Source organism: Bemisia tabaci, unplaced genomic scaffold, assembly GCF_918797505.1.
Source record: "Bemisia tabaci unplaced genomic scaffold, PGI_BMITA_v3".
Lineage (NCBI taxonomy): Eukaryota > Metazoa > Arthropoda > Insecta > Hemiptera > Aleyrodidae > Bemisia > Bemisia tabaci.
Window position 1 is genome coordinate 224,892 of NW_027311737.1, and position 108,375 is coordinate 333,266.

The window sequence follows — 108,375 nt, forward strand, 5'->3', positions numbered from 1 at the left end:
GTTGAGATTGGGAGACTCTTGTTTCCATTCATGGAGGATCTAGTCGCCCAAGAATACCAATTCTCATCGTATAAAGTTGAGATAAAAATTTGAGGAAAATGTCTAAATATGCGACCGTCGATAGACAAGACAATAAACAAAAGAGACAATTGAAAAATAGACCAATCCTGTTGTTGGGAATGGATGGTCGTAATAGACAGAGAAGGTAAAGAAATAGGCTAGGGAACGACAACCAACGAGGGACCCTATATAGTTGGTTCATAATTTCACGCCTTAGTCTATTAGAACCACCTGTTTCAACCAATAGATCGCTCCACTTTCCCTCAATCTCCTTTGTCTATAGCTTATCAAAATCACTAATCCACCCGAAAATGTTACTGCTAGAGCTCAGAATGTTTTGAAATTCCGCTTGGTCTTTTCGAATCAATGATCTTGAATGTCATTGCGTGGCGTGCTTTGCGATATATCGATTGATCTGTCATTTAAACCAATGAAAAAGAATCGATAAAGTGGCTGTTTGTAACGAACACCTTGATAATCGATTCTTTATTATAGCATCAAATGTGGAAATATCGATAATCGAAACACGCCACGCCACTGCTTGAATGACTATCGTGGATGACCTTGGAGACTTTAACGAAAGAGTCGGAAAGTAGGCAAATTTCATAAAGAGTGGATTCCAGAACTGACCTGTTTCAGGATATGGAACGATTCTCTTAGGTAAACGGGTGGGGAAAAAGCCATTGAAAGTTTGTTATGTGCAAAGTTTAGGCACAAACTTGACAGACACTAAGACAACTTGCCCAACCAGCAACAATGCCCTCACTTGGCACAGAAATGAGGAAAATTCTTTAAACTCATTTTTTAGGACTTTGGAGAGAGTATTCAGCCGAAATCTCGAAATTCGATATTCGACCTAGTTCGACTAAAACTGCTCTATTGAAAATTTTGCTTTAGGGTGCTTAAGGTCCTGCTAAAAGCTCAAATAGCCGAAAGCTCTGGTAATCTCAATACCCTTAATTGAAGTGTTACTGCTTATAATTTTGGATCTCAAAACTTACAAAAAACTGTGCATTTTTGCACTAAAAGAGTTACACTAGTGCGCCATGAACAGTTTCCTAAAAAACATCTTCCATTTTATATTTCCAAAAAAAAAAAAAAAAATCCTTTTGAATCAATTGAGAATTCTTTGAGAGCATCTCGACACTTTTTCATTCATATTCAAATCAACGGGAGTTATTTTTGAAATGAAATAGAATTTTGGTTGTGGTAAATGTTAAGCAGAAATTCCTTTTTAAGGGGTTCCATTTACGTAACATATAATTTTTTCTCAGGGTGCATAATGTTAGTGTATCACGGGATATGGTAATCCCTCCGTAAAATATCAATGGTTAAATTCTACTTCCAAAGTTCTGATCAAAATGGCTCAGGAATTTTATGTGGTTTTTTTCTTTAGAATGAGCGAAGGAAGTTTACACAGTTGCTTTAAAAAGATAAAATAGGGGCGGAGACTTAAAACGTCGTGATAGAAGATATGCGTTTTTCGACTATGCAATCCTTATTGTGGATACTGCCGCAAGTACAAGATTAAATCATAATGGACCCATGGGCCGCTAGTGTTTTGCCGCCCCCTTCTCATTCGTTTTGAAACATCAATGAAACCCATCAAATGAACGTGTCAGCGGGGGAGAGGCGCATAAGACGCGTCTACTGGTGTTGAACACATTTTTGGGAAAGCCCTGTTAACACTACTAGCAAAAGTTCACGGAACTTTGCGCAAAAGATAAGTTTTGTAAACCTGTCTCAGTGTGGACAAGACCCTCCATTCATAACAAAGGAACGAAAAAATTATGAAAGAACAAACATAAATGTGGATTAATGATTTTAACTTACGCCGCCGCGCCTCGCAGACCGCACTGTGTTCGACGCAATGCGTGAAGTATTCACGCAGTCTTGTAGGCGCTATGCGTCTCACGCTGATCGCACTGTGGTTGCCGCAATGCGTGAGGTATTCATGCATTCTTGTAGGCGCTATCCGTTTCACGCTGTCCGCAATGACCGCATTGTGTTTGATGCAATGCGTGAAGTATTCGTGCAGTCTTGTAGGCGCTAATATGTGTTACATGCCGATCGTCGCGCCGAGGGCTTCTCCTTTTCATCTCAAGTCCTCGTCATCGTTTCTCTCTAAGTCGCGCCGTTCCAGGCCAAATTGCGTGTTTGGTTTCTCTCTTAACTCGACTAATTAAAGGTGCTGTCTCTTGTATCACTGAAAGACAACAAAAGTAGAAATTACTGTACTCTCAGAAAATTAGAGATTTTGTTGCCTTTTCTCGTTTGTAATTTTTTTTCTAAATCCAAATTTTTTTTATACCTAAATTTAAAAAAATTGCAAAATTTGCCGCCCCCTATAGATTTGCCGCCATGGGCCGCGGCCCATGTGGCCACCCCCTTAATCCGGCCCTGAATGGACCACTAGACTAGGTACGAATCGAGGCACTCTGATAAACGTCTCTTGACCAGAATTTCACGTAGAATGAGATTTTTGCATCAGAGATTACTGAAATTAACTCCTAACTGCGATATCAATGTTTTTATTTTACATTGGTCACGGGTTTGAATTGCCTGGTCACTAGAAACTCAATACTGTACGTGAGTCGAAGCGCGTACCACAAAGGTTTCGATAGGCTTCTTAATCGAACATTTTTCATTTCTCACTCTGTGTAGTTCAAACTATATATAACTTAGTATATTGCTGAGCAAAAGCGTCAAGATCGAGGTTGCCAGATTTTTGCATCGCAAAGACTGTCATGGTAACGTTCAATGCGCGCTTTGACTCACGTAAACCATTGAGTTTTTATGAGCGGGAGGTTTGAATTCACGCTTCAAGAAACATAAAATATCTTTGTTAGATGTTAATTTCAGTAATTTTCGCTGCGCAAATCGTGTTCTACGTAAAATTATAGTAAGAAACATGTATTAGAGTGCTTCAGTTTGTAGCTCGTCTAGTGGTCCATTTTTAGGCGAAGAATGATGTTGGCTCTTGAATATTCCTTCTACAGAAATAAAAATGCATTTTTCAGTTTTAAACATCGCATCGATATGATTTTGAAGCCATTGGCGGATCTAGCAACTGGGCAACATTGTCTTTTCTCCATTTAAACCCATGGAAATGTATCGATTTTTGGAGGGGCCAGGTGCTCTGAAAAGAATCGATTAATTATCATAGGTTTAAATGGAGGAAATCCGGTGTTGCCAAAATGCCAGGTCCGCCTCTATTTGAAGCCTCCAATCGATGAAATACCAGAATAGCAAAGGCTAAAGTTCACCCTGACCTTAAAATGTAGTTCCGTCGTCCTCAGTGATCAGGAAATGATATTGAAAAATCAAAAATTTTGGTCTCTTTCGGGAAGCAAAATAAATGTAGCCACCTGACCCTCAGAGGTCAACTTCCAAACGAGCCAATATAAATAACATCGAAATTCCTCTGCTCCTACCGTGTGAAGCCGCGAATCAATGAATAAATTTGGGTCAATTAATTCGTAAGATTTGTGGGCAGCCGGAGACACAACTCGAAAACGCACAGCGAATTCGTGACTCACTGTGTTGCGCCAAGGTTGTCATTTGTTTGGGAATACCGGTGTATTACGCTTGATCAGATCCAGAGACAATATGTGGATCGCATTTGGCAAAAAAGGAACCAGAGCGAGCACAATGTTGTAAAAATGTTGCAGCTTCATAATTATCTAAAAATCTCCCAGAATAGCACATATTATTTTCACAAAAAAATTGTGAATTTTGAATGGAATTAAGTGTGTAAATTTTAATATTGAACATATATTAAGTATTTTTAGAGGAAAAAAAGAAATTGCACGATTTTGAAATCACTAATTGCGCTGGTGCCATTTTGCTACATTTGATCCATATTGTAGAGAATTTGCATTAGAAATCTAAGTAATGTATGAGAGAGAGGCAGAAGTTAAGTTTGGACATCAACGCCGTTTTCACCCAATGATGATTGATGAGAAACTTGTTGAGAAAATAATTCGCCTGACTGAGGGATGTAAAGGTGAGCACTTTGCTGTGCAAATAAGGCGAATAGCAAATAAGGGTAGGTTTGCCATATCACTGGACCACTGTACTAGGCAGGGTACGAAACTAAGCACCAAATGAACGTATTTCTGTCAAACGGAACCATGAGCATTATGACGTGAGCCCTGTTATGCATATATTCCTATGGGTCTCAGAGCTCATGTCTTAATGCACACAGTTCTGTTTGGCAGGAATATGGCCCAATAAACTTTTATCATACAAATTCACAAAAAATGCAAGAGATACACTAAAACTTCCAAATTCAACTCGTAAATGAGAGAGAATAGAGTCTTTTGCTCGTGCCAATTGAATCAGTGAGAACGAAAACACACCAACTCGGTGACTCGAAAATACTCAAATTCCATTAAAGACAGTTAATTTACATAAAGGTGATTGAAGTTAGCGCGTCTGTTCCAACTTGGACCTTTAAAGTGGCCATAAGTTCCTGTCTTTCGGCAGCAAAAATCTTTTTCTTAAACTAACTTCTTCACCTACTGGGCAGTTTTGTGTGTGTCTTAATTATTTTCATTTTCCAAGTTGGTGTGTTTTCGTTCTCACTGATTCAATTCACAATTCTACGAAAAGCATGGTCTACCATAGGCTGACTGTCAGATTGAGCATGAAACTACTTCCTGTGTGTTTTATGATGCCGTGTACTGACGTTTTTTGGACAATATTATAGAGAACCCAAGTTCCGGAGAATCAGGGAAGGAGGAATGAAACTGAGTTCTAGTTATTGCCCAACGCTTGGTTGTTTTCAATGGCTACATAGAACTGCGTTGACAATGTCTCTTTTGCAGGCGGAAAGTTTGAATTCAGTGTTAATGACAAAGAATACAAATGTTAAATTTTCGCTTTTGAGTTGATTCTAGAAGTGTCCGATATGGACCACGTTCAGCAGAAAGGAACGAAGCCACGTCGGTTATCGCCAACTTTAACAGGGCAATTTAATTTTCTACGAGTGAACGTTTGTGCGGGTTCCTTTGAAAATTTCGAGAAATTTCCTTCATACTATACAGAAAATGGAGATGTAGCATGTGTGAGGAATTTGCGACTTGACTGTTGATTCTTATGTAAAAGTTTGCGAGAAACACGATGATGCCACTGGTTTTCTCTGAAATCAACTCCAAAGCTCAAAAAAAGCTCTCAAGTTGAGGCCAAAATGGAGGGGATATCTCACGCTATTCTGAGAGTCCACCTCTACATTGAAACAAACTCTCCATGCAAAGATAGGGAGCAAATATACATTGACAGGGCTGCCACTTTATTCGGGGACTCCACAATTAAAAACACGGCAACCCTGCCAATGTATTTGCTCCCTATCTTTGCATGGAGAGTTTGTCTTCGATGTAGAGGTGGACTCTCAGGATAGCGTGGGATATCCCCTCCATTTTGGCCTCACTTTGAGAGCTTTTTTTGAGCTTGGGAGTTGATTTCAGAGAAAAACAGTGGCACCATCGTGTTTCTCGCGAACTTTTACGTATGAATCAATAGTCAAATCGCAAATTCCTCACACATGCAACATCTCCATTCAGTGAAATTTGCACAAAAATCCGCACACCCGTCTTCATGTAAAAAATTAAACTGCTCAATTTTTGGCAATAAATGATGTGGCTTACTACCTTTCTGCTTAACGTTCGGTCCATATTATCAACGTATCTGCAGCTTTATTCTTGAAATGAGTGTACCTGTTGTAGTCAAATCCCAAAATTCAACGAAAATGCGATGTGACTTGCCAAATCGCGAAATGACCAATCAAATCGCAATTTTGACTTGCTATAACCCGAATTTTTCAAATTACAGATTTGAGAAAATTACCTCGGCCACTTTTTCATTTGTCTTTCAACAAACCTTTAAGAGGTGTATCAACTGAGGACGCCCTCATATGAGGGGCTTGGAGGACAAGACGCATAAGTGCAGTGTTTCCTATTTCAAGAAATACGTGTTTAAAGTTTCAAAATCGTATGGAGCCTTGTGGCAGACAGGAAGTTTAAACTGACTTTTTGATGCTTTAAAGATGGATTTTAGCTGTGAATTTTTCATAGAATATACTTCTGAACTATTTTTAGTTGAGTTCATGACTATCTCAATTTTTTCAAAAACTGCAACTATGAGCCTTGTCCTCCTAATCCCTCATATGAAATCCGGTAGGAGTCTCGAAACTTGAGAGTGTCAGACTATACTGCCGTGATAGCGAGGACAGCAGTAAGTGCAAAAATGAATTTTTGAGGAAACGGGTTTAGAAGCTTCTAACCGAAAAATGTTATTGAATAAGCCTCTTTTCTTTGTCAAATTGCCACTAATCGTCCGAAAGACTCCTAGAAATCGTTTGGATGATTAGAAATCGACTGATTTTATTTCAATTACACAAAAAGGGTATTTTTCATTTTTATGCCAGGTTATTTTTAAGCAAGACAGCCGTAAGCGCTATCTTCTGCATGCTTTCATGGTTGCGTTTTAGACACACAGCAAACACATTTTCAGGTTAGAAATTCGTAGAAGAGGGCGGTACTTTACTTCATTGTACTGTTTTCATTGGCTGTCTGCAGGAATATTGTCACTTACTGCTGTCTTGTCTACAACTTCGTTATTTTTTGCGCACTTACGGCTTTCTTATGTACCTCGTTTTTCGTTTTGATGCAATTCAGATGAATTTCGCTGTTTTAGCAATTCAGTGATTCCTTCTGAAAGAGTTTAGACGAATTTTGAAGGAAACTCAATTTCGAAAATGTTTCACTTACTGCTCTCTTCGCTATCACGGCAGTATAGGTTCAAGCAACTATGCCACTCTCTGACATCCGGCTTTTCCTAGCCGGTTCATTCTACCTCTCCATCCCCAGTCCTTGAGTTATTGCTCACCAGTTAAGATGAACTCTCACAAGCGTCATTTCTTTGTCATTTTATGTGCATTTCACGAAGAAGCGCAGTGGCATTGGCCCAGCACGACCTGCTCACTTTATGCAAAGAGAAAAAAAACCAGTAAAAAGTAGAATTTCCCCCATAAGATTTATCCTCTGTTATAAATGCTTAGCTATCGCTAAATGCTATTTTGCTGATCATTAAATTAAACACGCGTTGTGTCTCAAGACTATGAGTGCAATAAAAACGGGTTTTAAGTACGTGTACAGGAGGTAATAAATACGGATGGACCACCCCTAAGGGATGTGGTGAAAGTCATCAGAGGTGAAAACAATAACAGGACTCCTGGCTCGCGAAACGTAAAACCAGAGTTGATGAAATGTGGGGCTGGCACGTTAGTTGAGTACTTGAGAGACCTGGTGCAAGATTACAAGGTTCTAAAAGAATGGAAGAAACCTTGGTTGATAGCGATCCATAAAACAGGCAGAATAGATGGCTTTCATGACCACAGAGGGTAGTTAATAACATGGCAACTTATATGGCAAGACTCTAAAAGCGAAGATCGGAAACAAATGGAGAGGGCATGACGCAGAGGAGACAGCCGGTTTCAAAGATGATCGACCCTTTACTCACAATCACTCAACTAACAGAGAATTTGCAGGTATCCGAAATATTTGATGAATTTCATGTCTAATTGTAAGTGGAAAATACTGAGTGAACTAAGCACGAGGATACCCTTTGGTTGGTGATGAAGGAGATATGAGAAAATGATCTAATCTGCCGAAATACAAAGGCTGTCCCAAAAGTACTGCACACTTCCCTTTTTTGAGGAAATGGTAAGAGCTATTAACATGCGGTTTAGACAGGGCTCTAAATTGAATCCTTAACTTGAAAATAAGACCAAGAAAAGGTCTCTAACTTAAAAATTGCCAAAGTTATATTACTTCAAAGTTGACGTGTAAAAATTGACCCCGGCGTTTTGCCGGCAGCCTTTTTGGTAAGAAATCTTAAAGCGCGGAACGCAAAAGATCAACCTATTTCCGGATAAACATTCCTGTGCAGTCTTGCAGCATGTCCAGAGACACATCAGAGAAAAGCGTTTAGAAATTCTTAAAACCTGGCTCCTGCATCAGGATAGTGTGATGATAGTGTGTGATCAGTGTTTGCGAACCTTCCGAAAGACTGTGCCGTTGATTAAACTTTGGGAAATCTTGAAAACAACCGCGAGGTTAGTGTGAATTATCAAGGAATTTTATAATGCACGAAGAAAACATTTTCGTGCAAGAAACCCGGAGTTGGGGTCACCACAGTTGTTTGACTCGTACAACCGGAGGTTTGATGCTCTGCTACCGAAGTTTTGATCACACATCTAAAGTTTGTTTGACTCGGTAGAAGTTTCAACCGAAGTATCAACTGCACTTAAGACGCGTGACCCGAACTTCGGCAGCTGGGCTTCAAGTTTTCGGATGCAAAAGCCGAAGAACTTCGGAGATCCACAAGACCCGGACTTCGGGTCTGCATTGAGTTTTTCCTCTATGTCGGACTTCAGCTGGAGTTTAGAGGTTATGGGTGGACTTCAGCTAATGGGATAAAATATGGGAAAGATGTGTAACTGGTTGCTGAATACTGTCAATTATAATATTTTCTCTCGATGTTTGGTTTTTTGCGTAGAAATAGGTCACACCAACCACGAAAAAAATCCTTAGGAGATTTGAATAACTCAAAACCTTTTTTTCTACGTGCTAAACAGTGAAAATGTCAGTTTGGTGACGTGTAACTCGGAGGTCGTCAGTGTATCAAATCGTTATAGAAATAAACCAGGACCTTTTGCGACCTTTGTCTAATTTTTTTTAAAGTCTTGAATGTATATTGTTTGATATAATATGCATTGAAACACCAGAAAACTATATTATTCAATTTATTTTGAGACTTGAAGCGTGTAACTCAATATGATGTCAGTTTGGTGACGCTATGCGTTTTAGTTTGTGGCCACTCAAGATATTGCGCTTGTGTGCGGATTAAGGTGATTCGATGGACGCCATATTTTGTGTCAGAATGGCATGCGATATATCGCATCAATTGGTTCCATTTTTTCAGCTTCTCGTCATTTTTCTCCAATTTTGAGATCGCAATTCTGTTGTCAGGAGACTAAAGCACTCACCTACCAATTTTAACAAAGAAATTCAACGTAATAAAGGCGTGGTTCTTTTGGAGAGAAAACCTCGCATTCGAGTGCAGTTTCGATATCAGTATCGAATGCGATGTTTTCTCTCTAAAAAAAAACTACGCCTTTATTACGTTGAATTTCTTTGTTAAAATTGGTAAGTGAGTGCTTTAGTTTCCTGACAACAGAATTGCGATCTCAAAATTGGAGAAAAATGACGAGTAGCTGAAAAAATGGAACCAATTGATGCGATATATCGCATGCCGTTCTGACACAAAATACGGGGTCCATCGAATCACCTTAAGGCATGACTGAGTGCGGAAAAGGAGAACGAATGGACGTGTACTTGATAAGTCCACATATTTCTTCCATTTTCAGCATGATTTCAGTTTTTCCATGGTTTTTGGAGTGTCTTACTTATTCAATGTCAGTTTGGTGACGTTGTTTCCCATCAAAACTTTTGGTGGAATATGCAAGGAGTATGTGATCAAATATTTTTTTCTTACATTTACAGGTGGCCTCTCGATCTAACCTCAATGATCCGTTTGATTTTGTTACCTATTGTAAATTGGCAGGAAAAATTAATTACAGCAAAATGTCAGGTTTGGTGACGTCACCAAACCTAGCCAAACTAAACTGACATGTCAGGCTTGATAAAGAAAAAGAATCGTAAAGATATTGCGATGCGCGTAATTAAATCCTATAGTATGGAGCTCTAAGATAACAGGAAAGTAGTCTTTAAATGGATACTAGGGGCTTATGGGGCTGCTTCGCAGCCCCTTATTTTTCATGTACACCTTTCCCTTTCACATGCCTTTTTTTTATTTATTTATTTTCATTTAATTTTCTGGTTTGTCCTTGAATCGGTCCAAATTTTTTCTTTGAAGTAATAAATATAACAAATTTTATCAACAATTTTAAGTTTATTTTGTAAACTTTAAATTAAACATTTTTTTAAACCTTCATACAAACTTCTTTTTAAGCTTTTACCTTTGTTTTTAGACTAAGTTTTAAGTATCGGTTTTTTATCTTCTAAATATTTTACTCTGTTTTCCTTTTAATTGTTGCTTCTTCTTTTTCGATTTCTGCCCTGCTTTTTTTCAAATTTTTCCTTCAACTCTTCTCTTTTTAGTTCCTCCTTTTGGGCGCTTCTGGGTACCAGATGCGCCCTTTCCAACCGTTCGACTCCCCGATGTAACATGTACTATACTACATGCCCTTTTGCCTTATGGGTAATGACGCCATTCTGGTACACCCGGGAAAATTAGATTTTTTTCTGCATCTGGTATTCGTAAAAGTTTTCGTGAAATGTTTTGGTTTTAAGCATAACAATCTCGCACGGACGTATTACCTGGTTAAAGTATTTTAGGGCCGCCTTATGCTTTAAATACTTATATCCGAGGCAGTACTTTCAGATCGATTTGAAAATATTACGAACAGTCACGTGATCTCTTCATTTTAGTGACGTATTACTGTGCTACATTGTGATTGGTTCATTTTCTTGGCGCAGCATCGACACGTCAGCTGTTTGCGGCATTGAGCGGAAGGTTTAAGGTTATGTTATGGACCAAGAGAATGAATAAGGACCCCCAACTCCAGTTAGCGGAGACACCGGCCCCGCTCCCCCGCGACCTGCGCGCCCTACCTCGCGGCTTCTTTTCTTCTTTTTTCTTCTTTTTCTTCTTTATTTTCTGCTTCCTCTTTCTCTTCTTTATTTTCTGCTCCCTCTTCATCTTCATCCAATTCTTACGCTTTTTCTTCTTCTTCTTCTTCTTGTTCCTGTTCCTTCTTCTTTCCGTTTTCCGTATTTTCTGTTTCAGAAGTTTTTTCTTTTTCCAGTTTCTTCATCTTACGGTTCCACATGAATGTTATGAGAAAAAAAAATTGGAGGTTATTGACTTGATGAGGAAAAATTGGAAATAGGAAAAAGATGGAGCCAATCACGATTTGGGGGCAAAATTGGAAAAGAAAAAACGCGGGAACATAATATGACAAAGCGTAAAAAAAAACGCGGGAAAAGAAAAATGTAAGTTGATGGCAGTTGAGTGTTGGAGGTAACCTCATTTAATGATGATTGTTGAATGAAGACAGCTGATAAAAAGACAGCAAATAGTAACGTAAGATGCGTAGCAACAAAACTTTTCCGAAAAACAAAAAAAAAAAACCCCTACTTCGCCTCATCCAATTTATGAGTTTTTAGGGATTTAAAAATCGGGGACAAACCCTAGAAAATTATTTATAATTTTCCCGAAGCATTGAGTACAACACCTTTCAAATGAACCAACGCCCCTCGCAATTAGTACAGAGGTTAATTCAGAATTTCATTCTATTTTTCAAATTATATATTAAGAAGATAGTATGGAGCTCTGAGATAACATAAAAGTAGTCTTTAAATTGATATGGTCAAATCACTTATCAACTTTTTGTCAGAACCATTTCCTCCCATTAGCTGAAATCCACCCTTATACGCAGAGGTTCTAGTCAGAGGAAGACTGGAAGAAGGATGTTGCCTGCTCCAATGTTATTTCAGTTATATCTGAAAGACACTTTTGGGGAGGGGGAAAGATTTGCAGAAATGGGCGTTCCACTGGAATATTGAAATTTACCTTACACGACAATTTTGTGCCCTGACTTTGGCAGATTGGAATGGGTCAGTGGCGTGGCATGAATTGTGATATATCGATTGTTATGCCATGTAAACCTATGGAAAGGGATCGATAAACGGGGTGTTCGCAGTGAACACTTTAATAATCGATTTTTTACCATAGGTTTAAATGGCATAACAATCGATGTATCGCAATTCACGCCACGCCACTGGAATGGGTCTGTTGCACGGAAGAGATACCGCCAAATCAATATAGTCTTTACAGTCGAAATTGCACGAAAATCATTTTGGGTTTGTCAAGAAAGTCTAAAATCCATTCCTGAGCGCACAATCTGCGTATTTTGTGACATGCTTTTTCCCGCGTCCGCGGGTGGTTTTTCTCAGTCATCGCTTACCAGATTTGCACTGCCAGAGAAGTAAGAAAAACTGCCTTGAGTATACAAACGATTTCACTGACTTTTTCTTTTGTATGATTTTAATAGTTTTCGAGCATTTGTTTCCTTTTTCTTTCCCAATTTTGCAAGAACAATGGCTTTGAATCAATTGGAAGCTTACACAAGGAGAGTTCATAACAGTTTGCCGCCGAGAAAAACTGCCCCCATACGTGGCACTGGGAAAAAAAGTTGCTTGGAGCAAGAGTCCAGACTCTTGAAAACAATGACAATAAAAAATACTCTTGATTTAATCGAATTTTTGCTTGAATCAAAAGGAAATCCGCTTTAATTAAGAGGCTTGGTTCTCGATTTTATCAAAAGCCAGTTGAATCGAGAGTATTTTTTCTTGCCAATGTTTTTAAAAGTCTGGACTCTAGCTCCAAGCGACTGTTTTTCCCAGTGGGTAAATTTGAAGGAGCTCTTTACTAACTATGCAGATTGCTTGTTATGGAATAGATTTCAGTTTTTTTAGGTGCCAAACGTAAATTTTTAGCGCATTTACTTATGGCAAGGGTATTCAGTCGGCTGTATCTTGTATGTGTAACAGATCCATTTCACATTTATTTTCACCAAACTATCAAACTACGTGTACGTTTTGTAAGTTGCAAACTTCAAATTACCTCATGGCTCTAGGATATTTGATACTTTTTGGCAGAATTTGTCCCAAAGCGTTTCTAAAACACTCTCCTGCACCTATTGATGTCATCAACTCAATTAGATTACATTTCGAAAAATGGAGCCAAGAGCATTCGAATGTTGCTATAGGATCGCCAAATTGAGCACTTTGAGAAAAACCAGTAATTCAGAAAGTAAACTTCCTAGTAAATTATAAGAAATCTTTCCTCTTCAGCATTGTAATATCACGAAGAAAATTCAGTAAAAGTTTCAACGAATTCCATTCTTTTGCTTTAATTATGGTGGATGAAACGTTATCGGAGATTTTGAGAAATCGCAAACCAAGAAATGTCGTTAATGCACCCAGTGCAGAGACAAGGGATCCTCCACTAGTATCTTGGCAATGGTGGAAGCTTTTTGGAACTTCAGCATTCTACTGTTGACCTACCTACACAGTTAATGGTTAAGAACGTGTTGGCAGTTTCTTTTCCAAACAAGCCGAAGTTTGGAAAAATTGTGTGGCTCATGACGTCACCCGTAGCTCATCAAGCTCATGTATGTAGGTCAGCCGCCGAAATAAGGGATCACCCTTATTTTACTGTTGCTCCTTTGTGATTGTCCATAAGGAATTGTTGAATCCCCGAAAGTAAAAACTTCCACCTGTCGCCAAGAGGCCAGTAGAGTACTGGAAGGTCTCTCATCTCTGACCCAGAAAACTCATTGAGTATTGCTTACATTTAGACCCTGTCTGGGGATATTTTCGTTCAGAACAGCACTCCTTGACAAGACTCATGGAGTATCACTCGTTTCTAGTGTGATCAATATATGTTAATAATGCATTTTTTGCTGTTCGATTCCGAGGATAATGTTTATTTTATGTCCCACTAACCTTATAGTTCCGTGCCATATTTTTAAATCCACGCAAAAATCTTTAACGGCGTCGAGATCGGTGCAACTATGGTCGCAGGTACAACGAACGGCTGCAGTGACATTTGCCGGTCAAGGTTGCTCAACCTGCATTGTGACATTCAAATTTTACGCGCGTGCGGTCGTCAAGATTTTGGAGAGCCCCGTGCGGGCTTATCAAAAACCAAGGCCCCCGGACAGGCAGTCAATCTCTGTGAAGCTCTGAAAATCGCTCCTCAGGCCGACCGCATTTTAATGATACTTATTAATTTAGCGGAATTTGTTGAGGCACCAAGTCCATATGAGCGCCATCTCAGCTCCACGGACATTACCATAATTCTGAATTTTAGCTACAGCCTCCGTGCAGTTCAAATCGATTGTTGAGATCGAAATTTATGCGATGTCGTTTTGGGAAACGCGTTGGACCGATGTAGTATGACAAATTCGATTTCAGTTTAAACATGACACTAAAAGGGCAACAACTTTGGGATACCCTATCGAGGTTGACTGATGAGTTCTACGATTTTGAAACATGGCGCATGAGGAGTGACTGCGCCAAGCGTAAAATGGGAGGGAACAAAAAATAAAAAGGAAAAAGGAGAGAAAATACTTAAAGTATAAAAAAATGGAATTAGATGGGAAGAAGGAAGAAAGAAAACACGGCGAGAAGAATAAGAGGTGAGAAAGTTTACACTTAGAAATGATGCCAAAGTTGTATCTTCCAAACTCTCAGAGTTTACAGATATAGATGTATTAAAACTTTTAAATACAATGATATGGATAAATGATATGGGCTTCTAAATAAAAAGATGTGGATGTGTTCATGGAAATTGTCTATCTAATTCTAGCCTTCAATTTTGCCGCATAGGCAAAGAAACGCACGACAAATCATGACTAATTATCTATTCAAACTACACACGTGTGTATAGCTCCAAAATCTCCGAGGGGGCCGAAAGGAAATGCAAAACTTAATGGTAGATGTCGACCACACGCGGTTCGCCTTCAATTTTGTTGCATAGGCAAAAAACCTACCGGGGAGCACGAATAGTTATCTCCTGAAAAAGTGCATCGTTATTCCGCACTATGACCATTGACTGAGCAGGGCTGTGCGATCTTTATTCTCTTAGCATTTTCTGAGAGAACCATAGAGAAACTTTTGGTTGTTTTGTATTGAGCTTTTTGTCCAAACTTGTATTTTTCCAGTCCTGGTGCTATCACGTATAGCCCAAAGCCTATCTGAAGATGGAAAGGTTTCCATTTAGAAACACTCCTTCAAATGAATTGTCATTTTTCATTGATTACGCTGAGTTTCGATACTGTATTAAAATTAATTAATATATAAAGGTAATTAATTTGATGGCCGCATTGTTTCGTGTCAATGACATTGCGATATATCCCATCAAATAATTCCATATTTTTAGCTACTTCTCATCTTCATCGAATTTTGAGATCGCAATTCTATTGTTACGATTCTAAAGAATTCTCTTACAAACTTCGACAAGAAAATTCAACGCAATAAAGTCAGGGTTTTTTTTAATAAAAAAATACCGTATTTAAGTGCAGTTTCGATATCAGTATCGAGTATGAGATTTTTTTTCCCCTTTAAAAACCTATGCCTTTATTATTTTGAATTTGTTTGTCAAAGGTACGTGAATTCTTCAGACTCGTGACAAGAGAATGATGATCTCAAAATTCGATTAAAATGACAAGTAGCTGAAAACATGGAACCGATCGATACGATACATAGCATATCGTTCTGACACAAAATACGGTGGCTATCGGATCACCTTAAGGGGACGAACAAAAGAACGTAACTTCATTCCAAGGTTGCGAAATTAACTTCAATTATTCGATTTTTTATGAGAATAAATCAGGATAATTTTCGCTGGAAATAAGTCCGCTTTTGGCTTGAGATCAAAAGAAAAATTAGTGGAATTTTCAGATCAAAATTCCCAAAATTATCCTAGTAAAAATTCATTTGCACGGAAAAATATGGCAACCTTAAAATGCAGTTACGTTCTTTCGTACGGAAAACGACGGACGACAATAAGAATGGCGCTTGTGGCCATAGAGAAAAAAAAGAGGTGCATCATCGGACATCTCGGACATCTTGGACTTTTTTGATGACATAGGTCGGTACGGACGAGTTTTATCATAGATTGTCTTGTAAATTGTGTAGTTTATGGGAAAAAGTAATTATAAAGTGTTTGAAATTATCATGGGTTGATTTAAGCAAAAACTCGGGCGAAATGGTCCGCTTTTCATACTTCGGATTCCGGATTTTGCTGGCCAGGTTCACTGAAAAAAAATTCTCGGCGTTTTTACCAAGGTCCGTAGGTACCTTTACCATCTCACTTTTTTTTACCAATTATTGGTAATTTTACCAAGACAGACTAGTAAGCTCACCTAAAAACCGGTATTTTTACTGTTTTTTCAGGTAAGAATACCACTTTTATTGGTAATCAAATCCCGGTAACTTTGCCATTTTATCTCGGTAATTCTACCACAGTCGATAAAAAATATTGGCGTTTTTACCAAGGTCTAGTAAAATTACCGAGAAAGTTCAATAATTTTACCGAGATTTCTCGGTAAAATTACCAATTCCATAAATGGTAATATTACCAAGAAAAAACTGGGATCAAATAGAACCCTGAATTCTTGGTAATTTTACCCTTTTTTTAGTAAATACACCGAGATTTTTTTTTTCAGTGTTGTACCGACCTACGTCACCAAGTAAACAATCCTCAAGATGCAAACACCTTTTTTTTCTCTATGCCTTAGGGCACTTTCCCCGGAAGGGGCCTTCCTGCTCCACCGCATTTTCACCCGCCCGGTGGATGCAGCCGAGCTTTTAAGAGCGCCGCGCAGGACCCAGCGCGGTCACTCGATAAAAACGAACCCGACTTTCACGAATTCAAGGTCCAGAAGTCGCCTGTGCGATGGTGATGGTACTGCCGTGCCGCTTTGTCGCGACGCGATCCGCCAGTCAGTAGCGACCCTAATTCTTTTCCACGCGCTCATCCCAAGGGTTCGCTTCGCGTTACTTCGCGCGAGGCCCCGACTATCCAAAAAACCCCCCTTTTTCAGCCCCCGACACGTTCCAAAAGTGATTACCCTCGCTCTGCCATTGTCTTTTCGGACACCATTTTTCGTTTTTGAAAATTGTCTCATCGTTTAAAATTTTGAAAAATTTAACGGCCCAAGTGTTCCAAAAAGTTCACCACGCACCAGCCGATACCGTTCGTGTTTTTCCGGGTGGCATTTATTTTTGGGCCCGATTTTCGGACGCTATTGTATAATTTCTTGTGCGTGTTTTTGGGGGTATCGACTTTTGGCGGCCGGTTCGACTATGTTTTTTTCGACTTTCTGAAACGATGCCGTCCAACTGTGACACTTTTTTGTGATTTTGGCGGCGGTTCGGTCACTAGAGCTGTTTGGTGATTTGTGATAAATCGGATTTAATATATCTGTTTTGGAACAGGAGCGATCGTCGATAGTTCATCTTTTCAACTGAAAATTACCCGGTAAATTACATTTCATATTTCATTTTTTGTTTAAGTTAATAGGTTGCGAATAAAAAAATAGAAGTGCTTCCCTTAAATTCTGTTAAGATTATATTGTACTTTTTAGATTCAGGCGTGTTTCAAGATCTAGTTACATGATATTTTGTAACTAAGACTATACGGACTGTAAAGTGCAGTCAAGTTATAGTCAGAGCTCTAAACTCATATAATAGACATTTTATGGTATTCTATAGCATATTTCTTCCAGAACCGTATTAAGCTTCATGCTTTAAAATTTTCTCCCCCAGATGGTAAGTTTGATTCGCCCTTCCATTTTTCCATCTCTGTGTTTAAAGATAATCTCCGATGAAGTTTTTCATCAACAAACAAAAACAAACTTACTCATTGATAACTGACCAAATTACCTGTAAATGAAGGGGGCAGATATAGGGACATTTCATTGCATATTGCAACGTTGCTAAATTTTACTCGTAAAATTAGTTTTCTTATTTATTAGCAAGTGTATTTTTTATTTTGAGAATTTTGGGGTATTTTCATGAAATCAAGAAGAGAGTTTACAAATTATTTTAAAATAAATTCGCAACCGTTTTTGAAAAAATAAGTATATTACAAGTCTAGGTAATGCCTCTATTCGATTAAGCATTGCCTTTTCTGAATTTTTCTGATAAAAAATTAAGAACGTGGAAAAAAATCTATTTACTTACAACTTCAAAATACAGCGATATCTTGGCCGAGAAAACCGTGAAAACTGTTCAAAAATAAATAGAAATTGAATGAAATTATCCGATAGAATTGTACCCAAGTAGCAGTGATAGCGATAAGCTACGATTTAATCGGAGAACGTATTATTGCGATTTTATCGACGGCGATTTATCGAAATATTGGCGGATAAAAAATTGCAAAAAATCACGATTTTATCAACGGCGGTTTAACAAAATATTATCGAACAAAAAATGTTATAAATTAGGATCAAAGTTCGATATTATCGAAAGTGATTTTATAGAGGCACTTGTAAAATTACGACAAGATCAAGAATAATAATTTTAGGAAAAATCCTACTTGGGTGAAAGGAAGAAATCAGCATATACGGAGGGGAGTTACGGATTTTATCTTATCGCGAAAGTTGTGAACTTATCGTAAAAAAATCGTCATATTACCACCGAATGAGGTAATAGTACTTAGAAAGTTTATTATTCCACACTTTGTAGTCTTTCATCTCACGACACATTTACGACACATTCACGGAGGGGAGTTACGGATTTTATTTTATCGCGAAAGTTTGAACTTATCGTAAAAAAATTCGTCATATCACCACCAAATGAGGTAATAGTACTTAGAAAGTTTATTATTCCACACTTTGTAGTCTTTCATCTCACGACACATTTACGATATGCATTATTCTGTTTACGATTAAGTGATTTAAAATTCTGTCGCTTTGCGCCACAGCAAAGACTAACTGTCCAACACCAGCAGCGTGCACGTTTCCCCTCTATTTTTTGACAGACTTGCCAAAATTTCGAAGTCCAGCGATTTCGCAACGGTTAAGTAAAATTTGCCAAACTGCACGCAAATCCTGTGTCCAATTGTGACTGGCTTTAAAGGGAACATTTTCAGTGGAGTGATTATTTTCGGTTTGGGTCGAAAAATCTGATTTTGAGATTTCGACGGAGAGCTCTTTCGAAGTTGCGCATGGTTAAGTTCATTTTCGTGCCAATAAGAAGTGCGAGTTTGCATTCGATTCATTAATTTTGTATATTGAACAAGGCCTTTTATTATCTTATCAATTTTTTTAATCTCGATATTGAGCTCTTTGAACTAAAAATTTCTAACCGTTACGGTTTAATTTATTTTAAAAACATGTTTGTGCTCGCATACATTTAAAATTGCCTGATGAGTGGTGTTCCATACGAACTTGCAGTTAAAAATAGGCTACCGGCATAATCCATAAAAGCTGTTATTTATTATCATGAGTAAGCTGCGCTTGTCGTAGAATATCATTTTGATAATTTAAGGTTTTACGGCACATGCCGCGTTTTTCGATGAGCGGTACCCACACTTTTAAAAATCCCGGCGCGAAATTCACGCTTTCTCAGTTGCTATTTTGACCACCTGTTACTCTGAGTGCATGGATCCGGCGCGACTTAAGTTCGCTGCGAATTTCGCGCTTGGCGGGAGTGAAAATCTGACAGGCAAACGTAAAACGGAACTGCCGCAGCATGAATATGAACTCGAGTCGCGGCGGTGATAAAGTTTCAGCCGTTGAGCTGAAAGTTTCAGTCGTACTCTCTCTGCGCTTGTAATTCTAATTGCCAATATTTTTGGCTCAAAAAATCAAGCAAAAATTAATCTATATCTTGTTGATCTGCTTTTTGTAATTCGAGGAATATTATTTCAGTAATCGTCGAAGGAAAGTGAAATTCTCAGTAATGATTGGTGGCGCTATCTCTAATCTTTAAGTATCCCTAATCGAACCCTGGATACACCTTAAGGAAGGCATGAGCTTAAAGTTTCCGTATGATGTTCGATATCTCCAATAGATTTATTTCACTATTCGGAAGTTCTTTTTCCCGTGAGCAGTCACATTTATAAAAATCCATAGCGAATGAAAACTTTTTATTGTGCAAATTGACAATCTAGCACTGAAAGCGAGACTATCACCAACTGCTCGGGCCAAAAACATGCATTATCGCACGCCGAGGAGCAAGGATTTGAGCAGCTTTAACGGGTCGTTTATTTCGGCGATTGGTAAATCCCGATGACTCGCCGGTGAGAAAAGCTCAATCATGATATTGGCCCAATTGAGAGCCCGCAATCCGCAGCGCATCAAAAAACAAATAAATTTGTTGAGCTTTGTAATTGCGATGAATAAATGTGGTGTTACGACAAAAACGTGACTCCCATCGAAGCGCCGCTGAAAAATCGACTAACCGATGTTGCCGGCTAGAGAAAAGGGAATGCAGTCATTGTCGCAAGAGTGGTAATCACATCGCAATAATATATCATTTTTACAGAAAACCAAAAAAATGGTCTAGTGCACGTCATGGAAGATTCGTCAAATAAATTCATCGTTTTTTGCAGTGCAACTTCCTCAACTTGATGAATTCACGGGGGAAAAAGAGGGAGGGGTTAAGTCCCAACTGATGAATGATATGGACATTCCTAATTAATTATGGTAATACCCCGATTAATTGTGGTAGTATCTCAATCAATTGTGGTACACAGAAACAAAAAAACGCATTGGATCTAGAGTCCAGACTCTTGAAAACATTGACAAGAAAAATTACTCTTGATTCAATCGGATTTTTGCTTGAATCTAAACGAAATCTGCTTAAATTAAGAGGCTTGGTTCTTGATTCAAGCTAGATTCTGATTGAATCAAGAGTACTTTTTCTTGTCGATGTTTTTAAGAGTCTGGACTCTAGATTTAAAGTGTTTTTTTCCCGGTAAGGTAGGAGTTAAGTCCCAACTGTTAGATGATATGGACATTCCTAATTAATTGTGGTAGTACCCCGATTAATTGTGGTAGTATCCCAATCAATTATGGTAGTATCCCGGTAAATTAGGTTACTAACCCAAAAGTTACGGTACTACCCCAACTTGAGTTGCGGTGCTACCAACATTAATTGGAAATGTTCATATCATCCAACTTTGGGTAGTAGAACAATTTAGGGGGATAACCCCTGACACTTTCTTCCGTGTTAATTCAGCGTCGAATTTGGTGTATATCCGCACAAAACTTCAAATAGTACCAAGAGATTTGAGAATAAAAATTAGACTCTTGCTTAGCAATGACAATCCTGCCTACTTTTTTGTCACTGTTTTTTCCCTTGGGGCAGTATATGGTAATTTTGCTTTGAAAAGAAGACCAAACATGAGCAATCTGGTATCCGTGTTCTCTCGCGTTCTCAGGAAGAAAGGTGACTACATTTACTAGCCGCGCGTTAAAGTCTCTGAACAACTCAAGTTTTTCGTGTGTACTAGGTGATAATCTCGAAGATTCCTTGTTCAGTTACTTATCGTTCGTTGAGAAACAAAAAGGTGAGAATTCGCAAAATCTCTTTTGCACTTTCTGCTCGTGTCAAAATATTTGAAATCTTGATTTATCTCTTTTTTTATCCGTACAAAACCACGGTGGGTTACAAATGTGTCTGATGACTGTCCATGAAGCAGTCTCATGATTTTACATGTGGTTAGTCTGTTGTGTGTCAAAAACACAGCCACAAAATCATGCAGAAGATTGCGCTTACGTCTGTCTTACCTATCTAGCTTCACATGAAAATGAAAAATACCCTTTTTACAATGCTGAGATAAAATGCGTGGATTTTTTATCAGCCGAGCGATTTCTGAGTCTCTTGGATGATTGGTGGCGATTTGACAAAAGACGGAGGCTTCTCTCAATAAACTTTTCTGCTCAGACGCTACCGTGCCCATTTTCTCAAAACTTCATTTCTTGCATTTACGGGTCTCTTGCCGTAACGGCAGAAAAGGCGGTGACCTCGGACGGGTCTGTTGCACGCAGGATGTACAGCCAAAGAAATATGCCCTCAGAGCTACTAAACTCGAGTTGTCCATACTCTCTCTGTAAAGGTGCTCCAGAAGAAAGCATTTTGCCAATTAAGAATCTGCACGCAAATTTTTCATTGCTTCATCTGAAAGTGCCTAAAGAACTGATTTTGCATTTTTTTAAATAATTTTTTTCGGCTTCGGGAAATAGGATAAGAATAGATTTAAAAACGAGGAAATACGCCGCCTCGTCATCTGGCGGCATTTCTTATTTGAACACGAGCAGATTATAGATCATTTTGTCATATCTTCTCAATAATTGGACGTATTTCTATCAAACGGAACTAAGCGTCATGGAAAAGCATTGCGAGTATAGGACGGAATGAGCCCGACGCCCGATTCCGCCGCAAATCCAAGCCCCCCTCTACTCTCATCCCCTATGGCACTTAGTTTTGTTTGAAAGAAATACGTCCTGGACGTATTTTTATCAAACGGACCTAAGCGCCATCGGGGTAGGAAGGTACAGTGGGGCTTGGATTGGAGGCAGAATCGGGCGTCCGGCTTATTCCGTCCTATACTCGCAATGCTTTTCCATGGCGCTTAGGTCCGTTTGACAGAACGCGCTATCCGGGATTCTAAATTTCTCAAATGAACTCAAATTGGCGCTTAGTTCCGTTCGATAGAAATACGTCCAATTTTTCAATTCATAAACCAAAGGTATCCTCGTGTTCAGCTCACTTAATAGCGTCCACTTAAACACGGAATTCATCAAATTTCAGGCACCTGCAACTTGTCCATTTGTCGGATCCTCGGAAGTTTTAGATCCTGTTGGAGCATGTTTGACAACGCGGTCGGCTCGCATTGATTTCGCGGCTCGGGTCGTGGTCAGTGGATCGTGGGGTAGGAGACCTTGACTCTTGGCCGGGAGTCGCCGCGCTCGGGATGAGCCGGGATCCCAGTGGCGTGGCGTGAATTGCGATGTATCGATCGTTATGCCATTTAAACCTATGGTAAAGAATCGATTATTAAGGTGTTCGCTGCGAACACCCTGTTTATCGATCCTTTTCCATAGGTTTAAATGGCATAACAATCGATACATCGCAACGCACGCCACGCCACTGCAGGATCCCATTAAGACGTTCATCAAGAGCCGGGAGCCGCCGCCGCCGTGAATGGATCCGCTGGACCATTCATTGATCGCCCGCTCACAAAGCACGGGGAAACGCTGAATAATTTCATTTAATTAGTTTAATCCCATCTTCATTTGTGTCCTTTCGCGAGCGGCTCCCTCCGCGGCATCGTGTAGCACGTTCGCGGGACTCCTCGTAAACACCCTCCGGATTACCCCGGCGTTCACTCTCGGCGTTGTCGAATCGGTCGGGATGCACCACCGCGGACGATTATTGGTATTCATAGACATACACTGAAAAAAATTTCTCGGCGTTTTTACCAAGGTCCGTTGGTATCTTTACCATCTCACTTTTTTACCAATTATTGGTAATTTTACCAAGACAGACTGGTATGCCTAAAAACCGGTATTTTTACTGTTTTTTCAGGTAAGAATACCACTTTTATTGGTAATCAATTCCCGGTAACTTTGCCATTTTATCTCGGTAATTCTACCACAGTCGATAAAAAATATTAGCGTTTTTACCAAGGTCCAGTTGAATTACCGAGAAAGTCAGTAATTTTACCGAGATTTCTCGGTAAAATTACCAATTCCCTAAATGGTAATTTTACCAAGAAAAAACTGGGATCAAAAAGAACCCTGAATTCTTGGTAATTTTACCCTTTTCTTAGTAAATACACCGATATTTTTTTTTCAGTGTAGGGATGGACTAAGACGGCAAAGGGAAACTGGAACCCATTCATAACACACTTAGGCATGTCGGCCTCCTGTGTAGTGTTGTGGTTGTAGCGCTGGTTCTATTACACGGAGAAAAACACTTGTTGCGTGGGACTGGGACCCGAAGTTGAGGTCATATGGATCTCTGAAGTTTTTGGATCATATATTGGAAAACTTGAGGTCCAGCTGCCGAAGTTCGGGTCAGACATCTGAAGTGCTTCGATAAACACTGAAGGGTTCGGGTCACATATCTGAAGTACTCCGGTACATACCGAAGTGCCTCGATGTCTGACCCGAACTTCAGCAGCTCGACCTCAAGTTTTCGGATGCGTGATCAGAAAACTTCAGAGATCCATATGACCTCAACTTCGGGTCACAAAGTTTTTTTCTCCGTGTAGATGCGCTCGCACCTCCAACCTGCCTGATTATAATATTTTTTCGGGTTTTCATGAGATACATGCAAACTTCTGATTCGAATAATATTTATGAAAGCATTTCAGATCCAGAAGAGTCTCTCCACTCTCAACGGATAAAATGTAATACAAAAATTTCAGAGTCTATTTTTCAAAATTGCCCGGTGAAAATTTCCACGCACATCAATCACACTCCCTCAAAACGAAAATAAAAATGATACGCAAAATCATCAAGAACGAATTACAATGACGACAAAGGTGCACGGATATATTATTGCTAGCGTTGTATATTTCCATGCCAGATGTCATTAATAATGCAGCCAACCAAAATAGATTCTGAAATATGGCATGTCCAACGCCACTTGTCCCATAACTCAAAAAACGAGTGCTGAAAGCTGATTTTCTGTTCAGTTTGGCATCATGGCGGCAGGGATATGGTTATCAAATGATCGTCAATCATTCATCGGGCGTGCGCTTCCTATTTGTCTCGTTACGTTACATAAGTCGTGCTCGACAAACAGGATTGAATTCGTAAATTTCCGGCAGTGGACATCTGCGTATTGTGACTGCTATACGCGTGAACAAATTCTCTCAAATTATAAGCTTTGTTCGAAAGTCGAACACGGAAATTACCACGCAAAGAGAATACTCAGGACAGTCCAGAGCAATTACACCCTTTTATTGATCAGATGACTACGAATAAAATATAGGAAACACAAATTTTTTTTGTCTTTAGTTTTCTAAACTACAAAGAATGTGGCCATCCCAAAAAGTCCACGGCATTTTGTGGTATTGTTGACCAATTTCTCTCTCCTTCTTTTCGACTTGTTTTTTTGACTATCAACAATGGGGATATACGATGGAAATACCGGTGGTGGAATATTTTAAGGAGCAAGTTTTCTGTCTCAGCGTTTGATTGATTTTGAAGTTTAGCAGTCAGCTGCAGTGCGTAATAACCGTTGCGACTATCATTACGACTATAAATAGTTACAGAATCGCACAGCTTTTGATGTTATTTACATTCAACATTTTACAAAGTTTTGTAGCTCACTTCTATCTAAATTTTCTCTTTTAAGAGGTAAACCAATTTTTCTCCAACTCAATATTTAGCTTCTAGCATCATCAAAAACATTCATAGCACATAGTTAAACGCAATATCGAATCAGACACTCTATCAAACATTATTACGTGCAAATAGTTTTGTCACCCATGAAAAATTTTTGAATTTACAGTCGTCATCACTGTTCATGACCCCTATGTCCCCGGCTCATCGGAATAAAGAGCTAAGAACAGCAACTCGTTGTAAATTGTGACATTGTTCTTCATGCGCATGTTTTGTCTAAGCGGGCAAGAAAAGCGTGAACGCCTTCAATTTATCGTGTATGCAATACGCGCATCCTTCAAGTACGTATAGTTGTTTCTAAGCGCCTGCATACTTGCCTGTTCGAATCGGAGGCCGAAAATGTTAACTAATTTTGCTCCCAATGTTCGCGGATAGTCGAATATAAAATTGATAACCTGAACTGCGAGCAATCTCAGTTCAACACATTCTCAAATGAAGTTAGTAAAACTAGGATGCAAGACCAAAGCACGGGAAATGAAACAATATGAAATGAAAACGAAGTATTCGTCCAAGAATAACTATTAGAGAGGGGATTTGATTCTTTGATTCTGAGGGCACAGTCCCGACCGTATCGTTCTGTTGTTTTCATTTACGAACAGTAAAAAGACATTTATATCCCTGGTAAAAATTTGCAGTAGAATGTGTGTTCCAAAATACCATAGACCTAAAGCCGGCTGTAAGATTTTCAATAGCTTCTGTAGCCGGCTGTACAATTTCATATAGCCTTTTATAGCCGATGGCGACTAAGCAACAGCCAGACGATAAAGTTTATGCCAAACGTTACTAAATACGGATACTAGGACTTAGTGAGTTTTTGGACTACCGCTCTCTTTTTGTACCATAGTATCTTGATTTATTTTGTGAGGAAAGCTCCGTATTTTTGAAGGATGCCTGTCACTCTTAATATGTTGGAGCGCCTTCAATTTCTTATGATACTGTGCAATACCTCTGGTGTGAAATAGTTGCTTCAGACGCCGTGGTACGCTGCGGCGCGGCGGGCGGGCAGAGAGCGCAAAATGCGCATTAGCGCCTACAAACCTAACAGGGATACTTCACGCATTGCGCAATGCGTGAAGTATCCCTGTTAGGTTTGTAGGCGCCAGTGCGTCGCCGCTCCGCTTTGTGTTAGGCTCTAATATTTAATCTCGCGGAGTCAGCGTTTTTCAACTCATGATTTTGAAATGTTTGCACACTCTGTATGGACTATTCTCATTTTAATTGATGAAAAAAAAAAAAAAAATATGTCATAAAGGAAAATATAATGTTTGTTTTGTAAATATTAAGGTAGTTCCGTATCAAACTTAATGATTTCCAAAGCACACGAATTTCTACACAGTTTCTTATAGCCTTTTATAGCCAATGGCGATAAGGTGTAAAGCCTGGCGATAGGAACTATAGCCCGACTGTATACTTTTCTATAGCTTCGTATAGCCCGGTTATATGATTTGCTCCGCTTTCTACAGCCAGCTTTATGTTTTTCAATAGCCTTTTTTAGTCGGCTATAAGAACTCCTATGGTATTTTGAAACGCAGCTCCTTTCGCCAATTTTTACCAGGGATCGCATGTAGCAAAAAGGAACCGGCGGGATTACAGTGTTTTGAAAATTGTGCAACTTCTTCTTTTCTTTTAAAAAATGCTTCATGCATGCAGAGTATTAAAATTTACACAATTATTTTTGTATAAAATAAAAAGTTTATCGAGGGAGGAAAATCTATTTGCTATTCTGAAAGTGACCCATTCCGACAAGCTATCAAGTTCTGTTCACCGACGATATCTCTGTGCTTGCATCGCGCAAGGTTGCATGCCGGATTTGCGTGACACTCGACGCATTACGTGTCGACAGCGAGTACAAAAACGGTTAAAACGACGGAATTGGAAGCTTGGATTTCGGCACCTGCTGCGATCGGCCCGTAATTGATGTGCAGTTCCGTTGGGAAGTGAGCTCGAACGCGCGTGCGCAGTTCGTGCTCGTGAGTCGCGCCACGCCGCACAGTGAATCGAGCCAATGGGAGAGGTCGGACAACATTTGAGGACTTAAAACGCTTATAACTCCGTTTCTACAAGACTTTGAGGTTCTTAAAGTGGTTCCATTGGTTTTCTCGTGAAATATTCTTCTCAAAGCACCCCTGTAAGTTTAAAATGTGACGAAATAAACATATAAAGTTGCAGTTTTATTCAAACATTTCATGACCGACTTCCATGATTGATTCGATCCACTGCGCGCCGGTCCGCGCTCGAAGCTCATCGTGTACGCAGGATCCTCACCTTGACCAAATTCAACCTACCCGCCTCCTTTCTCTCTCTTTCTCCCCCCTCGCTCTCTCTCTCTCTCTCCCTTATTAGAGTACCTGTATACGGGAGAGTATTGCCATCCCTGTGCCGCTCTCGGATTGGTTCATCAGTTTTAGACTATCATGGAGCTCCAAACTTGGCCCAATATAAACAAACTCGACCTAGAGGAACACGTATCATCGGCTGAGAAGTGTATGATAATCATACTCAAGTCCCTTTATAGGGAAAGTTGAGACAACGCGGCTTGTGAGATCACAAACGGGAATAAAGATTACACAAATCGGACGTTTGCTGTAATCTTTGATCAACCAATTCCCGAATCCCTGTCTCCGTTCCCACTCTCATTTCATTTGTTCCTTGCTGTACCTCCTATTCCCCGGTCCACTCCAGTTTATAATCTTTGTAATTGGTGAGAATGTAATCTTTATTCCCGTTTGTGACACTGTGAAGATTCGCACTGTCTTTACTCTCAGTATAAAGGGACTCTAAGAATACCAAGCTGGGGTTATTCTCAGAGATCTAGGTATACCGAGTCGGGTCTTATTAGACCTCATCAGTAGATCACGCGTGTCAGTAAGCCCCGCTCAGCATCCCGCAAAATCATACATGACATTAAATCGCCGGCCGTTATGAGCATGACGCGAATCTTGACTCTAGGCTCACTTGAGGGCGATCATCGCACCAATTGCCGATGCCATTAAACGATTCTCAGGAAATACCAAGGAAAACCCGACAAAAATTGATAATCACCACCTATTACCGATTTTATTCTACCACCATGTTACTAACAGTTTTGGGCCAATTTGTCAGTGTTTTTTTCTTGTTCATAAATAGATTATAATTACACCGGGCCTCGCGAAGACTGTCTAGGGCTCATAAGTCATTTTTCAGCATAAAGAATATGAATTTAGGGGTTTCCTTCATTTTATCTCTTGTTTTTTTTGCTTCGTTCTGTTTCATTATTTCATGGTATTGAAGAAAAAAAAGTGAATTTTCTAATTTAAGTGAGTCTTCACTTACAGGGAAAGTTTACCGGCATTAACATCAGACGAGGTAAACAATTTAACGACGTTTCATGAACATAAATATTTAAACTCATAGCTTTGCTAATATTATTGACAATAGAGATAAAAAGAAGAGAGAGAAGAGTCGACAACAAGAGATACAGTCAAAATTGAAATAACTCAAAGGTTCTTACATTCACGTTTTTTTAATTTTTCCCTGTTGCGTATTTTCTAATCAAAATGGTTCAAACTTATTGCGATCTTCATTATTACACACCGAGAAAAAAGAAACACAAGTATTCTACGGTTACCACGGTAAAAATGTCAAACGGGATCCCACGGTAATAAAAATTAATAATCACCATCAATTACCAATTATATTCTACCATCACGCTACTAACAGTTAAGGGCCAAATTCATTGTTAGGAGCTCGATGATGTTGCCGTGTTCATCGCAATATTACTCTGCGCATAAAAATGCTTTCATGAGCATGGTTATGCTCATCAATAATCTTACCAAATCCACGGTCCTGGAGTAACCGTGTTTTTTTCCGTATACCAATCTGAATGTACCTACTATCCGCACAAAAAATGAGACACGGGTTGTTGGATCATACATGCATTTCCAATTGATTGTGGTAGTACCCAAAAATAAATTAGGTTACTGACCCAAGTGTTGCGGTACTACCCAAAGTTGAGTTGCCGCACTACCACAGTTAATGGAGATGTTGCATGTGTGAGGAATTTGCGATTTGACTGTTGATTCTTTCGTACAAGTTCGCGAGAAACACGATGGTGCCACTGGTTTTCTCTGAAATCAACTCCCAAGCTCAAAAAAAGCTCTCAAGTTGAGGCCAAAATGGAGGGGATATCCCACCCACGATATCCTGAGAGTCCACCTCTACATCAAGAAAAACACTCCATGCAAAGAGAGGGAGCAAATATATTGACAGGGCTGCCACTTTACTTGGGGACTCGAAAATTGAAAACACGGCAACACTGCTGATGTATTTGCTCCCTATCTTTGCATGGAGAATTCGTCTTGATGCAGAGGTGGACTCTCGGGATAGCGTGGGGTATCCCCTCCATTTTGGCCTCAACTTGAGAGCTTTTTTTGAGCTTGGGAGATGATTTCAGAGAAAACCAGTGGCGCCATCGTGTCTCTCGCGAACTTTTACATATGAATCGAGAGTCAAATCGCAAATTCCTCACACATGCAACATCTCCATTGGAAACACCCTTATCATCTAACAAAGTCGGGTACAAAAAGATCTCTGCAATATGCTGTGAATCTTCAAACCAGACGTTTATCTCTTTGCGTAGCCATCTATACCATCGACTGCAGAGTCCCAATCTCTACAATGTAGCGTTGAGCATTGTCCCAAGTTAGCGGCACGAGACTCCAGCTGAGGCTATTAATATTTAGCTAGCAGCACAGCGAACTACTGAACTCAGCGTGCCAATGCAGTGGACACTGTCATTATAATTGCAACACCCAACACCTTGCTTACTGCTCACACTATTAATGAATCTGAGTCACATCATTTCAAGGACCATCCAGGAGTCTTACAGCCGAAGCTAACTGTCATGATTCGGAACGTTCTGAAGATAAATAAACTGTTGAGGAGCTTCGAAACGCGAAAAGCATTGGGAAACTTTTGGGAACACGGTAAACCTCGGATTATCTGAACTCTGGACTATCCGAACTCATTCGTCGAAAGTTACTCCATTATTAGAGAGGTAATAGCCAAAAAGTTGGCCGTGCGCTTAGAAAGTCACAGAATATTTTAAATAGGTCAACACCAATCAAACTTTTGTGTTAGCGTACTAAATATTTGAATGCTAATTTTGCCTACCAAAGTATCAAATTACAGTAGTTTGCACTAATTTCATCGACTTTTCATTCATTTCACGAAAAGTAGTGACTAGCTCTGGATTATCCGAACTGATCGGGCCCCCGTATTAGTTCGGATAATCCGAGGTTTACTAGATACAGAAAAGATATGAATAAAAATAAATGGGTCCGGTGGACCAACCAAAGAACCAGAAACCAGAAAACCAGTTGGTGCCAGTTGGTCCAGTTGGTGGACCAGGAAAGACATACAACCAGCTAAGAAGTCTGTGTATCAATGACTAAGGAAAAATACCGTGTATCAAAAAACTGACGATTTTACATGACAAAGAAAAAACTTCGCGATTTTGTAATTTTGAGGTTGGATTTTATTTTCCTGTCGGTTTAATGGATTTTATCCCAGTGGGGCATACAGCCAACTACATACGAATTGAAATGAGAGAGAGAGATGATTACGTGGAAAATAGTGTTATGATTTAGTTAGGATGGGTGAGTTGAGGATAGTTGTATAATGGTTTCAAATTTTACAGCGTCACAATAGCGGTCTTACTCGGAATTGCGGAAAAAGGTAAAAACATCAGCTTACGTATTTTTCATTGCAGAATTCGGCAAAATCGCTAACTCATTTTCGCCAAAATTTTCAGTTAAGCGATATTGTGCCCTAGCCCTCGCTACAGATGTAATTGCATGAAAATTACGTTCAGCACATTTAAAATGTGTAAAGTTTACTTCTTATTGCATGTAATTTTCATCGTGATTTTTCAAATTCACTCGTTAATAGTTTTCCTCAATCGTCGGTTCGTCGCCGATCAGGTTGGCCCAAAGAGAGACGTAAGAAAACCAAGCCTAAATTAACAAAAGATCTAGCCACTGTCACGCATATTTTTCACGTATGATTTCACTCTATTTAAAGCTCTTGTTTTTGGAAAGAAATAAGGAGGGGGGAAACCTTGAAAACGCCTATAACCACGTGAGAATCATTTCGACTATTGAAATTTCCCATTAGAGGCTACGGTAAAGAATCGATTATTATGGTGTTCGTTGCGAACGCCCTGATAATAGATCATTTTCGGTTGGTTTAAATGGCAGATTAACCGATTCCTCGCATAGCATGTCAGTTACTGAAAAAGAAGTTAACTCACCCTTTTTGTCAAGAAAATCTACAAATAGAAAATAGCCCTCAAACCGGTGCATTTCCTCGCTTCATTGAATGTATGATGCGATAGGCAAAAGGAAAATGTTCGAGAGGTTTTTTTGAGGATTATAGGTAGCGGTGAACCTTCTTTTCATACTGTTAAATTTTACGAGAGAGTAGCCACAAAAAACAACCAAAGTAGATCAATTTTCTAAAATTTTCCTGATGAGGCCCACCCAAATTCCCGCCAGCAGTGGACTGATTATTTTCCTACTCTTTCGTTAAAGTCTCCGAGATTGTCCACGCAAGTCATTCAAAATTCCTTATTCGAAGAGACCAAGTGGCTGCTCGAAACATCCTATGCTTTAGCAATAATACCTGCGAGCTGATTATTGAAAGTGATAGACAAAGCTATAGACAAAGAAGACGAAGGAAAAACAGAGTTTTCTATTGATTGAAACGGGTGACGGGTTGTTATAGACTATATAAGGGGAAAATGATGGACTATCCATATACGGTCTCTCAAAGGTTGCCGCTAAACTACCCATTATCAAAGTATGCATCATTTAAAACTCCTCTGCGGGCCGGGCCGATTATTGAAACTGATGGACAAAGCGATAGACAAAGAAGACATAGGGAGTATGGAGCGATCCTATTGGTTGACATGGTTGGTTCTTATAGACTAAGGAAGAAAATGATGGACTAACTGTCGGGTCTTTAGTGGGTTGCCGTTAGTTAGTCCATTACCTACCTCCTATGTCCATTGCCACCACCTGCTTCCACCAATAGGATCCCTCCAAATCCCTTTTGTCGTCTTTGTCTATAGCTTTGTCTATAAGTTTCAACAATCGGCCCGCAGGTCTCGGCCACGATTTGTCACGGCACCGGTCGGTAACCTGGCGTGCTTGGCGATATATCGATTGATCTGTCATTTAAACCTATGGAAAAGGATCGATAGATAGGGTGTCCGCATCGAACACCTTAATAATCGATTCTTTACCATAGCTTCACTTGGGGAAATATCGAGAATCGATCATTGACACCTCGTAACTGGCGCGGACGGCAAAAAGCTACCTCGCTCCGATTATCGGCGCTGCCCTAGGATCAGGTCATTGTCTTATTTGGACTTTAATCAGAATAAACCTAGCTACACGTCACGTTTTTTAATTTTCTTTCCTATTTAATTTTTCGCAAAAATCTCAGTAATATTGTTTCAGACTTTAGACATGATATCAGCCTCTTGCCTCTTTCTCTGGAAAGAGGAGCTGGTTGTGCCCCGCTTTCCATCTTTGCTCTGATTTTTGACTTACAATAATTTCTACCTATAGATCAGTTTCAAGCTCATTTCTGATTTTTCAATTTTTAGCTTTCTATGGATTTGAGAATGAGCATGTAATTGGCCCTGCGCGTCTTGGCTGTGTCTTACAATTTTTTAGCCTTATTATACCCATGTTGTTAGTGTATTTTTTCTTATAATTTACCATGATAGCAAGGACCAGAAAGCAAAAAGGTACCACTTTGAAGGTTCAAAGTTTGACACTCTCATAAACACTCATATTTTGACATGGGATTCCAATAATGTTTAGCCCTTTTTTATCTTTTGTTCTAGAAATCATAACAAAGATCACATCTAGCCAACAATAATAAAGGTATAAATGCATTATTAAGGGGCTGGAGGAGAAAAGTATTCTAACTAGAGTCTGGAACGGGTTTCATTTTTGCTATGAGTGTACTCTTTGCTACATGTAAGGCTGAAACAAACACTTTCAGTCTCAGTCGGGGAAAAAATCAGCATCAGTTAATGTGAAAATGGTACCATTTTCCTCGCAGACCAGAAACAAGTTTTCAATCACGGACCCTTGCAGCAACATCCTTTTAAAAAATGCATTTGCGATGTACGATCGCGTGTTGGGGAGAAAAAGGAGAAAAAGAAGATTGAATGATAGGAAAATGTCGGCAGTCTCTGCAGCATTAGACTCGATTTACATATTTGCACTTTAAATACTGCCTCAAAAGAGGGGAAAAATATGCTCCACGAAAATGCTAGGTGATATTCCTTCCAAGGCAACAGCTTGTTGCGTTTGACCGCACTTACTCCTATCTTGTACTCAACATATTTCCTAACTAATGCTGTTTTACATGGTAATACGCCATTACCCCTTGAAGATGACGCCCTGATAATGAATCTCCTAGTTGCAGTGTCTTGAAGCTAATGGAACAGTACTAAAAAGTGCTTTAAAATGGTAGTGCTCACTATTACTTGTCTGGAGGTATATTACCTACCTTCTTTGTCTATTGCAATTACCCGCTTCCATTTAAAGGATCCCTCCATATCCCTTTTGTCTGCTTTGTCTATAACTGTGTCCATCAATTTCTACAAGCAGCCCACAGGTCGCCGCATAGTGGATCGAATCAATTAGAGAGGTCGGACATGAAATTGTTGACTAAAACTGCAAATTCTGATGTTTATTTCGCCGTATTTAAATTTCAAGGAGTGAATTTGGAAGAAAATTACACGAGGAAACAATTAGAACCACTTTAAGAACCTCAAAGTTTTGTATAAACGGAGTTATAAGTGTATAAAGTTGCCAGATTTTGTCCGACCTCTCATATTGACTCGATCCACTGTGCGCCGGTGCGGGGGGGATGAAAAGCCGTGTTTCGGCCAAAAGGGTCGGCAAGAACACACCTACGTTTCACTTACCTTTGGTCACTCTCTCGTCCATGCTAACTAGAGACAAGAGACCCTTCACTAGTGTCTTGGCCATGGTGGAAGCTTTTACTTTCGGGACTTCAGCATTCTACTGTTGAATTACCTACCTGGTTGATGTTTAACAACGTGTTGGCAGTTTCGTTTCGCAAACAAGCCGAAAATGGCCGAAGTTTAGGAAACTTGTTTGGCTCATGACGTCACCCGAAGCTCATCATGGACCATGTAGGTAGGTCAACGGCCGAAATTAGGGTGATGACTGTTGCTCCCTTATAATTGTCCATAAGGAACTGTTGAATCCCCGAAAGTAAAAGCTTCCACCTGTCGCCAAAAGGCCTGTGGAAGGTCTCCTCCAGTCTCTGATGCTAACTCTAGAAACGAGTAAAGGCAAATAGTAGGTTAGAAAAGTGGGTCTAAAAGCCCGGGTCTACATTGTATCCCAACGGCACGTGACTCATGGTCGGTCGGAGCCTTTGGCGCTGAGTTGGCGACGATGTCGTAACGGCGACGCCGCCGTTCGGAGTGGGAGTAGTTATAATTACCTATTTTTCTCGGCGTCGTCGCCGGGCCGGGTGACCACTGACCGTTGGCCCGATCCGATCGGCGGAAAGAAATGAATGGGAAAACGCGAACGGTGCTGGCTGGAGCTGAAGTCGGAGCGAGATAAGAGCTAACGGGCCGATGAAGGCGAATTGACGGAAGATCCGGTCAAGGAGAGCAGCTAGCACTCGACGAGATCTCGCATGTTCGGAATCGCCGCCCGTTGCTTCCACTTGCCAACCGACTATCGCTGGAAACTTAACAGGCGGTTAAAATGAAAATGCTCCGCATTTTCTTCTAGTCCGAGAGCCCGACGACATTTTGGGACAAACTCGGGTCGCAAGTCTTGACTACTTGAATCTGAACTGACACGGTAAATGGTTGTCTGCCACGTGTTGGCACACCCTACAACGTGGCCAATGATCATTTTCAGTGTCAATTTGAGTGCAGCTATTGATTCAAGCGGTCAAAACTTGTGTCACGAGTTTGTCGCAAAATGTCATCGGGCTCTCGGACTATTCGGTCCACCGGGAGAAGAAGGAACCAGCGGGAAAGTTCTAATACTGTCGTATTAGAAAAGCGCTCAGGTGTTAGTCAATGTATTTAGTGAAGAAAGGAAGTATAAACTCCGTCGACTTGGCTGGGAAATGGAAATAAAACATCAGCTGATAGCAAACAAAGGTTACCAAGGAAACCGTAAACGCGTTTTTTTTGTTTCCCGAAAGTGAAAGTCACCTTTGAGCTCATCAGGCGCGTTTTTTTTTTAGGCTTCATTTAAGTTCAACGATCAATTTCGATAAGAATTACTCTACCGCTAAGGAATTTTCTTATAGACAAACAATCGAAACTACCCACGCATTACGTTAAAAGCGTAAAATACGGTTTTCACAGCTTTATTTATTTTAAAACTGGACCCCCCCCCCCCCCAAAAGCCTACACATCGATGAGCTGGTGCGCCATTTAAACGAATTATCACTAGTATACTAGTATTCTAGAGGCAAGTCGAAATCAAAAAGCGCTGCCTATCGGCTGAGCGTTTAAAACCATGGTGAAAAGAAGGCGACAACCATTGGCAGATCCAGAAAATTGGTAACACCCGGTTTTCTCCATTTAAACCTATGAAAATGTTTCGATTCTTGGAAGGGCCAGGTGCCCCAACGAGAATCGATTACTTAACATAGGTTTAAATGGAGAAAATCCGGTGTTGCCAAATTGCTATATCCGCATCTAGCGTCAACAATAGAGCTCTTGCTTGCGTCAGGGATTAATGATATTAGCACTGTTTCGTGAGACACATTTCATGAAGAACACGATCGTGTCATTGGTTTTTCTCTAAAATGAACTCCCAAGTTTCAAAAAGCTCCCAAATCTGCGGCATTATAGGCAAAGGTCCTCCAAACCCCCCATATTGCTCTGAGAATTCTTTTATATAGGGTGATTCTGGGTTGAACGGCCAGGCTGCTGGAGCCAGAACACCCCCGAACCCCCTCTTTAAATTGAGATTTCCATTTTTTTTAGATAAATTATGAATTCATGGTATAAAAATACAGGAAAGTTCCAATTTTCATAGGATAATTCATAAACTTTGCCAAAATTCAGGGGAAATGAGCCGTAGCTCCGACTGGGGGCACTTTTGAAAAAAACTTTCTACAACAAAAAAGTCTTATTTTGACCCCTATAGAACACGCTCCTGCAATCCGGCTGTTTAACCGTGGATCACCCTGTATATCTTGTCAACCTCCCCTAATAATAATACTTGCAGAATAATTATATTTGAATTGTCGCGTCGAGGTGAAAAGTCAAAGCCGGGCATGCAGTTACCTGAATTGTTGATTTTGAGTGTAACATTGTATAACCCAATACATTCATAATAGACCTGTTAGTGCAAGAAGGTGGAGAAATGGTGCTGGGTCCACACCATTTCGCGGGGAAAACAAAGCCAAGAAGTTCCAAAAATTAAAATTAGAGTCAAAATTAATTTTTTTGAACTCTAATGCGCACCAGTACGAAACTGAGGGGGGTTCACTGCCGAGTGTGATCTACAGATGAGGTCTAAAAAGGCCCAAACCGGTATGGATCTCTCGACGTGACTCCAACTTAATATTCCAATGCAAACTGCCTGAGCTGAACACTCTCCCTCTCAGTTTCGTACTGGTGCGCATTAGAGTTCAAAAAAATTAATTTTGACTCTAATTTTAATTTTTGGAACTTCTTGGCTTTGTTTTCCCCGCGAAATGGTGTGGACCCAGCACCATTTCTCCACCTTGTTACCTTGTTTTCTTCACCTGTTAATGCATAAATCAGTTTCATTGCGCTGTTAAAGTAATTTGGGAGGCATACTACGAATAAGAACTGTTCACTACGATATACTCCATTTGGTAAATTTCAATTATTTCAAAATTCAAATACAGTGATTATTCCTTGAATGTTTGCACTTCAAGTCAACTTGACACTAACATTTTCTCGCGGAATGTGAAGCCTGTAATTATCTTCAAACTCGACTCTTTTAGAATTGGAGGTTTATCGATATGAGTTAGGAGTAGGACTGCAGGAGAGGATGATCATTGATCACTTGTGCAGCGAGATAGTCAAGGAAAAGTGCGTTATAATAATAATTCACAGAGGCTCGTGGTTCGTCCTTGCAGGTGAAGTTGAGACAACTTTTAACATCTGCTCGGGTCAAAAATGCAAATCATTCCCGCTAAAGTCATCGGCCGTCTTTTTATGATCGAACTTTTTCGAGTTCAACGGTATTTGATTGAAAGTTTTAGGAAAGTGAAGGACGCGATTGACAGTAACTGCCGTAGATTCGGACCTTGAAAAGCTGTGAGTCAGTGCGTTAGGAAAGAGCTGTAAGCATGCACTTCGAAGTTACTTATCATTATGAAAAGTTCATTCGGACCGAAGTAATATTGAGAAAGGATTAATCTTCACCTTGAGAGAAAAAAATAGGTACGAAAATTAGTCTATGGCATGTAAAGTGGTGAAGGTCAAATAGATCCTCTCGCCAAAAGTTTCAGGAAAAAAAATTGAATCGTGATTCAATACGTTTCTACACAATAAGGTACAATAACCGCATTGCAGTTTACAGTATAGTTTGAGAAAAATAAAATTGATTTTTTTTTAAAAAAAAAAAAAAAAAAAAAAAAAAAATCTTGTGAGACCATTTGGAACGTCTCAAAATTATCAATAGTTCAGTTTCGTGCTGATGCACCGCCCAGAAAACTTTTTCTAAATATGGCACCGAATTTGAATGGTTGTAAGGAAAAAAATTCCATGAGATTAGGTCAGTTATCTACCCGTACGAAAAAAACGGTATTGCGCAATTTTAAAATGTTGAAATAGACCCACTCTTTTTCACAAAGATACTATTAAGATTTTTAGTTTCCGAGGCGGACGATTAAATGATGGCATTAACTCAAATCAACTCAACTACATCAAATGTAACCTAATCTCTTCTCGTGTTTTATTTCGTCGCTAGCCATATATTTTGTTACAAAATTCTTTAAAGTCCAAGACAAATTTCCCTTACTAGCAAATCATATTTTTGTGGTTTTTAAAAAAAAGAATTTATATGAGGTCGAATATAGGTAATTACTTGATAGTTTCATTTCTGCACTCAACAATGTTGTTGGCAAAATCGCATAACTTCACGTTTGCAACGTGCTCTTTTGACGTAGAAGTGTTCCGTCGCATCTGTTAGATAACCTTTTTCATGCGCAAATGTGTAAACGCGTACGACTGAAATGTTTTTGCTACATAGACCTACAGCGATTGGCTTTAAATATTGTTGAGTTGCTGCGATGGAATCAACGCCAAGTTGGAGAGAAAACATGTCTTCTCTACGCTCAGATACTCGTAGATACGCGAAAATTCAGTGCTGAACTGAAATACAGAATTCATGTTTTTTTACTAATCATTTCAATTTCAAAGCACTTTTTATCTTTTGTATCTTTAAAACGTATCCACAAGCAGGTTATTAAATGACGCTCCATAAAAAAAAGAGAGATAGAGAGAAATGCAGGTTCTTTTCATGATATCTTAACCTAGAAATACAAGTGTCCAATGAAAAGAAGGTTCATAGTTGGCTCTCGAAAAAGTTTTTACGCGGCCAAAACACTTTTTATAAGATTTCACTTATAGAGAATTCGGTTCAGTCGTAAAAGTGGGGGTAAACTTAAATTTGTGCACTTTTTACCTTGTCCTCCTAGTTTTTCTTTTAACACTGATACGAGTCTCTTTGAAACATAATGGACCAGGGTGTACTCTGTACTAATCTTGAAATCCTTGGGACTCTCACTTACAAGTATGAGGTAAGACTAATACCGGTGGGTAGCACCCTTATAATGTACCTAAACTTAATGTACTTATATACGACTGAAAATTTGATTGGAACTCAAAGAAAAAAGGAAAAAAACCGAAGAAAATTATTTTTCTTAATTCAATATGATAAAGCAGGTGTTATTACGCAACATATTTGTGAATAGATCGATCCGTGTGTCTAAGACATTTTAGACATCGTCTATTCCGTAAATAGATGCACATATTTTCTCACTTGTTACTGCGCCTCGTAAACTTAAGATTACATCCACCTCGAGACATGTGTTGATATCCCACCCGTGGCGGGAGTCAAAAGTCACGGTAAATTGATATTTTTAATTTTCCATCGTGATCACTAATCACTATTTATGGAAGTAAATGAATTCAAAGCCACGATATCAATAAAGAATTTTCTGTCGCATCGAGATAAAACGCGAGGTCTGAATGAGAGTTCACTCAATTACACTATTTTATAATAGACGAATGATTAACTCATCGTGAATGTAACGGAAAGTGTGCAATCTTCCTCAAGCGCTTCGCTGTATTTCATACATCATCTCTCTCTATCTCTCTTTCTCTGTTTACGCCTGAAAGTAAGAAAAAAGTTACTTATTACGGACAAGGTTGCTCCAGTTGCAGCTCATTTGTGGAATATTGTCAGGGTTACGTGAATGTAAAAGTAATAAGTACTGTTTTTGAGGTTGTTGTCAATTCTACGATGCATATTCGGGTAACTTCTCAACTTTTACATCGTGGAATCATATCGTACAATTTTTGAAAAAATGCACTCTGTGTGAGTGTGCACTATACCCAATACACAAGCAATGATGGTATGATATGATGTTGACGAGACTCGAGATTCTTTATGAGGCTTGACATTTTTTTTTTTAAAAAAAAACCTTTAAACCTTGTCTATAGCTTTGTCTATCAATTTCAACTATCGGCTCGCTGATCAAATAATCCAAGACCTCGTTAGAGCTCTGTAAATAAGTTTCAGATTTTCATGTTTTTAATTCCATGAATGAATTGATTTTTCATGAGTCTTGTTCCGTAACCTTTTTCAACATTTGGGTCCACAAAAATTCTTCCAAAAATTCGCGGAGGGGGCGAAAGGTATAGTCTTTAGAGCGCTTTAAGAAAAAAAATTCATTTTGACTCTCGGAGCATGCTCTTATCGTTTAGCCGTTTGACCCCAGGAGTCTCTAAATTCTAGGGGTTTCCAGATATTAGACGTGTTACGACGGTCCTATCGTAGACGAAGTCCATAGTGGGAAACGTTCAGTGCGGCAACATTATATCTAGTGGTCAGCGTTTTGAACTTGGAGGCGCGGGAATCCAATCGACGCGTGCGCACTGACGTTCTTTGACCTTCAAATTTTAACGCGCGATGGGTACTTGCAATTAGAAAAAAAAGTGATCTTCACTTTCCCACCTCGAAAATTCTTATCGCAATCTAAACACCAAGTCAGCCTTTGATACAATTTGTTGTATTGTTGACTTGCAGTGCCGACGGTATACAAGGTGCGCGCAGTATCTTTTTTATTACGTTGAATGTTCGATCAATTTTTTTTGTTCGGATTTGTTTGTTCTCTATTTTTATAAAAAAATCTCTTGTTGTGCGCGTGTTTAAAAAAAGCGGTAGAATAAATCTGAGTCCATATTACTCCGAGGGGAGAATATAATCCAAAACGTATTTTATTGAAATGTTTTAGAGTTCATCTTGGAATCTCCAAATTAGATTTTTTAGTTTTGTTTTCCCCTTCGAATGAAGTGAATCCAGCAGCGTTCTACCGTTCTGTTACTCTTACAGCATTCAGGCCGTGATTTTGGATTTTTATGACGTCAAAAAATTATAATCTATTTGATGAGCTAATTTACCTGATTTGTGATTTTTAATTACGTAGTTAATTAATTGCTTGATTTCAATAAACCGTATTTGTTGAGGTCATGTGATAGCCGTTGTAAAAACAACATATCAGTAGCCTCCATTGGTGATTTTTTTTAAAGAATTCTGATTGTTAAACTAAATTTTGAGCTATGACGTTTGAAATTTTTTTTAATTGGTAAAATTAGACATCCTGAAAATTGTTATTTATCTGAGGGCTTTTATGACAGTTTGCTTCTGAGGGACCAGGGGGCTGACCCCCGGGTTTGGCTCTTTAGGGTTCAGGGGGCTGACCCCCGGGTTTGTTTGTTTTTAACGTTGAAGAAGAGTTGGCATAAAGTCCAGGTTAAAAGAAAAAAAATAAAAATTTATTTTTATGAATCGCAATACGGTATAAATTAGTTTAAAAAAGACACGCTTCATTCTGACAATAATTAAATTAATAAATTAATCAGAAAACATTTTCGAGAAACCATTCACAAAAAAGAATAGAAAAAACATAGTATAGTAGAGGTTCCTTGTGCAAAATTAAATTCATGAGAGAATTTCAAGAGTTTACACCCTTTGCCATGCGATAGGTCGATCAATTTCTTTCCGGTATCATTCTTTATTGTTCATCTTCTTCAAAAAACACGGGAAAAGTTGCATTCAAAAACGGAATGTCGCAACTTCCTTGCTCTTTGAAATGGTGAGTAGGCTTTATAAATTAATTAATTTTAGGTTTCGGAAAGAACAAGTCGATGAAGAGTGATGTACAGAAATAACTCAAAATATACGTTCATCTTGAGACAATTGTGTTCGCAGTGCTCAAAAATCTGTCTTCTCTGTGGCTACGTAATGGATGATAGAGCATACTGATTGAAGTAATGAAATGATGACCTTACAATTTTTACCATAAAATTTAATTCAGTATAACAGGTCTGTCTGCAGTAAACTTTTGCTTGAGTAAAAAGAAGAATCGAGGGGCTTTGAGGACAAGGTGCATAAGTGCAGTTGTTGAACAAATTCAGATATTAATAATTTCAAGTAAAAGTAGTCTTAATACATGTTCTGTGAAAAATTGGCTACCAAATTCCAATTTTTAAGCATCAAAAAGTCGGTTTGAACTTTCTTCTCGCCATCAGGATCCATTTAATCTCGAAATTCCAAACACGTAATCCTCCGAGTAGGAAAAACTGCAAGTATATGCCTTGTTCTCCAAGCCTCTCAATTGTTTCTTACGGGATTGACTCAAAAATCACGATGAGATCATTAGGAAGATCTAGAATTTACTTTTAACTCCACAATCTGCGTAAGAATTTTGGGATTTTACAAAAAGATATGACGACTATTTATAATATTGAACAGGTTTATACCCTTCCCCACCCTTTCAGGTTTTTGCAATTCCACCTGAGCCGTAGAATAACTTATGTCCATGAGACCTTTCTTCTTAATAATTTCGTGTCTGCATTTATACTGAGGTATCTTTTCGCACAGACGGTTGTAATGCCTTTATAAGCTTTTATTTTATTAAATTGCTTTGTATCAGTGTTACTTAACACGTTGTTTGTGTCTCTGTTTCAGGTCATTGAACAGGGAACACACCCCAGACTTCCGCAAGGCCCGCTCAAAACTCGGTGAAAAAATTGGTGATGAATGAGGAAATTCGGAATAATTTACACAGATAAAGTGGTGTCCGATTGATAGGAAGTTACCGCGGAACCGGGAAGCTTGAATAGAATCTTCAAATTTCATGATTACTTAATTAATGAGCCAATTTGTTTTATCAAACCAGGATAAAAAAGTTAATCGTGATGCAATGCTTGTTTGGGGAAAGTACTTTTAAAAGAAAGTGAACAAAAAATGATAGCCCGAGCTTTTATCTTGACTTCCGGAATGATTTATTAAGAGGAAGCGACGAAAAAGAATGATCCGAAAGAAAAATAACATTTTAAATCGACCTTTGAAACATAATACACACACGTGTAAAAAATGCTCCAATTGACGTTCAACGAACCAAATTTTTCTTCTCATCCCTCCACCAAACTTAGTGTCTGATAAGATTCATATCGGTGAAAGAATCAGAGCATTACTAAACTTCGCAATTTAGTAAATACAACCTATTATAATTAAATAACCTCTTTGAATTGTAGGTTAATTAGGAGTATACAACGGTTCCGTTTATACAAAAATATCGATTTATAATACGGTTACACGTGCGAGTTAAAGGGTGGGAAATCTGTATAAATTCAAGCATTATTTCGGAAATTTGACCAAAAAAGTGGAATTAAATAATCATATATTTGTTTGAAAACAGCAAGAGTACGTTTGTGGGGAGTGATTTAAGCCCTGAAATAATGACACTCATCGAGCTAATATTCAACTAAAAAACATCCGATCGCAACCAACGCGGATTAGTGCAAACAATGGGCACGATCAACCATTGAAACTCGAAGTGCGGCAAATCCAAACTCTGCGCGGTAAATTCAAATCGTGGGCGGGAAATTCAAATCTACCAACATGAAAACGCACGCGATCAGTAGCGAGCGACGAAGCTTCTTCCGGAGGAACCTGGCGGAGGTCGTGGTGCCCACGATCCTGGACCCGAAGAAATCCCTGGACGCCATCGACATCCCGAAGGACATCGAGTTCGTGAAGAAGACCTGCCGGAAGGACAACGTGGTGTGCAGGGTCCTCGCGCGGCTGTGCGGGTTGCAGACGGACCCCCGGTGCGACGTCTCCTTCGACGGGAGTGCGGAAGAGCAGGCGTCCGTGTTTATCTCCAGAAAATTGGAGGGCGATCCGGGGGTGACCGCCCCCGATGCAGCCAGCGGGGAGACGGCGTCTTCGACCGGCTCCGCCCCGTCCCAAAATGTCGAAACTCACCAAAGAACGAAGCTAGGTGAGTAGCTCTCTGGCTTTTCAATATGTCCAGTTGCGCAGGTTCTATAGACAAGAGACCCTCCACCGGCCTCTTGGCGACAGGTGGAAGCTTTTACTTTCGGGGATTCAACATTTCCTTATGGCAATGGAGATGTTGCATGTGTGAGGAATTTGCAATTTGACTGTTGATTCTTGTGTAAAAGTTCGCGAGAAACACGATGGTGCCACTGGTTTTCTCTGAAAGTAACTCCCAAGCTCAAAAAAAGCTCTCAAGTTGAGGCCAAAATGGAGGGGATATCCCACGCTATCCTGAGAGTCCACGTCTACATCAAGACAAACTCTCCATGCGATAGATAGGGAGCAGATATAGATTAGCAGTGATGCCGTGTTTTCAGTTTTGGAGTTCCCAATAAAGTGGCAACCCTCTATGTACTTGCCTCACATGCCGCTTTGAGAGAATTTCACTGCAACTATGTCCCCCCGGCGGCCGTTTTGAAGAGGGTACGAGGTTGCTCCTGGCCCCGCGTAGGGTGAAATGGCCTCAACTTACATGAGAATCGACACCTCACATGCCGCTTTGAGAGAATTTCATTGCAACTATGTCCCCCCGGCGGCCGTTTTGAAGAGGGGACGAGGTTGCTCCTGGCCCCCCGTAGGGGTAATGGCATTCCAGACCTCTAATTTGCGATTTCCGACTTGGAATTCCGAATCTACACCTCTATTTACATTAGAATCGACACCTCACATGCCGCTTTGAGAGAATCCCACTGCAACTATGCCCCCCCCCCCCCCCCCGGCGACCGTTTTGAAGAGGGTAGGGGGCTGCTCCTGGCTCCGCGTAGGGTGAAATGGCATTCCAGACCTCTAATTTGCGATTTTCAACTTGGAATTCGGAATATAAGCCTCTACTTACATAAGAATCGACACCTCACATGACGTCCTGAGAGAATTTCACTATTTATGCCCCCCATGGCAGCCATATTAGAAAGAAGAGGGGGTTGAGGGGGTTCCCCTGGCCCCATATAGGGTATAAGCCATTGCAAGTCTCACATTTGCGATTTATGACTTGAAATTTGGAATTTACGCCTCAAATTACATAGGAATGGACACCTACTATGACGTTCTGAGAGAATGTCACTATTTATGCCCTCCGCGGCGGCCATATTGGGGGTAGGAGGGGGTGAACCCTGGCCCTCCATAGGGTGCAGTGGCATTGTAGACCTCCCTTGTAGGTTTTCTGACCTAATTAACATAAATGAAGACACGTCATTCGACAGTGAAAGGTGCATCTTGGGTAATTATCATTAAAGTTGAAATTTTGGCCGCCATCTTGGATTTGACGGACCCTAAGGGGTTGAAATTATTTTTTGACACCAGATATGAATTCTACGACCAAAATTACATATAAATGGATACCAAACTCGACAATATTCTCAAATTTTGGAATTTTGACCCCCGGGGCGGCCATTTTGGGCGCCATCTTGAATTGGGGGCACCAGCATCATTTTTGGACTTGACAACATCGAAAATCGGATTCTACACGAAAAAACGAAGAGAATGATGTATCATTCAAACTTTATTACACAAGCTGCTCACAGGAGTACATCTGCAACCGCACTAGGCGTCAGGAGTTTGTCACCAGATGGTGTTTTTTGGACCACTTTGAGGGCCTAGATGAGGGTGATGGCACAGGCTAGAAGGCGGCAGACAAAGTTTTTCTAGTCACCCTGGGTATGATCTTTAATAATAGACTTGTCTGCCGAGCGTCAGGAGTTTGTCACCAGATGGTGTTTTTTGGACCACTTTGAGGGCCTAGATGAGGGTGATGGCACAGGCTAGAAGGCGGCAGACAAAGTTTTTCTAGTCACCCTGGGTATGATCTTTAATAATAGACTTGTCTGCCGAGCGTCAGGAGTTTGTCACCAGATGGTGTTTTTTGGACCACTTTGAGGGCCTAGATGAGGGTGATGGCACAGGCTAGAGGGCGGCAGACAAAAATTTTCCGTTTCAGTGCATGCAAGGCTATCGATTTAGGGGGTCAAAACATGTATCCCGAGTTTGTCACTCAAAGTCGTCTGGCTCTCGGACTATTAGCAGGGTTGCCGTGTTTTCAGCTTTGGAGTCCCCAATTAAAGTGGCAGCCCTGTCAGTAATATCATACTGTTAGAAATAGCAATGCTTCACCGCCGTTTGAGGCTCAAGCGAGTCGTTTATGGGATCATGGTAGGGCTAGGCGCGCCTCTGAGAGGGCAAAACGCCTTCAGTTTTTAGGGTATGCAACATGGTCACCCCTGGAGCACGAATAGTTGTATCAATGTATCAGTGACTGTCATTTCCGAATAACAGTGAAGATTCTTCCCCGTTATCAGGCGTGCAATTGAACGTGTATTTTCGCCGAAGTATCATCTTTGATCATATTACTCTTTTGACACATTTTTGATGTCATACCCATCAAAGATTTGTAGATTATTTTGTGGGTGAAGAGAGTAATTTGACCATCAATGTTGAGATGTATTATTTTCTCATTTTCGATGTTCCACGAAAAAAGGTGTATGCACTACGATCGAAAATACATATTCTGAGAATACTGTGCGCTCCCAAATTCCAGTTTTAAACCATCAAAAGGTCAGTTTGAACTTTCTTTCCGACATAAGGATCCTTGTAATTTCGCAACTTCAAACACGTATTTTTCGAAAGAGAAAATCGCACTTGTCTTCCAAGCCCCTCATATGCACTGGAAAAAAAACATTGGATCTAGAGTCCAGACTCCTAAAAACATCGACAAGAAAAAATACTCTTGATTCAATCGGAGTTTTGCTTAAATCAAGAACCAAGCCTCTTAATTTGAGCGGATTTCCTTTTGATTTAATCAAAAATCTGATTGAATCTAGAGTATTTTTTCTTGTCAATGTTTTCAAGAGTCTGGACTCTAGATCCAATGTGTTTTTTTTTTCCAGTGTGGGGGCTGGGGAAATAATTTCGAAATGAAGGACCTGTGGGTACTCAAAAACCGCCAGAATCCCCCTGAAGCCCCACACTTATTCTACCAAGCAAAGCTTAAAAAAACGGCATTACTCACTTAAATTTACACCAAATATAATCACTCACAAAACCATTACATAATACGAGCAATATCATAACGTGCACCCTCGTCTCAGTGCGTTCCGCTCACCGGTAACTTTTTCAAACAGAACCTTGGCTCCGATTCTCCGCTTTAAAGCCGTTGCATTGTCATCAACTTCACTCCTTTATACGTTTCCCTTCTAACAGAATCAAATAGAGAAAAAACAACAAATATAAAAAAAAAAAAATTAAATGACCAGGAATTAACGAAACAAAAATCATTAGTGCAAACAGATAAACGAAAGCTCATTTGTTCGAGGCATAATTAACGCGCGAAAAAAGACACGCAAAAGATCCACTCTGCCTCGCTAAGGAAAAACGCCGTATGAACCTTCAGGCGTTGCCAGAATTTCCTTCGATAAAAACCCAATTTACCGGGCAAATTGTGAATATTTTCCCCCTAAAAATTTTCAAACAATTTTGTACGCAATTCATTCCGAAATACCTGAAAATTTCAAGGACAAAAATGCATGAATGTTGTCAAAAATACACGTTTCATCGACGGAAATTTGGCAACTCTCGAATGTTCTTACGGCGTTTTTCCTCAGCACGGCAGCAGTAACTCTCCATCCGATGAATTTATATGACAAACATGACTTTAAAGGGGTCAATGCCTGAACGTGCGAGCGTGAGTGCGGTCATCGGAGGGGGGGGGGGGGGGGTACCGAGTCGCGAGTCAAGTGCAACCGATCCAGTAACGCGACCTTGTGTTTATTTTGTGATTAATTTCACGAATGCTCCGCTAGAACCGCTGGAAGTGTTCGGAGCTGTCACCGCCGGGAAACCGGTTGCTCGTGTGCGTTCGCGGGTGGTTGCGAGTGTGTGAGTGAGCGTCATTAAGTCGGGTAAGAGGGCATTTTTCGCAGGTCGAAATGCAGCTCGGAAATGTGTGTCACTGTACCACGCGCGGAAAGCTCCCATCGAGCGGTTTTCAAGCAACTCCATGTAAAATTCGACGTATTTGCAGCTAGAGTCCCTTCATACTGAGAGTCAAGACAATGTGAATCCATTTCTGATTGGTTCCCGTATTATAGGCCTTCACAGTGTCACAAACGGGAGTAAAGATTACATTTTTACCGATTGCAAAGATTATAATCTGGAATGGACCAGGGAATTACGGGTTCGGCAAGGAACAAACGGAATGAGAGAGGGAACGGAGAAAGGAATTTGAGAATGGGCCGATCAAAGATTACAAAAAACGTTCAATTTCTGTAATCTTTATTCCCGTGTGTGACTCCATGAGGGGGTGTTGTCTTGACTCTCAGAATAAAGGGACTCTATTTGCAGTCAAAGGAACTATGTACAAAAGAGTTAAATCACAAAGAACATTGAAGTGCAAAAATCAGGTGGTTTATTTGAACGCATTTAAATTAAAAGGAACTATATCGACGGCGTCAGTCTGCAACCAAGTATCTCGTTTGCGGTGTTTGAAAATCTCGCCTCTCCGCCTCTTTAATTGTGAACGAAATTGTCTCGAGAAATTAAAAAAAAAAAATTCACAATTTTCCCGGTAAATTAAGGTTTAATTGAAGGAAATGTAGCAGCGTCTGAAGTTTCATACGGCGCTCTTCCTTAGGATGACAGCCAGAGAAAGGCGCAGAATCATATTGAGATCAATCCGAAATTAGAAGGTTCGATGTTTTATCCATCCATAGAAATTATGATGCTCAATATGAATTTTAACGCACTTATTCACGTTCAAAATATTTTCTCCCGCGTTTAAAGTATTTTCCGGAGAAAACGTGCGGCCTGTCTGGCTCTAAACTACTCCTAACTTACTTTCCTCCAAAATGTTGCATGACCTCCTCATGTCAAATTTAGTCCAGATCTCAGTCCCTAGCACAGACTTTTTCGCGCGCTATTCTCTGATATCTTCGCGACGACGCACAGTGGATCGAGTCAATTCGAGAGGTCAGACATGAAATTTTTGACTAAAACTGCAAATTTTGATGTTTATTTGGCCACATTTTAAATTTTAAGGGGTGCTTCCGGCGAAAAATTTTACGAGGAAACCAATGGAACCACTTTTAGAACCTCAAAGTTTTGTATAAACGGAGTTTAAAGCCTTTAAAGTTTCCACATTTCGTCCGACCTTCCTGGACTCTAGCTGTGCGACGCTTTGAGAGGGAAGAAGAGGGGGGGGGGGTGGAGACTGAGGGCTTCGAACCGAAGGTTAACGAGTCAACAGCTTCTAATTACACTGTACGGTTTATTGTGCAGCTTCACTTAACTTGGTCGTCTTACCAGACAGTGATGATCAGTGTTGCTGTTGGAAGTTGGACAGATATCAGCTTCAACTTGTGGCGCGAAAAGCTTCAAGGGATGCTCATAATATGTCCAAAATGGCAACCGTGTTAATGAGTTGTTTCTCTGACTCACTTTCGCGGGAGAGTCTGTGATTCCGAGCTGGAGCTCTCAACAATTCGGTCTTACCAATCTGCTGAATTTTACGTTTTTGAGGGTGCGTTGGGCGGATCCACGGAAAAAAAGTGTCAGGGGTTATCCCCTAAAATTGTGGTACTACCTCAATTTGTTGGACGATATGGACATTTCTAATTAATTGTGGTAGTACCGCAACTCAAGTTAGGGTAGTAACGCAACATATGGGTTAGTTACCGAATTTATTGGGGTACTACCATAATTAATTGGGGTGCTACCATATAGTTAATTGGGGTACTACCACAATTAATTCGAAACGTCCATATCATCCAACAACCTCGTGCTTTTTGTTTTCCGTGCACTGGAAAAAAAAACACATTGGATCTAGAGTCCAGACTCTTAAAAACATCGACAAGAAAACGTACTCTTGATTCAGTCAGAATCTAGCTTAAATCAAGAACTAAGCCTCTTAATTTAAGCGGATTTCGTTTTGATTCAAGCAAAAATCCGATTGTATCAAGAGTATTTTTTCTTGTCAATGTTTCCAAGAGTCTGGACTCTAGATCCAATGTGTTTTTTTTTCCAGTGTGTGATGAATTTCGGAATACTCTCAACAGGGACATAACTATTTGGTGATTTTTAAAAATAACATCCATAGCTACTGAAATGACTTTGAGGTAGGTGGACATTTTGCTCGGTGCTGAAGCTTTCCACCACGAACGAAATCACGGAAAGTAAGTACTTAACCGTACCGTTATGGTGAAATGCCCTCATTGGAAATGAGGCACTTCACGGGGATAAATGAAGAATAAAAAAAGTTTGCCTTCTTACAGAAAATGGCGACCGATCCATTTTTTAGATAAGAATGAATCGAAGATTTAGGGTTCTTCTTTAAATGCTTTCGATTTTTCCTTCACAAAAATCGTAGCACCTGATTTGTTAAATTTTCATTGTTGGTCATTGCGCTTTTGAAAGGTCTATCGGCCTTTTTATGATTTCGTAGATTCGCAAATATAACCTCTTGAGCGTAACTTCCTTTGAATTTTTGAAATGTACTCAGGAAGCGTCCATTGGGGATTGGTCGTGTGGCAGTCAGAGGGAGTACCATTTACCCCTTTAACAGTGGCGTGGCGTGAATTGCGATACATCGATTGTTATGCCATTCAAACCTATGGAAAAAGATCGATCATCAGGGCGTTCGGAGCGAACACCTTAGTAATCGATTCTTTACTATAGCTTCAAATGGCGATATATCGATCATCGATCCTTCACGCCACGCCACTGCCCTTTAATCATATTAATTGTTACTCTAACAAATTACAGATTTGCTCTGGAGATCAAGCGGATGTTTTTACTTTATAAATATCTATTATTGCTCTTTAAAGACTAGAACTCTATAGGAGGGAGCACTGCTGTGCTAAGGAAAAACATCTTAGGTGCCATCAGGCGTTGCCACATTTTTCTCGACCAATCACACATTATCAGTAAAATGTATGAGTATGTCTCCCCCACTTTTTCAGAAGATTTCATTCGTAATTTGATCTAAAAAGTCTGAAAATCTCAAAGAAAAATATTCATAACTTTTTTCAAAAATAACCTGATAGGAAAGGCAGTCACCACCAAACACCAGTACCAGGCCTGCGCCAGTTTAGTTGTTTAAATTTTAATAAAGAGGTTTTAACCTATAATTAAATTTACAATTTAACCCCATGGTAAAAATTGGCGATAAAAGTAGCGTCTCAAAATACCATAGGAATTCTTATAGCCGGCTAAAGAAGGCTACAGAAAATCATATAGCTGGCTGTAGAATGCGGAGAAAATCATACGGCCGGGCTATACGAAGCGATAAAAAATTATTCAGCCGGGCTATAGTTCCTATCACCGGGCTTTACACTTTATCGCCTGGCTGTTGATTTTTTGCCATCGATTATAGAAGGCTATAAGAAATTGTGTAGAAATTTGTGTGCTTTGGAAATCATTAAGTTTGATACGGAACCATCTTAACATTTACAAATTACACGTTATATTTTCCTGTAATACATATTTTTTTCATCAATTAAAAGGAGAATAATCCATACAGGATGTGCAAACATTTCAAAATCATGAGTTGAATAACGCTGACCTCGCCAGATTAAATATTAGAGCCCAACACAAAGCGGAGCGGCGACGCACTGGCGCCTACAAACCTAACAGGGATACTTCACGCATTGCGCAACGCGTGAAGTATCCCTGTTAGGTTTGTAGGCGCCAATGCGCGTTTCGCGCTGGCTGCCCGCCTGCCGCACCGCAGCGTGCCACGGCGCTTGAAGCAACTATTTCACACCAGAGGTATTGCACAGTATCATACGAAACTGAAGGCTCTCTAATATATTAGGAATGGCAGGCATCCATCAAAAGTACGGAGCTTTCCTCGCAAAATAAATCAAGATACTATGGCCCAAAAAGAGAGCAGTGGTCCAAAAACTCACCAAGTCCTAGCATCCATAATTAGTGACGTTCAGCATACACTTTATCGCCTGGCTGTGAGTTGCTTAATCGCCATCGGCTACACAAGGCTATAAGAAATTGTGTAGCCGGCTATAGAAGCTATTGGAAATCTTACAGCCGGCCTTAGGTCTATGGTATTTTGGAGCACAGATTCTACTGCCAATTTTTACCAGGGCCTTTTATCAGGCACTTTATTTATTAAGATTAGCTAGTCAGTCAATTCTAAAATTGCTTCTAGTGTTATTATTCAACTATTAATAAAATGTGAAAGTTTTAGCTTTTTCAACTAATCACAAAGATATTGGTGTTTTATATTTTTTTTTGATGTTTGCCTTTTAATGCTCATGCGGCGTTCCTGCTTACGGCAGAGAACACACATACTTGTAAAAATACTATTGAAATACCACCACAGTTCAAAAATGATCAAACGGCGATGATGATCTATAGATTGGGTATAATTTAACTGGTTTTTGACCTGATCCGTGTCCTTTGAGAGCGAGTTTCATCGGACTGGTGACGACACTTCATTGTTTGACGCTCGAGACTTGCAACACCTCGCTCACCTTCTCGAGACAACCGGTGCCCTACCATCTTCATCGATGCACAGTTCACCACTTGCAGTCTATGGCTAGCTCATGGCTGACTATTCAATTTGGACACATCTTGTTAAATTTGACCATGTGCTGAGAAATACAATTGGTTCATGGAACCAACATTTTAAAGAGACTACATTTTGCAATGAGGAACTCCTGCGGTTCGTTTTAGAACATTTCATGTTCCATTCCTCTTTATGCAGATAGTTGCTTTTATAGATGAGTCAGAAATAGTAGCTCCTAATTTAAAAATTCACGTAGCTTAGTTCTTTGTGGTAAACATGTTTCATTTCTCGTCATCCCGATCACTACGGCGTAGCCTACGGAGGGTATTGGGGCGTTGGATGCAGAAAGGGCATTTCTTGGTTGCGGTGTCTCAAATTCCTCACTGCTAATTTATATTTTAGAGGAAAAAACTATTCAATGAATTTTCTATAATTATGGATAAACTAGATCCCCGATCAAGGAAGCAAACTTAACTAGAAAGACTAATCATTAACGGAAACGGAAGTTAAAATTGTGTTCACAGATTCCGTTGTTCCTCGTTCCGTAATCGTTATAACGGTCCTTTGTCATAGCATTTATGAAAGTGATTAAAGTACCAATGGCGGAAAAACAAATAATGGAGATCTTGCACGTGTGAGGGATTCGCGATTTGACCATTGATTTTTATGTAAAAGTTCGCGAGAAACACGATGATGCCACTGGTTTTCTCTGAAATCATCTCCTAAGCTCAAAAAAAGCTTACAAGTTGAGGCCAAAGTGGAGGGGATATCCCACCCTACCCTGAGAGTTCACCTCTACATCAAAACAAACTCTCCATGCAAAGATATGGAGCAAATACATTAGCAGGGTTGCCGTGTTTTCAGTTTTGGAGTCCCCAAATAAAGTGGCAGCCCTGTCAATGTATTTGCTCCCTATCTTTGCATGGAGAGTTTGTTTTAATGTAGAGGTGGACTCTCAGGGTAGGGTGGGATATCCCCTCCATTTTGGCCTCACTTTGAGAGCTTTTTTTGAGCTTGGGAGATGATTTCAGAAAAAACCAGTGGCACCATCGTGTTTTTCGCGAACTTTTACCTAAGAATTGGTCAAATCGCAAATCCCTCACACATGCAACATCTCCATTAAGGGAATCAGGGGTCATTGTCCAGTAAAAATACAATTTTGGGGGTTCAATCTCTGTTGCCGTGGCACTCTTTTCAAAAGATATTCATCGACTGCATTTAATGAGAGAACATTTTTCAATTCGCGTCTTTTACTTTTGTAAAATTTTATTTTTATAAAATTGAATTCCGGATATTGTTTGCTGAAATTTTTGATCAAATCATGAATTGAAAAACAGTCTTCAGGAGAAATGCAGCCCTCAAACAAGGGTTCAAATTTTTCATGAAAAATAAAATTTTGAAATTTCACTTGAAATATTTCACGAAATTTCAGAAATGTATGTAAAATATTGAAAAATACCAATTCATTTTCATGTTTCGCAAAATGTAAAAATTGTGTGTGTCGTTTATTTTGTGTATTTGAGTGCGGGTTGCATACTCTAATCCCTGAAAAATATGACATTTTTCACAGTCCGTGAAATTTCAAGAAATATTTCACAGAAATTTCCAATCTTTCATATTTTCCATTTCACGTCTGCAACCCTGCCTCGAATAATGCGATAAAAAAGCGCAACGGAGAATTGAATAATCGTGAGAAACCCTCCTCAAACTCACCGCGTCTAAGACCGAAGTCTACCAATTCATTTCTTAAATGGTTTGCGAGACAATAATCAATTATCAACTCTCAGATGCCACATTTCGTCGCTCCTCTGACGTAAGGGCGTATCTCACTTCATTCATGAGCCCCAGAAAGCATGGCGTTACATGCAGAGCAGGGCTCATGCAAAAATCGATATACACCCTTTTGCCAGAGGAGCGACGATTTCGCCTTGAGCCTCTCCATAATTTACGAGAAAAAATTCGTCGGGAGCATGGATTTTCTTTTCCCGGATTGCAACGATGGGTGTTGACTAGACGAATGAACTCAGAGGGGGGATTCATTGATTCTTCGGTTGAAATAACCTAGCGAAAATGAGCAGACTGATGCGATGACGGTATTGGACGAACGCAAAATTTGATCGGATGAATACAATTTTTTTCCATTTTTTTTTTTAAAAATAAATTTTTATATTTTTTCATAAATAATCGTATTTTCATCGATGGTTTAGGGGAATTTTCGGATAAAGCAAATAGATTATATACCTCCCAGAATGTTTATGACTCCTACATTTAGTATATGCATACAGTGTTTGCATAATTTTAAGATTAGTCTGCGGTTTATTCACTTTAAGGTGATTCGATGGACGCCATATTTTTGTGTCAGAACGGCGTGCGATATATCGCATCAATTGGTTCCATTTTTTCAGCTACTCGTCATTTTTCTCCAATTTTGAGATCGCAATTCTGTTGTCAGGAGACTAAAGCACTCACTTACCAATGTTAACAGAGAAATTCAACGTAATAAAAGCGTGCTTTTTAGAGAGAAAATATCGCGTTCGAGTGCAGTTTCGACATCAGTATCGAATGCTGATCACCTTAAGGTATGGCCTCCGAAATTTCGCCAGGTTCGTGTAGCTATAAAATTATTCACTACTTTTTCTTTTTTCCGAGGAGAGACAAGCCAACTTTAAAGATTGAAATCCACACAAAATATTCTGCTGACAGAGAAGAAAAATGAAGATAGTTTTCAAGAACTCACACTGACTAATTTTCTAGAGAACAAATAAAGTATAACAGGAAATCTACAGCGTCGCAAATGGGATTACGTGCTTTTGCACTCTGGTCATGTTGCGGCCCTAAACCAGCACAAAGTGGATCGAGTCAATTGGAGAGGTCAGACAAATTTTGGAAACTTTAAAAGCTTACAACTCCATTTACATACAAAACTTTGAGATTTTAAATGTGGTCCCATTAGTTTCTTCGTGAAATTTTCTTCAAGTAGCACCTCTTAAAATTTAAAATGTGATGATTTAAACATGAAAATTTGCAGTTTTAGTCAAGACTTTCATGTCCAACCTCTCTCATTGACTCCATCCACCTAGTGACCTACCTTCCTTTTGCCTCCGTCGCAAACCGTTTTTTCCATGAGGAAAATCCTGTGGCTCTTCTATTTACTTACTATATCTAGTGGTCCATTCTCGTTTTACGATTCCTCAATCTCCACTCCGATATTGCAGCAATCGTTACGTATCGAAACAGATGAATGGAAACACTACACTCTCCAGAATCAGACAAGTTCAGTAAAGAGTGAGCCATAAGCCATCCTTTCAGCTGTACCGCGCCGGTTACGCAAGACCTGGCACGGGGGTATAATTCCCGTCGGATACTTCTTTAACCATCCTGTGCCAATTTGATTTACTTTTACTCGAGTCTAATGCAAAACTCAATCCGTGGCGCCCAGAAAAAGTTGCCGACTTGACAACGCTGAAAAAAGCTCACCGCGATGTGGGTATGACCGCGCAAACGGTTTAATTATAAGTGTCTCGTGTAGCACTGTCGTTAAACAGCGTCGCCAAATTGAATCATTATTCGCCAGATTCGTTTGGGTTATGCTGCCGCGCTAAGGAAAAACGCCGTATGAAGATTTAGCCGTTGCCAGATTTCCTTCCGTAAAACGCGAATTTCCTGGTAAACCTATGACTATTTTCCTCCCAATTTTTCAGTTAATACTCTTCGCAATTTCACCTAAAGATTCTGACAATTTAAAGGAAATATATTCATAACTTTCCTAGAAAATAATAATTTAATCGAGGTAAATTTGGCCACTCTCGAATGTTCATACGGCGTTTTTCCCTAGCATGGCAGTATGCGGGACGCTCGTAAAAGTGGTGACCTTGCCGTGTGCATAGTTAGCGAGAGAAATGAACTCAGATGCAACTTAACTTACTGCGCTGCTTGTGCGTGTGTTTTGCGTTTTGGACAGTGGCGTGGCGTGTATTGCGATATATCGATTGTTCTGCCATTTAAACCTATGATAAAGATCGATTATTTAAATTTTCGAGAGGGAAAAATACAATGACTCATCGATGGCTAAGAAACAATATCGCCGAACCGAAAATTTTAACGAAAAAGAGTATGCAACTTTTCCGTACTTACTTTACAGTGTAAAATACTCAAGCTGGTGTGTTTCTAATTCCACATGAAAGCGTTGTAATGACGCTTTAAAGTATAAAATATTGCAAAACTAACATAAAAATTACAAATATGGTGACGTGCTTTTTTCCTCCTTTCAACTAGTCAGTTTGTAGATAGGAGGTATTTTACTCTAGACATCGGTATTCATTATTTGAATAAAATGCTCATATCAACATATAAAGGTGACAAACATGCATTAGACCATTGAAGTCATACAGAGCAAGAGTTTGGGGAAGATTTCGAAATTTCATTAGCCGTTATAAGTGGACATAAACTATAGTGGAGGCTATACTCATCAATGACTGAAAAATAAGTGGAGACAGAACCATGATAATGTTTTGATCCTTTGAGATCGTATTTTGGGAATGTTTGACGCAGACTTTTCGCGTTTGAAACAGCGATATGAAGTTTCATTCATCTAAGATTTAATCCTTAAAACCACTTCATTAGCATTTTACTAGGCATGCTTGATCCATACTGCCGTGCTAAGGAGGAGCGTCGTATGAGCATTCGAGAGTTGCCAAATTTCCTTTTATAAAATATTTATTTTTGAGGACTCTCATGAATATCCTTCCTTGAAATTTTGAGGAGCTTTAGGTGAAATTGCGAGCAAAATTATATGAATAATTTGAAGAAAAATATTCATAAGTTTACCAGGAAATTCGTGTTTCATCGAAATTTGGCAATGCCTGTAGGTTCATACGGCGTTTTTCCTTAGCACGGCAGCATAAGTGTGGCTACTTTTCCGTCTCGATTCCTAATTACTGCTGAAAATGTCCCAATTACTTAAATAATTTTGATTGATTTATAGAATGAATATAATTTTTCTGTTCACAGGTTCAATATTCCTGTCAATAATCGCTGTGTTAATTACGAGTATAGGTTGTTTCACCTTAGTCCGAACACCTTATGATATTCTAATGAACGAGGTGAGTGCCAAATTAAATTTAGTTTTTCATATTTATATTTTTCTGCATCAGAATTTGAGGAGTTGGATTTAATCCTACTCTTTGCGTTTTGAATGCATGAAATCTTAGATGCAATTTGCTTTGATTCCTTACATGGTGTGACAGTATATTTGCAATGATTATTTTCAAAATAAAAGGGGGGTTCCTCCTGGGAGGAGACGTAGGGGACGTACATCAAAATCGTGGATAGGTTGGCATTCAAGATGAAATTACAAGATGCCATTTACCAGATGACCTCTGGGTCGATAGACAAGAATGGCGATTAGATGTCGCAGAGCGCCCGGGCGCGCTGTAAAAGTGACTCGTATGTATGTATTTTCAAAATGATCAACTATTCATAATTAAGACAGCTATTGGAAAAATATTTGTGTCATAATATTTAGGTAACAAAAAATGCCCGAATTGTTTCCCACTTCAAATTATTGCGTGCAATGATTGTGTGGGGAGGAACTCTCATCATATTCAGCCTTTTATTCGTACCTAAGTTACAGAATGTCTAATTTAGAGTCCGGTAAACCAAGTAAAAACAAGTACTGCATTGATTAATGCCCTAATAATATTAATTTTGAATCGTCAAAATAATTTAATCCTGCATAGAAGTACAGATTATTGAAGCTTAAATAAACTCATGCCAGCCCGAAGAATAGGTATAATCATTACATCAATAATAATACCTAAACCAAATAAAAAATTCAATTAACACACCGACTTGAAACTTTTTGGGAATTTTCCAAAACTGTAAGGAATGTTCAAGTCAGATTCTTTCTTAGTTTTCTCGTAAAAAGTATAACATGTACAAATAAAGATGTACCTAATTTATATCCTTTGAGCTCTGATGATCCAAATGTAACTACCGTAATTTTAAAGCTCCTTAAGCAACTAAATCAAAAAATTGAAGGTAAATTCCTGGTCCAACATAAATAGCCTAGTTGCTGATCGTCCTAATAAATCAACTTAACTAACTTAACTAGTAATGCCTTCACTGTCAGTGTACTTTTCGTGGTCAAAATTGGACGCATTTCTGCCAAACGGAACTATGTGCATTAAGACATGAGCCCTGGGAACCCGTAAGTATATATGCATAACAGGGCTCATGCCTTATTGCACATAATTCCGTTTGTCAGAAACATGTCCAATTGTGCCGTGACGATCCGGCTACCTAAAAGAAATCGTCAACCCTCTGACGTAAGGGCATATCTCAATTTCCTCGTGATCCTTACTCTCCGTATAACTTTGTGCTTTCCAAAGCTCATGTAGTAATGGAGATACGCCCTTACGCCAGAGGACCGACAAAATTTAGAACGAGACCTTTAGATTCACTTAGCATCATCAACCGTCATGCAAATGAGATTAAGGCGGTGACTTGAAGATAGCTCACGAAATATCTGATTTGATTTTAGCCAAACGCCTGTATTGTGTAATGGAGATATATTTCTGTTTAAAAGACGCATCTGATACTCTGATGTTCGCTTCTGAATAATTAATATTCACAGAAAGGGGTGGATCGGACAGTACCGCGAGTGCAATTTCGAAATTAAGTTAAGCTTTTTAGTTGGGTGGCCTTAACTTCTTTCGATGAAGACCAAACATATCTTAATATATAATTTGAAAAATAGAATGAAATTGTGAATTAACCTCTGTACTAATTGCGAGGGACGTTGGTTCATTTGAAAGGTGTTGTACTCAATGCTTCGGGAAAATTATAAATTATTTTCTGGGGTTTGTCCCCGATTTTTAAATCCCTAAAAACTCATAAATTGGATGAGGGGAAGTAGGGGTTTTTTCTTTTTTGTTTTTCGGAAAAGTTTTGTTGCTACGCATCTTACTTTACTATTTGCTGTCTTTTAATCAGCTGTTTTCATTCAACCATCATCATTAAATGAGGTTACCTACAACACTCAACTGCCATCAACTTACATTTTTCGTTTCTCGCGTTTTTTTTTTACGCTTTGTCATATTATCTTCCCGCGTTTTTTCTTTTCCAATTTTACCCCCAAATCGTGATTGGCTCCATCTTTTTCCTATTTCCAATTTTTCCTCATCAAGTCAATAACCTCCAATTTTTCTTTCTCATAACATTCATGTGGAACAGTAAGATGAAGAAACTGGATAAAGAAAAAACTTCTGAAACAGAAAATACGGAAAACGGAAAGAAGAAGGAACAGGGACAAGAAGAAGAAGAAGAAGAAGAAAAAGCGGAAGAATTGGATGAAGATACAGAGGGAGCAGAAAATGAAGAAGAAAAAGAAGAAAAAAAAGAAGAAAAGAAAAAAGGAGGAGCGAAAAAGGGAAAAGTTGAAGGAAAAATTGAAAAAAAGCAGGGCAGAAATCGAAAAAGAAGAAGCAACAATTAAAGGGAAAACAGAATAAAGTATTTAGAAGATAAAAAAATCGATACTTAAAACTTAGTTTAAAAATAAAGGTAAAAGCTTAAAAAGAGGTTTGTATGAAGGTTTAAAAAAATTTAATTTAAAGTTTACAAAATAAACTTAAAATTTTTGAAAAAGTTTGTTGTATTTATTACTTCAAAGAAAAAATTAGGACCAATTCAAAGACAAACCAGAAAATTAAATGAAAATAAATAAATAAATAAAAAAAAGACATATGAAAGGGAAAGGTGTACATTAAAAATAAGGGGCTGCAAAGCAGCCCCATAAGCCCCTAGTGTTCTTTAAGTCCGATCAATTCCATTATTGATGAGATTAAACGGATTTAACACGGATTAGTCCAACTATATCTTATATTGCGTAATCTTCTGTTACATATATTTTTTATAGAAATCAAAATAACACACCGCCTTGAAAATTTTTGAAAATTGTGTTAATTTATACAGAACATACATCCAAACGCCAAGTCAGAGTGTTACTTAATTTATTTGATAGGATATAAAAGATGTGAGGAGACTAAACGGACCGAGTTCATCAGAAAGGAACCAACCCACATTGAGTTGAAACTGAGAAAAAGAGATTTGAAGTTTTATTCCTGCATAAAGCTCAATGTAGAAAATAAACTTTTTTCCTTTCATTTCAGAAACAAATTTATTTTTTTCGGCTTTCAAATTTTGGCAGGAGAAAATAAATGGCTAGTGGAACTTAAAAACATTCTTAACTCAATTTTTTTGCAAATGAGGGTTGGTTCTTTTCTGATAAACTCAATCCAAACAACGTCTGAGATACGTATGCTGATTCTGGGTTAATCCGTCCAATTAAGTTTCACGCAATCACTGAATTAAAAATGCCTATAAAAATACCTATTGGAACGATTATAACTGAAATTTCATTCCTATGCTTTAAAAATGTTAAGTTCATCGGTACCAGCTAGGTGTGCGTAATTTTCAAAAAACAGCCTCATCCCTTCATGAGAATAGCACGTCTCAATGTCAATTCTCTTCTATTAAATTCGACCAAGGCAGGAATGGAGACGTTGCATGTGTGAGGAATTTGCGATTTGACTGTTGCTTCTTCTGTAAAAGTTCGCGAGAAACACGATGGTGCCACTGGTTTTCTCTGAAATCAACTCCCAAGCTCAAAAAAAGCTCTCAAGTTGAGGCGAAAATGGAGGGGATGCCCCACCCTACCCTGAGAGTCCACGTCTACATCAAGAAAAACTCTCCATGCAAAGATAGGGAGCAAATACATTAGCAAGGTTGCCGTGTTTTCAGTTTTGGAGTCTCCAAATAAAGTGGCAGCCTTGTCAATGTATTTGCTCCCTATCTTTGCATGGAGAGTTTGTCTTGATGTAGAGGTGAACTCTCAGGATAGCGTGGGATATCCCCTCCATTTTGGCCTCACTTTGAGAACTTTCTTTGAGCTTGGGAGATGATTTCAGAGAAAAGCAGTGGCACCATCGTGTTTCTCGCGAACTTTTACATAAGAATCAATGGTCAAATCGCAAATCCCTCACACATGCAACATCTCCATAGCACGTCTCAATGTCAATTCTCTTCTATTAAATTCGACCAAAGCGGGAAATTTGTGACGAGTGTCAGGACTTCGGAATGTTTCTTTTTCCTGTTGGCCTCATCAACATTAAAGTGAGAGGCGAGAAAAAAATATTATCAAGATCAGCGTTGGTTATTCCGGTTGAATGCGATCCGTTTTTGATGCAAGAGTTTAATCCTAAGGAATTGAGGTAGGTTCGGAACTCATGCAATTTGAGCAGCTCCAATATTTCAAAACCAATCGCGATGTTGATGACCTCCAACATCGGAAACCTGACATACATTCGAACTTTGAAGCTAAGGAGATGAATGATTGATAACATGATTGTTTTTAAAGTACTGTTTGATTTACAAGTTTCGCTCCGTTTTGGAATTCTGTGGTGTGCAGGAATGTGATAAGAAAAACTAAAAACTTAACTGAAATAGAATTGAATTTAAACTGTATTTTGTCAAAGAAGACGCTACAAGTTTATCCCTCCAAAATCAAGAGAATAATTGAATATTTTTCGTCAAATTTCCAATAAAACAATTAAAGTTTTTAAAAAATGTATCAGAAGTTTTAAAAAAAAAATCATGGCTAAAGTTTGCCGTTTTTAATGACACCTTTAGGAACGATTAATTTCAAACGTTCTTAACATTCAGAGTAATGAAAATTATGGCTTGATTTTTCGACCCGATGTACTTCAAGTACTAGAAACATTTCAGCACTCAAAACTAACCATCGACATTTTCACAGAATCAAATTTTTGGCTGAACTGAACGATTTTTTCACCTTTGAACAAAGACAAAGTTTCGCTACATCCATCACAATCAGTCATTTGTAACACAAATGTTTTAGTTTAGCTAACACATTAATTTTATGTCAATCCATTTACCACAGGATACTAATGCTTCCGAGCTAAGGAAAAACGCCGTTAGAACTTTAAGGCGTTGCTAAATTTCCTCTGATAAAATACGAATTCATTGGAGAAGTTGTAAATATTCTTTTTCAAATTTTTCAGACTATTTTGTACGCAATTTCATCTAAACTATCAGAGAATTTCAAGGAAAAATATGCATACATTTAGTCAAAAACACATATTTTCTTCGAGGAACTTTGGCAATTATCGAATGCTCATACGGTGTTTTTCCTTGGCACGGCAGAATTTACCTTCATAGACATCTATCTACCCCCTAATGTATAAAATCTCAAGAGCAGCGCATAAAACCTTAGGAACGCAGCGCTTCGGGGGAATGAACCGCGATTCAGTCAGGGGGCCCAGTCCTCAAGTTTAAATGATGAATCAAATATCTAATCAATTTGAAATCACCAGTGCCATACATTTATTCTCACCCACTCGAACTGTTAATATTATAACAGCAAACGATAAAAAACAAGCAAGAATTGATTACCCTTGCCCTTGCATTATTTTTTACCACAACACGTGACCTCGTCTCGGTTGAAATTTGAGCCTTTCTCTGTGAAACTTACTTAACTCCTTAGAGTGACGTTAGGCAAAAGGGCGCCTTTATTTGATACTAACGATGATTCATCTTCGTGTGTACGGTTGAATTGATTGATCTCCAAAAATAAAGTCAGGGTCAACTTCCCCATTCTGACCTTAGGAAGGACCTTAGCACTTTCTCTTCTCGTCCTTTCTTACTCATTATCAATCAAAAAACCTAGTTGAATACTCGAGATGATTTGGCAACTCTGCCGTGCTAGGGAAAAACGACGTATAAACATCCGAGAGTTGCAAAATTTCCCTTGATAAAACATGTATTCTTGACAACATTCATGCATCTTTTTCCTTGAAATTTTCAGATGTTTTAGAATAAATTCCGTACAAAATTGTCTGAAAAAGTCGGAAATTAATATTCGCAATTTTCCCAGTAAATTCGGTTTTAATCGGAGGAAACTTGGCAACACCTGGAGACTCATACGGCGTTTTTCCTTAGCAAGGCAGAACTAACGTTTGAATACATAATCATCTGAAGAAGAAGAAGAAGAAGCATCGATGATGGAACTACTAAATTGTAGATATAAATTGCGAGGTTTGAAAATCCCCGCTCATGTTCCAAGAGAATACTGTTATGGACGTTTTTGCGTAAAATATTTCAGAGAAAATATTTGAAAGGAGAAGAAAATATCAAAAGAAGATTTGCGCCGATCGGGCTCTTTGTAAAAAAGGACAATGGGACACGGGATTTGCAACGTTGCAAATCGAGATACTTTAATATGGCCTACTTTATGTATGTTTAGTGGCTTAAAATGAAGTTCAGGAAAAGTAGACTCACTTCAGTTCAACCAGACATTTTATTGAATAATTCGGGTGTCTTCCTAAGAACATTTAACACTCACCCGGAAGACTATGATCAAATATTTTGGGTGGTAATGAATTGACGAAATTTTCCCAAGACCCTAATAAGAAGGACTTATTTATTTGGACGATATTTTCAATAAGGAACTACAACTTCTAGATTCGTAAAAACACCTATGTGCGAGGGGAAACAAATAGTAGGATACTTTATCTCTAAACTGAGCCAGCTGTTGTAGTTCCTATAATTGCAAGATGTAGTTCATTTCATACGAAGGAGGAAAGCTGAATATGCCGTCCTCTGCATACTTACTTGGTAACACTTTCACTTTCAACGAGTGGACTACAATACTTTTTGCAATTAGAAACTACAATTTCTGGACCATTTTAGAAACAACGTATGTACCATTAGTTTCCCTATGCAGTTAAGTGTTTTTATGAACAAGCCAGAAATTGTAGATCCTAATTGCAAAATGCCGTCCAAATAGTGAATATATTTTGAGGATGGACGTTGGCAGAATAGATGACCATTTCTGGCAAGACAGCAGTAAATACAGCTCTCCGCGGGATAACGGGGACCATTTTTTCGGCAATGATGACGTCGTAATCTCCATAATGCACTTCCTCCTCTTCAAAAACCCTTATATATTGCAAGACGAGCGAAGTTTGCTCTTTCAGCAGAATCATTCAGTTCATTTATTGAAAATTTAATTGTTACTGCTTGCTTCAGTAAAGTAATGCATCATATATGTCCGGTAAGGAATGTTAAGACACAATTCAAAACAAACCGATGGCTTCGACACATTCAAACAATTAAAATCGGATAACTGGGTAGCGAATTTTATGGACAGAGGAAGCCTCAGAGAGAGAGGGGACGAAGGAAGAAATGAGAGAGAGGAACAGAGGGGGGAGGGAGGGACGGGAGAGAGAGAGAGACGACAAGATGACGTGTCTACGATATAAATCACTATTAAATCACTGCTTTTTCGGGTCAAATGATACGCTTACGCACTCTGTGCTTGGTGGCGAGTTTGCTGTCGCTTCCGGGGCTTGCACTGCAAAAACGTGACTCGAGTCCCTGGCAGTCAATCAATCTATGATTTCGCGAAATTTTGCCGTCGTAAAGAAAAACGCCGTACAAGCCTTTAGTCGTTGCCTCGTTTACTTCGATTAATCCCGAAACTTGTGGATAGTTTTCTTCTAATTTATCAGATAATTCCCCTCGCAGTCAATTCTGAAGTATCTAAAAGTTATCAGAAAAAATATCTATAACTTTCGCGAAATTTTGGCGTGGTAAAGAAAAACGCCGTACAAGCCTTTAGTCGTTGCCTCGTTTACTTCGATTAATCCCGAAACTTGTGGATAGTTTTCTTCTAATTTATCAGATAATTCTCCTCGCAGTCAATTCTGAAGTATCTGAAAGTTATCAGAAAAAATATCTATAATTTTCGCGAAATTTTGGCGTGGTAAAGAAAAACGCCGTACAAGCCTTTAGACGTTGCCTTGTTTACTTCGATAAATCTCGAAACTTGTGGATGGTTCCCTTATAATTTATCAGAGAATTCTCTTCGCAATTACTTCTAAAGTCCTTGAAAGTTATCAAGAAAATATCAATAACTTTCTTTGAAAATACATAAATAATGCTAACAGTTTCCATGAGGGTTTTTCCGACTGCGAGCCAGTATAATGCATGAAGACTCGAAAAACGAAGAATTCTGCTCGTTAACTTATTTTGTAGCAATAGTAAAGCTAAAGCATTGCGTTAAGTATATATTTTATTACTTACTTACTTAAAAAGTGAAAGTTTTTCAGGACATCGTGTCCCGTCTTCAGCATTTATATTATTAACTACATCGGTTACTGTAAACTAGTTGAATTAATATATACAATAATATATCGACGGTGAAACTACCAAACCACGTATCTCGGTTTGCGACGTCGCAGACTTCCTGCATGTCATACTTTATTTTTTCAATAGAAAGCTACTCAACGTCAGTTCGTGAAAACTTCCGTGATTTTTTCTCTTTGTGCGGAAAAAAATCTGTGAAAATTGTAAGGAATGATATTGATTTGATCTCCTTCAAAAAAATATAATGTGAGTGGAGATTTTTAAACACCGCAAACGAGATATGTGGTCTGGTAGTTTCACCGTCGATATGCGTATAAACAATAAGATACTGTTGCATTTCCATATGCTTAGAATATTCCTTAAATTATGATAAACAAGTGTCACAAATGATTGACAACATTAAATCAAGTAAACAAACATTAGTAATTCCGAATAACACCGATGATATTACATCAAAATAATATTTGGTATTGCTATTTATACAAACATGTTAAACGGTAATTTAGGATACAAATATTTTAACTCTGCTGTGAGCGGTGAAGTGTCGCACGAAATTGAAGGCGTTTTCGACAGGTGACAGCAGTTCTAGAAGTGGCTCACAACAACGCGTGTCACGTAAACGGATCAAATAAACCCGCATCCTTCAATTTCTCATTAAACATTATTATTCTGAATTTGAGTCAACGTATCTATAACTTTCAAAGGAAAGTACCTATAACATTCCTTAAAAATGAATATTTTATAGGAGATATTTTACAATATTCGAGTGTGGATTCTATTATCTACTTATGCGTTTTTCTGGATAAAGGTCCCATTTCCCACGGATTATCACATATCAATGGTGAAACTATCAAACCACGAATCTCGAGCGCGGAATTTCAAAATTTCCAATCAGGACCTCATTTTTTCAAGGGAATACCGCTCCTCGTCTCTCGTGAAACATTTTTAGAGAACATAGTTGAATTAACAAAAGAAATTAAAACGAGATCTTATGCAAAAACGATTATACTGTGAAAAGCGCCTTTCTAAGATAAATAAGGTGTGATAGTAGATTCACAACGTCGTACGACGAGATACGTGGTTTAGTACTTTTGCGGTCTATGTACACTGCCATATTAAGAAAGAACGCCGCATGCGTCTCCAGACGTTGCCATGTCTCTGTCAATAAAAAACGAATTTACCGGGACAAATGAGAATATTTTTCTTCAAATTTTTCAGACAATTTTGTTCGGTATTCTACCTGAAATATCCGGAAATTTCAAAGAAAAATGTACGAACATGTCCTCAAAAATGCATGTTTGATCCGGTAAAATTTGGCAATCGAATTTTCATACAGCGTTCTTCCTTAGCACGACAGTATACGTTTACTGACCGCTGGCCATTGACCCAACTCGTTTTGCTGATCGTAACAGGGGTCCGAGCCCGTGGCGAGGCATGAATGATCGATTATCGAGTATTACCCATTTGAAGCTATAATAAAGAATCGATTATTAAGGTGTTTGTTGCGAGCACCCTGTCTATCGATCCTTTACCATAGGTTTAAATGCCGGATCAATCCATAATCTCAAAGCACGCAACGCCACTGGCCCGAACGCTGACGAAATTGCGACCGGGATAAATCCCGCGATTTTGTAAAACTCAGGCGTAAAGACGAGTTCCGAGCTTTGATGATGGGTATCGCGCGATGTTGCAAATCTTCGGTCCTGTGGGCTCGGATGGCGGCAGCTTGGGTTGACCCTTTTGACCCTTTCCCGGGCGGTTCAATTAGATTTCGCCAATGCGCTCATTGCTAATTTCCTCGCTTCTACCAGAAGTGGTTTTTGTGTCGGCGCACGGTGGATCGAGTCGATAGGAGAGTTCGGAAAAAATCGGGGAATTTTAAATGCTTATAACTCCGTCTGTACAGACTTTAGGGTGCCAAAATTCTAACGTGTAACGCAAAAACGCCGTAAACGCCATTTTAAATTTTTTGGGAACAATGTATTATACACTAGGAAAAAAACCACATTGGATCTAGAGTCCAGACTCTTAAAAACATTGACAAGAAAAAGTATTCTTGATTCAATCAGAATCTAGCTTAAATCAAGAACCAAGCCTCTTAATTTAAGCGGATTTCGTTTTGTTTCAAGCAAAAATCCGATTGAATCAAGAGTATTTTTTCTTGTCAATGTTTTCAAGAGTCTGGACTCTAGATCCAATGTGGTTTTTTTCCAGTGTAGCAGAAAAACTTGTGTACTTCGAGACGATGTTTATACAGAATTCTTTTGCGAACACTTTCAAGAGGTTAACCCGAAAATTTGAGGTGCATGAGTGAAACAGTTTTTATTTCATGAAGAGTTAATTTCCAAAAAAAGCTGGAAAATCTTGATGGATTTACGGCGTTCTTGCTTAACTTAATTAGTTCCATTGGTTTCCTCATGAAATTTTCTTCAAAAGAAGCACTCTTTAATATTTAAAATGTGACGAAATAAACATCAAAATTCGCAGTTGTAGTCAAAAATTGTATGTCCGACCTCTTCTATTAACTCGATCCACTGTTCGCCGATTGACAAAGAGGGCTTGGAGTTCAAACTGTCGATCGCAGAGGTTGGATAGGCGATTTGGAGTCAACGGACCAGCGAAAACATTGTATCAGGATTCGTTTTCACGTTTAAAAAAGAAATGAGAATGATATAATGGGACGCAACAATAGATTATTGTATCTTATACATACTTATATTTTCTCAGAATCTAAAACTCTGTAATTAAGACCTAAGATCATCACCGTAAAGTCGCCACCAATAAAATAATTGAATAACACATTTTTAAAATATATCCCCAAATAGACAGTTATCTGCTTCGACTTAAAAATGCTAAACGGCAAACTGTGTGTAAAATTTTGTAAAGTAAAAATAATTGAAAGTTTTGACATTTTCAAATTGATGAGAATAAATGCTTAATAATAGAAAAAATAAACTAAATATATTGAAAACTACTAATATATACGGAATGTACGTAAAATAGTAAATATTTTTAATGTATAACTTTATAGTATAAAGGAAATACAAAATATTACATGAAGTACGAATGTACAAAATTCAAATTTTTTCTTTTTGTGATTTGCAGAATTGAATTTTTTTTGAGTTGTACTAAAGGTGTATGACATCTAAAGTACTTTACAATGGCAATAAACAGTATAATAACTAAAATATAAATGAAATAAAGCCGATTAAAAGAAAGCTTAAGAAAAAATAAATTAATTTGGAACGTTCTGAGGCATATGCAGATCTTTCATCGACCAAGACAGAAATGTAACTTCGAAAGTTAGATAGATACAGACATGTTCTTGGTTTTATTTTAAAGATCAACTCAATACCTATCGATTAAGACCAAGATCAGCTCAATCGAATAAAAATTGACCGAGTTATGGCAATTTGAAATTAGTGAGGAAAGTTTACCCCTACGGTTTTTTAGGAAGATTTTTCGCTTACCAGGATTCAAAAAGTTAATATTCGTATCCCATTTCCTCCGAATCTTCCATAATTTCCTTTTACTTTTCAAAGTACCGTCCATCAAATCGGATGCACTTTTTCATGCGCTCTTGCCACTATCCAACATTGATTTCCTGAATTCTTCCTCTGGGATGGCGTTGAAAAAGTTCTGAACTGCATTCTGGATTTCGGTCTTCGATTCGAATCTTCGTCCGCAAAGCTCCCTTTTAAGCGTAGGAAACATCTTAAAATCACATGGAGCCAAGTCAGGGCTGTAAGGGGGATGAGGGATTGTTTCAACTCCATTTTTACTCATAAATTCACGTTTTAACTTCGATGTTTGAGGCCGCGCATTGTCTTGATGGAGTATCCACGAAGCTTTCAAGTCCGGCCGTTTCCGGGAGATGTGCATTCTCAACTCCTTTAGCACTTTGCAATAATACGCACTGTCAACTGTTGTGTTTGGTGGTACAAAATGTTGATAAATGACACCTCGAAAATAAAAAAAAAACACAATAAGCATCACTTTACAGGCCGATTTTTTGATTTACGGCGATGAAGAATCTTCCTTAAAAACCGTAGGGGTAAACTTTCCTCACTGATTTCAAATTGCCATAACTCGGTCAATTTTTATTCGATTGAGCTGATCTTGGTCTTAATCGATAGGCATTGAGTTGATCTTTAAAATAAAACCAATAACATGTCTGTATCTATCTTACTTTCGAAGTTACAGAACCAGTCCCGGTACTTTTGGGACACCCTAAAAATAAAAAAAAAAAAATAAAATATATATAAAAATATATAAAAAAAAAAAAACACGTACTTCAGTAATTGTATTTCCTTTTATACTATAAAGTTATCACTAAGCATTTATTCTCATTGATTTGAAAATGTCAAATTTTTCAATTATTTCTACTATAAAAAATTTTACACACAGTTTGCCGTTTAGCATTTTTAAGTCTAAAAGATAATTGTCTATTTGGGGATATTTTTTAAAATTGTGTTATTCAATTATTTTATTGGTGGCGACTTTACGGTGATGATCTTAGGTCTTAATTACAGAGTTTTAGATTCTGAGAAAATATAAGTATGTATAAGATACAATAATCTATTGTTGCGTCCCATTATATCATTCTCATTTCTTTTTTAAACGTGAAAACGAATCCTGATACAATGTTTTCGCTGGTCCGTTGACTCCAAATCGCCTATCCAACCTCTGCGATCGACAGTTTGAACTCCAAGCCCTCTTTGTCAATCGGCGAACAGTGGATCGAGTTAATAGAAGAGGTCGGACATACAATTTTTGACTACAACTGCGAATTTTGATGTTTATTTCGTCACATTTTAAATATTAAAGAGTGCTTCTTTTGAAGAAAATTTCATGAGGAAACCAATGGAACTAATTAAGTTAAGCAAGAACGCCGTAAATCCATCAAGATTTTCCAGCTTTTTTTGGAAATTAACTCTTCATGAAATAAAAACTGTTTCACTCATGCACCTCAAATTTTCGGGTTAACCTCTTGAAAGTGTTCGCAAAAGAATTCTGTATAAACATCGTCTCGAAGTACACAAGTTTTTCTGCTACACTGGAAAAAAACCACATTGGAATATCAAATCAAAAGCAGAAAAATAACGCAAATTTTTTAAACTTGATGGTAATGAGGTTGTTGGATTATCATCAGAGACATCTTAAAACAAAAATGATTCTTCTCATCCTGTACAGACTTCCAACTATTGGGCGCACATTAACTAAATTTCAAATCATATTAGGTGTAAAGAAAATTAGGTGTTATAAATTTGAATATATTTATGTGCTACTTTATTAGTGCAGCACTTAAATATTATTAAATATATGATTCTGTACCTCTAGTTTGCTTATACATACTTAATCTAGTAAATGTTTATATCTAAATTATATATTTAATAATATTATACAATTATTAATTACAGAGATTATTTCTATAAACATTTGTATTGTATATTCACTGAATAATCACTGTCATCCTATCGTGAGGAGGGAGAACAGTGCTTATACATTAATTAAAATTCCCTTTAAGGGGAGTGCCCTAAACTGCTATTATTATATATAAACCGATATTACACCATCTGTAAAAGTAGACAACAAAATGTTCTGGCGATGCTCTGTCAAAAATTGGCAGGTGGTTGAAATGGTACGGTAACAGTTTTATCAAATTTGAAATATTAAGATTTTTAGTTTTGATGTCTGATTGATTTTTATTTCATTAAAACTTTAAGTTAAATCAAACTAATTATTTCCAAAATTATACTTAAATTTACCCGATTTATATTTTAATAAAGAGCATCCGTTACTTATCCCAGCTCGAGATAAAATAAGCGGTCGCATTTTTTCGTGATGGAATTCGTGGTTGTGACTGCCGAATTTGCATCCAGGATCGGAGCGGATCCAGCTCTAAACATGACGCTTCGAGGAAGGCCACGCAAGGAAGATTGCCTTAAAATTCACCTACCGAGTGACTATAATTTAGGTGAACTTTGACCCCGTACACCATAATGAGCTCCCTTGGAGGACGCTAGACCGATTTAGCCTCTGATTCGCAGTTCTTGCTACTACACGAAATCTGACTCTTTTTTATCTATTTATATCTACTGCTCTGTTTTACGAGGAAAAATGGACAGATAGAGGGTCTTTAAATTGATTTAGAGTGGATGCCTTTCATTATTTTGTTAATTAGTGACCATTACTAAAGTTCAAAAACACGCTAAATCAGATTACGAGAAGTTGTAGCGGCTGACATCTAGAATTTATAAGATTTAAACGTAGGTTAGGAATGAGGGGTGTTGATAAGGGTCGAAATCGGCCTAATTTCAGTAATTTCTGTATTCTTCGGTATATGGACCACGTTTAGCAGAAAGAAACCAAGGAGCCGTTCAAGCTTATCGTAATGCACTTAGGAGGAGGGGGTTGAACCAGCGTTAAAAGGGGGGAGGGAGGGGTTGAAAGCGTTATGTAACAAATCCGAGCAGGGTGGAGGGACTATGGGAGAAATGTGCAACAAATTGAAAATCTCACCCTTCTCGAATGTATCTTTTTGAAAATTGTGGGGGGGGGGGGAGGTCAGGCCAGTGTTACGTAATGCAAAAGAGGGGGTGTAGGGCTGCGTTACATGTAGGGACGCATGGGAGTCAAAACATTGGAAAAAGTGTAATAGGTAATACTTGAACGGCCCCCAAGCTACATCAGCTGTTGCCAAATTCAACCAGGCCATTTAATTTTTTACAGGAGAACGCTTTGTGCGGATTCCTATGACAAATGTAAGGAATTTCCTTCGTACTAAGCAGAAAATTCTCTGAAATTTGCTCAAAAATCCGCACGACCGTTTTCATGCAAAAAATTAAATTGCCCAAGTTTGACAGTAGCTGATGCGGCTTGGTTCCTCTCTGCTTCACGCGATCCAAATATTAGTTCCCTATTCTGCCGTTCTGAAGAAGAACGCCGTATGAGCCTTCAGACGTTGCCATGTCTCCGTAAAGAAAAAAACGAATCTACTAGGAAGAATAAGAATATTTTTCTTCAAATTTTTTAGACAATTTTGTTCGGTATTTAATCTAAAATATTCGACAATTTCAAGAAAAAATGGACGTATTTATGCAAAAAGGAACTATGTGCATGTGGAAAGATGGGGTGTGCTCGTAGTGAGCTGGATAAGAAACAATGTAGAAGTGGATATAGTTCCTGAGAAAATGGCAAAGCGGGTTTTACATTAAATCAAAAGGAACTCCTGTACATGTGAAAAGAGCTTTGTGGCAGAGCTCATGAGTTAAAGCCGAGCAAGAACGACAATGGAGACGGCTTCGTTGCCGCTGACGTCATTGGCGCTTTAAAATCCCCATTCATTCTTATGGCCCGCAACTGACGAGCACACCCCATCTTTCCACTTGCACATATTTCCATTTAGCACAAATACGTCCTAATATTCAAATATTTCTTCAAAAATACACGTTTGATCAGTTGAAATTTAGCAACTCTGGAATGTTCATACGGCGTTTTTCCTTAGCACGACACACAGTGGAACGAACTAATACGAGAGGTCGGACATGAAATTTTTGACTACAATTTCAAATTTTCATGTTTATCTCGTCACAAATTCAATTTCAAAGGGTGTTTCTGAAAGTAAATTTCACGAAAAAACCAATGGAACTACTTTTGAACTTTATTGTTTGATCTTTTCGAAAATATAAGCTTTCAAAGTTTCCAAATCTTGTCCGACTTCTCCTATTGACTCGATCCACTGTGTGACAGTATTGCAAAATGTAGTCCCATTAGCTCCTCCTCGGTGAACTGAGACTCTTCGATTTCCAAAAAGACTTTTTTTTCGAAACAGAAGCATCCGAGTAATACCTATCGTTCCCCAAGCGGCTACGCGTCTGCCCATCATCACGGAAAGATCCCCTGCCTGGATTTTCAGTTTCTCTAAAGCTCCGATCTCTCGAAAAAGTCCTCCTGAAGTTCTGTGAGAGGTGCTTCACGAATCTTTGCGGGCTGAAATTATTATTGGATCGAGTCCGAGTGAGCTCAAGATTACCTTTGGGTCCATTTCTAGGGGGATTTCCTCCCAGGGACGTGGTGGGCCAGTCGTAGTATCTATTGTTTCTCCCTGCGAGCCGAAAATCAGTCGACCTTACATCGCTGCTGGCGTTGAAAGCCTGAAACACCGGACAGAGATCCATGACGACACTCGGGTTCTCAACTCGGCCCGCGCTCAAGTATTCGAAGTAGTGAGTAGCGTTGCAAGATGTACCTGAAACAAATTCGAAATCGTGGATCGTATTCGATTTATCGAATAGGTGAGATTGTATCGATATAGATTGGATCAACATGTGGACTTAGTCTCAAAAGTCAATTGAGTAATCTGAGTGAACGGGTATCTTGTGATAGATTTGTGCCTCTTATGAGTATAAAATGGCAATGAAAAGTGAAATTCTTAGGAATTTTCTCATTTTCAGCTTTTCTATCTAGCGTGGTTTCACGATAACTGGAATAGTTTTGTCGCCGTAACAGACAACACATTTTTCGGTCATATTTTTAGTAGTAATGAGAATCACTCGAATTTTTTCGCATTAAGCTTCGCTCAAAACCCGACTTTTCAAAGGGCGATATCTCGGTTAATATTGAACGTGGAAACGTTGCGGTTTGGACGGATCCTATCACTTTTAGCTAATCTACAAGAATCAAGCATCAGAACACGATTCTGTGACCTTTGACCCATTCTGCCGTGCTATGTAAAAACGCCGTATGAGCATTCAGGAGTCGCCAAATTTCCTCTGGCAAATCACTAATTTTCAGGAAAAGTTTTGATTGTTTGTCTACCAATTTCTTGGATAATTTCGTTTGTAATTTGATCTAAAAAGTCTGAAAATTTCAAGGAAAAATATTCATAATTTTTCTCAAAAATAAACATTTTATCGAAGGAAATTTGGCGACTCTCAAATGTTCATACGGCGTTCTTCCTTAGCACGGCAGCATTAGCGTGGACTCTATCTAGTGCGGAGTCACAAAATTTTGTTGTCTATGGTTTCTGGCGTTGAGCCGTAGAAAAGTTTCCGTTCGTTAATCAGAAAGATCATATAATCCAGTTCAACAGGGGACGTTTTTTGGCAATTTTTTCCAAGTTACCCCCTTCCTTTGAAAAATTTTTCTTCTCCGACTTTCATCTTTCCGGACGGGAGTTCTGAGAAAATGGAAAAATACTCACAGTTGTAAGGCACTGATATGCCTGCAAGCCTAGAAGCGAGGTTCCTTCCTTGCTCCCCGGTGAGGGTTTTGAGCGCCTTCGTCCTCACACAATACTCGCTCTCTTCGAAGGTTTGAGTGAGAGCCTTCGGGTCGAACTTCGTAATCTTGGCCGTGGCTTTTTTTGGATTGTCCCCCAGCTCACACACCAGGTGAAACAGAGCTTTTTTCTCCACAGCGAGGAACTCGCCAACCTCCGATCCACCGCAGTATGATTTCTGGCTTCTGTGGTGGATTTCGGCGGTGATGACGTCTCCTTTCTTGCGCTCACTATCTGCCAAATAGCGACAGTAACACCCACGAGTATCCATTTTACTTGCTTGGAAGGATACTCTCGCGCAAAGGCACCCGAGAAGAAACCAAAGGGCTATGGACACCTTCATTTTTCGTCCTATAGCGTCCGGAGGTTATCGCATTTCCCAAAAGAGCTTACGGGTGTCTGCAACGTCGTTCCTTAAACACGAAGATTGCTGTGATAGCGAAGAGAGCAGTAGGTGCAAACATGCAATTTCGAGAAAACGGGCTCAGAAGGTTGGTTTCACGGTAATTGGAATAGTTTTGTCGCCGTAACAGACAACACATTTTCCCGTCATTTTTTTGGTAGAAATAATAATCACTCGAATTTTTTCGCATTAATCTTCAAAGGTCACGTATTATAACACTTTCTAATGATGTATTACTTACTACTTCTCAATTAATATTATGTAAATTCCGGAAATGTACCGTCTGTTACGCGGTAAGTCAGCGTAACAGACTGCACATTTTCGGTCATGCATTTACACATTAAAATTGAAAATCAGAGCGATAAATCGTTGTAAAGCGTTAAAACACGTAACCCTGTGTAGATCAATGCAAACAAATTCGAGTGATTTCATTACTACTAAAATGTAATCGAAAAATGTGTTGTCTGTAACGGCGACAAAACTATTCCATTATCGTGAAACCACCCGGAAGCGTCTGACCAGAAAATTTCATTCAAAGAAGCCTCCGTTGACAGGTGGAGAAAACACAAAACGCCTTCAATTTGGAATGATACTGTGCAATACACGGAAGCTCGAATAATTGTATCACTCTTTCATTTGCGGTATTCCCATACTCGAGGATACTGCCGTGAATTCGAAGAGAGCAGTGAGTGCAAAAATGAAGTTTTTAGAAACGGGCTCAGAAGCTTTGGACCGGGAAATTTTATTGAAAGAAGCCTCCGTTCTTTCTCAAATTGCCAATAATATTCCGAAAGGCTCCTAGAAATCGTTTGTATGATTAAAAATTGACTGATTTTATTTCAATTACATGAGGGTATTTTTCATTTTCATGCTAGCTTATTGTCAGGCATAAGACAGCCGTAAGTGCTATCTTCTGCATGCTTTCGAGGTTGGCATGATACTGTGCAGCACCTCTGTTGTGAAACAGCTGTTTGTGGCGCCGCGCCGTGGCATCGGCAGGCGGGCGGCCAGCGCGCTACGCGCATTGGCGCCTACAAACCTAAGTAGATACTTCAAGCATTGCGCAATGCTTGAAGTATCTACTTAGGTTTGTAGGCGCCAATGCGCGTTGCGCGCTGGCCGCCCGCCTGCCGTGATAGCGAAGAGAGCAGTAAGTGCATAAATGAAGTTTTGAAAAAACGGGCACAGGAGCGTCTGCCCGGCAAATTTTATTGAAAGAAGCCTCCGTTCTTTCTTAAATTGCCAATAATATTCCGAAAGGCTCCTAGAAATCGTTTGTATGATTAAAAATTGACTGATTTTATTTCAATTACATAAGGGTATTTTTCATTTTCATGCTAGGTTATTGTCAGGCATAAGACAGCCGTAAGTGCTATTTTCTGCATGCTTTCGTAGTTGCGTTTTGGACACACAACAAACACATTTTCAGGTTCGAAATTGGCAAAAAGGGCGGCACTTTGCTTGAAAGTACTGTTTTCATTGGCTCTTTGGAGAAGCATTATCACTTACTGCTTTCGTGTCTGAAACTACGTAATCTTCTGCTCACTTACGGCTTTCTTATGTCTCGTTTTGATGGAATTAATATGAACTAGCTGCTTCAGCTCGCTACGCTCGCTTGCGCCGCTAGCCGGGGGCAAGCCCCCTGGACCCCCAGTTACTCGCTCCGCGAGTAACTGTTGGCTCGCTTCGCGAGCCAAATTTTGCTACTACCAGTGCTTAGAGGACTTCCTGGAGGCAAAATGATAAATTCAAAAACAAAGAATAGGAAACTAAAAATTACCTACTTTTAGAAAAAGAAACAACCTTGAAAAATAAATAACACTCCTGGAAAAGAAAATCAGAACACTTTTTGAAAATGTAACGGTGCGAAAGGGTGAAGATAAATCACCAATTCTCTTGGAAGAAGACATGAGCCGACCCCCGACATGAGTGAAACTGCCGTAGGACCCATGCTAGGGTAGAAGGGTGACACGTGTTGTGAGCAGGTAGGGATGGGTTTACGTGGAGAGGGAAACGGAAAATCAGAGGGTGGGAGGTCCCCCAACCATATGACTCGTCCAGCGTCAAAAACGCAAATATGTCGTTATCAAATCGAGGTAAATTTTGCAACTTCGGTCGCGCAAATCGAAAAACGAAGGGGTCTTGGCACATCTAGACCCTATGAGCTTTCATTTAAAACAAATCCGAGGAAAATCGGTCCAGTAGTTTCCGAGATCGAATTAGCACAAACTGTCCAGCGTCAAAAACGCAAATATGTCGTTATCAAATCGAGGTAAATTTTGCAACGTCGGTCGCGCAAATCGAAAAACCAAGGGATGTTGGCACGTCTACAGCCTAAGAGCTTTCATTTAAAACAAATCCGAGGAAAATCGGTCCAGTAGTTTCCGAGATCGAATTAGCACAAACTGTCCAGCGTCAAAAACGCAAATATGTCGTTATCAAATCGAGGTAAATTTTGCAACGTCGGTCGCGCAAATCGAAAAACCAAGGGATGTTGGCACGTCTACAGCCTAAGAGCTTTCATTTAAAACAAATCCGAGGAAAATCGGTCCAGTAGTTTCCGAGATCGAATTAGCACAAACTGTCCAGCGTCAAAAATGCAAATATGTCGTTATCAAATCGAGGTAAATTTTGCAACGTCGGTCGCGCAAATCGAAAAACCAAGGGATGTTGGCACGTCTACAGCGTAAGAGCTTTCATTTAAAACAAATCCGAGGAAAATCGGTCCAGTAGTTTCCGAGATCGAATTAGCACAAACTGTATGAGGCCAAAAAGGCCTTAGGATATTAAATATATAGATTATGCTGTTTAGCAATTTCAGTGATTTTATCTGAAGGAGATTCGACGAATTTTGAAGGAAACTGGATTTCGGAAATTTGACACTTACTGCTCTTTCCGCTATCACGGGAGTAGAGCACAAGAAAAAAACAAGGAGGGAAAAACAGAAATCAAGGCTGAAAAGATAACACTAAAACCCGAGACGCTTCGTTTTTTTTCCTCGGATCTCAGCCTCAGGATCCTCAGGAAATTTTTCGAACGTATGATCAATGAGAAAAGGGAAGGAAATCTTACCTTTTTCGTAAGTCTATTCTCGGCAAAAAGTACACACAAAAATTTGAACAAGTCACAACGCAAATAACAACGTCAACGATCACTGAATAAATCCACTTGAGGTACACGACACCAAGACAAAATTCCCAGAGGTGCGAATATATAGGGTGAATTTAGGCCTTCGAGTGGGAATCTGCCCCCCCCCCCTCGCCTTGTTCATTTTTTAATAAAATCTTTCAGTAATTCAAAAAGAAAAACAAATATACAGGGTGATTGAAATCATCCGTGCCTTTTTTCCCGCTTTTTGAGTGGCGTGAGAACAAAACTCAAAGAGATGAATGATAAAAAGGCAATCGCAACCAAGGAATCTGAATTGCATGGTACTAGGGTTCTTCCGGCAATCTTTAGGTAATTAATAGGGGGTTGTGACTTTAAAAATCGGCTTTTTTGGGCCAAATCTCTTTTCATCCCCCTCGTGAGTTCTGTCTTCCTTTGACTCAAATTAAGCGAGAAATAAGGGATCATCAGGATGGTCTGGAGCACCCTGTATAGAACTATGACGTAGTTTACTGGAGAATCCGTAACTCTGAGCTCAAATGAAATGAATTGATGTGAGCCTTGAGCAGGCGAATTCTAGGAAAGATGCACCACATGTGGGGTGTTTGGCGTATGCCACACGGAGTGATTTTGAATGCTAACATTGGACAGGGAAAAGTATAAGGAAAATATGTCAAAATTTTCAATGGCCCGCCAAGTTTTCCGCGGAGATTGTTTTAACTGACTTCGGAAAAATCCATGATGCACATAAAGCGAATCATAATGATAATCATGTTCTCATGTTCTTTTGAAACCATTCAGAAGGAATATCGAGGATGCAGGTAAAAACAAGCAGTGAACTCCGGCACAATGTGTTGATAACGTGCGTCGTTGCTTCGTATGTATCGACCTCGTTAGTTTTCATTAATAGAGATTTTAATAAAGGCAGGCAGCATATGAAGGAAATTCACGATCCAAACTGCAAGGTCAACCTCGCAACGCACCTCGCCAAGACCGCGTATCGAGAACGGAGAAAGCATTTCGAACGAGTTTAAGTTTTTTGATCTGCCTCATGCATGAACTTATCAGATTCTCGAAGAACAGTGGCTACTGAATTAATTTTAAGTCAAAAAGGAAAAAACTCTGTCGAACCTCTGTAAAATAAAGGCGATTTAACCCTCTATGCATGAATTAATTTTGGACCACGATTTAGAAATAACCTTTTTTAAAAAAAGAAAATGAAAAAAAAGAAAATGAAAAAGAAAATAAGAAAAAGAAAATGTCCGCTCCTATTTTATTTTTTTGAAGAAAAACAAGCGCATTTTATAGCTTGGACTTTATACAGAGAATTTCGCTATCAAAGAGGAAGAATCAAGGAGACTTTCAAGAATTTGCGTTGAGTAGATTTTCAAAGAAAAATAAGAATGACAGGAAGTTTGCAATGACGCAAACAGAGGTACGTGATTTGCATTTTGGGCCTCGATAGCGTCACTCCTTGGTACATTTAAAAGCAGATTGCTCATTTATTATCCGCGGATGAAGAATAAAGATTCATTTAACCTCATTTTAATCTTTGAACTTTCTTCGAAATGCACCTTCGATTTTTCTACTTTCTTACCTAGATGATTAACAAATCCAAGCACGTTCACAAAAGTTGTACACGTCATATATTTAGATTCCTCGTTATCTCCGACGTAAATAGCATACGTCACAGAAGGTGCGGACTTCTCGGTCCGTTCTCTAATTACCATTCTCTACACCTCATCTTTGATTCATCCAACACATCCGACGCCAAGCCTTTATCCGGAGTATCCTAAGTTGCCAAATTTATTTTAAAAATTGCTGGATTTTGTTAACCCTTAACCGGCAAAAATTCCGTTTTGAAAATGTCAAAAACAGCACCCGTTTGAAACGATATTGTTTGCGGGTTCTGATGACGTAGTCATAGGCGTGGAAAAGAGCATTTCGACGGTGAAAGTCGGCAATCACATAACTCGTTTGCGGTGTCTGAAAATCTCCGCCTATACGTCATTTTTTTAAGAGAGAACAAATTGACATTATTTCTTGAAGTTTTTGCAGAATTTTCTTCGAATTGAGAAGAAAAATCATGACAGTTTTAAAGAATTGCCGTTGAGTAGTTTTCCATTTAAAAAATAAAGTATGACAAGAAGTCTGCGACGTCGCAAACCGAGTTATGTGATTGCCGACTTACACCGTCGATTTGCTGATTGGCTGAACTCAGCTTAAGGCACCGCCTTTCTACGTCAGCTCGACTGTCGGTATTTAATTTGTCGGATTTTATTCCTTCCAATAATATTTTTTTAGATATGAGTGTAATTTCCGGTTTTTCTACGAAATTTTACGGTTGAAAATCTATACTAAAACACTACCAAAACTCCAAATCGCACTGTCCCATCAAAATATAGATTGGCACCTTCCTTTTTATTTTGTCAGACAACACACAAGACAATGTGGCATTGCTCATACTGTTTCTAAGAGGATATAATTCTTGTAACTGCTGTAGATAAAAATTATTTTCAGAACAGGCTGATTCCCCTTCTCAATCACGTGACTGTGCCAATCAGAAATGCAAGTCTTGTTCACACGCCCGAATCAGCTATCAATCTTAATGGTTTCAAACTGTCCCTACACTGACAAGATGTTTTGCCAGGTGATTGAAAGGCATGTTTTGCGTTTTTAAAAAGTCAGTCTACAAAGTATAAAACCATGGATTATATTCCAGACAGCAGTAATTTGAAGTACGGGAAGAGGTAGATGATTTGGTTTTTATGTGTTCGTGCTTGCATTTTTAATTAGTTATCACAAATTGTTCGAAAATGGAAGATACATTGTTTGAAAATCGGTCAACTTGTGCTTTTCTGAAATTGCATGACACGTCTGAAGAGACGCGATTAAATTTTGCCGTCACTGTTTCCACCCTTAGAAATGACTCATTTGAAATATGTATTACATTCTCATTCATATAAATAAAGCCTTGGAATTTGACACAATACTCTTTAAGGTATTTAAAGGTGCGTAACATTAAAATCTGAAAATCTTCAATTCCTGAAAATGAATCGCATCCTCATGTTTCCTTGACTGGTTGTGAGTGATTCATTTTTCCGACTTAAAAGATGAGGCTTAAAAGAAGAGGCTCATATTTAGCCAGTACCTAAGAGCCACCGCACACTGGAAAAAAACACATTGGATCTGGAGTCCAGACTCTTGAAAACATTGACAAGAAAAAATACGCTTGATTCGATCAGATTTAAGCTTATATCATACTAGTCGTGATTAGCTCGCTTTGCGAGCTGACACGTCTAGCCGGGGAGTGCCCCTGGACCCCAGTTCTACGCTTCGCGACGAACTTGCGACTCGCTCCGCGAGCCGCCACCGCCCCGCACAGTTTTTAACATTGATGAGGAGACAACATCTATGTCTTAATCTTCTTTTTCACCAAGTTTTACAGAAATTGATGTTCTAGGAGTCCGGACCGCGTTTCCATGCGGGGCCGCCATCTTGGATTTGGAAATGTTGAAAATCTGACAAAAAATGCGAGTTTTCCGTCGAAATACACCTCTTAATACCGAATTTCACAAAAAGCGATGGATCGGAAGCCGAGATAACAATTTAGACCACGTTCGCCATTTTTGATTTTTGAATTTTGAAAATCGGACCTAAAATTCTAATTTTACGTCGAAATACACCTCCTAATACCGAATTTCACAAAAATCGATGGATCGGAAGCCAAGATAGCAATTTAGACCACGTTCGTCATCATGGATTTTTGAATTTTGAAAATCGGACCTTAAATTCTAATTTCCCGTCGAAATATACCCCCTAATACCGAATTTCACAAAAATCAGATCGATATCAGGAAGCGATATAGCATTTTAGGCCACGGCCGCCATCTTGGATTTTGAAATTTTGAAAATCTAACCAAAAATTCGAGTTCCCCGTCGAAAAGTACTCCTGGATACCGAGTTTCACGAAAATCGATAGAACAGGAGTCGACTTAGCATTTTAGGCCACGGCCGCCATCTTGGATTTGGAAATTTTGAAAATCTGACCAAAAATTCGAGTTTCTCGTCGAAAAATACCTATGTATACCGAGTTTCACGAAAATCGATCAAACAGGAGCCGACTTAGCATTTTAGGCCACGGCCGCCATCTTGGATTTTGAGATTTTGAAAATCCGACCAAAAATTCGAGATCCCCCGAGAAAAATACCCCCGCTTACCAATTTTCACAAACATTCGTCGAAAAATACCTCCTAAAACCTTAAATTTCGTCTATAAGGCAGTGACGTCACGCAACAGGATTGAACCTGTTCGGCGCGATGCGCGTAAACAACCGCGTATCTCCAATGTAATACTATATGGAGAATAACTTTTCGCTCTTGCGGGCATCCGAGGCAGCGGATTTGAATGGGAATAATTTTAATCAACTCCTCATTACAATAGCTAAGCGTGTACCAATTTTAAAGGAAATCGCTTCGGCCAATTTTTATCTAGGGGGGGCAGAGTGAGTGGGAACAGCAGCTTTATATAGAGTAATATAATAGAAATCCGCTCAAATAAAGAGGCTTGGTTCTTGATTTAAGCAAAAATCCGATTGAATCAAGAGTATTTTTTCTTGTCGATGTTTTCATGAGTCTGGACTCTGGATCCAATGTGTTTTTTTTCCAGTGCAGTTTTCAGGGAAACTGCATTAATGGTTAATTTTGAAATGACCCTTATAATTATCTTTAATGTATTAATGATATTTTCTTAAAATACAATTTATTTAATCCAAAATTTTGAATTTAAATTGGAAATGTTCAAATACGCCTTTTTCAGTGCAAGAGCTAGTCACATTTAATATGTTAATAATAAATACTTTGCCTAAGAATTCAATGAATTTGGTTTAATTATTTCCCAATAAATGTTACAGTTTATGTATTTCAAAACTTCGGTTGATTCAAGCGATTTTCTAAAACGGGACCGCTAAACCTCTTGACCTTATTTTCTAAAACGGCTAAAAAAGCGTTAGTTGCTTTCTACATACTTTCTTTCACTTCCTCTTTCCATCACATCCACCCGCCTCCACCAATATATAGCATCGATCCATATCCTTAAACATGTCAGTTTCGGAATCCGCATCTTTGTGAATTATGCTTTCTTTCCTACTCTTTCGTTAAACTCTCCAAGATCATCTATAATAGTCATTCAAGATCATTGATTCGAAAAGACCAAGGAGATGTTCAAAACACTCTACACTGGAAAAAAAAACACATTGGATCTAAAGTCCAGACTCTTAAAAACATCGCCAAGAAAAAATACTATTGATTCAATCAGATTTAAGCTTAAATAAAAAACCAAGCCTCTTAATTTGAGCGGATTTCCTTTTGATCTAAGCTTAAATCTGATTGAATCAAGAGTCCTTTTTCTTGTCAATGTTTTCAAGAGTCTGGTCTCTAGATCCAATGTGTTTTTTTTTCCAGTGTAAGCTATGGCAGTAACACCTGCGGGCTGATTATCGCAACTGATAGACAAAGCGATGGAAAAAGGAGACGGAGGGAAAAGTAAGCGGTCATTTGTTGGAATGGATGGTTCTTCCAGAATGTGGGAGAAAATGATGGGCCAATAAAGTCGCTCGTGGTCGTGCCGTTAGTTAGTCTACTACCCATACCTTCTCTGTCCATTACAACCTCCCGCTACCACCAATAGGATCAATCCAATTTCCCGATGTCTCTATTGTCTATAGCTTTGTCTATCAATTTCAATTATCAGCCCGCCGAGGTCCCTTTTTCCGAGGACGATAGCACATCGAGACACTTTCTTCGAAATTTAATCTTAACTTCGCGTCTAACCTCTGATCTCTAACCTGCGCAATGACTGATCTATGTGGATAGATCTTGCTTTTATCCTCCAAGAATAAAAAGAAGAGTTGCCCAATTTTACTGGATCGTTCTATTTTCCCATTGTCTTTTTCGTCTATCGCTCTATCTATCAATTTCGTCAATCAGCTACCTGGTCATCAGAATGGAGATGTTGCATGTGTGAGGAATTTGCGATTTGCCTGTTGATTCTTATGTAAAAGTTCGCGAAAAACACGATGGTGCCACTGGTTTTCTTTGAAATCATCCCCCAAGCTCAAAAAAAGCTCTCAAGTTGAGGCCAAAATGGAGGGGATATCCCACGCTATCCTGAGAGTCCACCTCTACATCAAGACAAACTCTCCATGCAAAGATAGGGAGCAAATACATTAGCAGGGATGCCGTGTTTTCAGTTTTGGAGTCCCCAAATAAAGTGGCAACCCTGCCAATGTATTTGCTCCCTATTTTGGCATGGAGAGTTTGTCCTGATGTAGAGGTGGACTCTCAGGATAGTGGGATATCCCCTCCATTTTGGCCTCAACTTGAGAGCTTTTTTTGAGCTTGGGGGATGATTTCAGAGAAAACCAGTGGCACCATCGTGTTTCTCGTCAACTTTTACATTAGAATCAACAGTCAAATCGCAAATTCCTCATCTTCATTTCGTCCGATGCAACATCTCCATTTTGTCAATCACCTGGTCATCAGAATTATCAGACTATTGATGCGATGCATCCCGAAAACTCATAACGAGTCGGAGAGGGCAGGTGAAGCACGACACAGCTCCGTTTGAGCGACGGGATTTCGTCACTCTCAACGGATTCGATCGCATCCTGTATTCACGAAACGCTCCCTCATCAAGGTTTTTGACCGCTCTCGCACAGCAAGCGCAGTCCGCGACTCTGACGCAATTTTTATTATGCCCGCGCGCTCGCCCCGCGATTCACTGTCAAGTTCAAGTCACCGTCCATCACGATTTTTTTTATGTAATCTTTTCTTTTCTCCCTCTGCAACGTACCTCTCCCTCATTTTATCCGTAATCTTTGAGGCCATGATCAATACCATCTACCCATATCCTCCGGCGCAGAAAGAGGTTAGGAACTGGTGGTAAAGAACAAAATACACGGCATCTCATTGGAACTGCTGAAACGAGTGAGCGTTCGAAATGAAAATTACGTGCAAAAATTTCACCGTTCCAAAAGTTCCGTAAACCTATCTCTGTGTGAGCAAGGCCTTCCATTTGTAAGAAATGAACGTAAAAATTATGCAAGAACAAACATAAATATGGTTTAATCATTTTAACTTCCGCCGCGCCGCCGCGCTGGCCGCACTGCATTTGGCGCAATGCGTGAAGTATTCCTACAATCTTGTAGGCGCTATGCGTTTCTCGCCGACCGCCGGGCCGCTGAACGCACTGTGTTTGACGCAATCCGTGAAGTATCCATGCAGTCTTGTAAGTGCTAATATGTGTTACATGCTGACCGCCGCACGGTGGATTGAGTCAATTAGAGAGGTCAGACCTGAAATTTGGACAAAAACTGCAAATGTTTATGTTTATTTCGTCACATTTTAAAGTTCAAGGGGTGATACTGGAAGAAAATTTCACGAGAAAACCAATGGAGCCACTTGCAGAGCATCACATGTTTGTTTAAACGGAGTTATAAGCGTTGAAAGTTTCTAAATTTTGTCCGACCTCTCTCATTGACTCGATTCACCGTGCGCCGCGCTGAGGGCTTCTTTTCATCTTAAGTCCTCATCATCATTGCTCTCTGCGCCGCGCCGCTCCATACGAAATTGCGTGTTAGGTTTCTCTTAACTCGACTAATTAGAGTTGATGTCTCTTGTGTCACCGAAGGACGCTTCTCTCGTTTGTAATTTTTTTCTGAATCCGATTTATTTTATACCTACATTTAAAAAAAATGCAAAATTTGCCGCCCTCTAAATTTTCGGCCATGGGCCGCGGCCCGTGCGGTCATCCCCTTAATCCGGTCCTGGTTTAGTTGTATTAGTTTGCGCATTTAGCAAAAGTTTGCAACGGACCCATTCCTCGCTAATGCATGTATCTGAGTGAGAATGAAATTCAGCAATATGTAACTTACCATTTCGATGTTTCCGGAAGCAGGTAACGTCTATCCTGATCATATATCTACTATTTTAAGCGACAGGGCTTAAGCATGAGCTGTCATAATCGTTACAGCTATTTAAGTCTTGCACGTGCCTCCTTCGTTGAGTTGTTACGACCCCTCGGTTACGTTATGCTGTCTACGAGGCTGTGATAATCAGTTGCGTGGCGTGCTTTGCGATATATCGATTGATCTGCCATTTAAACCTATGGTAAAGGATCGATAGACAGGGTGTTCGCAACAAACACCTTAATAATCGATTCTATACCGTAGTTTCAAATGGAGAAATATCGATAATCGATCGCTTACGTTCTCGTCACTGGTGATAATCGTAAATGTCTGTTTAGCAGAGGTTATTCCTTTATTTTCAAGCGTTCCGCGCTGTCAAATGAGGATCCGTCTTATAATAACAGACCAACAGCCAACGTGTTGGTAATAAAATAGGTATGAATAATCATCGAGCATGGAAGATATTTGCTTTGCCATTTTTGCGAGATCTGGCTGTAGTGGCAGTGCGGAGTGCGTGTCTGCCGAAGTGGACGTATTTTTACCAAACGGAACTATGTGCATCATGAAGTGAGCTCCGTAATGCATATATTCTGATGAATCTCAGGGCTCGTGTCTTGATGCACATAGTTTCGTTTGGCAGAAATACGTTCAAGTGAAAGGAAGACTTACTTCGAGGTGTTGAATCGTAGCAAATCGATTGGAAGTTAATCGTCAGGTGGAGGAAACGCGTGAAGCTGTAACAGAAACTTCATCGGGCGCTAGCGAGCAATCTCTCGCGATGATCCTAGTTCAATATGTGTAAACTTTGTCCGCTACTTTTGCAATTGCTAGAAGAGATCATACATTTCAGACACCCCGAATTGGTACTATTCCTATTTTGTAAAAGTTATTTTTGTATTTAACGCTCAGATGTGCCGAATGGTCACTCATGAGCGAGGAGTTGAGCTATTGGTTTAGCAATTCTAAACACTTTTTTAAAAAAATCACCTGGGAAAGTGATCACCCCGACATGCATCCGGCCGTTTTTATTTGGTGTTTTGCTCAACAAATTACTCATCAATTATCATCAAGCGAAGAGTGGCAATGAGTTCCGAGTATAACTTTTGCCTCGCCTGAGTACATTGCTTAGATTTTTAGCGCAAGGCCCCTGAAATATATCGACGGTGAAGCTACCAAGTCACGTATCTCAGTGTGTGACGATGGAGACCTCCTGATATGATTAATTTTTTAAATGGAAAACTAATCAACCTCAATTCTTGAAAACTTCTGTGTTTTTTCTTTGCTGCGCGAAAAAAACTCTGCGTTCTCAAGGAATGGTATTGACCGTTCTCCTCCCAAAAAATAAAATGAGAGCGGAGATTTTCAAACACCGCAAGCGAGATACGTTGTCTGGTAGTTTCATCGTCGATATCGTCTCTGATTTCTTGTCGACAAATAGAGATGAACTCTGGAAATTTCAGAGTTCATATACTGGGTTTCCCAAAGGGCCCTCGATAAAATTGGTGTTAACGATGAGGCGATCTCATGATGAGAATAGTATTCGGCTCAAGATGTGTAAAAGTAACACATTTTCTGTACATAGGTTACTTTTTGTGGTATTACTTTTCGCGTGATACCCATGCAGAAAGTAAAACTCTTTTCCGGGCTCTGTTACTAGACAGTTAATTTCTATGGATACAACAATTTTTAAGACAATTTTCAGGTTTAACAGCTTTTTTTTGAAAAGTGATTGATCTCAATATATATTTAAATAACTATTAAAACATACTTTACACATTTAACATATTTAAACAAGCCGCACGGTTTCGTCCGAATCAGTGTCACTGATCACCACCAATCTTGTTTCCTTCTGTTCCAGAGGCTGAAAATGGTTAGAGGTCTACCAGCCTTCGATTGGTGGTACACACCACCGGATGAGGTTCTACTTCGAGTATACATTTTCAACATAACCAACTCCGAGGAGTTCCTAAACGGTAGTCATACCAAACTTCACTTTCAAGAAATAGGTCCTTTAGTATTTAGGTGAGTACCACACTCTTATCTTTGTGTCAACCTCTTCTAAATTTAAATTCAGGGCCGTATTCATAGTTCTTTCTCAAACAGCCTTTCCTGCGGGCCGATTATTGAAACTGATAGACAAAGCGATAGACAAAGAAGACATAGGGAGTATAGAGCGATCCTATTGGTTGACATAGTTGGTTCTTATAGACTAAGGAAGAAAATGATGGACTAACTTTCGGGTCTTTGGTGGGTTGCCGTCAGTTAGTCCATCACCTACCTCCTATATCCATGCCACCACCCGCTTCCACCAATAGGATCCCTCCAAATCCCTTTTGTCGTCTTTGTCTATAGCTTTGTCTATCAGTTTCAATAATCGGCCTGCAAGGAAGGCTCTGTACGGTTGAAATTCAGTGGCGAGGTGTAAATGATCGATTTTCGATATTATTCCATTTAGAGCTATGGTAAAAAATCGATTATTAAGGTATTCGTCGCGGACACCCTATTTATCGATTCTTTTCCACAGGTTTACATGGCAGACCAATCAATTTATCGCAAAGCTAGTCACGCCACTGTTTACATTGTAATATTAATGAAGGCTTAAGGTAATATTAAGGGATTTTTTACTTAACATTTTAAAAGGACAATTTCACCGAATCACGAATGAACTTCATTGAAATAACTTCAAAAATATGAAAAATTCAAAAATTTTAGTCCAATTTAAGATTTTTAAAACCTACAAGTGTTTTATCCTTGAATGTCACATTCTTCGGAGGCAAAACATTGTAATGTCTTGAAAGGGTATATTAGCGAAGTTTTGTTTTTTACTTTTTCTCGAAATTCATGAAAAGTTTGCCTTTGTTATGATTTTGAAGGGTCGTTTACTACTGTAAAAACTTCGGGTTTCATGCCAATGCAATCGATTTTAGTTGTTTAATTTTTTTCAATTTTTTCTATTCGTTTCATTATCAGGGAAAAATTGAGGCACAGTAATGTCGTTTTCAATGACAATGGCACCATGACCTACGTCGCTCATCGCACAGCCCATTTTCTACCCGAAATGACGAATATCAACCTTTCAGCGGAAGTCATCCAACCGAACCTCGCAGTCCTGGTAATTGCTAAACTTTCATAAAAACGGGAAACAGATATTCCAAAAAGATTGAAGCACGCTCATTTTTTTTGTAGAAACACACTCTCATCGAATACGATATAAATATGTGATGCAAAATGCCATGTCATTGCATTATTTTTTTGGTACATTTTCAGTATCAGCTCGTTCAAATTTAAAATCTAGCAAGAAACAGAGGCAGCAAATTAATAATAATCTAGTCCTAAGTGTCCACGCGTGGCAACTTTTTTTTCGTGAACGCATATTAAAAGAAGACGAATCATTCTCTTTTGCTGATTTCGCGCTTTGATCCATGGTTTGGAACTTTACTCTTTGGTTATTTGGCGCGTATAATTCTTCTACGTCAAGATGATCGCATATCCAAAGGTGGCAATGCAGTTAGGTGCATAATTTCTGTGCAACGGACTCGATTAATGTGAATTAATTCTGTTTCGAATAGGGTATGTCTTCGTATTTGTGGGATGCGAGTTTTTTCACGAAAATGGGCTTCAACGTTCTGATGAACAGGCTCGACTCAAAACCAATCGTTAAACTAACGGTGAACCAAACGTTGTGGAACCTCACAGATCCTCTACTCCAAGTGGCCCGGGTAATGGCTCCCAACTTGGTGCCTGATGACAACATGGGATTTCTCCATCAGGTAAATAGAAGTGATAATTTAGTATTTTGAGTCTAGCCGAGTGCTAAAAATAATGTAAATTTTTTTTTAAAAAACTTACATTTTATTAACAAACTTTGACCGAAGCTTTTCGAAGCAAACGCTTCATCGTCAGGGTCACAAAATCGATATCACAAAGGCCATAATTTAATTTCAATCAAGGTAACAGATTTCATTATGTTAACAAATTAAATTATGGCCTTTAAGATATCGATTTTGTGACCCTGACGATGAAGCGTTTGCTTCGAAAAGCTTCGGTCAAAGTTTGTTAATAAAATGTAAGTTTCTTTAAAGAGAATTTTACATTATCTCTAGCATTCGGCTACACTCCAAATACCAATATATTCAGTGCTACTACCTACCTTTCAGACATTGTATTACAATGTTCGCTGATTTTTAGAAGTGATATTGTATTTTTGCACATGTTTCCTCATCAAAATTTGAATCAGTGAGAACGGAAAAACACCAACTCGAAAAAATGAATATAATCTAGACACACACAAAACTGCACAGGCACAGTAGGTGAAGAATTTAGCCTAAGAGAAAGATTTTTGGTGCTGTAAGGCAAATACTTGAGGAAACTTTAAAGGTCCAAGTTGGACCAGATGCGCTAATTTTAATGACATTTATGCGAATCGACCGTCTTCAATGAAAATTGAGCATTTTCGAGTTACCGAGTTGCTGAAGTTTCGTTCTCACTTTCGTTCTCACGATTCTTCACGTCTCACTCAGTAAGGAAAAGTAATTGTATTAATATGGGAAGCACAACGACGAAGTAACACAAGCCGTTGGTGAATTTTTTGTGCTTTGGTTTTCCACGTGTCAAATCGATCGAATATTTCGGCTGGAGGGACCAAATTTTTGTGTTAAAAATCAGCGACCTCGTTGAAAACTAAGCGCCAGCCGCCAGGAACGAACCTACAACTTCATCATTGATAATCCAATGCGCTGGTCACTCGCAAATCACATCCTCTGAGTATTGGGAAGACAACAATTAGTGCATAAGTTTCTCAGGAAACTTTCTTCAAGCCTCGATGTCTCGCAGTAACCTACGATTCGGGTCGATTTAACACCAAATTCGCCAAAAGCAACCAAGGAATTTAGCTTTATCAGGCAAAAAAAAAAACACTTAACTTGAAATAACACAGAGAAAGCAACAAACACGGAAATTTTTACTGTGCAGAAAGTTGCTGACTCTCCTCAGGAAAAGTGTGGCATATCTTCAGCTTTCGGTCAAAGTATTAAAAGCGCCATGTGACGTTCCAAAATTACCACCGCCACACAGAAGATTGAGTCAACAGGACAGGTTAAAAAAAATTTCTTCTGAAAGCACCCCTTGAAGTTCAAAATATGACGAAATAAACATAAAAATTTGCATTTTTAGTCAAAAATTGTATGTCCGACCTCTCAGATTGACTCGATCCACTATGCGCCATTTCATTTTCTTACGAGAAACTGTTGGTTGAATCCGTTTGAAAATTTCACTGAATTTTAGCGGCAGTGCAAAGAAATTCCTGTGAAATTTCCGGACAGCTTGTTGAACAATTTCTCTGTAATGCCGCAATCACACGCTGGATGTGGGAGCTGAATGTGGCTTGAATGTGGAGGTTATCGGCCCGATGCCTGAATTTTGCGCGTGACGCGCAAAATTCAGCAACGATCCTCAGCAACCATCGGACCAATTTTGAATTTGTTTGAACTATTCGAGTAGATTTAATACACATCTGGATGAAAATAACTCGAATTTGCTAAATTTCAGCCGTTGGGCAATGACTGTTGACTTCCACATTCAGCTGCTAAATTCAGCGTCTGATTGCGGCATAAAAAAATAAAATGACGGCCGAAATTTTGAAACGTCGCTTGACACTTTTGATACTTTGGCCGGAAAGTGACGATATGTAGCCGATAAATATCTGTAGACCCTGTCAATAGTAAATGATTCCTTACCGCCCCACAATTTTTTCAAAGTCCACGTTCAAGTTATAAAAAGCTGTACAAATCACATTCCAGATTTACCACAATTTCAAAGACGAGGTGACGGTTTTCATGGGCCCGGAAAACTCGCGCCGCTTTTTCACCATGGAACACTTTAACGGAAGTCCTCGACTAAACCACTGGAGGAACGAGACTTGCGATTCCATTTATGGTGCCACCGAAGGAGTGGCTTACCACCAGTTCATCACGAAAAATGATACGCTTAGATATTTTAGGAAAACCATGTGCCGAGTCACCCCTCTCAACTATAAATGTAAGTAGAACAAAGACATACACAGTCAGCCCAAAATGGAAACAGTAGAAAGAAAAACAAGGAATCAGCGGAAACAAGGCTGAAATACTTAAAATTGGACGCATTTCTATCAAACGGAACTATGTGCATTAAGACATGAGCCCTGAGACCCATAAGAATACATGCATAATAGGGCTCACGTCATAATGCACATAGTTCCGTTTGATAGAGATACGTCCAATTATACTGGTATATTGTGTTTTTAGCGGTTGATAATGGTGACCGAAACGTTCCGTATACTTTATTGCAATTTAGCTTTAGCCTTGTTTCTACTGTTTCTTTGTTTTCTTTATAGATATAATTTAATACCTACAACCCGAGACACCCATGGGTCCCCTTTTGGGTAATTTTAGCTGTAAAAACTCACATCTATTTTCAGGAGTTGATTCCTAGATTTCCCGTTAGGTGATTCGTTTTCTCGTAGTATTTTAAAGAGAATAGTATTAGTATTAGTATTAGTATTTCGTAGTATTTTCGTAAGAAATTGGTAAATTAACTCATGCCCTGTAAGGAGGCCGATTGGACTTATCGATGGTGTAAGTCTGCACGTATCTCGTTAGCGGAGTTTGAAAATCGCCGTTCAAAATTCATTTTTTTAAAGAGGAACAAATCAACATCATCGGTTGAAATTTTTATGGAATATCCCTCGCACAGAGAAGAAACAAGCAGGAAGCTCCAACGCATTCGCGTCGGAAAGCGGCTCTGGCGACGGTAGGTAGTTGTTACGCGTTTACGGTTTCCTTGGTAACCTTTGTTTGCTATCAGCTGATGTCGAGTAGTATGACTAGGAAGCTCCAACCACGGCATTCTTCGAAAAAAGCGCGAAAACTTATAGATTTGAATTTTCAAATTTTAAACGTAAAGTACATTTTTTCCAGTGCGAGATTAAAGCACAGACCCGTTTTGAATTATTGACAGTATCACCATGATTCCAAAAATACACTACACAACATAGCATTCGCTCATAGGAAAAAGATATCAATTAAAATAAAATCAGTCCCCCCTAAACAGCAGAAAATGGCGCCGATTCCCATCAACCAACACGCGGTCTCTCCAATGTAACATGGTCCGTTGATACTCCCCAGCTGGGACCGTCCGGAATAGCAGCTCTAGTGCAAGCACCAGAGCCGCTAAAATCACGGCAGTTTTACAGTTTTTAAGAATTGCCATTGAGTAGTTAGTTTTTCATGTGAAAATAAAGTATGACAGGAAGTCTGCCACGTCGCAAACCGAGATACGTGGTTGCGGACGTACACCGTCGATATTTAAACCGAAGTGATATACCTACGCTGAGAATTTTGAAGAACGTCATATCTTCACTATGTGGTGTTTTAAACAAAACGCGCTTTTTAAAACCTCGTAATGTAGAATATCCTGGGGGTATGTTCTCTCAGAGGGACTTTGAGAGAAAGAAAAACGAAAGGAAGAAGTTGAAGAATTTAAAGATCATTGCAGTGCTTTTGCAAATAGTTTTTTATGCACAATATTTCCAAAATTAAGGGATTTCTACTACTCGGTTACGTATAGTTCGCTATTCCTTCCACATTACGGCGTTTTTCCATTTTTGAATTAGCCACATTTCCCATACTACCATGCTAAGGAAGAGCGCCGTATAAATATTCGAGAGTTGCCAAATTTCCTTCGATGAAATGTTCATTTTTTGGAAAGTTATGAATATGTTTCCTTTAAATTTTTAGAATCTTTAGGTTAAATTGCAAACTAAATCATCTGAAAAATCGGGAGGAAAATATTTATAAATTTACAAGGTAATTCGCGTTTTATCAAAGGAAATTTGGCAACGCCTGAACGGCAATACGGCGTTTTTCCTTAGCACGGCAGCATGTAACTCAATGATTTCTATAGGTCACTTCAAAATGGATTCACGCTCCCTCGTCGGAGAGGCAACGAATCAGTCAACGGATACCGTCGTTGTTTTAAAGTTTGTGACATCATGTTTTATCAATGTAACAATATCAAAATGTTATAAAAATAACGGTAACCAATTGCAAACAGACTTTCCTCTAGTCAGCTACTCCATTCTTTTCAGGTGATGTTGAAAAGTTAGGGATGACCGCCTACAGGTTTGAACTCCCTCCGAATATATTCAATCGCCCAGCGGATGGCGGAGAAGAATGCTTCAATCAACCACACCTACCTTACTTGCCGTCAGGAGTTTCGGATGTATCACCTTGCTACTTTGGTAAGATTTTCAACAGTTGACCGATGGCGTGGCGTGCTTTGCCATTTATCGATTGATCTGGCACTTCTAAACGATAGACTTGAAAGCGTACCGTGGTATACGCGCAATGCATGAAGTATCCAGCAGACTTGTAAGGCGCTACTATGCGCCGCGCGAACAGTGCTGTACGCGCAGTGCATGAAGTATCCTGCGGTCTTGTAAGGGGCCACTATGTGTTCCGCGCCGCCGTGCGCGGTAGCCCCGTGCCAGTGCCGGCCGCACTGTGTTTGACTGTGATTCAAACTTGCAGTGTCAGCAGTTTTAACGCATGATTTTAAAGTTCTTGTTCAGTTTGTTGGAAGTAGCCACTGAACAAGGTCTGAAGAAAACGTCACATGTTCACTTTTCAAAATTTTTAGCGGACAGCCGATTTCGGTAAACTTTTGATATGTTGTTCTGATAGCCTATTGCAACACGTTTCCGCAAAAAAAACCTTCTGTACATGGATTTTCCCAGAAAATTGCTAAAGTGACTGGACTATATAGTTAAGGATCGGTAGACAAGGTGTTAGCAGTGAACAACTTAATAATCGATTTTTTACCATAGCTTCAAATGGGAAAAAAATCTATAATCGATTACTCATGCTCCGCCATTGCTGTTGGCGTGCATTTTCAATCATTGTAAAGAAGTCGAGACCGGGAAATAATAATCTTATACGCGCTGATTATTGCTTAGAAAGGAATATGTTTTTTTTTTTTTTAAATTACGTGACAGTTTAAAGTCTGTGCTGTGTGCAGCAAGGATTTGAAGTTCAGAGTCTAAATTATAAACCAACATTACTTAAAATGGATCGCACTTAGCATAAAAGATGCAGGACGATCATAGTATTATCAAATTGTGCATCGCAATCTTTCTTTAAGTCTATGTTAAGAATAGCAAATTAAATGTAGTTCTTCTATAAAAAAATTGTTATTTCTAAAAGAGAGCGATTGTATACTGCTATGTTTGGTATTTTTGGAAGCAGAGAAGAATAAATCGCACGAGATTGATGACACTGCAATCGAGCTGGTTGGCTGCTGCTAAATGCAATCATAATATGACTTCCAATGATAAGTCCCGGGCATAAACTCAACGTCTATTGGTGACGTTTGAAAGTAATGCAGCTAGTGTCCTCTATTATGTATTAGCAAAGTTTGCTTTTCTCTCACTCTACTTATTCCTAGGACATAAAATTGTGCGTGTTAATTTGTTTAAAGTTAAACAAGTGACATACCGGGTTCAATTCAAGTTTATTCCCACTGTACTAATTCAAACCTACCCAACAACTTACTGGCATATACAGTTTCAAATAAAAATATTAAAATTTCCTTTCTATTTTAAAAATGTATAACAGACACGTTTCTTTTATACAGTGGAAAAAACACATTGGATCTAGAGTCCAGACTCTTAAAAACATCGACAAGAAAAAATACTCTTATTCAATCAGGTTTAAGCTTAAATCAAGAACCAAGCCTCTTAATTTGAGCGGATTTTCTTTTGATTTAAGCTTAAATCTGATTGAATCAAGAGTCATTTTTCTTGTCAATGTTTTCAAGAGTCTGGACTCTAGATCCGATGTGTTTTTTTCCAATGTGCCAAACAAGGCACAACAAAGGCACACAAAGGCTTTGTGTGATACAAAGGCATCTCCAATTTTTTATTTATTCATTCAATCTCATTTCTGATAAATGTATATTAATGTCACTAACTGTTTATTTATTCGTTTCTCTCAATTAGACGGTCTTAAAAAATATGTGCATATTTTATTATTTTTCAGATTTTCCTCTGGCTTCATCATTCCCCCATTTCCTCAATGCTGATCCCTCCGTGAGGGACTCTGTAAAAGGGATGGAACCTAATGCAGATAAACACGGATCCTTCGTCATAGTCGAACCCGTAAGTGCTACAGTAGTAATATGAAACCCGGATATTCAGAGTGAAGGGAAGTTCCTTCAAATTAGTCACACGGACAATTTTTTCATAAAATTCTAAACAAAAATATGAAGAATAGAATCCTCCAAATTCAACCTCGCCTTACAACTCAAAACATTTTCCGATCGATTCATTCTTAAGATGGACTTTGCATAAAGGTACACTGGAAAAAAAAAACACATTGGATCTAGAGTCCAGACTCTTGAAAACAGTGACAAGAAAAAATACTCCTGATTCAATCAGATTTAAGCTTAAATCAAAAGGAAATCCGCTCAAATTAAGAGGCTTGTTCTTGATTTAAGCAAAAATCCTATTGAATCAAGTGTATTTTTCTTGTCGATGTTTTTAAGAGTCTGGACTCTACATCCCATGTGTTTTTTTTCCAGTGCATACTTGAATTAAAGCACCTCACAACATGTTTTCCTCCTCAAAATTTCATGACAAAAACGGATCCCACAAAAAACAAAAACAAAAAAACCCTGAAAATTAACACAAAGACATACAAGTAACAATTAAGGTTGGTTGAATGAAAAAAATACAAATGATGTCATTTGCATAATCTAACTATCATTGCTTTGTGCTGAAATGCCTCTTAATATCTCATTCAGGGCTTGATTTCCAAACTTCCTATTGTGCGAATCGTTTCTTAAGATGAATTTTGAAGAGAGAGCATGTGACTTGTTTGTAGTTTAGACCTTCGCCAAAAACCAATCTATAAAAAAAGAAAGAAAAAATATGCGTTAGCTTCAGAATTGGATTGCATTTGCAAAAAGGGACCGAGAGCATTCCAATATTGCTGTAAGATCAAACTATAAATTCAAGAAGAAAATTAATTTTGTAAACTTGATGTTTTGCATGATTTCAGTAATCTAATCGCAAAGAATGTAAATTGCACAATCCTAGCAACATTGGAATGCTCTTGGTTCCGTTTTCAAAATGCAATCTAATTGATGATATAAAATGACCCAACGCAACACACACACACTGAAAATGCATCAAATTCAAAATCAAATAGGAACGCTATTTGCATGAAAGAGAGATTCAACTCATCATGAATATTCGATACACTCGGAAATGAATTGCACAGGCTGCTTTGCGAGCAAAAACCGAACGTGAAGTAGTAACGTTACGAGACTCGACTAAAACACGTTTTACCGGGATGTTTTTTCGATCCGACCTAGACCCGAATCGGTTGCTTCAATTTTTTTTCGAACTTTGCCCACTGCTGAATGGGGGAGTATCGATTGTCGGATTGTGCATAGAAATCTCGGAACTCAAATGGGTTTAGGTTTATGAGTGTTCAAATCGTGGATATCGAATTCAAATTCAAAGTCACTTTAGATTCGTTTCAGTACAAATATACAGGAAAGCTTATAAACAAAAAACAAAAAAACGAAAATAAGACACCTACTAATGACACCTGGCCATTGTGTCGGGTGGAGCCTTTTTGTTTTATTTTTTTCCAGATTTTACTTTATTTCATTTTATTTTATTTTGTTTTATTCCCCCCTTTTTCTACTCACTTCCCCTCGCTTAAAAAATGCGAATGGAGGGTTGATCAGTTTCCTGGTGAGAGGATACAAGATGAAGACAAACAAGGTATTGATTTTAAATTATATTTTACGACTTCAGATAGAAAAGTCCTCACAGGCGGTATTAGAAATCATCGTGACGAAATGTCAATGTACTGTCTTGTAATGGAAAACGTCTTACTAACATTCGGGCGTTGCCAAATTTTCCCATTGACATGATCTTTAATTTAAGAAAGGAATTTTCAGACACTTCAGATTGGATTGTTAAGGAAAAACTGAACAATCATTTAAGTAAATTTTTCAATGTTTCTTAAGAAAATTTGACTTTATATCAGCAGAAATTTAGCAACGTTTGAATGTTTACGCGGCGGATTAATCTACCGTCATCGTTGTAAATATCTCCAAAACTCAAGTTACCGTTTGGCGTTACCCGTATTTATATGCATAATTTGATTTTAAAGCCTACACATCGATGGCCGCAGTTCGGAAGTGCGTATCTTCATTGCAGTGCTTCGAAAAGTCCGTTCCTAATTAGACAATTTGTTTGCTTTTTTGAGCTTCATTGGTAACTATTATGTTGAAAAGGTCACAGATTAGGACGCAGCATCATTTTAGTGAAACAAAAATACTGACTAGGATATGAGGCCATATATGTAACAATGGTGGATGTAAAGAATTACCATTCCGAAACGCGCCTAAAAAACTGTTTTGGTCACACAAAAATCTAATATGTTTGCCTCTAACATAATGTACAGATCTCGAAGATCACATCTCAAGTATTTTCTCAAACTTTTCTCGATGCCAAAACGGTTTTTTGAACTTGTTTCGAAGCGGTAATTTTTCACATCCGCCATTGTTACATATAAGTCGTGGTGGGGGGAGGGGGGAGACAGATTTGAGAAATTATCTGTAAACATCCCCAAAAATTTGAAAAGTTTCATTCTTGAAATTTCACTCCAATGAAATTTTCTATCTCTAAAGCCAACCTGACATCGATCCTCCAGTGTCCGACCTCACACTCTGAAAGCACTCAATGCGGATTTATGACTCATCCGGCAACAGCGGATGGCTGTGAATGCTCCTTCTTGGGAGACTCGAACGCGCGGGTAGGAAGGCATTCGAATCTGATAACGCGCGGCGATTCGCAATGACACAGATCTTCGGCGCTGGCTTCTTACCGCCGCACATCGGAACGAATAAATAAAAACTCGGACATGACATTTTTTACTGAAACTGAAAAATTTGATGTCTATTCCGTCACCTTATAAATTCCAGGGGGTGCGTCTAGAAGAAAATTTTACGGGATAACCAATGATACCATTTTCAGACCTTTACGTTTCGCACAAACGAAGATACAAGCCTCTGAACTCTCCATATTCTATCCGACTTATTGCAATGGCCCGGACTATTGTGCGTCGCGCCGCAGCGGACGACATTGATCACCGTGCTGCCGTGCTAAGGAAAAACGCCGTATGAGCCTTCAAGCGTTGCCAAATTTCCTCCGATTAAATACGAATTTTTAAGGAGATCGTTCGATATTTTTCTTCAATTTTTTTAGACAATTTTGTACACAATTTAATCCATAATATCTGAAAATTTCAAGGAAAAATTTGCACAACAAAACTAAAAAATACGTGTTTTATTCGCGGAAATTTGGCAACTTTTGAATGTTCTTACGGCGTTCTTCCTTAGCATGGCAGCGTGGTGGTGACGACTTTATGGGCTCATCCAAGGGCGGGAGGGCCAATCCGATGCAGTTGCATCCCGAGTGAATTATCGCGCTGGAGCCTGACGCACACAGGTGCATCCTCAGCCGAACGGAACGAATTGTGTCGACGAACGCGTGTTTTGTCATACGCTGGAAAAAAAAACACATTGGATCTGGAGTCCAGACTCTTGAAAACATTGACAAGAAAAAGGACTCTTGATTCAATCAGATTTAAACTTAAATCAAAAACCAAGCCTCTTAATTTGAGCGGATTTCCTCTTGATTTAAGCTTAAATCTGATTGAATCAAGAGTCCTTTTTCTTGTCAATGTTTTCAAGAGTCTGGGCTCTAGATCCAATGTGCTTTTTTCCCAGTGTAGCTGCAAAATAAGACGGAAGAAATCTCCTCATTAGCCTGTCCCCAACTGGACTGCATCTTACGATTGCATTTCATTATAAGCAGAAGGAACCAAGAACATTCCAATTTTGCTGAGATTGCGTTACTTTTTCATCTTGCAAATATAAACTGAACTCTAGAAAAAAAAAACACATTGGATCTAGAGTCCAGACTCTTGAAAACATTGACATGAAAAAATACTCTTGATTCAATCGGATTTTTGCTTGAATCACAACGAAATCCGCTTAAATTAAGAGGCTTGGTTCTTGATTTAAGCTAGATTCTGATTGAATCAAGAGTACTTTTTCTTGTCGATGCTTTTCAGAGTCTGGACTTCAGATCCAATGTGTTTTTTTCCCCAGTGAATCGCTTGTAGAAAAATGAGCCAGCATGATTTAGTGTTTTCAAAATCGTGCAACTTCTTCTTTTCCTTTAAACATATAAGCTAAACATATGTACAGTATTAAAATTTCCAAAAAAATTCCATAATTTTATGGTGGGAAGCAAAAACTACAAGTAGTTTTTGCTATTCTGGGAATTTTTTTTAGATAATATGAAGAAGCAACATTTTTAAAACGCTGTAAAAGCGCTGGTTCCTTTTTGCTAGATGCGATCCAATAAACTGATCATCTAAACAATTTATACCTCCACTCTCAATAAACTATGAGTTCAAGACGAAAACTACCTTTGTATATTTAAGTTTTTGCATGATTTTAGGGATTTTTTGCAAAGATTGTAAGTTGCACAATCGTAGCCACATTGGAATGCTCTTGGTTCCTTTTTGCAATTAATCCTAACTAATGTAAAATTAAAACGTTAATATCTTAGTTAAGGGTTGATTTCAGTTATTTTCAATGCAAGAATCGTGTTCAACGTAAAATTCTAGTTAGAAAACATGTATCAGAATGTTTAATTTCGTACCTTGTCTTGGTTCATTGAAATCTGACAGATTCAACCGGAATCAGCGAAGCCATATTTAACGTTCCTGAATTTTTCTCATGTTTCATTTTTTTAGTGTAATGTGGGACTGTATAGATATTTGCCTACTGTTTTAGACGACAGGCGTGCCGATGGAGAGTCGGGCGCGGAGTCAAAGTAACTTAGTAGTGCGGCAAATAACTGGATTTCCAAGGATTGAACGATTCAGTAACATGATTATTCCCATGTTTTGGGCCGAATATGTAAGTACTTCTTCAAAAATTGCTATTAATCCTCTCATTTCTAATAAAATTATTTTTAAGACGCTCAATGGATGGGATGAGGAAAGGAAGTTCAAATTCGTAATTGAGTCTATTTTATCCTATAGTATTCGGAAAACACCTTGATGCTTTGGTATCAATAACTCAATGTTAAGTTATCAAGGAATATTTGTTTAAATTCTTCATAGACTGTCATATTTCGTCGTTTTACAGACAAAGATACATAACTCCATTCTTAAATCCTGCAATTTAATCATTCGCGAGAATGTGACTGTACAATTCCTGTTCAAAGCTCTGCTGATTTTTTCGTGTCATTTAAGGAAACCTGATAGAAATTTCATTTGCAAATGAAATTTTAGGATTTAAAAATTTGTTGCGTTTTTCGTGCAAGTTTAGTCGAAAAATTGGATACCATTTTGCTCGATGGAACCAATATGTCCAGATCATTTTAGAAACAACGCTTATGTCATTAGTTTCCCCGTGCAGATAGGATTTTTTATGGAAGAACCAGAAAGTGTGGTCCGTCGTCTCCAAATGTAGGCCGACTGGCAGACAATTTTTTGACAGAGTATACTCAGTAGCAATTTGTGCGATAGTTAAGATTGAAGCCCACCGTATGAATCATAATCCAAAACTTTCCTCTTTTTCAGAACCAAGTTGGGCTACCATGGTATATATCCGGTCTGATGTACTTCACCGTTATGATTCTGCCTAAGATCCAGGCGCCTGGAAGCTTTGCGATGGCACTTTTGGGCCTCATCCTTCTAGTTGTAGTAGTCCGCCGCGAGATAGCGCACCGCAAAAAGCGCACCCTTAGCTCCTACAGTTCTCTCGACCTCTTGCCTTCGACCTCTTCGCAGGAGAGTTGATGACCCCGTGCAATGCTGCCGTTGTAAGGAAAAACGCCGTATGAACGTTCGGGAGTTGCCAAATTCCCTCCAATAAAATGTTTATTTTCAAGGAGAGCCATGAATATTTATTCTTAAAATCTTCAGATGATTTAGATCTGACCGAATAAAATTCTCTGAAAAATTGGAGGACGATCATTCACTTTCCCTGAAAATTCGTATTTTATCAAAGATAATTTGGCAACGCCTAAATGCTCATACGGCGTTCTTCCTTGGCACGGCAGGACGAACGACCTTATACAGTTGGGACACTTTAGTTAGTAACCCAACTCAGTTGAATTTCGGACGTCGAGAAGTTTAGTCAAAGTACCTGGAACGTTCTTCAGCTGTTAAATAAAATATGAATTTTTGCTGTACTTTAATAAACAACAGCTCACATCGGACGTGTCAAAGAATTTGCAGGACAAAGGTAGAACCCAAAATGGATGATTGATGTAGTTCAAAAGTAAATGAATGGCAGAGACACTGCTTAGCAGAGATCCCGCACTTCTACTTTTCCTATGGTAAAAGTTACTATTGGAGGTCATCGTTAAGATTTCCCCAATCGTAGCAGATTACCAAATTTCCAGAAATTTGGTTGGCAATCCTAACCTAATTTGCAAAAACTCACACAGCAAAAAGCTCATAACGGCATGTATTAGTCATCATTAGGCGAATTTTAGTTGATTTTTTGCTCAGCAATTTTCTCTTCAGCCAGCGATACGCAAAAATATTACCCTTTGAAATAAACGTTTGCCTCACTCGATTACATTGCCTAGATTTTAGTGTGGGTTCTCTGAAATCGTCGCTCCTCTGACGTAAGGGCGTATCTCAATTTCCACGTGAGCCCTGTTTTACGTATAAATGCATGCTTTCTGGGGCTCATGCGAGAATCGAGGTACGCCCTTACTTCAGAGGGGTGACGAAATACACGAACTAAAAACTAAAAGACACCGTTTCTGATAGGCGGATTTAACCAGAAATAGTCTACTTGCATTCCATTAGATTTCGGCTGATGTTCCATTCTTTTAAAATCAATTCAAGCTGCAGAACGTCTAAAAACTTTAAAAGACTGTTCTTTAACTAAAAAGCGTATGTCATTGGCTAAAATGAAACAATGCGCATCTTCGATTGTGACGATACAAATCGCCGCTCGGGTTATATTTTTGAAACCAAAGATCGTGTTCTCTCTTAAGTTTCTTCGCACGTTAAAAAAAATCCACACAAAAATTCAAGGATATTTTTTGTTGCGTTTTCTCTCAAAGTGGTATAGCACACTCAGAAATATACTGAAGCGTTGCAAAGGGGGTACGCATTTTTTGACTTTGGTTTTCGATATGTAGAACATTTTAGAGCAGAATGTTGCTGAGTTTATTTGTGGAAAAAAAGTGAAGAAAAATACAGGAACGTGTCACGTTGCTCGGCAGGATCCAATTGAGTCCGTCCAAACAATCGAAGCAATTGTAAAAAGCTGTGACAAACCATTGATATTCATTGATATGTTACAGCCGGACCAACTCAGATAGGCAATTTGTCACACATGATATGTCCGGCGTACACTTTTCTGTATGTCGGAATGCCTATCTCAGCTGGTCAGGCTACGCTTCTCTGCGGAGAATGAGAAACTTGCTGTTAGGCGACGACTCCTCTTTAAAATTCTCTCTAACGACGTAGGTTTCTACCCTTAAATACTCTCTAGAAATGACCAATAAGAACGGCTTGACGGTGAATGGTTTCATTTGGTCCACTAATTGATACGTATGACGCTTATTGTACCCTCAGAGGAAACCATAATACAGGAGAAAACAGCCTTTTGGTATTGCTGTTGGGATGTTAGCGAAACTTTCCGTGAACCTACAGTGACGAATTATAAATTGTCTGTTAGTTTTACACCCCACAATCCAAAATGAACCCTTTGATTATCTTACTAAGCACCAAAGCCTCAGTGAAAAAAATGTCAACATCCAAAATTCTATGTCTGCATCGTATCTTTTTTTAGTTCTGAATAACATCCTAATTGTCTATATTTTGTAGTAAAATAAGTAAGGACTAAATAGCAGCATAACAATATGACTTACAGTAACTTTTGATCCGAGAAAATCCTGGAATTCGAACCTCTGTTACTGACAAAACTGCAAACAACTAATGACTTTTGGGTCTATGACCAACAAACAACTATGACCAATATACGCATTTCTACAGCTTTGCCATCGATGCCATTTATTACCTTGAGAATAAATTTAACTGAAGAGCAAAGTTGACTGTTTATGACAATATAGGAGAAAAACATATCAAGAAGTTTATCAAGGTAACGTAAGTGTCGAATTAAATAAGGGAGATTTCTCCATAAAACAATATACCGTTTGATTGTAATAATGATGACTTAATAGCAGAATGTGCGAAAAGTGATTTTTTTTCAGCCGCCAATACTGAAAATTCTGGTGTAGAAGATAACACCGCCGCTGACTGATTAGCTTAGTTTGCATTTATGACATAATTGTTTACTTGATTTTGTTAATGGCTCTTAAGATGGTAACATCATTAATGAGCAGTTATTGATAGTTAGGCTCCCATTATACTGGGGTATCTTACCGATTATGTCTTTTTCATTTAAAAAGTTTGCATAACTATACGAAAGTTTTTTCAAAACCTCATTTCTGAAATATTTATCATGTGGTTATACCCGTGCCTGCATTTCAACTGCAGGCATCTAACCGTCGGATATTTTTATGTAATCACTTTTAGGACCATAAATTCTGTTTCAGCGAAGAGAGCAAATTTTGTAAGCACATTCTAATAACCATATCAAACATATTAATTCTGTTAAGAGTAAAAGAGTCTACCAGAATATAAAATGAGGGGCTTGGAGGACAAGGCGTATAAGTGCAGTTTTTGGTATCTCGAGAAATACATGTTTGAAGTTTCGTAATTTACATGGATTCCTATGGTGGAAAGAAAGTTCAAACTGACTTGTTGATGGCTTAAAATTAGAATTTGGGAGCAAAATATTTACAGAATATGCATTGAGACTAGTTTTACTTGAAATCAATAATATCTCAAATTATTCGAAAAGCGCACTTAAGCGACTTGCCTACCAAGCCCCTCAAATATGCAGGCATATTTTGGATTTACATTGAAGCATACCTCTCTGTCAGTGACGCAAAGTGTTTTAACGTTGCGACTAGTCTTTCTCAACTTCGAATAAGTTTTGAAACTATTTTGTACATTCCTAGATTTAAATAATAAAATGTATCAAATTTTTATTGATCTAACAACTGTTTTTCCCTAATCCTAAACCGTATTATTTTTTGAAAAAAAATGTCCCCGCGCAGCTTATACTGGCAGTGGCGTGGCGTGCTATGCGATATATCGATTGATATACAATTTGAAACCGTGGAAAAATATCGATAGACAGAGTATTCGCAACAAACACCTTTTTGATCAATTCTTTTCTACAGTTTCAAATGAGGACATATCGATAATCGATCTTTCACGCCTCGCCACTGTTTACTGATGGCATTTTTTTCCATGTCTTAAAACTCCTCGAATATCATCAGAAACAAGAACCGGTAAATTGGCAATGGTGAGAGTTTTTACCATACTTTGCTACTAGATGGATGGTCAACATCCTGTTGAAAATTTCGTTTTGCAAACTGACGTTTGAGAAACCTAGTTGGATCATATTACGTTAACCGAAGCTCACCATTCATCTAGTGGCTAAGATGACTGTTGCTCCCTTATAATTGTCTATGAGGAAGTCATGAATCATTGAAAGTAAAAACTTCCACCTGTTGCCAAGAGGCCAATGGAGGGTCTCTTGTCTCTGATTATCATTTTGGACCATTTCATGAGAATGCTCTTGAATTTCTCTCGTTAGCATCTCGTTGATTGCCTCGGCGGATTTCCAAAAATTCACAGATCTTTAAAGCAAACAAAATTTGAAGATTTCTCTGGGCGGTATGGTGATTTGCATAGACCAGTAAACTGACAGTGTCCTTATTCAATCTGCTGTACTAAGGTGGATCGGCGTAAGAGCCTTCAGGCGTTGCCAAATTTTCTTCGACTGAGAAAATTGTGAGTATTTTTTTCTCGAAATTTCCAGAGAATTTTGTGCGCAATTTAATTTAAAATATGCTAAAATTTCAAGGAAAAATAAGCATAACTCTCCTCAAAAATATACGTTTTATCCGGAGAAAATTGGCAACTCTCGTATGTTCATACGACGTTCTTCCCTAGCACGGCAGAATACTGCCGTGCTAAGTAAAAACGTCGTATGAACCTTCAGGCGTTGCCAAATTTCTATTTATAAAACAAAAATTTACCGGAAAACTTTTGAATATTTTTTTTTTCAAGTTTTTCGGGAAATTTTGTTCGCGGTATAATCTAAAATATCTGAAAATTTCAAGGAAAACCGTGCAAAATTTTCGTCACAAATGCATCTTTTATTCCAGGCAATCCAGCAACTCTCGAATGTTCATACGGCGTTCTTCCTTAGCATGGCTGATATGGAAATAGAGTAAGGGAAAGGACCGCGTTAATGACGGCGCAGAGATACAACTATTCGTGCTTGACGGATGTCCGTGTTGCGTCTGCAAAATTGAAGGCGCCTTGGCGAAGGCGTGAACGTATAACACTCCTCTCTATGCTACCAATGAGGTGTCAATAGATTCAGGGAGAAAAAGAAAACGACGAGGCCCGAATACTGCCGTGCTAAGGAAAAACGCTGTATGAACATTCAAGAGTTGCCAAATTTTCTTCGATGAAATGTTTATTTTTGAGGAAAGCTGTGGATATTTGAACCGCGTTCAACAGAAACGAGCCAAGTCACATCGGCTGTTGCCACATTTAACTGAGGTATTTAATTTTCTACAAGAGAACATTTGTGCGAATTTTTTTGAAAATTTTAGGGGATCTGCCTCGTAACATGCAGAAAATTCACTGAAATTTTCAAACAAATCTGCTTCACCGTTTTCATGTAATAAATTAAATTGCCCAGCTAAATTTGGCAATAGCTGATGTAGCTTGGTTCTTTTCTGCTTAACGCGGTCCATTTTCCCGTGAGATTTTCAGGAACTCTATGTGAAATCGTGAACTAAATTATTTAAAAAATTGGAGGAAAAATATTTAAAAATTTTCTCGAAAATTCGTGATTTACTAAAGGAAATTTGGCAACGCTTGAAGGTTCATACGGCGCTTTTCCGTGGCACGGCAGAATAAGTTTCTACTTTTTTCGGCTTTACTGACACTCGATTTTTTTCAATTTGATATTTGATTTTTAGATTGAAGTTGTTTGTAGCCGTAAATCTAAAGCGCGTATGCACTGGCTCTTTACAACTCGCGAGCCGCGTACAAAGGAAGCCTCGCACAGTAGAATGAGTGAAACAATTATTAGTTACAGATAATTATTTCGTTTAATAAAAACACTATCTTTTCAGTATAGGGATGGATAAAAATTTAATAATTTTGAATCTTAGAAACTTTTCAAAGCATAGCTTCTAACTATGTAGGAGTAGAACTTTTACTAAAGTTTTGGATTAAATAAGATAAAATTTGGTGGGATAGACTAGTATTAAATCCGGTTTAACTTTCACTTGAATAAAGGGTTAGTAGAAGAGGTCGGACATAAAATTTTTCACTAAAACTGTAAATTTTGATGTTTATTTCGTCACATTTTAAATTTTAGGGAGTGCCACTAGAGGAAAATTTCACGCGCGAGAAACCCTACGAAACCACTTTCGGAACCCTAAAGTTTGTATAGACGGAGTTACAAGCGTTTGAAGTTTCCAAATTTTAGGCGACCTCTCCAATTGACTCGATCCACCGTGTCTCGGGTCAATTTGACCCGGCTTGAGCATGTAAGGGTTACAATAGCTGTCAAAACTCGGAAAGTTAAGCCTGCTCTGATGAAATGGTCTTGAGTCACATTTTCATGACTGATGGAAGTTTAAGTCATAGATGAAAAAGGAGTAAACTTTTATTTTAATTGTTGCGCGCGTGCGTATTGGAAGGCGACTGATGACTCGGAATTTTCTCGGAAGAATATTTTGTGATTATCAGTACCAGTAATCCACATTATGCGTGAGATGTTCCATCCAGCTGTGGGACCAACTGAGCCGTGTAAGAGGCGTATTAGAGTAAACAGTCTTCTAAACTCTATTTTTGATGTTTATCAAGT

General features: G+C 38.9%; 1 protein-coding gene across 6 annotated transcripts; it reads left to right on the forward strand.

The window, feature by feature from the left end:
- Positions 1 to 16,594: 16,594 nt before the first annotated feature.
- On the forward strand, positions 16,595 to 105,461 carry LOC109042338 (scavenger receptor class B member 1). 6 transcript variants are annotated; one of them, XM_072305659.1, is made up of 11 exons: positions 16,595 to 17,196; positions 42,382 to 43,699; positions 57,278 to 57,369; positions 88,112 to 88,275; positions 89,224 to 89,365; positions 89,823 to 90,023; positions 92,052 to 92,289; positions 94,376 to 94,528; positions 96,324 to 96,442; positions 101,170 to 101,295; positions 101,964 to 105,461. In XM_072305659.1, the coding sequence occupies exons 2-11, from the start codon at positions 43,318 to 43,320 to the stop codon at positions 102,180 to 102,182; spliced, it is 1,836 nt and encodes a 611-aa protein (XP_072161760.1). In that variant the 5' UTR covers positions 16,595 to 17,196; positions 42,382 to 43,317; the 3' UTR covers positions 102,183 to 105,461. The 6 variants fall into 6 exon arrangements, with proteins under 6 accessions (XP_072161760.1, XP_018914566.2, XP_018914567.2 ...); XM_019059021.2 differs by lacking the exon at positions 16,595 to 17,196 and adding an exon at positions 40,266 to 40,623 and having other exon boundaries at positions 43,115 to 43,699; XM_019059022.2 differs by lacking the exon at positions 16,595 to 17,196 and adding an exon at positions 40,266 to 40,571 and having other exon boundaries at positions 43,115 to 43,699.
- The last annotated feature ends 2,914 nt before the right edge of the window (positions 105,462 to 108,375 follow it).

Excerpts from the sequence above, each read along its gene's own strand:
- LOC109042338 (XM_072305659.1), top strand. The coding sequence starts at position 43,318 with ATGAAAACGCACGCGATCAGTAGCGAGCGACGAAGCTTCTTCCGGAGG. Across the intron at positions 57,370-88,111 it reads ATGATATTCTAATGAACGAG|AGGCTGAAAATGGTTAGAGG; the intron begins GTGAGTGCCAAA and ends CTTCTGTTCCAG. Across the intron at positions 92,290-94,375 it reads CACCCCTCTCAACTATAAAT|GTGATGTTGAAAAGTTAGGG; the intron begins GTAAGTAGAACA and ends CATTCTTTTCAG.